At 37.9% G+C, this 138,363-nt stretch overlaps 4 protein-coding genes across 8 annotated transcripts; 2 read left to right on the top strand and 2 right to left on the bottom strand.

Annotated features, from left to right (window-relative positions):
- The first annotated feature begins 8,956 nt into the window (after positions 1–8,956).
- On the top strand, positions 8,957–18,552 carry LOC121388799. 2 transcript variants are annotated; one of them, XM_041520302.1, is made up of 6 exons: positions 8,957–9,056; positions 10,621–10,801; positions 13,080–13,227; positions 13,966–14,094; positions 16,245–16,391; positions 17,137–18,552. In XM_041520302.1, the coding sequence occupies exons 2-6, from the start codon at positions 10,679–10,681 to the stop codon at positions 17,331–17,333; spliced, it is 744 nt and encodes a 247-aa protein (XP_041376236.1). In that variant the 5' UTR covers positions 8,957–9,056; positions 10,621–10,678; the 3' UTR covers positions 17,334–18,552. The 2 variants fall into 2 exon arrangements, with proteins under 2 accessions (XP_041376236.1, XP_041376237.1); XM_041520303.1 differs by lacking the exon at positions 8,957–9,056 and adding an exon at positions 9,734–9,859.
- Positions 18,553–31,292: 12,740 nt separating this feature from the next.
- Positions 31,293–32,840, bottom strand: LOC121389440. The gene is made up of 2 exons (XM_041521068.1): positions 32,501–32,840; positions 31,293–32,111 (listed from the first exon to the last, which is right to left on the bottom strand). The coding sequence occupies exons 1-2, from the start codon at positions 32,690–32,692 to the stop codon at positions 31,968–31,970; spliced, it is 336 nt and encodes a 111-aa protein (XP_041377002.1). The 5' UTR covers positions 32,693–32,840; the 3' UTR covers positions 31,293–31,967.
- A 4,575-nt stretch (positions 32,841–37,415) lies between these two features.
- LOC121388889 (location of vulva defective 1-like) lies at positions 37,416–52,418 on the top strand. 4 transcript variants are annotated; one of them, XM_041520423.1, is made up of 6 exons: positions 37,416–37,535; positions 42,899–43,080; positions 46,167–46,308; positions 46,558–46,827; positions 49,393–49,551; positions 50,953–52,418. In XM_041520423.1, exons 2-6 carry the CDS (start codon positions 42,916–42,918, stop codon positions 51,126–51,128), a joined length of 912 nt encoding a protein of 303 aa, XP_041376357.1. In that variant the 5' UTR covers positions 37,416–37,535; positions 42,899–42,915; the 3' UTR covers positions 51,129–52,418. The 4 variants fall into 4 exon arrangements, with proteins under 4 accessions (XP_041376357.1, XP_041376356.1, XP_041376359.1 ...); XM_041520422.1 differs by lacking the exon at positions 37,416–37,535 and adding an exon at positions 39,342–39,470; XM_041520424.1 differs by lacking the exon at positions 37,416–37,535 and adding an exon at positions 41,369–41,412.
- Positions 52,419–65,912: 13,494 nt separating this feature from the next.
- LOC121388234 (GPI ethanolamine phosphate transferase 1-like) lies at positions 65,913–127,957 on the bottom strand. Its single transcript, XM_041519501.1, has 31 exons — positions 127,835–127,957; positions 125,408–125,494; positions 117,479–117,716; positions 115,527–115,648; positions 114,747–114,845; positions 111,877–111,983; positions 110,520–110,644; positions 109,714–109,844; positions 106,830–106,949; positions 104,677–104,717; positions 104,288–104,347; positions 101,532–101,624; positions 100,288–100,343; positions 97,482–97,503; positions 96,728–96,784; positions 95,512–95,591; positions 93,651–93,817; positions 86,750–86,822; positions 86,102–86,204; positions 80,832–80,924; positions 79,583–79,674; positions 78,865–78,915; positions 78,352–78,406; positions 77,040–77,148; positions 74,393–74,495; positions 73,420–73,510; positions 72,765–72,884; positions 72,311–72,366; positions 71,619–71,694; positions 70,754–70,870; positions 65,913–66,862 (listed from the first exon to the last, which is right to left on the bottom strand). The coding sequence occupies exons 2-31, from the start codon at positions 125,439–125,441 to the stop codon at positions 66,689–66,691; spliced, it is 2,865 nt and encodes a 954-aa protein (XP_041375435.1). The 5' UTR covers positions 125,442–125,494; positions 127,835–127,957; the 3' UTR covers positions 65,913–66,688.
- Positions 127,958–138,363: the final 10,406 nt, after the last annotated feature.

Genomic DNA, 138,363 nt, shown 5'->3' with positions numbered 1-138,363 from the left:
CTGCCTCCTCTTGGGTATATCGGGCTATACTGGTGACATCTCTTGGCTGTTTGCACAGGACATTTTGAAGATGTGTGCCAGGGCTAGAGCTGGGTGTGCAGGACGTTGCACCAAATTATGTATAAAACTTCAAACATAGTAGAAACTGAGATATTTTCAAAAATAATATCAATTATTACATAAGAATAATTTCGCCATATTAAAATAAAATTAGCCATGTGTCCAAATGACCTGACACTCTGTTTCCAACAGAACTGATTTCTTGGTAAGGTAGAAAAACAGTTCAGTCTTAGTAATCCATGCCAATTTCCAGGAATTTTACTCAATGACTCCATGTGCCTTTTCCTCTCATGTTTCAAGTGCTTAAATTCAGACTAGTTAGGTTGTAAACATCCCAGATGACATCATTCCTTATAGCCTATTGTAATTGTGATACCAGATATGTGAGGAAGATCTGACTTGCATATTCATGGAAATTCCTGGTTTCAACATGTTATTTTCAGCTTCACCATCAAGGATGCCTACCCCAACAGGAGGCCTGTTAATATTGCAATCTGATGTAATAAGCTCCTCTTGGCAGTACACAAGGTCAGACTCAGTTTCCCCATATGTGGCAGTGATGATGGCCAGGCTTGATTCTCATGCTAAAACAACTCATCCAAGTTGCCAACCGTTACCTGATAAGCAACGTCAAGTCTGGGAAACTGAGCAGACATTTGCTGTTGTACTTTGGATTTATTTTGAACTGAAGGATGTTTGAAGAGCGGCACAAATTCTCGATTGGTTCTTGAATGGACTTTGTCTCTAAAACATACTGTTCTTTCACAAATATTCCATACTGATCCTGTCCTAACGTCTCAAATCTGCGCATGGTATAAACAATAGTATGGTCTGCAATGTATCGGCCATCTAGTTTCTGTAGATTATCACTACTTTCACAAAATGGATCCCTTCTATGGTATTTGTCAGTGACTTGACATTTCAAAGAAATGATTTCTGTGTTTGTTTTTTCTGTTCATGATGTACCGAATTTGCTGCCTTCTTCTGACTCATCTCCATGGATGACTCAAACTATTAGTCGAGTTATCTCTCGTCCACATGCTATCCAGCACCTAAGAGCTGTCGGATTCTCTGTCAGGCTTATAACTCCACCATCACCTTTCACAGCAGCGTTATGTTGGGTCTAATCAATGGTAATAGCAGGGAACAGTCTTCTTGACCATCAACCTGCCTTCTAAAATTCGGAATATAAAAGAAGATGACATCTTTAAGTGCTACCAAATCTCTCAAATGGACTGGAATCCATCTGACATAATTTGTGTGATGTAAGGCAAAGAAGAATGGGACAATGTTGGTCAATGTATCAATGTACAAAAGAAACTTTGTCATCTGGATTGCTCGAACAAAGATCAAGACTTTCACTTCCAGCTGAAGAACCATGAACCAAAACTAAAACTGGGGACTTGCTTTAGCTCTGATACCACTCTGATTGACATCAGATGTTTGTCTTCTACAAGTCTGCGGCTGCACCATGTATATGCCTTTTGTAGGAGTATGTGCAGGCTACAAGCTGTGACTTGATGAGCTTTATGATTGTGTGTTACATTTGTAGTGTTTAAGAAAGAATCTGCTATAACTGCAGAGGCAACTCCAGCCTGTACAAGGGCATCTGTCCAACCACTGCCATCAAATAGATCCCTTACCACCGTAAGGGCTGTCGTATCAATATGAAGAGCACCAAAGAACACAATAAAATTGTCTTCATCGTGACTTGCTGGCCGGGACCACGAATTCGTTTATCAGTGGCATACAAAGGTTGATCCAGGGTACTTATTGCCACCTAATCAGGATTTAAGATGTATGCATGGAACAATTGTAAGAAAAGTTAGGTTTTTTGTTTAACGACACCACTAGAGGGCATTGATAGGCTGTTGGATGTAGAACATTTGGTAATTCTGTTAAATAGTCATTGAGAGGACACCTGTTACCTTTTCAATTAATAGCAAATGATATTTTTAATATACAAGTCGTGGCGCACTGGCTGGAACGAGAAATAGACCAATGGACTCACCGACAGGTATTCATTCGGAAATATTGTAAGAAGGTGCAAAATTACGACACAGTCATGGCTCTTTTTTTATTAGTACTGTACGTCCTGTACTACTTATAAAACAACAAATCATATATATTGTGAATGAAAGCAATTATAAAATAATAATTTGTTCTCTATTTGAGTTCGGTGATACTATAAATTCATAATTAAAATTCAGAAATGATTAATTAAGGAACAAATAATATAGTAAATGGGGAGAAACGCTATCCTTTCCCATAGACAATTCTCTCATTCAGGATATGCTCTGAGATGTTTAACAAACTACACCTCTATATGTGGAATGGACATACCTATAAATCAGTTTAATATGAACCTTGTAAATACTTGCACTATAATTATATAAGCTATTTATTGGCAAAGAACATATAGAACATATAGACACCATAGTTTCTTAATTATTATAATTCCGTTTGGCTCATACTCTAGATTTGTCCTTGGAATCAGCACCCCTACATGATGTGAAAAGGCATATCTATAAATCAACGTAATTAATTGTGTAAAGAACAAAAAGTAAGCTAAATTCAAACCCCTGCATCAAGTTGTGTTGTGACCATGGCGGCCATTTTGAAAAACGGCCGCCATGGCAACAACAGGAAAAATCTGCAATGTCCCTATATCTAGAAATAACTATTTTGGTATGTTCTTACTTCATGCCAAGTTTCATGCTTCTATCATCAAAGGCACAATTCGTCTATAATGTTCACCAATCTCTCTCTCTCTCTCTCTCTCTCTCTCTCTCTCTCTCTCTCTCTCTCTCTCTCTCTCTCTCTCTCTCTCTCTCTCTCTCTCTCTCTCTTTAGAACTAAAGAACTAATCACAGGAGGAGTGCGTATTATTATTTTAGATTTTGCGCGTCTGTCTCATTTTTACCGTATGAAAACCTGGTTTAAATAAAATGTTAGTGCGGTGTATACGTGATGATATTGCTATACATCACTGCAGTTTCATAATACACATAAAAGGGTTTTTTCTTCTTGTAATATACCCTGCTCCATCTTCCTGGTTTTAAATTTCATGGCGCGTTGTGGGATATGCATAATCTTGTTTCATAATCACAGAGAAAAGGCATACGGGACACAACACAATTTTCACGGTGAGTACAGACATGATAGATTTTATTTTGTACAACATTTTCTCTGTCTCAATTCTCTCTCAAATCTCTGTCTGTATCTGTCTGTCGGTCTGTCTGTCTCTCTCTCTCTCTTTCTCTCTCTCTCTCTCTCTCTCTCTCTCTCTCTCTCTCTCTCTCTCTCTCTCTCTCTCTCTCTCTCTCTCTGTGTGAGTGTCTTTCTCTATAACTTAATTTTGTCTGTATCAATTTTCTCTCTCACTCTCTTCTGTCTGTCTGTCTCTCTGTCTCTGTCTCTCTGTCTCTGTCTCTCTGTCTCTCTGTGTCTTTCTCTATAACTTAATTTTCTCTGTCTCAATTGTCTCTCTCACTCACTTTAAAAAAAAAAATTGTTATTGTCCCCAGGTCATTTTGACGATGCCAGGGTTGGGGTGCCCTGATTTATCGCCTCACAGAATATGAATTAGATTATACACGCTAAATACTGGAAGTACATACACTTTGTGGTAGTATGCTGATTATAGTAATAGTAATACTTATACAAATAATGTACATGGTGATATATTTAATATTAATGCATATGTACATGTAGATAGTAGTATTATAAATGACTAGTTAATAGAAATATATTTAAATAGGCTAGTTGATGTAATGGGGACATAAAATAAATATTTAAGTTTAGAAAGAAAGAATGTTAAAAAGAGAAGTTATAGTAGGTAATTATAGTGATAAGTAATAATGTCAAAATTCACGTCAAGCGCTCGCTTGATAATTGTTTCTATTATCTTCCATCAAATTACTTTCTTGACGGAAGAGTCGTTTCCATGGTGCCCAGATTGTATTATACTCTTCATATTTACAGTTTTTAAAAAGAATATATTTTTCTATTTCGTATTTATTTTGTAAAAAGTTTTGAGCAGCTATTATATTTATTTCATTTTTTTCCATTTTTGTCTTCTATATATAATATTTAATGTTTATTAACAGCCAGTTTATAAATATGTCTTTTATATCGCCTATTTGTCCAAATAAAATAATTGTTTTATTTAATTTTATTCGAATTCCTTTTTTGTTTAAAATCCAATTTACAACAGCATGCCACAGATCAGTCACTTTATTACAATAGTAAAATAAATGTGTTAATGTTTCTGGTGAACTGCCATAGAATGTACATTCATTAGTTGTATCTTTGAGACTTATAAAAGGCACTCTATAATAGTTTCCCTATTCTTTTGAGTCAAAAGCAAAACCTTGGTTTCTACATCTTATTTGTGATGTTGGTGTAATAATTTCGTGATTTAATAGTTTATACATGTCTTTAATACCTGTTTGACTTTTAAGAATAATATTAAATTTTACCGGAAATACAGGATTAGTTAGCAATGTAAAGTGGCCATTTCTAACGTTGTCTGCTTTATTTATAAATGCCTTAATGCTGTTTATAAGCGATGAATATTCTAAAAAGTGTGAATTTATGTTATATATTTTTTTTAATTTCTCAAATGTAAAGAAATTTCCATCTTCATCAAGTAGATGGTTTATAAATATTATTCCCTTTTCTAAATATTTTTTATAACAGAATGGTTTTGTATTTATTGTTATATTGCTGTTGTACCAAATATTTGAGCTTAAAATGTCTGTATAAGACATCTTTCCAAAACATGTTTTTTAATTTCTTTCTTTTTATATTCAAATAATAATCTCCATTTATTACAAGGTCTCTATTGGATAAGTTAGTAGTAGATTCAAACAGTTACCTAAAAATAGTCTCCTGAGCCATGAATCTTTTAAAGCCATCATGAAATTATATATATTTAACATTTGTAATCCACCATCTTTGAATTCTTGAGCTAATAAGACTCGTTTTATTTTATCGGGTTTATTTTGCCAAATGAATTTATGAAATAATCTATTCAAATTGTCAACTTCTTTTTTGGATGGGTTTGGTAGTGAAATTAGTAAATATGTAATTTTAGGTATTATTAGTGTTTTTAATACAGTTATTCTTCCTAAGACAGTTAACTTCCTTATTGACCATAGTTTTATCAATAGTTTAATTTCATTAATTTTTGTGGGGTAATTCGCTTTAACAATTAATTGTAAATTTACTGTAAACGTTATTCCGAGCATCTTAAATTCTGTTGTATTCCATTCCAATTTCCATCTTGAATGGTGATAAACATCTTTTGAGGGTTTTTTTACTGTCTATCCAAATAGCTTTTGATTTTGTATAATTTATTTTTAATCCAGATACTGTGGCATAATATTCTAATATTGTTAAAGTATTAAACAGAGATCCAGGAGTTCCATCCAATATAAAAGTTGTATCGTCTGCGTATTGGGATATTAGATATTGTTCACCATCGATTGTTATTCCATTTATGTTTTCGTTATTTCAGCGCAAATAATAAAAATTTAAGGAGAAAGTGGATCACCTTGTCTACATCCTCTTTCTAATTTAAATGTCTCTGACAGAAAGCCATTTTGAATCACCCTCGACATTGAATTATTATACAGAGTTTTAATCCAGTTTTTAATTGAGGCTTTGAAATTAAAAATGTCTAATGATTTTTCAATAAATGCCCATGATATAGAGTCGAAAGCTTTTTAAAAATCTTAATTTGGGGTGTCTCAATTTTCTCTGTCACTCTCTTGTTTCTCTCTCTGTCTCTGTCTCCGTCTGTGTCTATCGTTCTAACTTAATTTTCTCTGTCTCAGTTCTCTCTCTCTCTCTCTCTCTCTCTCTCTCTCTCTCTCTCTCTCTCTCTCTCTCTCTCTCTCTCTCTCTCTCTCTCTCTCTCTCTCTCTCTCTCTCTCTCTGTCTCTCTCTCTCTGTCTCTGTCTCCGTCTCCGTTTCTGTTGTGTGTTTTGCCCATTTTTCTTTCCTCAAACACTCAGTAGCTGTTAATTAAATTGGGTGCAGGTTGTGAAGGAACTTTGAATACGATATCGGCCTTAAAGCTGATAGGTACTGGGTTCGCATACCAGTACCGGATCCCATATAAAGTGGGTTTTAAGAAATACCTTTGAGACAGGAGAAGTACTAACTTAGCGAAAATTAAGTTATAGCCAATTTTGGCTATAAAAATTGTGTATTATTATTATTATTATTAGTAGTAGTAGTAGTAGTAGTAGTAGTAGTAGTAGTCGTAGTAGTAGTAGTAGTAGTAGTATATTTGTATTACTGGTATTATTGTACTTGACAGTATCGGGGTTGAGTAGCCCCAAGTTCACTGTCTGACAATTATGTACTTAAATATATAAATACATATGAAATACATTATCAGAATACTTAAATAAAATAACATATACATCAATACTTAAATATTTTACATACATATATCATTTCTTATGTGCACGAACGTGTACAAATAAACAGCCACGCGAGCACGCACAAACATATATGTATTTGGATATATGTTCAAAATATTGATCATGAATACTGTTGGCGATTTTTATGGGGCAAAAAACTGGAAGAAAATAGTAAAGAAGTTCATCTTTCATCTGCATGTTTAACGACAACCCAGCACAAAAAAAAAACATAGGCTATTGGGTATCATACGAAGGTAAATGCAAAAATGAAGTGAATAGTAAAGAAGTTAATAAAAGACAGTAAAGCAAAGCAAAAAGGAGAGAAAAAGAATGACTAGTAAATAACAAAATACAATAGGAGAAATGTGATGTAAAACTTAAAGTCTGTTTCTAAGTTAGTGTACCAAAAAGCTGAACATAGTATACATGTAAATAAAAGTAGAGTTGTTATTGAAATCAATCATACCATTTTATCTAATATTTTGTAAAACATTCATATTCACAATTTTTAAGAAGAATACGTATTTTAATTTTTAATTTGTTTTCAATTGTTCTTTGTAATGATTTTAAGTTTAGTTTTTGTTTTTGTATAATATATCGGGTGTCCCCCCCCCCCCCCCCACCTCAAAAATAAAATATAATAAAATAATAATAATAATAAATAAATAAATAAATAAATAAAAATAAATAAAATTGCACACACAAATCAAAAGTGTATAACCTACCGTACTCGCTAAATCCAGATTGAAGAACTTGCATCATTATTAACAAAATAAATCTTCAAACAACAACCACTTTAAAAATTTCCACGTCATTTTAAATTTAGCCCTGCACGTTAAGAAAAGTATTGCCCCCATACACTAATTGAAAACGTACTTTTTAATACAATTTTTTTTATTCAGTAGGGTTATCGCTTATTCCGGGCCAACCGATATATATATTATTTTATATTAATAATCAACCAGTTTACCTTATTGGTATTTGTTTCATTATACAAACCCGAAATAATTGTATATTTATTGAAAATAATTTGTTTACCAGGTGGCTACATTTTTCTATAGCTTCTTAACATATACGCAATCATAAAATAGTATGTGTTCCAATGTTATTGGTAAGAGTATTTATCAATTAAAACATTTTATTACAAAGTATGGGAAAAAACACACCATTTATTGGACACTATATAACGGATTTTATTTGTTGCAAGTATTCGATGCAATATTATGTACTGTAACCATCGTACACTTGTGTCTCTTACATATTTAAACATTTCCTATAATCTATTTTTTTATTCTCTTGGTGAATATTTAGAATTTGTGTTTCATATTTTTAATTGGGATTTTGGAATTATGGACGTATAACAATATTTTATACTGTTTGTCTTTTAAAAAAATTTCTTAACCTTTTAAGAAAGATTTGTGGAAGATTAGGAGTAAACTTTTGAGTCTGAAATTTAGCTTTCCATACTTTGTAATAAAATGTTTTATTATAGCATTAATTACAGATTCATACTCTAGAAAGTTTGTCAATTTTTATTTTTTATTTTACTATAAATTCGCCTATTGTTAAAAAGCGACCTTAAGTTAATTAAGTCACTTAAAAAGATTCCTTTTTTTAACTATTTTGTTCAAAATTGGTTATCTGTCTTTTAATATTTTAGTATTTTACTGTTGTATCAAATATTGTTACGCCTTTGATGGTTGTCTCTCTCTCTCTCTCTCTCTCTCTCTCTCTCTCTCTCTCTCTCTCTCTCTCTCTCTCTCTCTCTCTCTCTCTCTCTTGAATCTAAACAACAAACCGTTATCAGCGATCAAAACCGTATCTCAGCACAATACAGTCGAATGGGTATTTGGCAAAACATTTACTCCAAAGGATTGTTTGTATTTCTATTTGTAATGGTTATAAAAAGATCGCCATATATAATTAAATCACTTACGGATAACTGTGTGATAAAAGAGAAAAGATGTATCTATATTTATTTATTTATTTATTTGTAAATAGCCAAGTTGATTTTAATGTAGTTATATAGGTTGAAAATTTAATAATTCTTACTAAAACATTCATTCTTTTGATAGTTCTGAATTATAGTTTCTTGTTTATGTTTTCTGGTTTATATTCCCATATAATGCTGTCAAATCGTTTAAATTAAACTTTTATATTAATTGTTCGGAGTTGGTAGTGAGCTTTGCAGATTTGTTTTATTTAGGGTATTATTACGTTTTAAACAGTCTCTCTAATAGGGTTAATTCGGCGCACTCCATATTTTCAATGTATTTTTATTTCATAATCATATTTAATCGTGTCTTCTAAATTTATCGAAAGGTTAATGTACAATAAAGTCAGTTTAGTTTATCCCCATTCTAATTTCCATTTCGTATGATGAACATATTTTAGATGGTTTTGCTCAGGGAGCCCTGAATGAATATAATTATACAGGGATCCCAAACCTCTTCTTTCAGTTAGCTGAAAGCTGTCGATGCGTGGATCATCTTTAAAGCATGCTGTACAATTCAAATAAAGTGTTATTGGTTAAAAAAGAAGAAACAAAAAAAGGAAGGATGTGTATGTGTGTTGTTCCTTCCTGTTTTTACGGTCTAGTACATTCAACACCAACTTTTACCAGAAAGGAGTATATAATAATTCAGTTCATTATTTCCATTAGCCAATATGCAGATCAAAGTGCGACATTCTACATTACAGTGATTATCAAGTCGTTTACTCGAGGTCACCGAATGACATTATAGCCCTGACATTTAACGTCCAAGTGTATACCGCGGAGAGAGCTCGGCTGATGCTTGACCTCCTGACATTTAACGTCCAAGTGTATACCGCGGAGAGAGCTCGGTTGGTGCTTGACCTCCTGACATTTAACGTCCAAGTGTATACCGCTGGTGCTTGACCTCCTGACATTTAACGTCCAAGTGTATACCGCTGAGAGAGCTTGGCTGGTGCTTGACCTCCTGACATTTAACGTCCAACTGTATACCGCGGAGAGAGCTTGGCTGGTGCTTGACCTCCTGACATTTAACGTCCAAGTGTATACCGCGGAGAGAGCTCGGCTGATGCTTGACCTCCTGACATTTAACGTCCAAGTGTATACCGCGGAGAGAGCTCGGCTGGTGCTTGACCTCCTGACATTTAACGTCCAAGTGTATACCGCGGAGAGAGCTTGGCTGGTGCTTGACCTCCTGACAAATAACGTCCACGTGTATACCGCGGAGAGAGCTCGGCTGATGCTTGACCTCCTGACATTTAACGTCCAAGTGTATACCGCGGAGAGAGCTTGGCTGGTGCTTGACCTGTCGGGATCTTTTCCCTGAGACCTTTCTCTCAGACAGACAACGTATCACCGTAAATTTAAGCCTGTATGTAGATTGTATGAAAACAGAACCTTTTTACTTAGGTAATTTAACTAGAATTTGCAATAGAATACAGCAATAAAAAGACATTTAGCAAAAAAAAAAGAAGAAGAAGAAAGAAAAAAGATAAAGAAGTAGGAAATGTCGGATTTTCTTTCTTTTAAAGTTTTATTCAATTTGTATCTATTATTATTATTATTATTATTATTATTACTATTATTATTATTATTATTATTATTATTATTCTAGTACATTCACCCCTAATTGTCCAGATAAAATGTTATGTGTTTACCTTTTCTATATATTCTATCTACATATTAATATCGTATATATATATATATATATATATATATATATATATATATGTTCATATCTGTTTTCCTTTTCGTTTTGCAAGTTACTTTTTACTTTACTTTATTTTAATTTAATTTTACTTCACCTTTTATTTTTATTTTATTCTATATTTATTTTATTTCATTTACTCCATCCATCGACCGATCTGTAGATCTATTTTACTATACAATGTATTTTATTTCGTACTGACTATATATGTATATGTATGTATGTATATGTGTATATGTATGTATCTCTGTACGCGCGCACACACACACACACACACACACATGCACACACGCACGCACACACACACACACACACACACACACACACACACATATATATATACGTGTATATATATATATATATATATATATATATATATATATATATATATATATATATATATATATATGTATATAATTTTTCAGATACGTCTACTTCGCAGTGTGTGAAAATAAAGACCCGTTTACACTAGACGACAATCAAATGGCGTCGCCAGATGGAGACCACGAAGACGATTATTCCACAATTATCGACTCGAGTATTAAGCTAAATACAAGCATAGGAAAAGAGCCAACTTACGCAAGATATACTATTACAATGACTAGCGTATGTATAAGCCAAATAGCAACACAATACCAGTGCTGTTCCTCATCGTGGTTCAGGAGTGGTAACATTCTCCTGGTTTTCCTTGAGCGTTGCGAATACAGCACCTTCTCCTGTATCGGCTTCTGTGATAATGGGGGTTTTTATTTGTTAATAGATCGCTGCAAATAGAAAATAATACATGAGCGGCTGTTAGATACCATTTATCTCACAACAAGTTGTTTTAAAATGTATCTAACGAGCGAAAGCGAGTTTGATACGTTTTTAAACAACGAGTTGTGAGATAAATGGTATCTAACGGACACGAATGTATTATTCTATTTCTTACGTATCCTAAAACAAAAACAGGTGTTAAACAAATTTTAACATCGTTTTCGACTAAAAGTTATGTACAGCTGTTGCACTTGTAGCGAACTTACGTGTCACAGACACCTGATTGTCAGGTTAACTATACGTTACAGTGTAATCGATTTCCACCGCTTTGGTTTTCTTTGGCTGCATGGCACTGATGACCTTGTCATCACATAGAAGCAGCGAGTTGTATATCTTGAAATTGTTAAGACACATACGTGTGTTAACAACCCATGTGTTATCAAAAATAATGCATGTTCTCACCAAAGGGTGTGTAAGAATATTGGTTTATGTTTACCACAGTTTCATACATTGTATCCATGGTCTGAACAGAACAGAACAGAACAGAACTTTATTTACTCTCAGGCCGTAAACCACGGCATATGAGGTACATAATACAATTATACATATATTTTGACAAGATGGCAAACGTATAAGTATTTCACATAAATAAATAAATAAACAAATACATATATTTATATATATACATACATACATACAACATACATAAAATACATATCCATATAGGTATTTTAGCCGGGGGACTTAAAGGTATTCATAATAAATTTACAGAAAATTGACAATTTACGAAGGACACCGGTTTTCTTGCTGTTGAAGACCACGACGATTGTGGGGTTTTTTAAATATATGTTTTGAAGATTTTCTAATGTGACTCTTTCATAGCTGCTTTCATCGTGTTTTATTGACATTTTAAAAACATTTTATATTGATGTTGATCGACAAATTTACCTGTGTTCTATTGTTTCTTTTTCGTCTCCTTCGTCTATCTTTTTTCACTTTTTGTTTTCTTCTTCTACATTTATCTGTTTTTGTCGTCATATCAGCGATGATGTTTGCCGTCTTCTAATTGGGGGACATGAATATCATCCGTCCGGACTTTCTGTCGAATGTCTTTTGGGTGCTGGGAGAATTTGAAGAAAGTCGTTTGGTGTTCATTCTTTAGCACCACGTTCACACTGGGCCGTCTCTGGGTTGTATCCTTTTTAGGTGCTTATTTAGACCACGATGTCAAGTGCGAAGACATGCAGTGTGTTCCTTTCTGTCTAGTTGGATAATGTTGTCACGGTCAGGGCTGTATCCGCCATTCCTTCTCTCTCAAACACATTTGAACGTGCGTTTCAATATATTCTATTGGTTCACGTATTCATCAAAATACCAGTCATATCTTTGCTGTCAAAGAATTATTATATTAGGGGTGGGGGTGGGAGGTGGGGGGGGGGGACCGTGTGATAACTGTGATATTAAGCGTTTAACCTGCTGGTCACCTTCTATAGATTTTCTCTTTTTTTTCTACTAGTAAATAAAATTATTTGGTTGTAAAACGTTTTATAGGCATGTAGTTCAAGGTGTAATGCATGGAAAGTAGAAAATATATATTTGGTAGAAGAAATACGATGGAATAATTTCAATTCCTCCTGAAGGTTTGTTGAAATTGCTTCGTGAAACTGAATTTTATTCTAAATTTTAATTTTACCTATCTGTTTGATATATATATATATATATATGCATGCATGTGTGTGTATGTGTATGTATGTATATATGTATGTATGTGTATATATGTATATATAATATATATGTATATGTACAATGCATATGTATATATTATATATATATATGTGTGTGTGTGTGTGTGTGTGTGTGCGTGTATGTGTGTGTGTATGTGTGTATGTGTGTGTGTGTATTTTTTATATTGATCTTGATTATGAATTCATTTACACATTTACCTTAGCCAATGTATCGTTCGTGCTGGGGTGTCGTTAAACATTCATTCATTCATTCATTCATTCAATGTATAATGCTTGTTCGACTAAACACAGCTAATTAATTTTTTTAAATTGTATTGAGGCGAAAGAAGTGTTGTCAAAGAAGAGTGTTGTTCAGATTTTATCACAGTTGTTTTGTTTTACAGAATTCGATAGCGGACAAGAAGACAGACGCTGGTTACTGGTCATGGAAGCGGTGTCTTGTGCTGTTGGTTGCTGTGCTTGTCGTGGTTTCTCTGGTGTCTGCCTCTGTAGTTGTTACAATATATGTAGTTAGAGCAGACGTATCTAAATGTAAGCAAAACAACGATAATTATTGATATATCAGTGCATGGGCGTATGGGGACTCTTTCATTTAGGGGGGCTGGAGGGGTTGATATGCCCGAAATTTTACCCAGATAAAAACTGCCCGAATTTCCCCCACTGTTTTCCCACTGTTTTGCCCGAATTTGGGGTCGTACGCCCATGTATCAGTGTCATCTTTATTACATCTCTTGTAAATACTCAATATGAATGTTGATATTGGGTAATCAAAAAGCACACAGTAATTTTAAGTTGAATAACGCAAAAGGTATGCAATAAAGAACATTAAAATTGTGCACAAATTATTACGGTGTGTATTGATAAATAAAAATGCATTGTCATATATGGCTTAGTTTTAAATTACCTGGTTTTAGATTTTTTGTTTTTTGAAAAGAGAAGTGGTTCGCATGACATATACTGTGTATTGTTTTTTTAAATTGATTGTTGTTTGTTTGTGTGGTTTTTTGTAGGTTATTTTTGTGAGTTCCCCCCCCCCCTTTTGGGGCGGAGGGGAGTGATGGTATGCGCGCGCGCGCGCGTGTGTGTTGTGTTGTGTTGTGTTGTGTTGTGTTTGTTGCTGTTTTGTTTTGTAACAGTGCCAAATTTGAAAAGAAACCAAGCAGAGTTCATGTTGCCAAACACCCTTATGTTATAACAATTTTATTGAGTGACTTGTGATTTTAAACATAGTTATGCAGCTTTCAATTTAAATTAGTTTGTGATTTTTAGTGACCGAATCGCCCACGCTGTTCACTACTCCAAAAGAGTCAACAGTAAAATGGACATCCTTGACATCAACAACATCAACAACAATATCAACAACAGCAATATCTACATCCTTGACAAAGACGATGCCAGGTTTTTATACATTTCTGTTATACATGTTCATGACCTGAGTTAAACTTCACTTTAAAACATGCGAAACATGTTCAAACATGCTCTAAGCGTATGGGACAGGGGATGGGGGGTCAACTGCCCCCCCCCCCCCCCCCCAAGTGCTGGACCAAAACCTCAAATTCGGGCAAAAATGATGCAGATATTTGGGCAAAATGTGTTAATATGATACCTTTTCACCATGTATTTCTATCATTCTAACCTCAAAATTAGTTGTAATCCATGTAAAAATATGTAGTGATTCGTTTGCAACCCTATATATTATAGCTGTTTGGTAGTAATTTTAATATGAAAAAATGGGGTGTTTGTTTTATCCCGATTCGGGAATTTTCTGTTAATTCGGGCAAAAGCCCCCTGCCCTCTGCCCCCCTCCCCCTCCCCCTCCCCTATATACCCCCCCCCCCCCCCCCCCCGCAAAAATGGGAGTCCGTACGCCTATGACCATGTTTGCACTTCAACTTTGACATTGTCGCTACACACACGGCGAGTAAACTGGATAAATTCTGACACTCAAGATGACAGGAAAACATTTGTAATTAATTTTTAATGTTAAATGATTTATAACACGTTTTTAACATGTGTCTGAAAATCAGAAGTTCCTGTTGTGGTTCAGTATATATGTGGATAATAAGTGTATTTTTGTGTGTGTGTGTGTGTGTGTGTGTGTGTGTGTGTGTGTGTGTGTGTGTGTGTGTGTGTGTGTGTGTGTGTGTGTGTGTTTATAAACTGGCCCAGTGTTAATGTTGACCCGTAGCACTTCATCTACTCTACCCCCAGTTTCATGTGGTATTTATAACCGAACTAATCTTGTCTTATCACAACTCGTTACACTCTTCCCCTGAGTGTGTTGTTCCTCATCGTGGTGCAGGGGTGGCAGCATTACCCTGACTTTCCTTGGACGTGGCGGGTACAGCATTCAGGATATCTCTTGGATATATTTTTTAACGAGTTTTATAAGCATCTGTGATAAGGTTTTTCAAGGGGTTTTTTCTTGATAATTCTGTGTAATATTGGTTTGTTTACCAAACAGGCACGGCGAGCCCCCCCCCCCCCCCCCCCCCCCCCCCCCCCCCCCCCAATAATTCTTAATCAAAAATATTATTGGTAGTAAATATTATAAGACAGATGAAATTTACTTTACAGGCAATTGCATTTCAGGACATCTTGTTTTCAAAATTTTAAGGGGGAGCATACCCCTGAACCCCCTAGAAAAACTTTGCTTTGCGCCTTTGATCTCAGTCACACACACACACACACACACACACATACACACACACACACATACACCACCCCCTCTACTTGCTTCCGCCATGTCTGCTAAATCGCCATACATTGTTTTTCATAGCGTTTATTTTTTTATTTTTGAAATCAATGTGCTCTAGTGGTGTCGTTAAACAAAAACAAACAAACAAACAAGCATTTGTCTTTTTAAATATTTTATTTATTTATTTATTGTATTTAATATTAATATGCTTCATTGTGTCTTCATAAATGCGAGGGGCGGGACGTAGCCCAGTGGTAAAGCGTTCGATTGATGCGCGGTCGTTCTGGTATCGATCCCCGTCGGTGGGCCCATTGGGCTATCTCTCGTTCCAGCCAGTGCACCACAACTGGCATATTAAAGGCCGTGGTATGTGCTATCCTGTCTATGAGATAGAGCATATAAAAGATCCCTTGCTACTAATTAAAAAATGTAGCGGGTTTTCTCTCTAAGAATACATGTCTGAATTACCAAATGTTTGACATCCAATAGCCGATGATTAATAAATCATTGTGCTCTAGTGGTGTCGTTAAACAAAACAAACTTCATAAATGCGACTCTTTCATAGCTCTCTACATTATTTTTGTTAACACTTTTAGAATTTTAAATTAATTTTCATCATCATATTCCTTTGTTCAACAGACGCCCAATGGCCGATGTGTTTTTATGCTCGGGTGTCGTTAAACATTCATCCATTCATTCGCTACACTCTAGTGTGTCTCTCGTCGTCTCAGTGTCTCTCTCTCTCTCTCTCTCTCTCTCTCTCTCTCTCTCTCTCTCTCTCTCTCTCTCTCTCTCTCTCTCTCTCTCTCTCGTGGTTATCATTAACTATGTTCAAACCTCTTGTCTTCAGGCAACTGTTCCAAATCTAAACTGTGCCATGTCTGTTCAAGTCATGACACCCGCGGACGATGCCAGGCAAATGGAACGGTGCAATATAGCAGTACTAAAACATGCTCCATGGCTTGTTTTGCCCAAGTCAGGGCAGACGATTACAATTGTAAGAACTTTTGTACATTTTAGTTATTTATGAAAATGCTTATTCACAACCTTAGCAGGCGTGCAGAGTGGAAGTTGTACCCCAACATTTATTTAATTTTATTTATTTATTTATTTATTTATTATTAGTTCTTTTTTTTAAGTGGATTCTTTGTCCACTTGGAGATGACCTTCTGTTGGTCTGTTCTGATTATTTTTGTACTGACATTAAACGAAACGGATACACACGGACTTTGGTGGAGGAAGAGAGCAATATTCTATATTGTATTTTTCTTTTAAAATATTTTTAGTTGTTTTCTTGTGGGGTTTAGGGCGATTTTTTATTATTAATACCATAAAATGCATAATTTTGTCCTAGTTTTAAAACCGCACGTATAGCTGTGAGACGTCACGGTATTGTAACTGTATCCATTTCCCCGTTTGAACGCCAAACACTCTTGGTTCACTCTATTGTAACTGTATCCATTTCCCCGTTTGAACGCCAAACACTCTTGGTTCACTCTATTGTATCTGTATCCATTTCCCCGTTTGAACGCCAAACACTCTTGGTTCACTCTGTTGTAACTGTATCCAAATGTGTTATGTGTAAAGGTTTGTAGATTAGCCAAACTTAGTGTTCATGTTTACGTATTGAAACTAGGATTTGCGACTGACTTTATGATACCAAATAGCAAATAGCTGTGGCTCACAATAAATATGTCCAGAGGTCGTTTGACAAATATTTTGTTTCTTGTCCTGTTTATCAGATGTCTTCCGTGGGTGTCTCTCCGATCAGTTGGAAGCGGTGATAAAAGCAGCACAGACTGCAGTTGGGTGTTTCGAAGTAGAAAACTTCATAGGCGCTGGCCTCAGTACATACTGCCTCTGTTGTGACGAACTCTGCAATACACAAGATATGACTATATATGGCGGAAAGGACTGTTTAACATCATCATTGTGTTAAATTCTGATTGAATGTTCTGTTTGTAAGAAACAAAAACAAAAAATTAAAACAATAAAACAACAGTAAGCAACAACAAAAAAAACCTTTAAAAAAAACAAAACAACAACAAAAACACAAACCAACAAAAACCCAAAGAAACAAAACCCCAACCCGTAATGTTTATTAATGTGTTATGGTTCGTTAGGGATTGATCAACGGGTAGTACTTATATAAGATCTCTTACTTCATTTTACAACTGAGATTTGTACATAAACATGACAGACAGAACAATAACAATAAGTGAATAATAAACAGACGGATATAGGCTGACATATTGATAGACAGATAGATAGACAGACAGACGGACAGACAGAGAGAGAGAGACTGAATTATTAGAACTTGAAGCTATAATCGAATGTATCATATCAACATATCAACTTTAGCTAACTGTTATTATTTGATACAGTACCGAAAATAATGTTCTTGGGGAAGTTGTATTTCCTAAATGAAATGTATCATATCAACATATCAACTTCAGCTAACAGTTATTATTTGATACAGTACCGAAAATAATGTTCTTGGGGAAGTTGCATTTCCTAAATGAAATGTATCATATCAACATATCAACTTCAGCTAACTGTTATTATTTGATACAGTACCGAAAATAATGTTCTTGGGGAAGTTGTATTTCCTAAATGAAATGTATCATATCAACATATTAACTTCAGCTAACTGAAAATAATGTTCTTGGGGAAGTTGTATTTCCTAAATGAAATGTATCAGATCAACATATCAACTTCAGCTAACTGAAAATAATGTTCTTGGGGAAGTTGTATTTCCTAAATGAAATGAATCATATCAACATATCAACTTTAGGTAACTGTTATTATTTGATACAGTACCGAAAATAATGTTCTTGGGGAAGTTGTATTTCCTAAATGAAAAATGTGATTGGTGTATATATCTTGAACTGTAATAATTGTATATTTGTAAAAAGTATAACAGTTTTATTGTGAGACAAGGGGAGTTATTTGCCTATGACAGGTACAAATATAATATGAAACCTCTCTGCTGATGGTATGCGAGTGTGTGAGTGTCCCCAAAACGAAAACTGTACAGTAGTTTTGTCATGCTACAATTTCGTGCAATCTGACTGAAATTAGCTCGCATGATTTAACCAGATTGTAATTTCTTGTTTCTTGTAACGCAATATAAGAAATAAAATGTTAACACATTCAAAGTGGATTTTGAGTTTTAAAATAGCTGTGCCATGTTATACGTTTTGGCATACAATGACTTACTAACTAAATAGGTTACGTCACGAAAAAAATAACTATGTTTCACAAAATTACAACCAAATTAGACAGTCTGTAAAATATCGATACCAAATTTAATTTTTAAAATGTTTTACTTGATTGACGCATTTTTCTGGACCTATGAGTTTAGAAACACAATTATTATTGTCTTTTTTTCTCTAACTCTGAACGACAAAACCATAATACATGGTCAGGGCCGTATATCAGTGGGTATTTGACAAAATAGTGGCTGATTACATGAATTTCTATCTAGTGCCTCGTCTGTAGGAAGACGGCCACTTCCCAGGAGATCCTTCACTGGAGAGTTTACTAAATTAAATCTAGTACCGGACAGAATAAGTATAGTACATAAGTATATGCACTCATTACTCACTGTCATGCCCCCCCCCCCCCCCCCCCCGCCTCTCTCTGTCCCTATCTCAGTGGGTAGAGCACTCGCCTGAGGTGTTTCCATTGTAGGATCGAACCATCTCGGTGGACCCATTCGCTGATTGTTTTTTTCCCTGTCACAACCAACACAGCACGACAGGTATAGTAAAGGCTGCTGTATGTGCTATTTTCTCAGTTTGTGGAAAAACAATGTAAAATATCTTTTGTTGTTTATGAGAAAATGTAGCAGGTTTCCTCTAAGACTGTATGCCAGAAATGCCAAGTGTTTGACATCCAATAATCGATAATTAATTACTAAGAGCGCTTTAATTAAACAAAACAGTCGGTTGAGCGCTCGCACGATGTGCTTACGGTGGATCCATTCAACTGATTTGGTTTTTTCTCGTTCCAACCAATGCACCACAACTGGTCAAAGGTCGTGGTATGTGATTTCCTGTCTGTGGGAAAATGCATATAAAAGATCCCTTGCTACTAATGGAAAAATGTAGTGCGTTTCTTGTGATGACTACCTGTCAGAATTACCAAATGTTTGACATCCAATATGAGATAATTAATTAATCAATGTGCGTTAGTGGTGTCGTTAAACAAAACACACTTTAAACTTTGAAACAAAACAAACTTCAATATTTAGTTCTCTTTTCCACAAACCGAACGCTATTGCCGTCGGGGGGGGGGGGGGGATATTATTATCTAATAGTCCGTGTCCACTGTACGAACACAACGTAATCACAAGTGAGTAACAATAGCGAACAAGAAATGAATAAATGAATATTTAACGATACCCCATGGCAAAAAAATACACTGGCTATACGGTTATATGGCGTCGGACATATGTGTTTAAGGACCAAAAACAAATGAAAGATGAAGAAGAAGAAGAAGAAGAAGAAGCAGTAGAAGAGAAAAATATTTTATTATAGTGTCACATGTTGTACATAAATCACGTAATATGAATACATGTATACAGAGGTTAAAAAATACAGCATCCGGCCAAACGGCCTACGAGACACTCCAAACATTTTAAAAAATTAAATATTTAAAAGCACATTGTGCTGACTTCTAAGTAAAACAATTTAATGTGTTTATTATAAAATATAATAGTAATGCTAAATTTGAATTGGGTTATTCAATAAAAGCAATAATAAAATTATTAAACATTAAGTTTTTTTCCCTCTTAAGCATGGTTAAAAGAGTACCGGTTTAACCAAGTTGGCAGAACACAGAAGTGATTTAAACTGGTCCAGAGGTAACAATTCAAGAACGTTAGGGCTTATTATAAAGGCTGCATCCCATAACTTCCCATAAATTACACGTTATCAAAAAAATAAAAATAATAAATTAAATTCATCTTCTGTAGTCTGTCTGGGATCGATCCCCTTCGGTGGGCCCTTGGGCTATTTTTCGCTCCAGCCAGTGCACCACGACTGGTACATCAAAGGCCGTGGTATGTGCTATCCTGTCTATGGGATGGTGCATATAAAAGATCCCTTGCTGCTGATCGAAAAGAGTAGCCCATGAAGTGGCGACAGCGGGTTTCCTCTCTCAATATCTGTGTGGTCCTTAACCATATGTCTGATGCCATATAGCCGTAAATAAAATGTGTTGAGTGCGTCCTTAAATAAAACATTTCCTTCCTTCATATTCTGTAATATTTTGGTTACAACATTTACAAATACGATTATTTAACGGGGTTATCGTCCTTGTAAATCTTCCGATTTCAACCCCTGCCACCACGCGAAGGAATGCCCTTTCTGATTAATAGCCCGAAATTCGAATCTTTTATATGCACCATTCAATAGACAGGATAGTACATACCACGACCTGCATTACACCAGTTGTGGTTGTCGGCGACAAAAATAAATATATAAATGAATTAATGATCAACATCAATATAAAACTTCAAAGGTTAAATTAAAACAAAGTGTAGAGAGCTGTGCAAAAATAAAATACCGCGGGTAAGTATATTAAAATTTCGAATACGATTCAACTTCTCGTAAAAATTGTAAAAGAGGTTCAGGGTGGAAACGATTCCAATACATTTCGTCTACCAAATAATATCAGGGTGAATACTACCAAATCAAATCCCATAGACGACAATAGTAACATGTGTGGCTAAAACTCCTACCTGCAGCGTATCAATCGACATAAATACTACGGATATAATTACTACCACCCTTAAAGTGAATCAGAAGAAAATTGGGGGTCAAGCTACTCATTCCAGAGATAATGGGTAACGTCTATGACTACCCTAGTTCGGAACAAAATTTTAGTAGCCTACTTTTTTTTACAGGTATCCCATACTTGTTTCAAGCACAAGGCTACTTGAAACGATGGTACTAGATGAAATAAAATTGCATACAGTTTTTGCCCAGATGAAACTCTTCTCTTTTTTATAACCAACACACTCACATTTATCACCAATCACAGAACTTGTGGTGTTAACTTCTCTATCAAAAGTTAAGTGCACCTCGAACTTTTACCCAGCCGGAAGTTATTTGGTTTATTACTACCATCATTCTGCGTTGGTCCAAGAAGATTAGACTCCGCCAAAATGTGGTGAATCGTCCGAGTACACAGACAGTGGAGGATCCTTCTTTAGGATATATAGGGCCTACAGTGGACAAAAAGGCACGCTATTGTATCACCATCACTACTGAAGGATGTTCCAGCTTTATATGTGTAAAACTTGGAGACATGAAAGCAAGTCGTTAAAAATAATATATGACGCCATAGAATCCTTAAATTCTTATAGGGAATTTCTCAATCGTTTAGTCCTGTTTTGCGATTATTTTCTATATCTACATAGCAAAATACAAAACTGTATATATACTCTTCAAAAAAAGAAACGCAAAAGGGTACAAATGGGTTATAACTCCGATTTTATGTTTCCTACCGGTTCATGCTTTGTGAATATAAGGTCATTGCATGTCCCAAACACATTCCCACGGTTACATTCGATAAAACGCAGCTACTGTACAATAAAGTTCCAAAATGTGAATATTCGCAAAAACGCAGCCACGTGCAAACCATGTCACCACTGCACGTGCGTTGTCTGCACGTGCAACATGAACACCGACAGTATAAAAGTGCAGGGTGTTCGCTTGCCTGGCCTCTGTATCTGGCCGACATTTGACAATCCAGGACATGCCACGTCTCAGTGAACCGCAGAGAAACAATGCCATCGGCCGACTAGACGCAGGCGAATCCAGAACGGCCGTTGCCAGGGCATTCCATGTGTCCCCAAGCACCATCTCCAGACTGTGGGACCGTTACCAGCAACATGGATCAACACGTGACCTCCCTAGATCCGGTCGACCACGGGTCACTACCCCCGGGCAGGACCGCTACATCAGGGTACGCCACCTTCGGGAATGATTGACTACTGCCACCTCCACAGCCGCAGCAATACCAGGTTTGCGCAGGATATCCGACCAGACCGTACGGAACCGCCTACGTGAGGTAGGAATTCGTGCCAGACGTCCAGTTCGAGGTGTCATCTTAACACCACAACACCGTCGACTCCGACTGCAGTGGTGCCAGATTCATCGACAATGGCCTCAACTGCGATGGAGACAGGTGTGGTTCAGTGACGAGTCCCGATTTCTGCTCCGACGTCATGATGGAAGATGTCGCGTGTATAGGCGTCGTGGTGAACGTTATGCGGCAAACTGCGTGCAGGAAGTGGACAGATTCGGCGGGGTTAGTGTCATGGTGTGGGCAGCCATCTCACACACTGGCAGAACTGACCTGGTCCACGTGCAGGGCAACCTGAATGCACAGGGCTACATTGACTAGATCCTCCGGCCACACATCGTTCCAGTTATGGCCAACGCCAACGCAGTGTTCCAACATGACAACGCCAGGCCTCACACAGCACGTCTCACAACGGCTTTCCTACAGAACAACAACATTAATGTCCTTCCTTGGCCATTGATATCACCGGATTTGATCCCAATTGAGCATCTATGGGACGAGTTGGACCGACGCCTCCGACAGCGACAACCACAGCCCCAGACCCTGCCCGAGCTGGCAGCAGCCTTGCAGGCCGAGTGGGCCACCATCCCCCGGGACGTCATCCGTACTCTGGTTGCTTCAATGGGCAGGCGGTGCCAGGCAGTTGTCAACACACGCGGAGGCCACACCCGGTATTGACTCCAGATGACCTTGACCTTGGTGGTGTGTCCTATCACTTATTCACAATGGACTAGAGTGAATTGTGAACAATCCTGCAACATTTGGTAATTATCGGACTCACCATTCAATAATTAAATCAATTCTCCAAATGTTACGACAATGTGGTTTTGCGTTTCTTCTTTTGAAGAGTATATATATATATATATATATATATATATATATATATATATATATATGGGTCATTCTTATGAGGACAGAAATAGAAATATAATAATGCCAAATAAATAACATTTCTAAACTTCACCATGCATTCACGAAAAAATAGGTGTCTTTTTATTCCAGTGTACACTGATAGGCAGTGTGTGTGTGTGTGTGTGTGTGTGTGTGTGTCTGTGTCTGTGTGTGTGTGTGTGTGTGTCTGTGTCTGTGTGTGTGGTGTGTGTGTGTGTGTGTGTGTGTGTGTGTGTGTCTGTGTGTGTGTCTGTGTGTGTGGTGTGTGTGTGTGTGTGTCTGTGTGTGTGTGTGGATTTCATTCATTTATTTATTTTATATTTTATGTTTTGGGATGGGGGATTACCCTTTTTTAAAGAAAATAAAACTACCAGAAAGTTAGTCGTCTCTGCCACTTTCTCGTACAATACATTTTCTGACGCAAAGGACTATTCTGTTGGTGATACCTTCTACCCGAACATTGCTCCATGACTGGTATATCAAAGACTTTGGTATATGCTGTCCTATCACTTGGTAGGTGCATATAAAAGATCCTTTGCTAGCAAAAGCACAATGTAGTGGGTTCATCCTATGACTACGTGTCAGAACAATCGAATTCAATAATATTTGCTTAATTAATGAATGTGCTCTGTTGGTCTAGTTAAACAAAACAAAAATAATAACTATGTCTCTCTACCCATTTCTTTCTGTTTGTGCGTCTCTGTCTGTCTGTCTGTGTGTCTGTCTGTCCTCGTCTGTCCAGTGGTAAATGAATCTGAGGGCGGGACGTAGACCGGTGGTAAATGAATCTGAGGTTGGGACGTAGTCCAGTGGTAAATGAATCTGAGGTTGGGACGTAGTCAAGTGGTAAATGAATCTGAGGGCGGGACGTAGCCCAGTGGTAAATGAATCTGAGGTTGGGACGTAGTCCAGTGGTAAATGAATCTGAGGTAGGGACGTAGCCCAGTGGTAAATGAATCTCAGGGCGGGACGTAGTCCAGTGGTAAATGAATCTGAGGGCGGGACGTAGTCCAGTGGTAAATGAATCTGAGGTAGGGACGTAGGCAAGTGGTAAATGAATCTGAGGTAGGGACGTAGCCCAGTGGTAAATGAATCTCAGGGCGGGACGTAGCCCAGTGGTAAATGAATCTCAGGGCGAGACGTAGGCCAGTGGTAAATGAATCTCAGGGCGGGACGTAGCCCAGTGGTAAATGAATCTGAGGTAGGGACGAAGCCCAGTGGTAACTTAATCTCAGGGCGGGACGTAGTCCAGTGGTAAATGAATCTGAGGTAGGGATGTAGCCCAGTGGTAAATGAATCTGAGGGCGGGACGTAGCCCAGTGGTAAATGAATCTGAGGTTGGGACGTAGGCCAGTGGTAAATGAATCTGAGGTAGGGACGTAGCCCAGTGGTAAATGAATCTCAGGGCGGGACGTAGTCCAGTGGTAAATGAATCTGAGGGCGGGACCTAGTAGTGGTAAATGAATCTGAGGGCGGGACGTAGCCCAGTGGTAAATGAATCTCAGGGCGGGACGTAGGCCAGTGGTAAATGAATCTCAGGGCGGGACCTAGTACAGTGGTAAATGAATCTGAGGTAGGGACGTAGCCCAGTGGTAAATTAATCTCAGGGCGGGACGTAGTCCAGTGGTAAATGAATCTGAGGGCGGGACGTAGCCCAGTGGTAAATGAATCTGAGGTTGGGACGTAGTCCAGTGGTAAATGAATCTGAGGTTGGGACGTAGCCCAGTGGTAAATGAATCTGAGGGCGGGACGTAGTCCAGTGGTAAATGAATCTGAGGGCGGGACGTAGTCCAGTGGTAAATGAATCTGAGGTAGGGACGTAGGCAAGTGGTAAATGAATCTGAGGTAGGGACGTAGCCCAGTGATAAATGAATCTGAGGTTGGGACGTAGTCCAGTGGTAAATGAATCTGAGGGCGGGACGTAGTCCAGTGATAAATGAATCTCAGGGCGGGACGTAGGCCACTGGTAAATGAATCTCAGGGCGGGACGTAGCCTAGTGGTAAATGAATCTGAGGGCGGGACGTAGCCCAGTGGTAAATGAATCTGAGGGCGGGACGTAGTACAGTGGTAAATGAATCTGAGGTTGGGACGTAGTACAGTGATAAATGAATCTGAGGTTGGGACGTAGCCCAGTGGTAAATGAATCTGAGGGCGGGACGTAGCCCAGTGGTAAATGAATCTGAAGGCGGGACGTAGTCCAGTGGTAAATGAATCTGAGGTTGGGACGTAGTCCAGTGGTAAATGAATCTGAGGGCGGGACGTAGTCCAGTGGTAAGTGAATCTGAGGTTGGGACGTAGTACAGTGATAAATGAATCTGAGGGCGGGACGTAGTACAGTGGTAAATGAATCTGAGGGCGGGACGTAGTATAGTGGTAAGTGAATCTGAGGTTAAGACGTAGTCCAGTGGTAAATGAATCTGAGGGCGGGACGTAGTACAGTGGTAAATGAATCTGAGGGCGGGACGTAGTACAGTGGTAAATGAATCTGAGGGCGGGACGTAGTCCAGTGGTAAATGAATCTGAGGTTGGGACGTAGTACAGTGGTAAATGAATCTGAGGGCGGGACGTAGTCCAGTGGTAAATGAATCTGAGGTTAAGACGTAGTACAGTGATAAATGAATCTGAGGGCGGGACGTAGTCCAGTGGTAAATGAATCTGAGGTTAAGACGTAGTCCAGTGGTAAATGAATCTGAGGGCGGGACGTAGTACAGTGGTAAATGAATCTGATGTTGGGACGTAGTCCAGTGGTAAATGAATCTGAGGGCGGGACGTAGTACAGTGGTAAATGAATCTGAAGGCGGGACGTAGTACAGTGGTAAATGAATCTGAGGGCGGGACGTAGTCCAGTGGTAAATGAATCTGAGTGCGGGACGTAGTACAGTGGTAAATGAATCTGAGGTTGGGACGTAGCCCAGTGATAAATGAATCTGAGGTAGGGACGTAGCCCAGTGGTAAATGAATCTGAGGGCGGGACGTAGCCCAGTGGTAAATGAATCTGATGTTGGGACGTAGCCCAGTGATAAATAAGAAGAAATAAAACAATCCTTAAACACATTGCAGGAAAAAAGCGATCCGATGGTAAACAACTACAACATGTACATGTAATCTCGACTGTGGTATATAAGAGAAGCATGATTTAGATGGTGGAAGGAACAACTGTAACTATAACTGTAAACGTAAATGTAACTGCAAACTTTAACTATAACTTCATCTGCAACTGAAACTACAACTGCAACTTTAACTAACTGTACCTACCATTGTATCTGTAGCTATAGGATGGACTGCGTGTATGCCTTGTCATCTAACGGCGTGGATTTAAACGGATTTAAGATCTTTGATTTTGTCTTTACTTAACTGTGGAATCGGTTTTAAGACAGACGGGGGTAGGGAGTTGGAACTTAGTGTTTTGTTTTTTTTGTTTTTGTCGAAGATTACCTTCTACTTCCTCACCTGAAAATGATAATTTGAAATGTGCTGCTTTGGATTTCTGAGATGAAATACTGATCATTTTCAATTCTGTGAAGGGTATATCATGAAACTTTAGGCATTTTGATATAGACTGATAATCTACGAACATGTTGGCTTTCATTTTAATGGTGTTTCAATAAACGAATAAAATTCAATGGGCTATAGTGTTCTTTGACATTTAAAAAAAGTAAAGTTTACTCTTTTACGACAGGCAGCAAGGGATCTTTTATTTGCGCTTCCCACAGACAGGATAGCACAAACCGTGGCCTTTGTTAAACCAGTTACTGGTCGGTGCAAGTGGTTTACACCTACCTACTGAGCCTTGCGGAGCACTCACTCAGGGTTTGGAGTCGGTATCTGGATTAAAAATTCCATGCCTCGACTGGGATCCGAACCCAGTACCTACCAGCCTGTATACCGATGGCCTAACCACGACGCCACCAAGGCCGGTATTTTGACATTTAAGGTATTTTCAATTTTGCTGGTGAGGTCATCTACTTCCTGAATTGAAGAATGCCCTGGTTCACACATTTTTGCTGAATAATTTCGACTCTAGATCTGGCGATAAATTCTTTCTATGCTCTGAGAATGATAGAGTTTCTGTTTTGCATGAATGGGACAACAAAATAATGCTTTTTATCTCGGGGAAATCTGTTACAAAACTATCTAGGATTGCATTCAGTGCACTTGCCTACAACAACAATAATCTCTTCATGACTCAACGGATCCAAGGGGTGCGGATGGCAATTTTTATTCTGAATACATTGTAATGAAACGTTGCATGTGTTTACTTTGACATTCCATTTTGGTTACAAACACAATAAACTTGTTCTTGGAGATATATTTGTACCTGATTTCAATAGATTAAAATGACCGGTTCTTAACTTACCATCATCAAAGGATTTTGGTGTCATATGTTATGTTTGATAACATATGATTGATCAGTTAAGATAGAACAGTTTAACATTAGGATCGAGTGATTATTTGGAGATAGAACAAAATAATTCCGTTAATATCTTTATTACAAGTAACAGTTTGCAACTGAAACTGGTTTCATCTTCGAGATTATAATGTCAGCTTTCCAATGATACCCATAACTCCATTTGACCCAATTTCGTCGACAGAACAGTATAATTCTCAAGCAGTGATATAACCGCGTCGAGAAACGTCATTAAGTAAAACATTAATTCCTTTATTCATTCACTGGATCTGTTGCAATTGTTTTTTAATTTCACCACACAAGAAGAGAAAGCATACGGGGTACTATACAAATTACATATTGAGTGTTGATATGCTAGTCTACTTTAATAATGTGTGGTATGTGCTATCTTGTCTGTGGGATGGTACATAAAAAAGATCCCTAGCTACTAATGGAAAAATGTAGCAGTTTTCCTTTCTAAGACTATATGTCAAAATTACCAAATGTTTGACACCTCTCTCTCTCTCTCTCTCTCTCTCTCTCTCTCTCTCTCTCTCTCTCTCTCTCTCTCTCTCTCTGTCTGTCTGTCTCTGTCTCTCTCTCTGTCTCTCTCTCTGTCTCTCTCTCTGTCTGTCTGTCTGTCTGTCTCTCTCTCTCTCTCTCTCTCTCTCTCTCTCTCTCTCTCTGTCTGTCTTTCTCTCTGTCTGTCTTTCTCTCTCTCTCTCTGTCTCTCTCTCTCTCTCTCTCTCTCTCTCTCTCTCTCTCTCTCTCTCTCTCTCTCTCTCTCTCTCTCTCTCTCTCTCTCTGTCTGTCTGTCTGTCTTTCTCTCTCTCTCTCTCTCTCTGTCTGTCTTTCTCTCTGTCTGTCTTTCTCTCTCTCTCTCATAGAGAGACACAGAGAGAGTTAAAGTTTTTGTTTAACGACACCACTAGAGCACATTGATGAATTAATCATCAGCTATTGGATGTCAGACATTTGGTAATTCTGACTCTAGTCATCAGAGGGAACCCGCTACATTTTTGCATTAGCAGCAAGGGATCTTTTATATGCACTTTCCCACAGACAGGAAAGAACTGAGTACTCTGACTGTAAGAGAAAGAAAGAAGTGTTTTATTTAACGACGCACTCAACACATTTTATTTACGGTTATATGGCGTCAGACATATGGTTAAGGACCACACAGATTTTGAGAGGAAACCCGCTGTCGCCACTACATGGGCTACTCTTCCGATTGGCAGCAAGGGATCTTTTATTTGCGCTTCCCACAGGCAGGATAGCACAAACCATGGCCTTTGTTGAACCAGTTATGGATCACTGGTCGGTGCAAGTGGTTTACACCTACCCATTGAGCCTTGCGGAGCACTCACTCAGGGTTTGGAGTCGGTATCTGGATTAAAAATCCCATGCCTCGACTGGGATCCGAACCCAGTACCTACCAGCCTGTAGACCGATGACCTGCCACGACGCCACCGAGGCCGGTGACTGTAAGAGAGCTAGATGGACATTTGGACATAAACACGCTCTTACATGACCAACAATTGTTTGTATATATATATATATATATATATATATATATATATATATATATATAATTGATTAATTGTGTACAATTAAATTACAGGGGCTTGGATTTTAGAGACGATTATAGAAAAGTGAGTGTTCTTCAGAGCATCTTTGAATGTCCAGCGTTGATTTTAACAGCTACTGCAACATCAGACATAAAGGCTGACATTGACACTGTCTTGGGATTGACTGATGCTAACGTGATTTGCTCTTTACCAGACAGGTAGGTTTATGTTATCCATACTAGACAATTATTGTTGCGCCACTGCATTCATTCTAATGTAAATAGTTAAATGTTATTTTGACACCTGTCAACATGGTATATATTTTGTTTATGCTTTGTTTGAAACTTAATGGAAAACAACAAACAGTGAATTGCTTTTTTGAATATATATATATATATATATATATATATATATATATATATATATAACATTCAGATTCTAATATGCTTTTCACAGTCTGTTAAATTTCTAAGAATTTGTAATATGGACTGTTGCACATAATGTCTTTTCTGCTGCATGCATATGTGTTATTATAAATGAAACTATCATAGTCAGTATGAATCAAAACACATAAAAATAATACCAAAAACATCTTCTAACTTTACCATTACAGGCCTAACATCATGATTTCTACACTAAAATCTACTGAGAAATATGAAGAGGAACTCAAGTGGATAAAAGATGGCATTTTACAACATGGTGTACACATGAAAAACGTTCTTGTATATGTCAATTCAATAAATATGTGTCACAGATTATACATATGGCTACAATCAACACTGAATGAAAATGCATACACAGGCGATGTACACGTTGAAAATAGACTTGTTGAAATGTATCATGCACATACAAACACCTGCTCCAAAGAGCGTATTATGGAAAAGTTCATCACGCCTGGTGGATTTATAAGAGTTCTGATAGCCACTGTTGCTGTGGGTATGGGCATTGACATCCAGACATATCGATAGTTGTGATATGGGGTCTACCACCTACTTTATTGCAACTTTGGCAACAAGCAGGTAGGTGTGGAAGAGATGAAAGAAAGTCTTTAATGACATGTTATGGGTATCCAAGAAGCACCATACAACCATGTCAAACATGTAAAACAAAGTAGCACAAGAACATGCACCTGTCCTACTAAAGTGTACTTGCGAGACCTTGTATCCACACCAACTTGGCAACGAGTTTATTGTCTGAAGTACTTTGCTTTATCTCCGGATAATGAAACGGAAATTAAATGTCTAGGAAACAAGTCTGCTTGTGACAACATGTGTGCTCAAAGCTGTCAATGTTTAGGTTGTTTGTGCTGTTACGTCTGTTGCTTGAAATGCACATGTCCTAGCAAAAACAGTACACTACTAGCCATCATAGAATTTTACTTGAAACAAGCACAGTAATGATTCCATGGCAGTTAACTGGATTAATGCTTGATATGTCACATGTTTGTACAGAACTGATTACAGATCATTACAATGTTTCAATAGTTCAATGTTTCATTTCAATATTTCACTGTTTCATTTCAATATTGATTTTTTATGTTGCTTATCATCAGTTTGTAACAAAAAACTAATTATCTATTTTCATCTCTCTTGTTTTAGCCAACTTTTCCATGTGTTTGTTCATTCTTTGCCTGAATTGCTTTGGGTTTTTTATGCCCCCTTCTATGTAGAAATTTTCAAATCCCTTGAAAAATCTCCCAGTCTTTACTTGGAAAAGTTCCATATGGTGTAGCATTTCCAACCATCCTTAAAACATCTGGTGTCCTGTCAACCTTTCCATGTTTTCTCATGGGAGTTGGTCTGCTGACAACCTTCTCATCAAATACGATCTCTCCACTGTTTTACTTTGCTGTCAAAATCCTGTCTAATGTCGTCAAATCGCCTCCGTGTTGTTTGGATGGTTTGACATAATCCAAGTCGATTTAGGCTTCCAAATACCTATATACAAGTAGAGCAATATGTAATAGCAAACAGTAATTTTTAAAACCTGTAAACTGCACACCCATGGGACCAAGTAAATAGTGAGGTTTTAAATGGTACTTGGTTTACAGAGTTTAAATTTATTGGGGGTGAGTAACGATGAAACTAGAGCGCTTTGAATGATCGTCGGCTTTTGGGTGTCAAATATTTGACCATTCCGAGCCGTAGTCTTAGAGGAAGGCCGTTATATCTTTACATCAGCAGGGGTACCTTGTTGTGTACTCGTCCCCAACAATTCTCCTGGATCCGTGTGTGTGTGTGTGTGTATGTGTGTGTGTGTGTGTGTGTGTGTGTGTGTGTGTGTGTGTCTTTCACAATTTTAAACATTATAAACATCAAAAAGCTTTTTTTACATTACCTTTGTTTTGCATCCTCCTAGCCAAAGCAATAATGACACCATCCGTTGAAGTATATTGCACTGGTAGCTTCGAACAAAACCAACAATGCACAGAAGTGACCCAACAAGAGGTTTAGCAGAAATTACTGTTTTACCCCTTCTTCTCGTTATTGTTTTCCAGTTTTCTTTCTTCGTCAATGCAGCTATTATGATGTTAATCAAAGGGGGGACAAATGCCATGCATCTTTTAAAACAATTTCCCAACTGAAGTTGGTGATGTCCTCAATCCCACTATTGTTTTTGTTTCCGAATGTTTTAGCAAAACTGATCACTCTGAAAGGCGGCCTTTTTTGCAGCCTTGCTGCTGTTGAACAGGCGACGGAATCCAGTGTGGTACTTGGACTTGCTGATGTTGATGAGTGCCTGTCGCAGTTGACTGCTCTTCACAGATGTAGACACCTATAAACAGAATTAAAGAATTAATAAAAACAGATTTGTTTGAACATTCAAACAAATTGCTTGTCTGTGTACTACGCGTGTCTCATATTAATACTGTACATAAAGCATGTAAATATGTTTTTAAATAATATACATTTGCACCCGTAAACAGAATGTCATTGAATAAATCATGTTTTGATAGAAAATAAATGGGTTCATCGAATTTTTGGAATTTAAAAGATAACCTGGCGACTTTTTATGCTCAATAGCAACATCTGCATGTCTGTTTTGAAGTTACACTAATCTAAAACTCGTAAACGTAACACACACACACACACACACACACACACACACACACACACACACACACACACACACACACACACACACAGAAACAATATTATATTCACCTTTTCTCCAGGTGAAAAAGTCTTTGATCTACGACTGGTATGCCTGCTTGGCGTGTGTATCACTCTCTGTCGCTTTGGTGTTTGTCGGGCACTTGGGGTGGCTGGCAGTTTTGTGGCTATGTATGAGCCTGGTTTTTTAACTTTTCTAAATTTTATCTCCACAGTTGACAATTGTTGTTTTTTTGTGTCCATGGAACGAATCGTCAAACTACATTGGACACAGACGAATAATTCGTTTTCGGGAGTGACAGTTACATCAAAAACATCACTTAATGTCTGTGCAGCACTGGGCCCACCTTTAAATTGTGCACAAATTCCTGTTCTACGCAACCGTCCACTTTTATCCTCGAAACGTTCTTTACAGCATGCACATTCCATCGCAGAAACATAAAACGAAACTAATCCATGTTTTAACTTCGCTTGGTATGAGACGGTCCCTGTAACTGCTGCACAAGGCGGAATCGCCCAGTGCGCGATCACGTGGTCTACGTCTCGAAATAGATCGCCGAGCTTTGTAATTGTTGCGACGGAGTGTTACGAAGCGTAGCTGAATGTGGGTGCTGTCGGGTTTCTTTCTGTAGTATGTGTATTAGTGATTAATATGTGGATTTTTTTGGTATCACTTAACTCGAAAATGATCGATGTAAAGGTATTTGACGTCAAACATAGGATTGTTGTGGTATTAGAGCGGGAATCGTTGCCTACCGTTTGGTAGTCAGGAATTGCCAAAAAAAGACATAGGTTGGTCTCTGACTGTAATGAGAGCGTGTTTATGTCCAAATGTCCATCTAGTTCTCTTACAGTCAGAGTACTCGGGCTAGGAAAGAACATACCACAGCATTTGACCAGTTGTTGTGCACTGGTTAGAACGAGAAAAAATCCAATCATTTGAATGGATCCATTGAGGTTGATCGATCCTGCGACGCAAACATCAAAGGTCATGGTATGTGTTGTCTGTGTGATGGTACATATAAAAGATCCCTTGCTGCTAATTGAAGGGTAACATATGGGCTTCCTATCATAACCTGTACGGTTCTTAACCGTTATGTGATGCAATATATCTATAAACAAAAATGTTTTTATATATACTCTTTAAAAATGGTAGGGGAACCTGAAATATTAATATTAATATCAACTATTAGACCAAAGATACGTTTTGACCACAGACATCCCAGTAAAGAACGTTCAGGTCTGTTTATCAACACACCGAAACACATTCCATAGTATGCACGTGCATCACGCAGTTGCCCCGTACACGTGCGTGGGGTGTCATTATCGATTTTGACAATCTCCAGGAAGGTCAATTAATCACTGTGGAACATTATTTCTGTCAATCGTTTTCATTCTGTTGATAATACAATTGTTATTGTTTTGTTTTTAGTCATTTTTAATGTTTGAATTTGCGATTTACTGATAAAAAAACGTCAACTTTCAAATTTTACTTCTGACCCCAATCGTCCTTCAAGATCTTTGGTGGTCATAAAACCAATCTAATTAAAATTAGCGCCACTATTACAAGTGGATCTAAAGACAGCCAGTTGGAGCTCATGTCCACCAATCAAAACCTTACTTGCAGAATCTTGCCAGTGATTTAAAACTAACGACACTGCGTAGTCCCCAATATCCAGGTAACATTTCGTCTGTAAATAATAATTTAAATATTGACCAATCACACTTCGCCTTTTATAACGTTATTTGGGAGCATACAAATTCTAAAAATATCGGGCGAGTCTATTTTAGTGGCCGCAGTACAGCGAACCAATACGTACGGGATGGGTTATCAGTCTTCAATTTTACATTACAAATTATTTATTTATTTATAAAATTTAAAAAAACTAAATCAGTCTTCAGTTTTACATTACAAATTATTTATTTTATAAAATAAAACATGTTTTAAGGCATTCGTAATTCACACGAAACATGTCGTATACCCTCGGGATAATTCGGAATGTTTTCAAATTATTTTTAAATCACTGGCTGGATTCTGCAAGTAAGGTTTTGATTGGTGGACATGAGCTCCAACTGGCTGTCTTTAGATCCACATGTAATAGTGGAGCTAATTTTAATTAGATTGTCATAAAACCTATTGTAATACTGAACTACCGGTTGTAATGTTTGCCCAGTTAATTCACTATTATCATATAACCATTCCCCACAGCTAATATACCTTACAATTTTGGCAATTGTAAATTCTTATTTGAGTCCCCCTATTTCTTTCAACTGGGGACATGCATAATCTTCAAAATTGGGAGACAAGGCCCTTTACCTCACTCCCCATACTCTCAATGCCAAAGGCTATGTAAAGAAATATTTTAAACTACAGCTATTTGGTCTGGTTATTTGGACACTTAGTCGTGAGACGGGGGTGGGGTGGGAGCAGAACCCGCTATTGCTACACACATTACTCCTTACAAAAAGGGGGCGGGACGTAGCCCATTGGTAAAGCGTCCGTTTGATGCGCGTTCGGTCTGGGATCGATCCCCGTCGGTGGACCCATTGGGCTATTTCTCGTTCCAGCCAGTGCACCACGACTGGTATATCAAAGGCCGTGGTATGTGCTGTCCTGTCTGTGGGATGGTGCATATAAAAGATCCCTTGCTGCTAATCGAAAAGAGTAGCCCATGAAGTGGCAGTAGCGGGTTTCCTCTCTCAATATCTGTGTGGTCCTTAACCATATGCCCGACGCCATATAACCGTAAATAAAATGTGTTGAGTGCGTCGTTAAATAAAACATTTCCTTCTTCTTCCTTACAAAAAGTAGCAAGGAATATTTTACAGTGCAACCATCTATTTCATTTGAATTGCCATCTATTATTCCAAGAAGATCTTTTAATATACACAATGCATTTTAACACTTTCTGACAGTATTTCCTCTTTGGTCTGCACTGCCGACAACCTTATTTACACTTACCCGATGCTGCACTTCGCAAGAATTACTTACAAAGATGAATTCCATAAATACAACCTCAATGGACGCCGTCATATTTGTTACTTAACATATAAGTGGCTATATACACGGCCGCGGTGTATATAGCCTTGGCAATTTAATGAGGGTTGACTATTTACACGGCAGTAGTATTTTGAGGCATCACCACACCTCATTTAAAGTTTCTTGTGTATACAGTGATTAATGGTTTATATAGGGTTGCATGAATTACAACTAATCTTGAGGGTAGAATGATGAAAATACATGGTAAAAAGGTTTCAGGTTAGCACATTTTCTCGAATTTGAGGTATTGTTCCAGAACTTGGGAGCGATTGCCCCCCCCCCCCCCCCCCCCCACACCCACACACACACACCCACCCCCGCCCGCCCCCTTTTTCGTACGCCAATAAACTAAAACAGAGTATATGTCAAGATTCCAAGGAAAGAAAACACTGATTACAGAATGCATCCTACCTGGGAAGTCCCCGCTCCTTCCCACATAGGGAAAGAAAGAAATAATAGTTTACAAACACGTCAGCACATTTAACACCATGGCTGTTTGGTGTCTAACAAGATTATGACGACACGTGGTCTGCTAGATACTGGCTGTGAGAAAGCAAACCCATTTCTGCTGAATGAATACACATTAGTTGTACTGCATTAGTCAATAATACACTGCACCATTGAGACCACGTGATTGATTCAGGAACAGCCCTTAGTGTAATACCAGTAATAAAGTGTGTTTTGTTTAACGACACCACTAGAACACATTGATTAATTAATGATCGGTGTCAAACATTTGGTAATTCTGACACGTAGTCATCAGAGGAAACCCGCTACATTTTTCCTAATGCAGCAAGGGATCTTTTATTAGCATTTTCCCCACAGACAGAAAAGCACATACCACGGCCTTTGACCAGTTGTGGTCCACTAGTTGGAATGAGTTAAAACCGAGTCAGTTGAATGGATCCACCGACGTGGTTCGATCATGCGACTCAAGCACCTCAAGCGAGCTACCGGCCTCGGTGGCGTCGTGATTAGGCCATCGGTCTACAGGCCGATAGGTACTCGGTTCGGATCTCAGTCGAGGCATGGGATTTTTAATCCAGATACCGACTCCAAACCCTGAGTGAGTGCTCCGCAAGGCTCAATGGGTAGGTGTAAACCACTTGCACCGACCAGTGATCCATAACTGGTTCAACAAAGGCCATGGTTTGTGCTATCCTGCCTGTGGGAAGCGCAAATAAAAGATCCCTTGCTGCCTGTCGTAAAAGAGTAGTCTATGTGGCGACAGCGGGTTTCCTCTAAAAAAAAACTGTCAGAATGACCATATGTTTGACGTCCAATAGCTGATGATAAGATAAAAAATCAATGTGCTCTAGTGGCGTCGTTAAATAAAACAAACTTTACTTTTTCACTCAAGCGAGCACTGAGCTAAATATGGCTCCCGTACTAGTAATAGTACTGTAACATAATATTAGAAAAACAACAACAAAAACCACAAATCAACAAACCAACACCAACATGTCTGCAATATGTAGGCTACGTGATCGATCACTGCCGGTGGCCCATTGGGCTATTTCTCATTCCAGCCAGTTCACCACAACTTGTATATCAAAGGCCATGGTATGTGCTATCCTGTCTGTGGGATTGTAATTATACCCATCATCACTGTACGCGAAAAAAAACCTAACTAAAACACACGAGCCTACAGGAAGGAAATGGTTTATTTAACGACGCACTCAACACATTTTATTTATGGTAATATAGCGTCGGACATATGGCTAAGGATCACACATATATTGAGGGAGGAAACCCGCTGTCGCCATTTCATGGGCTACATTTTTCGATTAGCAGCAAGGATCTGTAATATGATCATATAGGCTACTGTAGAAAAGGGCACCACGTAAATCTAATAATAGATAATAGAGTGCATACATGATGTCATTGATATACTTCACTGGTTTTAAATTGCATTGAATGTCACTCAGTCTATTACGGTATATGTTGAAGGAGATTTTAGAAACAAAACCGTGTTCATGTTTCATGTTTTATTTTACCACACGTAGAGAAAACAGCATAAGGGAATCATACTATATAAATTGCATGGTGGGTGTTGTTATACTAGTCTACTTTAATTGTAAGTTTTGTGATATTGTCTGTCTGTCTGTATCTCTCTCTCTCTCTCTCTCTCTCTCTCTCTCTCTCTCTCTCTCTCTCTCTCTCTCTCTCTCTCTCTCTCTCTCTCTCTCTCTCTCTCTCTCTCTCTCTCTCTCTCTCTCTCTCTCTCTCTCTCTCTCTCTCTCTCTCTCTCTCTTTCTATATACATACATACATACATATACATATGTGTATATATATATATATATTTATATATATGTGTGTGTGTGTGTGTATGCATGTATGTATATGTCATGCTAGAGTACTTTAAGTGTGTGTTTTGTGATACTGTTTGTTTGTGTTTGTCTATCTGTCTCGCTCTCATAACCTTCATCATTGTAGGCAAAAAACAACAACTAAAACACCCAAAAGAGGAGCAAAATTGGCTATGTATTATTTGAGAACGATTATTAAAATAGTGACAATATTTAGGAATGACAGTGTCATTATATGCCAAATGTCCTTTAAGTAATTTCAACGAATTACTCACTTTTATACCTGGTTCTATATTGTTTCACATTTTAACAGCTGATGGCAAAATATTTTCGTATGGAACTGAGTTCTACGCTGAAATCTACAACTATTTATTTCATTCCGTACGTTATACGTAGTTCCACTGAAGCAGTATAGGGAATCAGTGATGAAAGATAATGCGACCTCGGTGGTGTCGTGGTTAAGCCATCACACATATGGCTGGTGTGGTATAGGGTTCGCAGCCCGGTACCGGCTCCCACCCAGAGCAAGTTTTAACGACTCAATGGTCAGGTGTAAGACCACTACACCCTCTTCTCTCTCACTAACAACTAACCAACAACTAACCCACTGTTCTGGACAGACAGCCCAGATAGCTGCTATGTGTGTCCAGGACAGCGTGCTTGAACCTTAATTGGATATAAACAAGAAAATAAGTAAAAGAAAGAAAGAATGCGGTGTGTTAAACCCTTAAATGACGTGTGGTGGTGTTACACTGGGCTTTTCCCCTCAAAATACTACTGCCGTGTAAATAGCCAACGCTCATTTGCCGATGCTATATACACGGCCGCCGTGTATATAGCCAAGTCTATGTTAAGTGACAAATATGGCGGCGTCCCTTGAGGTTGTATTTATGGAATTCATCTTTGTAAGTAATTCTTGCGATTTGCATCGGGTAAGTGTAAATAAGGTTGTCGGCAATGCAGACCAAAGAGGAAACACTCAGAAACAGTTAAAAATGCATTGTGTATGTTAAAAGATCTTCTTGGAATAATAGATGGCAATTCAAATGAAATAGATGGTTGCACTGTCAATTGTTAGCCAAATGTGCTATTTTTCACACCACAATGTATATGTTCAGGGTCTCTAGGGCTGGGGTTTCTAAAAATAAAATTATAATGTGTTAGAGTTGTAGGGATCCTATGTCCGCCTTTCTTATCTACATGATACTTGCCAGTTTCGAAGAAGAAAGCTACCGTTAGTCCCGATTTGGTTAAGAACACGTTAATGAAACTACGTTTTTAATATTAAATATATTTTTGAAGTGTATAAAATATTTTAAAATTATAGTAACATTTAACCATGAAACCTAAGAATAACTTCTTTTCACATAGTGCATAATAGAAAATAATATTAACTGTAAAATGATCATGTAGGCTATATAGCAAAAAAAACCACCCAAAAACCCCATCAAAACCCAACAATAGATTGTTTAGTGTATACGTGATGTCGTTGACACACGTCATTGCATCTTCATAATACACACGAAATTTATGATGGTTCTTTCATTTTAACTCACCCTTCTCGAACTTCCTGGTTTTAAATTGCATGAAACGTCACTGATTACTAGTATATTCTGTTGAATGTTGTCGTTTTTTATTTCACCACACGGGATATTATATAAATTGCATGGTGAGTGTTGACATGCTATTTTACTTTAATAGTTGTGGGGTTTTTATTTATTTTATTTCTTGTTGTGTTTTTGTTGTTGTTTTATTTCTATATGTTCAGTGTGTCTAATGTTAATATTACACAACTAACAAGTGTCTGTCAAATAAGACATTTAAAATGTATTATTATTAGTAGTATTTTTTAAACTTTCTAGTTTAGGATTGTTTTATGTGTATCTCTAGTCAATTCATTTGCATGCATTTAGTGCAGTAGTATTGCTCGAAGTATATATGGTGTGGGTTTTTTTGTTTTGTTTTTTGTTTTGGGTTTTTTAACAAATTTTCAATGTGTTGCTGAGGGCCCGATGAAAGATTAGCGTGTGCTAAACCTGTCACCCTCATTAAATAAAGTTATTATTATTATTATTATTATTATTATTATTATTATTATTTAATAATGTATGTCTGTCTATTTGTCTGTCTGTTTGTGTGTGTGTCTCTCTCTTTCTCTCCCTGTTTCTCCTCTCTCTCTCTCTCTCTCTCTCTCTCTCTCTCTCTCTCTCTCTCTCTCTCTCTCTCTCTCTCTCTCTCTCTCTCTCTCTCTCTTTCTTAGTGGAATTATGACTAGATAAGAATGTTCTGATTTTTATACCATCCAATATGGATTACTAATAATCCTTTTTTTCAAGCAAACATATTATAATGACTTTCCATGGTTTGCAACCATTGTAAAATATTTCCGACTTACTAGTCACATATCCACCGGGCCCCGTACGAATTTTTCTACCTACGGTGGATGTCTGTGATTTCGAGAAATCGGGGGTATCGCAGGGGTCTGCGGCATCCGTGTGTTGCAGTCACATATTCGGCGGGGCCTGCGCGGTGCCCTTTAAGTTTTCTAGATTCCAATCGCGAGGCGCCCGTTTGTAAACTGCAAGGGTACCGGTATCGCAGAATAATCCTACGGACGCCGCACGGCAGTCGGACGAGAGCCGTGAAATACCCGTACGATGTTTACCACATCGTACAGGGCTCGTAAGGGACTCGCACGGACATCGTAAAATACTCGTACGATCATTGTAAAATACTCGTACGATGATCTTGGAAATCGTACGGGTGCCGTACGATATGAGGGACCCGAAATTTCGTCCCAAAATCGTACGGCATCCGTACGAATGTTGCGGGGGTATTACGGCCAGTAAAAATCGCTACGGCATGCAACCCGTCCGAATTACACACGACACCCCTACAACGTGTGCGAATCACCAACATACTGCCGTGCGACTCCCGTACGCCCTGTACGATTTGGTAATCGCACGGAATTCGCGTAGAAAATCGTTCAAATGAGAACGGGGTATTACGGCCAGTAAAAATGTCTACGACACAGATGCCATGTCTGGTGTATTTTAACGTCTGGGTCTGTAACTGTAACGTGTTATCAATATATATTAATACGTTCATATCTTTAGATGAATTTACTTCTATAAACATCAACAGTAAGTATAAGAAATCCACATTGATTAATATATACCTTTCCTATTGGTTGTTAAGAAAAATGAATGAGTAAGGTTCGAACATTGTGCAGCTGCCAGTCTGGCAGTGTGAAAATATAGCGCATGTTCTATAACGCCTGTTGCCAGATCTGTAGTTGATGTCAGCACATACGCGCTGTGTTTTGTCACATTCGATTCAATGCGTTTCATTTTGAACTGGCATCAGATCCAGACCCAGACCCGGTGTGTTTTGGGCCTAACAGAATCGTTTAGGCAATTAAAATTGCGTATTAAATACATTTTCATGTTTAGAATACCAGTGTCTGTGTATCCTATGTACATTTGTGGTCGTGTACTGTCGTATATAGCAGTTATTTTTTATTCATTTATTTCCTTTATAATTAAGGTTCAATCACGCTGTACTGGGCACACACACTATCAGCTATATGGACTGTCTGTCCAGGACAGTAGGTTAGTGGTATGTTGTTAGTTGTTAGTAAGAGACAAGTCGGTATAGTGGCCATACACCTACTCATTGAATTGTTAAACTTGCTCCGAGTGGTAGCCGGTAAGGCGACGTGAACCCAGTACCTAACAGTCGTATGTCTGGTTATTACAAAAATAGAAAACAAATATAGACAGGCACGGCGGAGTAGGAGGAGGCCTGGCGGGGACTCTACCCCTTCCCCCAATAATTCTGAATCAAAAATATTATCTTAAGGCATAGATGAATTTTATTTCTAGAATGCAGGAAACTGCATTTCAGGACGCCTAGTTTTCAAAGTTTTACAGAGGAGAATACCTAGAAACTTTGCTTTGCGCCCTCATCTCAGTTACCCCCTACCCCAAATGTCTACTTGATTCCGCCGTGCCTGAGAGACCCTAGACACTTTGCTTTGCGCCCTCATCTCAGTTACCCCCTACTCCAAATGTCTACTTGATTTCGCCGTGCCTGAGAGACCCTAGACACTTTGCTTTGCGCCCTCATCTCAGTTACCCCCTACTCCAAATGTCTACTTGATTTCGCCGTGCCTGAGAGACCCTAGAAACTTTGCTTTGCGCCCTCATCTCAGTTACCCCCTACTCCAAATGTCTACTTGATTTCGCCGTGCCTGAGAGACCCTAGACACTTTGCTTTGCGCCCTCATCTCAGTTACCCCCTACTCCAAATGTCTACTTGATTTCGCCGTGCCTGAGAGACCCTAGAAACTTTGCTTTGCGCCCTCATCTCAGTTACCCCCTACTCCAAATGTCTACTTGATTTCGCCGTGCCTGAGAGACCCTAGAAACTTTGCTTTGCGCCCTCATCTCAGTTACCCCCTACTCCAAATGTCTACTTGATTTCGCCGTGCCTGAGAGACCCTAGAAACTTTGCTTTGCGCCCTCATCTCAGTTACCCCCTACTCCAAATGTCTACTTGATTTCGCCGTGCCTGAGAGACCCTAGAAACTTTGCTTTGCGCCCTCATCTCAGTTACCCCCTACTCCAAATGTCTACTTGATTTCGCCGTGCCTGAGAGACCCTAGACACTTTGCTTTGCGCCCTCATCTCAGTTACCCCCTACTCCAAATGTCTACTTGATTTCGCCGTGCCTGAGAGACCTTAGAAACCCTCATTTTTTACTGTTATAACTGACCATTTACTTCTGACAAAAGTTTGTATCTTGCATAAATTTTTAGTTGCTACATTGTAATTACATAAAGGTTTGTAGAAACTATTCTGTATTTAAAATAGTATCAATTATACTCAGTCACGTGAGCATAAAGCAAATGTAAATGAGGCAATTATTTGTTTATGGAATAAACTTTACTACAACTACCAGCACCACCACCACGACTACGACTACTACCACTACTATGACGACTACTACGATTACTACGACTACGATTACTACTACTACTACTACTACTACTACCACCACTACTACTACTATTATTATTATGTTATATTTTTTCAGATACCTCTACCTGAAAAATGTGTGAAACTAAAGACCCGTTTACACTAGACAACAAACAAATGGCGTCGTCAGGTGGAGACCGTGAAGGGGTTTATTCCATAATTGTCGACACCAGTATTAAGCTGAGAACAAGCATGGAAGAAGAGCCACCTTACGCAAAATACAACTTTATAATGACTAGCGTACGTACAGGGCACATAGCAACATAACTTTATAATGACTAGCGTACGCACAGGGCACATAGCAACATAACTTTATAATGACTAGCGTACGTACAGGGCAGATAGCAACATAACTTTATAATACCTAATATAAGTGTAGAAGCCCAAAATGTTCCATCTGCCCAAGATGTCCCAATGCTAAAAATTATGTACTAAGGCGAATCAAAATGCCCCAACTGCAAAATAGTGTGTTGTAACAGAAATATACGAATAACAGCACGTTTTATATAGTGGTTTCGTTAAACAAAACTAACTTTAACCATTCATCGATCCATCTGTACGTACCTAACTTAATATCTATCCACCTACCTATATACATGTACATGCATCCATCCATACATACATACACCCATCCATACATACATACAATGTCATGGTCCTATGTATATGGTTGTGTTAAAGAACATCCTTTTTATGGATGCTTCAATCGCTCAGAATTTATCGTGTCAAGTATGCAAGTTGCGGGCGATTCGGTGCCACAGGTTCGAGTCCGAGCAACGGCATGAGACAGTTTGTGAGGCCAGAAAGGATTTAATTATCCCCTGCGCCAGTGCGTTAATATCTATGTATTTAATAGTCAAATAAGAAATACATACAATATATAGATATTCATACATCAATACATCAATACATACGTATACATAAATACATACATACATACATACGTGTCAGTGTACAATTGCGGGCGATTCGGTGCCACAGGTTCGAATCCCAGCAACAGCATAGGACAATTTGTGAGGCCAGAAAGGGTTTAGGTATCCCCTGCGCCAGTGCGTTAATATCTATGTAACAGTCAACCTCGACATACATGCAATATATTCATACACACACACACACACACACACACACACATATAAATCATACTCGTTTGTGCACGCATGTACAGTTTCAAAATTGCCACGTCTTTAAATGGTTTAACCAGAGCCCCACGACTGGTGTATCAAAAGCCGTTGTATGTGCCGTCCTGTCTGTGGGAAAGTGCATATGAAAGATTGATGCTAATGGTGTCAGAATTACCAAATGTTTGACATCCAATAGCTGATGATTAATTAATTCGTGTACTCTAGAGGTATCGTTAAACAAAACAAACTTTGAATGGTGTAAGCAAATACAACAAAGTAGCGTTTAACATATTTATTTTTTATGGCATGTCTTGGCCTAAGATGTCCTAAGGACATTTTGGGCCAAGCACTGCCCAAGATGTCCCAACTGGGCTGCTACAAGTCCTGTTCCTCATAAACGGTTCAGAGTTGTTGCCATTCCTTGTCTCCTAAACACAGTTAAATGTCTGTTTTAGAAGTGTCTTGGCTTCACTATATGAGTCCTTTGTTAAAATAACAAAAACAGAAGAAATTTCTTTGCCATCAAATAGTTTTATTTAAGCACAAAAAAAAAAAAATCCCAAACAAACAACAAACACTCCAAACAAAACAAACAAACTAACAAACACAAAAAAAGTTAGATAACTGTTACGTTAAACTTTGAACCATCTATAGATTTTCCTCCTTTTTTTTTTTTTAACCATAATTAATTAAATAAAATTATATGGTTGTAATGTTGTATGGGCATGTATAGTTTAAGGTATAATGCTTGCCCGCCTGAAAACAGCTAATAAACAATGTCCTGGGTGACTGTTGTTTTGTTTAACAGAATTCAACAGCGGACAAGACAAACGGTGGTTACTGGTCACGGAAGCAATATTTTGTCTTTCAGACTTATCACAGTTCTTCTGTTTTACAGAATTCAAAAACTGACAAGAAGACAGACGTTGGTTACTGGTCACGGAAGCGGTGTTTTGTCTTTCAGATTTATCACAGTTCTTCTGTTTTACAGAATTCAATAGCGGACAAGAAGACAGACGTTGATTACTGGTCACGGAAGCGGTGTTTTGTCTTTCATATTTATCACAGTTCTTCTGTTTTACAGAATTCAACAACTGACAAGAAGACAGACGTTGGTTACTGGTCACGGAAGCGGTGTTTTGTCTTTCAGATTTATCACAGTTCTTCTGTTTTACAGACTTCAAAAACTGACAAGAAGACAGACGTTGGTTACTGGTCACGGAAGCGGTGTTTTGTCTTTCAGATTTATCACAGTTCTTCTGTTTTACAGAATTCAATAGCGGACAAGAAGACAGACGTTGATTACTGGTCACGGAAGCGGTGTTTTGTCTTTCATATTTATCACAGTTCTTCTGTTTTACAGAATTCAACAGCGGACAAGAAGACAGACGTTGGTTACTGGTCACGGAAGCGGTGTTTTGTCTTTCATATTTATCACAGTTCTTCTGTTTTACAGAATTCAACAGCGGACAAGAAGACAGACGTTGGTTACTGGTCACGGAAGTGGTGTTTTGTCTTTCAGATTTATCACAGTTCTTCTGTTTTACAGAATTCAACAGCGGACAAGAAGACAGACGTTGGTTACTGGTCACGGAAGCGGTGTTTTGTCTTTCATATTTATCACAGTTCTTCTGTTTTACAGAATTCAACAACTGACAAGAAGACAGACGTTGGTTACTGGTCACGGAAGCGGTGTTTTCTCTTTCATATTTATCACAGTTCTTCTGTTTTACAGAATTCAACAACTGACAAGAAGACAGACGTTGGTCACTGGTCACGGAAGCGGTGTTTTGTCTTTCATATTTATCACAGTTGTTCTGTTTTAGAGAATTCAACAACTGACAAGAAGACAGACGTTGGTTACTGGTCACGGAAGCGGTGTTTTGTCTTTCATATTTATCACAGTTCTTCTGTTTTAGAGAATTCAACAACTGACAAGAAGACAGACGTTGGTTACTGGTCACGGAAGCGGTGTTTTGTCTTTCATATTTATCACAGTTGTTCTGTTTTACAGAATTCAACAACTGACAAGAAGACAGACGTTGGTTACTGGTCACGGAAGCGGTGTTTTGTCTTTCATATTTATCACAGTTCTTCTGTTTTATAGAATTCAACAACTGACAAGAAGACAGACGTTGGTTACTGGTGACGGAAGCGGTGTTTTGTCTTTCATATTTATCACAGTTAACTTGTTCTGTTTTACAGAATTCAACAGCGGACAAGAAGACAAGCGCTGGTTACTGGTCACAGAAGCGGTGTTTTGTGTTGCTGATTGCTGTTCTTCTTGTCGTTATCCTGGTGTCTGCCTCTGTAGGCGTTACAATATTTGTAGTTCAAAAACTTAAATGTAAGCAAAACTACAACATATCATTAACATGTTTATTAAACCTCGCTGTATAAGAAACATTAAAAGTTTGACTTTTTTTAATCACCCATAGTCTTTTTTTTTAGTGAGGAAATTTAATGCATCTCTTTATGTTATACATTTTTGGAAAAAAGCTAAAAAGAATCTTATTTTATTTCCTTTCTTTTAGCAATAAAATATCATTTTAAATACAGTTAGTTATGCAGCTTTCGGTTTTGTTTATGATTTTAGCGACAGGTCAGTCAACACCCCCGCCATCCACCACTCCAAAGGCGTTAACAACAAGAACAACAGCTGTGTCAACAACATTGGAAACAACTGTGTCAACTCTACCAAATGTGTCACCACCAACAACTGTATCAACAACACTACCAACAACTGTATCAACAACACCACCAACAACTGTATCAACAACAACACCACTAACAACTGTATCAACAACACCATCAACAACTACACCAACAACACCACCAACAACTGTATCAACACCACCACCAACAGGTCAGGTCAGGTCATAGGGTTTTATGTGCACATTCAGAACAAGCTGTTGTAGCGCACGCCTGTCATGAGCACGAGCCGGCCTTGGCCGGCTCCTCCGTCCATGACAGGAAAGGTGGGGGGGGGGGGGAGGAGGGACCGCCTGCACTGGCAGGTGCAAGGGAGCACCAGCAGCCCGACCAAGTCGGTAGTAGCAGGCGGTGTGTGTGTGTGGGGGGGGGGGGGGGTGCTATGGAATTTTGAATGGAGCAATTATATGCTAAAGAGAAAAGGTGCGCAATTTTGATTGAGGAAATTTGGCGCAATTTTGAACGGTCGGTCAAAAAGTAATTGGCAGAGCTAGTATAGGTTTTGACATTAGTGAATCGAGAGTAGCTCGTTAATTAGACCTCTAAGATGCCGTGGTATCTCCCTAGGTTGCCCATAGGGCCTGACCTCTTCTGGTCGTGGCATGACAACCCAGGGGAGACTCGTGCAATTGTGTTGACACCGGTAGGCAAGGCTTGTTGTTCCGGGGGATTTTGTCCAGGTGTTACACCACCAACAACTATATCAACGACCAAACTAACAGGTTTTCGCATTTCTCTTATACATATACATCTGTGGTGGTACCTGTAATGTATTTATTTATTTGTTTGTGTGTTTGTTTATTTTTAATAAACTAAACGTGATCGTGTTTAACGTTCATGGACGTATGAACCCATGGGCGGATCCAAGGGGGGGGGGGGGGGACCAGGGGGACGCGTCCCCCAAAAAAATTGTTCAAGTGCCCTCAAAATGTCCAAGTGCCCTTTTTGTTTGTAGAATTTTTTTTTTTTTAAGTAAACAATAATTATATTGTAGATAAATGAAATCAAGATTTTCGTGTACATGCGCAAGCTTGCAGATATGTGTCTGTGTTATTAAGTCTCAATGGGGCCCCATTGAGGTTCTAACGCGAGTGACGCCAATTTACTTCATTATTGCTAGTATATTATGACGTAGAACTGTAGGAATTCATATTAATTGTAAATATCAAAACTTGTAGTAAGGTGCCCTTTTGACGAGTCAATGTGCCCTTCTTTTTTGGTCCCCCCCCCTAAAAATATTTCCTGGATCCGCCCATGGAACCACATAACCGCTTTACACACTGTATAACCGTGTGCTTATTTGTGTACGTGTACGTTTACGCACGTGTGCGTGTCGGTACGTGGGTGTAGCTTGAACTGCTCCAAAAGAGGATTAAAATGGATGTCAGGCCAGTACATGCAATACAGAGAATATAATACGTTGTTGTTGGATGCCATTTATCTTACGATTGGTTAAAAAAAAAAAAAAAACACGTATCTAACGAGCGAAAACGAGTAACAGGTTTTTATTCTTAAACAACGAGTTGTAAGATAAATAGTATTTAACAAACATGAATGTAGTATTCTATTCCTTACACAGCCTGAAAAGAACCTACTTAAAAAATAAATTTAAACGTCGTTTCCAACTAAAATGTATTTACGACACTCAGGCTCAATGAACCGTTTTAGGTTAACTTGCAGTTCACTGAACAATCAATTTGGGTCGTCATTATTTCATTGGATGGTATGGCTGTGATGATCGGGTAATCGCCGTGGACCAATCAGTCACACGTCTCAAAAGTCATCTTCAACATACGTTCGAGATAATATTGATCTACAACGAGTCATCTGTTATTATACGGGTGTTTCAGAATGTTTTGACCCCCTTTACCAAATCTTGAATCCATCCCTAAATAAATGTTGTCCAACAAACATATGTATACAGTGCAACACTAATGTTTAAATATTACATAGCCAAATATCATCAACAACATAATTACAGGAAAAATACATTGTTTTCAACATTGGATGTTTCTCACTTTCATTACCGTGTATAATTAAGGTCTGGAAATGGTTTCATGGATGTTATGTTTTGTACATGCCCATCTCAAACTCTTTATGTAGCAAACATATAACGTATTTATTATTATACGATAAGCTATATTTATATTCTATTGATAAAACATCGTATTATATAACATTTAGTGAAATATTTTAAAATATCAGTGAAATAAAAGTGTTATCAGTCACTCAGTGATAACACATTTTAGAGTGAAATGCTCACTATTTCACTCTAAAATGTGTTATCGTCACTGTAGAAAGTGTTATCTTCACTGTAAGAAAGCCGGAACTATTTTGCTGCTGGCATTTTAAAAATAAAAGTAAATTGCCAAAAGTTATATAATAAATAAAAATTTCATGTTTTTTTGTCAAATATGATTTATATCTCGAGTAAAATTTGCAATCATATCACACTCGTCGCGCTTGTGAAATATCCTCTATATATTTACTCATTTTCGCAATTGTACTACTACGAATATTATAATTATTGTTTTTTGCTCCTGTAAATCATGTTTTACCATTGATCACGTGTCCTCATATGCCGTAAAATACGGCCTGAGCGTAGTAAATTCTTGTCTTGTCTTGATGTAGTATTCTCTATGTCTTAGTGATTGTCATTAATCAGATTTTATTATAATATGTTATTATATAATCAAACATCTTCTTTGTTTTTTTTCAGGCAACTGTTCCACCTCTAAAGTATGCCACGCCTGCACAAGCCGTGAAGTCAATGGAAGATGCCGGGCAAATGGAGCATTGGTAGACACAGTCGAGTTTGGCATGACAATACGATGCACCATGGCTTGTTTCGCTGAAGTCAGAGGACCAGATAGCAATTGTAATTTTTAATGAACATTTTAATAAATTTTAGACATTTTTTTAAAGAATAGGCTTGCCTATTCAAATACTGTTAGAACTGTCGTGAACAATTCAAATACATTTTTCAAAGCAGTATCACAGTCTTGTTGATTCCTGCCTATGATTCCAGGCCTGGTGCTGATAAAACTTTTAGAGTCTAGACAAGAGACTCTAATAGAAAGAAAGAAAGAAATGTTTTATTTAACGAAGCACTCAACACATTTTATTTACGGTTATATGGCATCAGACATATGGTTAAGGACCACACAGATTTTAAGAGGAAACCCGCTGTCGCCACTACATGGGCTACTCTTTCCGATTAGCAGCAAGGGATCTTTTATTTGCGCTTCCCACAGGCAGGATAGCACAAACCATGGCCTTTGTTGAACCAGTTATGGATCACTGGTCGGTGCAGGTGGTTTACACCTACCCACTGAGCCTTGCGGAGCACTCACTCAGGGTTTGGAGTCGGTATCTGAACCCAGTACCTACCAGCCTGTAGACCGATGGCCTAACCACTACGCCACCGAAGCCAGTGAGACTCTAATAGAGTCTGAGACACTAATGTCATGAGAATGCCATACAAATTGTATGCATGTGACGTCATTAGAGATTGAGTCTGGACTCTTAATAAAGGTTTTATAAGCACATGCCCAGGTGTCGACAAGTTAATAAATTACAATGTATATAAATGCTGCTATTAAAGCTCAAACCTATGTTATCAGTCACAGAAAGATTCCTTTTTGACCCCCCATCTAAAAATACTATCGGAGTAACATATTTTAAATATAAAGCATTATACGGATAAATACATTTAGAATGACCTTTGGCTGAATTATTTTAAATTTCGTTTGGCTGTTGGAGAATATGTTTATTAAACTATAAAACCAATAATTACAGTCACTTAATAAGTACTATTTGCAATTTATAGATACGGTATTCAACAATAATAATTTTAATAATTACATATCACTATTGATTTTTAGCAACTAAAAGTACATATTAAAAACATTCTTGTTTTAAATATTAGTGTCTGTATGGTGTGCAATGTATTTCTTGTTATCCTAATGTTTGTAGTAGCCCAAACTTATTTTACTTCCAAATAATTTCATACATACTTTAACATTTGTGTTAGGAAGTAATATGAAATCTGAGTTACTACAAACATTAGGATGACCAGAAACACATTCGGTATACAGAAACTGATATTCTAAACAATAAACTGTATTCAAGATGTAACTTTAGTTGTTAAAAAGGATTTGTTAAATGAAATATGTTACAATGATTGCAAAGTCAGAATAATCCCTTCAACATTTTTGTTTAAAAATATATCTAAACTGTTTGGGGTTTTTTTTCTCATGACTGGTGTTATTTTGTTTAGATGTGTACCGTGGCTGTGTCTCCTCTGAAGGTGACAGGGTGATGAAGGCATCCCAGGGCACAGAACTGTGTTTTCAGATGGAAAAATGGCCTGGTGCAGGTCTGAGTACATACTGCTTCTGTTGTGGCGAACTGTGCAATGTGCAAGACATGACCACGCATGGTGGAAGGGATTAGATGTTGACCTAACATGGTGGAAGGGATTAAATGTTGACCTAACATGGAGGAAGGGATTAAATGGTGACCTAACACGGTGGAAGGGATTAGATGTTGACAGAACAGAACTTTATTACACTCAGGGCTATCGTTCGATGGCATTTGAGGAATACAAATTTACATATTGAGATATGTTTCAAACATTAAGTTCTCTTTAAATAGTCTGTAAGTTAAACCTTTATTGGATTTTGAAATGTCTCTTTGCCAGCTCTGTAAAAACTGGTCCGAGAGTCTTTGTTTGACTAATGTCTTTAACCATGCTACTGAACTAAACATTTGCTTGTCCCAGATATTATTTAGGCCAAGCTTACAAAATATATTTCTAACACTGATAATCCATTTATGGTTTGTTCCACATTGTATATAGTCATGAAATAATAATTTGTAGATCTGAACTAATAGTTTGGAATATTTATCTGTCAGAAGACGAGCCCAAAAACACAAAATAAGCATAGATATTATAAGCAGTAGTGGTTTTCTTCCACTCTCTCCATAAAGCATATATACAGGTGTGTTTTCTTCCACTCTCTCCATATAGCATATATACAGGTGTGTGTTTTCTTGCATTTGCTATATATCATAAAAACTGGACATGTACACTTTCTAATATAGATATTTTCAAGTCCCCAGATTTCACAACCATAGAATAATATAGGAACAACTGCATCAAAAAATAATTTTAAATGATATTCAATTGACAAACAATATTCATTTGATTTCTTTAAGATATAAACATGACTTTGCGAGCCTGTTGTGCTAGGTGTTTTTTGCATAAATTGAATTTATTGGGGGTTTTCGAACCATATTCCCAAATATTTGTATTCATTTACATTCTCAATCTCGATGGAAGGGATTAGATGTTGACTACACATGGTGGAAGGGATCAGATGTTGACTACACATGGTGGAAGGGATCAGATGTTGACTACACATGGTGGAAGGGATCAGATGTTGACTACACATGGTGGAAGGGATTAGATGTTGACTACACTACAAGAGAGAGGGAGGGGGGAATTAAGCAGAATGAAAGTAAACAAAATAAAATATTTACATCTATTAGTTGGTCATATATTTCTTGGCTACAAGGGTATATCACGGTTTTGTATATGTGAAAAAAGTTTAATCAAATAACATTAAAAAAGAAAAGAAATTCATATTGATGAATTTAAAACAAATTCCTAACTTTGCTGTGGTTGCAAGATGTTTTTTACCAACAGTCTTATTTTATCAATAAAATTATTTATTAAATACATTTTCTTGTTTAAAATATCAGTGTCGTGATCAAGAAAGAAAGAAATGTTTTATTTAACGATGCACTCAACACATTTTATTTACGGTTATATGGCGTCAGACATATGGTTAAGGACCACACAGATTTTGAGAGGAAACCCGCTGTCGCCACTACATGGGCTACTCTTTCCGATTAGCAGCAAGGGATCTTTTATTTGTGCTTCCCACAAGCAGGATAGCACAAACCATGGCCTTTGTTGAACCAGTTATGGATCACTGGCCGGTGCAAGTGGTTTACACCTACCCATTGAGCCTTGCGGAGCACTCACTCAGGGTTTGGAGTCGGTATCTGGATTAAAAATCCCATGCCTCGACTGGGATCCGAACCCAGTACCTACCAGCCTGAGGACCGATGGCCTAACCACGACACCACCGAGGCCGGTACATGTGTCGTGATCAAGACCATATCTCTGTACAATACAGAGATGAACAGGCATTTGGCAAAATAGTGGTTGATTCCATGGGACAGCCACTCCCGAGAGCCTTTACTGGATAGTACATCCAGGCTGTCCAGAACACCCTTATGAAACATTAGGGCAAAAGTAGGAATGAAAATATAGAAAAAGTAGGAAAAAAGTAGGAAAACAGAAGGAAAAAGTAGGACAAAAGTAGGACTGAAACAGTACGTAGCAACATTAATCATACTCATACTGGGAAAATGAATGTGTTAAATCCAAAAAGTGATATTACTGAGAAAACACTTTTAAAAGGGTTTGTGGTGCACACACTGCTCAGTTTGTGCCTATATGTTCTGTTCTATCCACAATGACGTGAATCTTAAGTAATGGTCATGATATATAATAATTTGAAATATTTCAAGGTATTGAGAAAAAAAAACCCACAGAATGTGGGACAGATGGATAAACAGACAGAAAGAAGGATGGAGAGAAACAGAAATAAAATCTCATCTTACATTGACATTTTGGGTGTAAATTTAATATGTTGAGATTATATGGTGCCACAAATTGTGAGATATTATCTTGCTGCAAAAAACCCCAAACAACAAAAATTCCCATAACTGTTGACTTTTATAACAAGAATTATGTACACTTTAACAGCAATTCGCGACATTTTGAAACAAAAAGTAGGAAAAACTAGGTTATTTTGAAGAAGTAGGAAAAATAGAACAAAGACCAAAACGTAGGAAAAAGAGAGGACTGCCAGTCTTAAACAAGTTTATTAAATCAAAACTAGCTCATTGAAATAAATATAGCTGTGATAATATTAATAATATTATCATAATATGCACTATGAAATACTGTCAAAATAGTAATGATATTAGCTTAGAGGGAAGAAAAATCCAATTCAGCTTATTACAAGCATTAGGACAACAAGAAACAGACACCGATATTCTAAACAAGAAAATGCATTTAATCAATAGCATAGCCAGCATGAGGCAGACGAGGCGCTTGCCTCATCTGGAATTTCCCCGGATTTATTTTATTTTTCCCATGACACGGATATTTATTTTACAGGTCTGGGTTTGCCTCAGTGTTTTTTTCCTCTCTGGCTACGCCCCAGATTTAATACTAGTAAGTAATTTAACACTAAGTTTAGTTAATCTACAAACTGTAACACATTTGGATAAAGTTACAATTGAGTGAAACACGAGTCTGTGACTTTGAAATGGTGAAATACTCTCTAAAAATAGACTAAAATTCAACTCCATAACTGTTACTTCTCAAACACACGTGCCTTTTAAAAAATATGAGAAATACATTTTGTGATATTAAAAACACAAAGATGACCAAAAACACATCGAATGTACAGAAATGGATAATCTAAACGATAAGATCGAAGTAAAATATGATTTCAGTTTTCAAAAACGGCTCTAATAGTAAAAAATATGCCTTAGTGTTTAAAAACTAGGATATGTCTCTTTAAAATGTCTCCATTAGTAGAAAAGACCTTACAACGGTAGTAAACTGAGGATAATCACTTCATTAAGAGCCACAAACATAACATAATTTAATTCTACTATCCCCACCCATACAATAACATTCTCCCAACCCCACAATTATTGTGAATATATTAAACAAAACACTATAATTTGCAGTCAATGTCAGATATGGACATACACTTTTATTACAATTCATAAATCGTAACAACCATATTATAAAGACTGCAAATATAATATATTGTTCGTCATTCTGTATCCCGACCACTGGACTGAGAGAACTAACCACTTACTTACTTATTTGTAAGTATTTGACGTGCCTATATCCAATTAAGGTTCAAGCACATTGTCCTGGGGCCTGCCTCTCCAGAGCAGAAAGAGGGATGGACAAAAGGTGTTATGACTTTATTAGTGATCTGAGGCGAGACGTAGCCCAGTCGTAAAGCGTTCGCTTGACGTGCCTATATCCAATTAAGGTTCAAGCACATTGTCCTTGGGCCTGCCTCTCCAGAGCAGAAAGAGGGTTGGACAAAAGGTGTTATGACTTTATTAGTGATCTGAGGCGAGACGTAGCCCAGTCGTAAAGCGTTCGCTTGACGTGCGTATATCCAATTAAGGTTCAAGCACATTGTCCTGGGGCCTGCCTCTCCAGAGCAGAAAGCGGGATGGACAAAAGGTGTTATGACTTTATTAGTGATCTGAGGCGAGACGTAGCCCAGTCGTAAAGCGTTCGCTTGACGTGCCTATATCCAATTAAGGTTCAAGCACATTGTCCTGGGGCCTGCCTCTCCAGAGCAGAAAGAGGGATGGACAAAAGGTGTTATGACTTTATTAGTGATCTGAGGCGAGACGTAGCCCAGTCGTAAAGCGTTCGCTTGACGTGCCTATATCCAATTAAGGTTCAAGCACATTGTCCTGGGGCCTGCCTCTCCAGAGCAGAAAGAGGGATGGACAAAAGGTGTTATGACTTTATTAGTGATCTGAGGCGAGACGTAGCCCAGTCGTAAAGCGTTCGCTTGACGTGCGTATATCCAATTAAGGTTCAAGCACATTGTCCTGGGGCCTGCCTCTCCAGAGCAGAAAGAGGGTTGGACAAAAGGTGTTATGACTTTATTAGTGATCTGAGGCAAGACGTAGCCCAGTCGTAAAGCGTTCGCTTGACGTGCGTATATCCAATTAAGGTTCAAGCACATTGTCCTGGGGCCTGCCTCTCCAGAGCAGAAAGAGGGATGGACAAAAGGTGTTATGACTTTATTAGTGATCTGAGGCGAGACGTAGCCCAGTCGTAAAGCGTTCGCTTGACGTGCGTATATCCAATTAAGGTTCAAGCACATTGTCCTGGGGCCTGCCTCTCCAGAGCAGAAAGAGGGTTGGACAAAAGGTGTTATGACTTTATTAGTGATCTGAGGCGAGACGTAGCCCAGTCGTAAAGCGTTCGCTTGACGTGCCTATATCCAATTAAGGTTCAAGCACATTGTCCTGGGGCCTGCCTCTCCAGAGCAGAAAGAGGGATGGACAAAAGGTGTTATGACTTTATTAGTGATCTGAGGCGAGACGTAGCCCAGTCGTAAAGCGTTCGCTTGACGTGCGTATATCCAATTAAGGTTCAAGCACATTGTCCTGGGGCCTGCCTCTCCAGAGCAGAAAGAGGGTTGGACAAAAGGTGTTATGACTTTATTAGTGATCTGAGGCGAGACGTAGCCCAGTCGTAAAGCGTTCGCTTGACGTGCGTATATCCAATTAAGGTTCAAGCACATTGTCCTGGGGCCTGCCTCTCCAGAGCAGAAAGAGGGATGGACAAAAGGTGTTATGACTTTATTAGTGATCTGAGGCGAGACGTAGCCCAGTCGTAAAGCGTTCGCTTGACGTGCGTATATCCAATTAAGGTTCAAGCACATTGTCCTGGGGCCTGCCTCTCCAGAGCAGAAAGAGGGATGGACAAAAGGTGTTATGACTTTATTAGTGATCTGAGGCGAGACGTAGCCCAGTCGTAAAGCGTTCGCTTGACGTGCCTATATCCAATTAAGGTTCAAGCACATTGTCCTGGGGCCTGCCTCTCCAGAGCAGAAAGAGGGATGGACAAAAGGTGTTATGACTTTATTAGTGATCTGAGGCGAGACGTAGCCCAGTCGTAAAGCGTTCGCTTGACGTGCGTATATCCAATTAAGGTTCAAGCACATTGTCCTGGGGCCTGCCTCTCCAGAGCAGAAAGAGGGTTGGACAAAAGGTGTTATGACTTTATTAGTGATCTGAAGACGTAGCCCAGTCGTAAATGCTATATATAAGGTTCAAGCACATTGTCCTGGGGCCTGCCTCTCCAGAGCAGAAAGAGGGATGGACGTGACTTTATTAGTGATCTGAGGCGAGACGTATCCAGGTTTCAAGCACATTGTCCTGGGGCCTGCCTCTCCAGAGCAGAAAGAGGGTTGGACAAAAGGTGTTATGACTTTATTAGTGATCTGAGGCAAGCGTTCGACGTTCGCTTGACGTGCGTATATCCAATTAAGGTCAAGCACATTGTCCTGGGGCCTGCCTCTCCAGAGCAGAAAGAGGGATGGACAAAAGGTGTTATGACTTTATTAGTGATCTGAGGCGAGACGTAGCCCAGTCGTAAAGCGTTCGCTTGACGTGCGTATATCCAATTAAGGTTCAAGCACATTGTCCTGGGGCCTGCCTCTCCAGAGCAGAAAGAGGGTTGGACAAAAGGTGTTATGACTTTATTAGTGATCTGAGGCGAGACGTAGCCCAGTCGTAAAGCGTTCGCTTGACGTGCCTATATCCAATTAAGGTTCAAGCACATTGTCCTGGGGCCTGCCTCTCCAGAGCAGAAAGAGGGATGGACAAAAGGTGTTATGACTTTATTAGTGATCTGAGGCGAGACGTAGCCCAGTCGTAAAGCGTTCGCTTGACGTGCGTATATCCAATTAAGGTTCAAGCACATTGTCCTGGGGCCTGCCTCTCCAGAGCAGAAAGAGGGTTGGACAAAAGGTGTTATGACTTTATTAGTGATCTGAGGCGAGACGTAGCCCAGTCGTAAAGCGTTCGCTTGACGTGCGTATATCCAATTAAGGTTCAAGCACATTGTCCTGGGGCCTGCCTCTCCAGAGCAGAAAGAGGGATGGACAAAGGTGTTATGACTTTATTAGTGATCTGAGGCGAGACGTAGCCCAGTCGTAAAGCGTTCGCTTGACGTGCGTATATCCAATTAAGGTTCAAGCACATTGTCCTGGGGCCTGCCTCTCCAGAGCAGAAAGAGGGATGGACAAAAGGTGTTATGACTTTATTAGTGATCTGAGGCGAGACGTAGCCCAGTCGTAAAGCGTTCGCTTGACGTGCGTATATCCAATTAAGGTTCAAGCACATTGTCCTGGGGCCTGCCTCTCCAGAGCAGAAAGAGGGATGGACAAAAGGTGTTATGACTTTATTAGTGATCTGAGGCGAGACGTAGCCCAGTCGTAAAGTATTCGCTTGATGCGTGGTCGGTTTGGGATCTATCCCCATTGGTGGGCCCATTGGGCTATTTCTCGCTCCAGCCAGTGTACAATGACTGGTATATCAAAGGCTGTGGTATGTGCTATCCTGTCTATGGGATGGTGCATATAAAAGATCCCTTGCTGCCAATCTAAAAGAGTTGCTCATGAAGTGGCGACAGCAGGTTTCCTTTCTCAATATCTGTGTGGTCCTTAACCATATGGCGGACGCCATATAACCGTAAATAAAAGGTGTTTAGTGCGTCTTTAAATAAACCATTTTCATGTCCTTTATTAGTGATCTACCTGTATTATCAATAAAATTAGTGGGTGTACTATCTAATGAAAATAAGTTTATTGGCGTCGTTCTAAAGTTTTAAATAATTTGGACGACAATTTTGAAGGTCCCCTAAAATAAATGTGGAAGCAGACCTGTAGACCAATTTTGATGCCACGACTTGAAGAGAAATAATGACATACTCACCCATGGACCTATGGGTTGTGGTTTTGTATGGTGTGGTGGCATGGCGTGCTTGTTTTAAATGAATAAATGAATTTGTGCATGAAGAAAAATGAAAAAAAAAGTAAATATATTTTAAAACTTTGTTTAAAAATCAAAATGTTTTTTTTAAAAACCTTTAAAATGAATTCTGGATGGAATTTAAAAGATTCTCTCTTCAGCTTTAGATGATTACACTCCAGCAAAATGTGGTGCACTGTCAGAGTAAACTGGCAATGTTCACATTGAAATAAATGAATGTGTTAAATATGTATGGCCGATATAAGCAGGACACAAGACCACTTCATCCTTCCTGCACCGTCTGTAGGATGACTGCCACTTTCCAAGGACTGGCTCGACATAATATTTAAAATCACTGTTGGGAACACCACCACTGGCATGGGGAAAATACAAAGCAGAATCTTCCTTTTAATTACCCTTAATGCCAACATAACTGGGTACCCAACAACATACAACTGGTAATTGCTAAAATGACACAATTTCGTATCACAGTCCCAATCAAGGGATGCTCCTGCTTCATGTACTGTAAAGCTTGGAGACATGAAAATGAGTATAAAAATTATATTTTTGGATGCACATGAATTCTTAATTTCTTCCAAGTCTCTAAAAGGACATTCCTGAGTTTGCTGCATTGTCAAATGTTTCTGACTAATAATAAAATATTTCTACGATTAAACTTACATATTAAATATATTTTCTTGTTTAGAATATCAGTGTCTGTATATTCAATGTGTTTCTTAATATTTGTAAGAAGCCTAAACTGGATTTTGTCCTTAAATAATTTCGTACATGCGGGAAAAAATATTTTAGGAAATAAAATAAAATTTAACTTATTACAAATATTTGAAACAAGTTTAATATACAGCCATTCATATTTTATCCAGAAAAAATATATTTGATATGTAATTGCAATCGTTAAAAAGTCTCCGTTAGTCAATAACATCTTTAAAATTGCGGCAAACTCAGGAATGTCCCTTTAACGATTGCCCAAATTTCTGCAGTAAATATATGGATGCCGAATTGGGTAATCTCATGGATTTCCATGAAATGTTGTTTATCAATAACTGCATCTCAGGGAACATTTTGTTTTCAAACTTTTGATTAGTGACAGTCGCTAATCAATATAAAAATTTATTAACGATTACTAATTTTGAATAGCAATTTTTTAAAATGTATATAGTATGATAAATTAAATATGATTTTTAAATAACTTTTATATCATTTATTTATTTGCGATTGTATTTAGTAGCCACAAAGAACGAATAAATTCAGGTAAAGTCATATTTGATGTACATAATGTGGAAGTCATAATCGGTATTCTCTTGTTTGTCGCAATTTTAAAAAATAAATTTTCTTGGAACTTCGCTTGTGATGTGACATCAATGTTCAACAAATAAATCAACTAGAGTATAAAATGTATTTATTTATTTATCGAATTCCAATAAATATTATAAAATAGCTGACCAGATTAAAAACAATTGGCCTAGAGAGCTCCGCTATTTCATTTTTAATTTTGTTACCATAGTAAATGATAATCCATTAATTTGTAAAGACCACCTTAGAATATCCCTGTAGGAAGTTTAAGTTTATCGAAGTAAAAATCTATGATACATATTTTGAGATTTGTAAAAAAAAAAAAAAAAAAAAAAAAAAAAAAAGAATCATGTCCACTGTAGAGGAATTTTATTTGGCAGCTGTTCAGCGTTTACATACTGATTTCTATTATTTGGGAATAGGGTTGTCTGAATGTCTTTGTACATTTGATTCGATCCAGCTTGAAGACAAGTAATATAAAATCTTAATTGCTCGGTGAACAATGAACAATGTGGGTTCCAAAGCCAACATTTTTACAAAGTAAAGAACTATTTATATGTTATCTCATAGTACCAAGTTTCAGAACTATCCGATAAAAACTTGACAAGAAGATAGACTTTCACATTTTGAATGTTAAATTTTTATTTATCTTTTAAATTTAAAAATTTAGGAGATGATAGACTTGAAAAAGTTTAAATATTACATTTTTATTTAACTGTTTTAAAGTTAATAAAAAAATTTTTTTTTATTAAAATCACAATTTCTAAAATATCTCTCTATTAGTTTGTGAAGACTGCCCCTAAGAGTCATTATACTTAATTTCAGAACTATCCAATCAAATTTTTAGAAGAAGATAGACTTTAACATGTTCAATGTTAAATTTCGATTTAAAATTTAATACAAAATCAAAATTAAAAATTTTCAAAAAATATTTTTATTACTTTGTGAAGTCTGCCCTAGAGAATCATAGTACCACGTTTCAGAATTATCCAATCAACGTTGAGTAGCGAATATCTAATTTAGGCCTATTATATTTAATTAATATGTTGAGGTTTTGGGACGAGATTGTTATTATATTTATTTATTATTATTATTAAAAATTTGGTTTCTGTACTGTATTGACGCATGACGATCGCTACCCCCCATCCACCCCCACCCCACATTTGGAGATGATTATCAACTCTTTAAGGGGTCATTTCAAACTTTCAAACATCGGGATCTGATGTGGGACATAATATCAGTACCGTTTGGTTCTTGACAATAATTTGTTAATTCCTTTCATTTAAACTTATTTTTGTTCTTATATCCACTTAAGGTTCAAACACGCTGTCCTGGGCACACACTTCAGCTATCTGTCTGTCCAGGATAGTGGGTTAGTTGTTAGTTGGTTATTGGTTAGTGAGAGAGAAGAGGGTGTAGAGGTCTTACACCTACCCATTGAGCCCTTAAGAACTCGCTCTGGGTTGCAGCCGGTACCAGGCTGCGAGCCCTGTACCTACCAGCATGTAGTCCAATAGCTCAACCACTGCCCCACTGAGGCCGGTATTTGTTAATTAAAAAAAAATTAAGTTTTGAACACTTATCATCAACTCACCTGCTTAGCGCAGTTGGATAACAATTCCACGAATTCTCGCTACCGATAGCCGCCGAGGGCCTCCAGTTCAAGACTTGCTGATTCAAGTTTAAGGTAAGTGATTACTTTCTATATGTTGTATGATAAATTATAATGAAATGATTATATGTATGATCAATATGTGGATGTGTGGAAGAAAAGACAAGGGGGTTAGCGGGGGCAGAGAAGACAAAAAACGCAGATTTTTTTATTTTTTTTTTATTTATTTTTTTTTTTTTTTAAATATTTTTTTTTTTTTAATTTCTTTATATTGCCCCCAAAAAAACCCATGCCCCATTTTTTTTTATAAACTCCCCATCAAAAAAATCCCTCTTTAGATTGACAGATAGAGGGGGGTAACGGGAGGAAACCTTTCCGAATATTTGTCATTGTAACTGGCTGACAATAAGGACAATCGTAAGCTACTATGCCGTAGAATCGCTGAGGTTATTTTAATCATGGGAATCCGTCAACCGAATTAGATTACAAAACTTATTTCTATTTCAGAGTATATTATAAAATATAAGCAGTTTGAAACTTTAATTTATAAGAACGACTGATAAAATTTTAATAAAATATCCCAGTAGACAGAATGAATGGCCTCTAAAAATCCCATAGCCAGTTGCAAACAGCCGTTACGTCATTACGTCTAATTAAACTGAAGTCGCAATTAGGTTCAGAAACAACATTACAGGTACATTACCCTCAAATATAGGGGTAAAACAATGTGATACACTCAGCCCTACCATGTTTAACATTTTCATAGATGACCTAAATTTTCAATCAACTGTATGTGCACTTGTTACACTACAAAAAGAAAACCTATCCCATTTGTTATGGGCAGATGACCTCCTCCTCCTATCTGAAACCCCACAAGGCCTACAGGAATGTCTTAATAGTCTTGATGACTTCTGTAAGTTATGGCACCTAAATATAAACCATTCAAAATCTAATTTTATGATCATACAAAAAGAGAAAAGCCCCACAACTAATAATATTCTACCTAGATAACAATTAAATTTTTCAAACAAATGGATACACTTATCTGGGATGCACTAGAAACTCAACTGGAAACTTTACTGAAACTAAAACTGCACTTAGTAATAAGGGATCAAAAGCACTCTTCAGATTACACCAAGCTTTCTCGGGTGTCAATCCACCCCCACATATATATAATCAACTGTTTAATACACTAATTAAACCTATTCTACTTTATAACTCAGAAGTATGGGGTACAGAACTGCATGGCAAATTAAAGAAACACAACCAATACAAATTCTTTGACATATTAGTCTGAACCATTTGAAAAATTATATATAAAATTCTGTAAAATGAATCTTCAAGTCCCTGCAGAAGTGAACTGGGGTGCTACCCACTTATAAATAACATACATACAAATATTTGTAAATATTTTATGTACCTAGAAAATGTAGAAGAATCAAGATCTACATTGTATGATGCAGTATTCTGTAGCAAAGAATTACAAACACAACACAAAATAGTTTGGCATGCTTATTTACAACATGAATGAATGAATGAATGAATGAATGAATGTTTAACAACACCCCAGTACAAAAATACACATCAGCTATTGGGTGTCACAGCTGGTAAGTATATGAAAATAAGATATGCTTGATGGTAAAAACATTGACCAGTTTATTAACTAACGCTAAAATTCATTCAAAATCAAACTCTAAGCAAAATTCTTGATGACAGATATTACGAACATTTTAAAATTAAGCTGCAGAACTCTAAAAAGCTGCAAATATTTAAACATATTAAAAACAAATATGAAATGGCAAATTACTTGAAATATATTTTAAATTACCAATTTTAGACAAGCTCTCACTAAACTATGTCTGTGTGCTCATAGATTGTAAATAGAAAGAAAGAAAGAAGTGTTTTATTTAACGACGCATGCACTCAACACATTTTATTTATGGTTATATGGTGTCAGACATATGGTTAAGGACAGCACAGATTTTTTAGAGGAAACCCGCTGTCACCACATAGGCTACTCTTTTATGACAGGCAGCAAGGGATCTTTTATTTGCACTTCCCACAGGCAGGATAGCACAAACCATGGCCTTTGTTGAACCAGTTATGGATCACTGGTCGGTGCAAGTGGTTTACACCTACCCATTGAGCCTTGCGGAGCACTCACTCAGGGTCTGGAGTCGGTATCTGGATTAAAAATTCCATGCCTCGACTGGTATCTGAACCCAGTACCTACCAGCCTGTAGACCAATGGCCTGCCACGACGCCACCGAGGCCGGTAGATTGTAAATAGAGACTGGACATTATAGAAATATCCACAGAAATGAGCAGATCTGCCGACTGTGCCACAAAGAACCAGAAGATGAGATTTATTTTTTAACTCAATGTCCAATAAATATACATTTAAGAAAAATACTACATTATAAAGTCGGTCAAATATGTTCCGAGTTCACATTTCTGTCTGAACTGGAAAAATGTGTTTTCCTTCTTGACGGCCCAGAACAGGTAACTCCAACTGTTGGACAATTCTGTTATGAAATGTTCAACCATAGGCAAAATGAACTTACCAGACCCTCTACTACAACACCAACTTGAATTAACACATATACACACTACATACATACGTATACATATTACATGTATATAAACATTGCCATCAATACTATTACTATATATCCAATTTAACCATTTTATGTTATTATAATGTTGTCCAATATATGCCATGCCATTTTATATGATCCATATATAAAAATAAATTATTTTGAACTTTTGAACAAACGGTCGGCGGTTACCTGAACAGCTGTATTACAACTGTAAGTGCTGGTCTTAATCACAGGAGGAACTTAGCAAGAAAGAAAAGATGCTGGGCAAAACGTAGAAAATGGGACTTCAGCAGTATATTCCAATATATATTTAAAGCGGCATTATCCGGAATATTTCTATTATTTAAGCATATAGAACAGAAAATCCAATTACGTTTGGTGCATATATGACACCGCACTCCGCATTGGTTTCACTACGCTGGCTTATCCAGGTCAAAAACAAAGCCAGTATTCTCAAAGTGGGACACTTTTGACGGGCTCGTACCGATCTCAGTTTTCATTGGCTTATCACAAGTATAGAATTCCCCAACAAGAGATCACTCGAGATTTCGCAATTTTTTAACAAATTTAACTGTCTTGATTGAGGGGTCGTCTCATATCTCCAAAACATATTTATATCCATAGAGGTATGGTACAACGCCTTTCCACGGGTCGGTGGGTGGGGGATTTGCCTTGAAATTTTGACAGTGGCCAGCTGTTGGCATATGCGTTACATGTAAGGGGGTGTTACTAATTACGTAACGCTCTAGGGGTAGAGGAAGAGGGTACTGTGTTCGATTTACGTAACATTTTTCAAGACTGTATGTTATTTTTATTCATTACTTGGACCTAAAAAGGTGTATATAAAACACCAGGGATTTCAGCAGGGTTGGGGTTATAGACTGTGTTGAGCGAAGTTTATATGGGGCCATGCTCCCCCATAAAATACATTTAAAAAAAAATTAAGCTTGGGCAGGTAAGGGTTTCGACCTCCAATACCCTCACCCTGCACATGCACCCGATTCCTCTCTAAGATTTTATGTCAAAATTACCAAATGTTAGACATCCAACAGCAGATGGAAGGAAGGATAGGATATGTTTTATTTAACGACGCACTCAACACATTTTATTTACGGTTGTATGGGGTCGGATGATTATTAAATCAATAAGCTTTATCTTTGATGTCATTAACCCCCCCCCTCCCACACTAACTTTACCTTTTCCAAACGAAATAATATTTATCTGAATTTGTCGATTTTAACACATAAAACTACTAAGTGAAAATGTTCATTGTCTACTTTAGTATATTTTATTTTAAAAATATATACATGATTAATGTGTTACTGTATACAAACTTTGAAAGTTCTACTAACACTTTATAAAATATTAATTCTGAGATAGGAAGGTACGACTGTCGATAATACGTTGTCAAGATCAAACCGGTTTTAACTACAGTGCAAGATTTCTCTTTTAATTTTTTGAGATAAACCCTACAATTTGAAATCGGCAAACGCATGTGTTAACTGAAACTGACAACAGGCTGTCATTTGTGCTTTGCCGAGCTATGGCGGCACAGGCGACGAATCAAGCGTATATGTTTGCCAATATCCGTTCATAGCGAACACACACAACTTTTTTAAAAGTGCATTTGAGCTTGTATTTCACATTTGTACATGATGTTATAATATGGTAACCAGATAATGTAACTTTAACATGTTCATGGTTGTTAACGATGACCTTCACAATTTAATAATGTCAAAAAGATGGATCGCAAAATTACACAAAACGTTTTAGAATTGTGTCACAATCTCTGAATCTTGCATAGCGATTTGCAACGCGATATTGAACAAAATGTTCCCTGCATCTGTTCGATCTTTATTCAAATGCACAAGATCAAATGGATGTAGTCTAGTGGTAAAATACTCGCTTGTCGGTCTAGGATTGAGTCCATTGGGTTATTTCTTGTCCCAGCCAGTGCACAATAACTGGTATATCAAAGGCATTGGTATGTGCTATCCTGTCCTTGGAATCGTGCATATAAAAGATCTCTTGCTACTAATGAAAAAATGTAGCAGATTTACTAAGACTAGGTTAGAATGACCAAATGTTTGACATCCAATAGCCGATGATTAATAAATAAATGTGCTCTAGTGGTGTTGTTAAACAAAACAAACTTTTAACTTTGATTGTATCACATTTACCTTGTTTTCTCCATTAACAAAAGTGTGCAATAACTCTGTATAACTGCACACTTTGTAACCCCCACCTTTCACTGAGCCAGACACCTTAATACATCATGCAACTTTACATTGGGGCAGAGTATACGTCAGTTACCACATATATTTACTCATGATTCGCGTGGTTATTAAAAAATGTCTCTGTTTTGATTAACACCAGATAGATCCTTGAGCTTTTGCACTCAGGACAACCAACTGTCAATAAAAACATTGTAAGTGTACAATAACCATGTATAATCACTCGTAAATTTATGCGGTAACTTTAACAAACAAAAACTTACTGCTATGACATAGGCAGAAACTGACTATGGCCATCGTAAGTTGGCTTGTATTTCATGAAAATGACAACAAAAATCATTTTTATTTTCTCTTGTTCATATGGAACATTTTGTTCAGTATCGTATCACAATTTGCTACGCAAGTTTCAGAGATTGGTACGCAATTTTAAAACATTAAACAGCAGTTGCTAATATAAGTTTTATTGACTTGAAATATTGCTAATGAAGATTTTGAAAACAAAATGTTCCCTGGTTCAACACATTTCACTGGACACAAGATGTTAGGATCATGCACAGGCAAAGATAAATAAAAACATAACAATGATTATCCTTGTTGATCTTTGTTCCAACTCAGTGTCAGTCTACTGCAGGTAAGAACGTGTGACAACCCCATGATCAGCATCAAGGTGATGTTCATTACCATGGCGATCACATAGTGACTGATGCTGGTACCAATGTCCAACCAACTACCATAATCTTTGACAAGGAAAAAAAAATGCTGGAAAACAAAGATTACAACTATTAGTAACAATGATGTTATATGTTCTGTTATAATATATAATATAAAAATATACTAATAATACTAACAATTTACAATTGCTTTTAAAATACTTATATTTTTTTGTGGTGGTATTGTCAGTTGGCTACTTTTCTTTTTTAAAATGGATACTAATAATTTCAAATGAATTTTAATTGTGTCAGTACAAAAATATATCTTAATATTTGTTTACACAATTTCTTCAATAGCTTCTTAATTTTCAGATTGTTTCTAAATTTTATAAAGTATATTTTTCCATTCTAATTTAATTTAATTTAAATCTTTCAGGATTTTGGGTTTTATTTACATTCATGAAAGAAATGCAAGAGGTATAATATAAAAGTATACTAATAATTACTAACAGTTTACAGCTGGTTTTAAAATACTTTGAATTTTATGTGGTGGTTTTGACAAATGGCTACTCTTTTAATAACAAGTTCTAATTATATTAAAATTAATTTTAATCATATCAATTTAAATATCTTTTAATATCTGTATAAACTATTTTTTCAGTAACTTCTTAATTTTGATATAGTTTGTAAATTTGTTCACGTATATTTTTCCATTCCTAGACCTCTGAAACATGCAAGTCTTATTTGGTGTCACCCATATCTATCTCATTAGCTCATTAAAAGTTACGACATCATTTGGATGGAAGGAAGGAAATGTTTTATTTAATGACGCACTAAACACATTTTATTTACGGTTATAAGGCATCAGACATATGGTTAAGGACCACACAGATATTGAGAGAGGAAACCTGCTGTCGCCACTTCATGGACTACTCTTTTCGAGTAGCAGCAAGGGATCTTTTATATGCACCATCTCACAGACAGGATAGTACATACCACGGCCTTTGTTACACCAGTTGTGGAGCAATGGCTGGAATGAGAAATAACCCAATGGGGCCACTGACGAGGATCGATCCTAAACCCACCGCGCATCAAGCGAACGCTTTACCACTGGGCTAGGTCCCGCCCCTCATTTGGATTGTCACGATGGGTCTGTCATTCTTTATTTTTGGTTATAAATTTCTCTTTAAAATCTTCACAAAATAATACAATTTATTTAATTTTATTACTAGAATGAAATGCAAGAAGACAATTTTCAGAACGTTGATATATATTTAGCACCAATGTGATATTTCCTGTCCAGTTAGGATTAAAACGACTCAAGTTTAATTGCTTAAATTTCTAAATAGTTATTATGGGCTGTTTACATTCAGTTATCAACATGTTTAGAAACCTACAAACCATATGATAGATACATGGCTGTTAACAAAAGTAAAATGTTGTGACTGAAATTTCAAGGTACAGGGCATTCAAAATGGTAATGTTTTATATGACAATTGTAGTCCACTTTAAACATGTATTTCTCCCATCCCACACCCTGTTATTTATATTATTGGACAAAAACATTAATTTGATGGGTCCTGCAGTGAACCTATATTAATGGAAATAGCAGTGGTGTAGGCAGGATTTTGTATTGGGGGGGGGGGGGGGGGGGGGGGGGGGGGGGGGGGGGGGGGGGTAGGGGGCACTTGTGTTGTGGGATATGACACAGGAACCTTTTTAAAGTTATTAATAAATGAAAAGGTAAACATTTCCCGGGATTGGGGGAGGCATGTCCCCCCTCCCCCCCCCCCCGGGGATACGCCACTGGGAAATAGTCCTATTAGGCTGACATTTGCTGGGGTGTTCTTTCATAAGCTACGGCCCTAGTACGGGCATTTTTTAAAAGTTTGCATTATTACCTAATATTATTTATTTAGGCTTAACCGCTAGCTGATGGATGGCAAATCAAATATTCAAATACATTTACATCGGGTGGCCCTTGTGTTATTGCAAATTCATTATGGGAGGGGGAGGGGGTCGTTAAAAATTGAGGTAAAAGACAATGTCTGATACTGCATTACGCTAATGTTGAATAGTCCTTTGTTGATCTTTGGGTCATTTAATAATACGTAATGCAAAATCTTGCAGTTGCAATACCCCTCTCTCCGTGTAACGTTTTGTGACTGTGTCATATTTTACTATGGGGTCTTTAGTAATACATATATGTTAAAATAAAATGGCAATGACTGGTTGCATTTTACTTTATGAATTAACATTACGTTGCACAATAACCACCACCACAACCCCCCCCCCCCCCCAATTACGTTTTGTCACATCCCATAATTCCCACTCTCCTTAGTGCACGTTGCGTAGTTCTCGAATGACCCCATTATTCAATCGTAAATAATAAAGAAGTAACATACCGCTGGTCGGTAAATGTTATATTTGACCGGATCAACTTTATTAAGTTTCATTATCTATAATACGCAATCTAATAATCTCCCAGCAGAACTATTACATTGTAACAATGTTCAAACTCGCACGTGCTGTTCACCATTACTTCAAAGGGAGTGAGTAGCACATTTAAATTAAAGGTAGGTTTTTTTCACTTAATTTACAACTACTGTAGTAACGTTTTTTGTAGTTTTTTTAATTACTAAAACCATACCAAAAATGATTTTAAAAAAAATAAAATAAAAGTACGAAACATATGTACACACCTTTTTATAAAATAAGATCGTCTGCTTAAAATAGCACAGCAAATGATAGTGCAGGGTGCACATTAAGTCAATACTTTACTTTCTACGTTCGTTCGGACTATGTAAATAGCGGATTGGACGTGTTGCGATAGATCCTAAATATGTGCAAACGGATGAATTAAAACAAAAAGTTGTATTCTTCTACCAAAACTGTATTATATCAGACAATGTAGGCATTATTACTAAAAACTACGACACAACAGACTGTATCAAAACTAATTTGCATATCCAGGTCAGACTTGTTCGTCACGTGTTCGTAATCGATCGGAAAACCAAAACGAAACTTGTTCGATGTCAGTTTTTTTTTTTTTTAAATATACAATTAGCTAAATTTTAAAACATTTTTATGAGTTCAAGTATCTGCGATAAGAGCAACTTTGGGAATCTTTATTGGGAAACTGTTGGGTCGTAATTGGGAACAGGTTTGATATTGGATTTGGAATTTACGTATGGGGAATGGGGCCGTTCATCGGTCCCAAAATGTATGGTAGATTATACCCATCCGATAGGTACCTAAAGTGGGGTCAGTGGGGCAAAGAAAACGGCCGAAGTGTTCGGGTTGACATTACGGAAACCGAAAACGGCCGAAGTGATTCTCATTTAAAAAAAAAAAAAAAAAAAAAAAGACTGAAAAAATAATTTCCACAATTTCTCTGACGACGGAAATCCGTCTCACGACGGACAGTTAACAGCCATGTAGATAGGGGCAAGGGTTAATGCCATTGTACATTTTTTAAATTGAAAAAAAAAATGCAGATAAAATTATTCCTAACAAAATCAATATTTTTTTAATGTACAGTACATTTTTTTTAGGGGGTATCTGGATAATAACCAAAAACGAATATAGTTTGATATAATGTCAGTGTCCTGTAACTGAAATACCTTCTTTTTAAAAAAATATCACTGTAAAGAAAAGTTCAGTAATCTAAATGAGCCACCGACACTGTAAATAGGTGGAACAGGTTAAGCAGGGGCAGATCAAGGATTGTATAAAGAGGGGGTCATAAAATTAAAAAAGACTAAGTTTCAGTTTCCCAAAGCCGAGCTCCCAGAGTGATTGAGATGTGTAAGGGGGTTCGGGGACATACGTCCCAAAACATTCTTATAAATACAGATTCTCAGAGATGCATTTTCATGGCAGTTTAGTGGATGATAAAAAATAAAATAAAAATTATTAAAAAAGGGCATTTTAAACGGGTGGGGAGGGGGTCACAGGACCCTTCTGACACCCCTCTGGATCCGCCAATGTTAAGACTCACCAATCCCATAAAGTCGGTCATCACCATGACCAAGAGGAAGAGAGCTCGGATTGGAATGTCGGTCACAACATGGATGGCTCGCAATGCACACGTCACCAGTAGAAATGGGATCAGATTCTGTGAAATCAAAAACAAACGCTGTAACCAAAGTCTCCAAGGCAAAATTATCAAGGCCATACGTAACCAAAAATAAGTAGGGTGTGGGGAGTGGAAAGTAAAAAAAGAAAAAGAGAAAAAAAAAGAATTAAGACACAGTACTGTAGCTTCTTTTACAGCTAGACAGAAGACCAAATAAATGTTTAAAATGTGTGGTAGGAATTGTATACAACGAGAACAGAGTTGTAAGAGAGCTCATACTAGCATATAGACAGTCATAGAAGTCATGAGATTGGCGAGTAGGTCAAATTCATCGTGACAGTTGGTAGTCGAAGCCTAGCATTAATGATTTAGAGTTAGAGAATACTCAACAAGCTACGAGGCAATACCGTTTATCTTGCTCAAGTAAACTGATGTTGTTCTTACCGAGTCTTTGGCAAGTTGGGTATTCTATTTATTATCCATTTTCAATATTTATAATTTTATGGAAGATTTTCGAATAAAACTGTAGTTGAAAATAAGTTTGCAAGTTGAGAACAAGAGGAAGTATTGCATCATAGCTTTGACATACGTATCGCTGATGACATAAGTTACTTGTTGACATGACTTCTACCATGGAAACTATTCTTACACACCTATAGTCAAGCACTGTTTATGATGTCAAATCATATCTAGGGAAAGAAATGGGGTGTTTTCTTTCCCTAGGGAAAGATCACTTTTCCTTCCCCACGTGTCTCTGCCCATACAAGTAATAATATAAAACTCTTACCCTAAGAATCATCAGCGTTCCCATCATGAAAGGGCTGAACACTGTGACGAAACAGTACACGGAGGCTGGATCAAAACTGAAAACAAACAGTTTACATACTGTTAGAAAAAAACTTTAAAAGTTTGTTTTGTTTAATGAAACCATTAGAGCGCAATGATTTATTAATCAATGGCTGTTTGGTGTCAAACATTTGGTAATTCTGACATCTCAGTGAGAAAACTTGCTACATTTTTCCATTAGTAGCAAGGGATCTTTCATATGCACCATCCCACAGACAGGGTAGCACATACCACGGCCTTTGCTATACTAGTCATGGTGCATTGGCTAGAGCGAGGAATAGTCCAATGGAACCACTGACGGCGATCAATCCCAAAGCGACCACGCATCAAGTGAGCGCTTTACCACTAGGCTACATCCCGAACTGTATTAAACAGCAATTTGTCATAATATTGCCTGTAACAGGCAGACATATTGACAGTACTTTTGTTCAGAGCAAAATAAAGGAAAAAGACAAAAAGCATACATGATGTCATCATTACAGGTCATAGTACTCTTAATTCTATGTTTGTATTTAATTAAAAGAACTGTGTAAAATTCGTATCTGTCTAAGTTATGTTTTTATAAAGAATGTTTCTATCTCAAAAAATAAAAAAATGTGCTTAATAAAATCACAATTATTTATACAAACTCACCTGTTTATACTAGCGATGTTACCCATTCCAAAGAATGCAGTCAGTATTAGAAAGACCTGATTCAGTTAAGAACATGTTGAGCATAATATAATATGCACACAGTAAATATTTACACGAATTTCAATACCAAATACATGCGACATCCAAGCACTGGTTTGGTATATAAAATATGCACACACAATTTCTTTTCTTAAATTTTGTTCTATACCTAATTTTCAAATTACAGTAAAAAGATTAGTTCTGTCTCACTCACTCAAACTCCCTCTTTGTCTCTCTCTGTCCATGCCTCCCTCCGTCCTCCCTCCCCCCACTCTCTCGCTCTCTCTCTCTCTCTGTATGATGCAATATTAATCCAGTTTTTTAAAGTATGTGTAATCCCACCTCACAAAACGCTATCAAGGAAAGATAATATCTCCACATACAACAAATACTAAACATTTTACTCAAAGGATACATAAAAGAATGCTCTCCTTAAATCGTCAAGCTCCAACCATCTCATCGGAGTTGCATCCCCTAAAATTTTCTTGCCAGAAAGGTGCGGGCCACTTGGAACAAAATTTATGTTGACAAGTTCCTGCAATAGAAAAATACCACAAATGACACATGGTTTAAGCAAGACAGAAGCTAGGTTCAAATCACAAAATCACTCATTAACTATTAATCAAACTTAACCATATTTCAATAATTCTTGGGGTTTTTTTTTTGTTGTTGTTGGCTTGGGGGTTTTTTTTCAAATTAATATTGTACAAAATATTTAAGAAATGAAAATCAATATGAATAGCTTGTAGTTAAAAGTGTGTTTTGTCTAGAGCACATTGATTTATTAATCATCTGATATTGGATGTCAAATATTTGGTAATCCTAATTTAAATAGTCTTCACAGGAAACCCGCTATATTTTTCCATTAGTAGCAAGGGGAAATGTTTGAACTAAAAATCAGAGCCCATTTGTATTTACTCTTAACAGTATAACAATGCCAATGAAAAATGAAAATAAGCCGTTGGTAGTGACAGAAATCTGGCAGATAAACTAAAAACTTTACCGACTGGCAGTAATAGTTGCACCATGACTATATTCACTCTGACACAAATACAAACATGAACACAAACCTTTTTAGAGAAAGTACTTGACATCATCTCTTCCATCCTGATCCAAAAAAACAACAGCGTCAGCAATGACAGGACAAACAGACCTTCATATCTAGAGAGCTGTTAAGTGGAATCTACTTAAAATCAGTCCTTCTTTCTTTTCACAATGATGAAAATCCTGAATAAATTTACATGACATTTTCTGTTTGCAATTTTAGAGATGATATGTAGCAAAAAGTAGGGCACTTTTTTAAAAAGATATTTGCTAAAACTTTATTGAGTAAAATGCTGAAAACAACAACAAATTGATTTCAAGAGGCTGTCCTGTGTGTGCTGCTATTGCAACTTGATTCTGACTAAATAAAATCTCTTAATGACAAAAATTTATAAACTATGGTTCGTCCCATCCTTTTATAAAAATATTTTTTTGTAAATAATTTCAGTTTGGTTTGATGTAAGAAGAAAAGTAAAAGTGTTTTGGAAATAATAAAAAACTAAAAACAATTTAGTGCAATTAAAAAAAATATTTGATTTAGAAATGAATAAAAAATGTAATATATAGTATAGTAAGAAAACGATGCTTGCAGCATTATGGCCGCCACTTTGGTTTTATAGACTGATGTAGTCTTGATACAAGATAACTATTTAATTAATTTCACTACAAGAAAATAATCAGAGTTATCTCATTAAAGTAAGATACAACATAACACAAAATGGCGCCCATAACACTGCAAGCATTGCTTTCTTACTATGGTATGTATTACAGTTTTATTTATCTCTGAACCAAATTTTTGTGTTAACTGAACACAAAAATTTTAATTTTTTGTCCTTTCCAAAACACTTTTACTGTTATTCTTACATCAACCCAAACTAAAATTATTTACAAAAAACATCTTTATAGGAGGATGAGACGGACTATAAAATATTGTTTGTCAGCATCCCCTTAAAACATCCTGTCTAGATTCTAGGTCACATTTCTATAGTGGTAGGATACGTTATACTCATCAGTAGAAATGGAGACATGAAGGCCAAGGCTAAACTAAACAGCCGTTCTTTCACACTCGTCTTCATCAGCAGTGGTAAAACAGGACTCACAACTGAAATTCAAAACAAATCATCCATAAAGATGTCCCCTACCAGGCCCTACAAATGTTCCAATCTTCTATCTTCAAGGGCCATAACTCTGTCAAACATGGATAAATTGAATATTTCATTTCATTTCAATTTATTTTCATGTTTATATCCAATTAAGGTTCAAACACACTGCCATGGGCACACACCTAAGCTATCTGTCCAGGACAGTGGGTTAGTTGTTAGTGGCTAGTGAGAGAGAAGAGGGTGTAGTGGCCTTACGCCTACACATCGAGTCATTAAAACTCATTCTGGGTGGGAGCTGGTACCGGGTTATGAACACTGTACCTACCAGCCTTATGTTCGATGGCTTAACCATGATGCCACCGAGGCCGGTAAATTGAATAACTTCCCATGAAAGTAAAATTTCTGTCAAAAACAGGTCAATTCCTATGAAAGTCAAACTTGATCTGGCTATAACTGTCAAAAATAGGTGCATCCCTATGAAAATCACACTTGATCTGGCTATAACGCTGTCAAAAATAGGTGCATCCCTATGAAAGTCAAACCTGATTTGACTATAACTCTGTCAAAAATAGTTGCATCCCTGTGAAAGTCAAACTATCTGTACCTGCTCATGATAAAGCTATATAAAATATTTCAGCTCAATATTATGAAGCATTGCAAAAACAAAGTCCGGAAAACTATATGTGGGACAGACGAACAGACAGACAGATGAACAGACAGACAGATGGACAGAAGGATCGAGTCGAAAAGTATAATCCTCTCCAGATAGACCAGCAGGGGACTAAACAAAAATTACCGAGTGCTTTACCAACAAGCTACATTCTGCCCCATATAACTGGGTAAATAAAATTAAGCATAAAAATAAATTAAACTGAATGAAAGTAATCCTACATAATATAATCCAGCTGAGAGTGTGACGGACGGCTGGGACAGGCCGATGGTGCTGAATTAAAGTAAACCTACCTAATATAATCCAGCTGAGAGTGTGACGGACGGCTGGGACAGGCCGATGGTGCTGAATGAAAGTAAACCTACCTAATATAATCCAGCTGAGAGTGTGACGGACGGCTGGGACAGGCCGATGGTGCTGAATGAAAGTAAACCTACCTAATATAATCCAGCTGAGAGTGTGACGGACGGCTGGGACAGGCCGATGGTGCTGAATGAAAGTAAACCTACCTAATATAATCCAGCTGAGAGTGTGACGGACGGCTGGGACAGGCCGATGGTGCTGAATGAAAGTAAACCTACCTAATATAATCCAGCTGAGAGTGTGACGGACGGATGGGACAGGCCGATGGTGCTGAATGAAAGTAAACCTACCTAATATAATCCAGCTGAGAGTGTGACGGACGGCTGGGACAGGCCGATGGTGCTGAATGAAAGTAAACCTACCTAATATAATCCAGCTGAGAGTGTGACGGTCGGCTGGGACAGGCCGATGGTGCTGAATGAAAGTAAACCTACCTAATATAATCCAGCTGAGAGTGTGACGGACGGCTGGGACAGGCCGATGGTGCTGAATGAAAGTAAACCTACCTAATATAATCCAGCTGAGTGTGTGACGGACGGCTGGGACAGGCCGATGGTGCTGAATGAAAGTAAACCTACCTAATATAATCCAGCTGAGAGTGACGGACAGCTGGGACAGGCCGATGGTGCTGAATGAAAGTAAACCTACCTAATATAATCTAGCCGAGTGTGTGATTGACAGCTGGAACAGGCCTATGATTCTGAATGAAAGTAAACCTACCTAATATAATCCAGCTGAGAGTGTGACGGACGGCTGGGACAGGCCGATGGTGCTGAATGAAAGTAAACCTACCTAATATAATCCAGCTGAGTGTGTGATTGACAGCTGGGACAGGTCGATGGTGCTGAATGAAAGTAAACCTACCTAATATAATCCAGCTGAGTGTGTGATTGACAGCTGGAACAGGCCGATAGTGCTGAATGAAAGTAAACCTACCTAATATAATCCAGCTGAGTGTGTGATTGACAGCTGGGACAGGTCGATGGTGCTGAATGAAAGTAAACCTACCTAATATAATCCAGCTGAGTGTGTGACGGACGGCTGGGACAGGCCGATGGTGCTGAATGAAAGTAAACCTACCTAATATAATCCAGCTGAGTGTGTGATTGACAGCTGGAACAGGCCGATAGTGCTGAATGAAAGTAAACCTACCTAATATAATCCAGCTGAGTGTGTGATTGACAGCTGGAACAGGCCGATAGTGCTGAATGAAAGTAAACCTACCTAATATAATCCAGCTGAGTGTGTGACGGACGGCTGGGACAGGCCGATGGTGCTGAATGAAAGTAAACCTACCTAATATAATCCAGCTGAGTGTGATTGACAGCTGGAACAGGCCGATAGTGCTGAATGAAAGTAAACCTACCTAATATAATCCAGCTGAGTGTGTGACTGACAGCTGGAACAGGCCGATAGTGCTGAATGAAAGTAAACCTACCTAATATAATCCAGTTGAGTGTGTGATTGACAGCTGGAACAGGCCGATAGTGCTGAATGAAAGTAAACCTACCTAATATAATCCAGCTGAGTGTGTGATTGACAGCTGGAACAGGCCGATAGTGCTGAACGGCATGGGACGTGCTCCACACTATGTATGTTGCCAACAATATGGATACAAGCTGAAAATAAACAAGGAAATGAATATTTGTTTAACAACACCTCAGCACATTTTAATCTATGGTTATTTGGTGTTTAACCTATGGTTATTTGGTGTTTAACCTATGGTTATGTGGTGTTTAACCTATTGTTATTTCGTGTGTAACCTATGGTTATTTGGTGTTTAAACTATGGTTATTTGGTGTTGAACCTATGGTTATTTGGTGTTGAACCTATGGTTATTTGGTGTGTAACCTATGGTTATTTGGTGTTGAACCTATGGTTATTTCAACCTCTGATCGATAAAGAAAAAGAGGAATCCCACTTATCACACTATATAGACTAATCCCAATGAAAAAAGTTAAAGTTTGTTGTATTTAGCAACACCACTAGAGCACATCCATTTAAAAATCAGATATTTAATAATTTTGACATATAGTTTTAGAGAGAAAACCTGCTACATTTTTCCATTAGTAGCAAGTGATCTTTTATATGCACCATCCCACAGACCGGGTAGCACATACCAAGACCTTTGATATACCAAAAGTGGTGCAATGGCTGGAACTAGAGCTACTCCCAATGTATAAGCAGCAAGGCTTTTTTTATAAGCACTTTCCCATACACAGGACGGTACTTACCACAGCCTTCGACATACTAGTCATAGAACAATGGTTGGGATGGGAAGTACCACAGAGTCCACTGCGGGTGATTGACCCTGTGACCCATTGAACCTCAGGCAAGCTATATACAACAGAGGTTCATTCCACCCCAAAAATAAATACAATGTCATCAATTAGTCTTTATAATATTCAAGATCGATTCTTGTCAGTGGTCCCATTGTGTTATTTCTCGTTCCAGCCAGTGCACCACAACTGGTAATATAGGCCGTGGTATTTGCTATCCTGTCTGTGGGATGGTGCATATAAAAGATCCCTTGCTTCTAATGGAAAAATGTAGCGGGTTTCCTCTCTAAGACTATATGTCTAGGCTGATGATTAATAAATCAATGTGCTCTAGTGGTGTTGTTAAACAAGCAAACTTTTTTTAATTTATTTTTTACAATATTCACATGCCACACATGGTAATATAATTTTGTGACGTTACTCAGTTTATTTTTACCGGAATGAAAAATATGGAACACAAACCACAGATTAAATCAAACAGTAAAGAAATGTTTGAAACAAACATCAACAATTCTGGAAAGAAAGAAAAAACATGGAACCAACCTGCAGACATATAACTAGCTGACTTACTCCAGGCTTTGCTTGCAACAAGCCAAACCTGAAATAGAATTGATTAACAATATCCATGAAATACAACTTATTCATATTGCTACACTTAAATGTAACATTAATTTTCTTGCATTTTAAATAAATTACTAAATTTCAAAGCTCACTTAAAAAAGATTAAAAAAAAAATAATAAAAAAAAAATAAAAAAAAGACTCAGAAAATAGCAATATGCAACAGATAGGTCTAATTTGTTGGTTTTTGGTTTGTTTTTTGTTTTTTGGGGTTTTTTTATTTATTGGCTCAGAAACCTTAATAATGTCAAGGATGGGGCCCCGAGTCATTATCTTACAAATGACGTTGAACATACGTTGTATTATATATACATACTAAAACAAAGAATATTGACAGCAACAGATAGGTTTTAGAGAAAGCTTCTTTTTTTAAAAAGTTGAATCAAATGACATTTAACAGTAAAAAAGTATCATTTTGGTCTGCCAGCTTTACTCACCATATTGCTACAGCACACCCAAAGAAGACTGCTGCAATTCCCGAAACCAGTCTGAAAATAAAAGAACACCAGTCAATAAAAATGTCAGCCCATTTACTGTGATAGAAATAATCATTTTAATAGTACCCAACCCTATTAGTCAGATCTGGGTACAGTAAATATTGTGGGAAAAGATTTAATGGTTCCTGATGCCATTTTGTTAAAAGTTAAAAGTTCATGTTTGCTCAACACTAGAGCACATTGATTTATTAATCAATCATCAGCTAGTGGATGTCAAACATTTGGTAATTTTGACGAACAGTCTTAGAGAAGAAACCCACTACATTTTCCCATTAGTAGCAACGGATCTTTTATATGCACAATCCCACAGACAGGGTAGCACATACCAGTCGTGTTGGCTGGAAGGAGAAATACCCCAAAGGGCCCACCGATGAGGATCGATCCTAGACCGACTGCGCATCATGCGAGAGCTTTACCAGTGGGCTACGTCCCGCCCTGGTGTCATTTTGTATTCAAATTTATTGAATCAACAGCAGAGCTCTGTCTTAGTAAATTATAGAGGTTTTTCAAAAAGTGAACTCCAAAAACATGAAGAAAAAAAAAGAAAAAGAAAATTACATTCCATAAAAATGGCATTGCTGCATGCACATTTAAGTCAAAAAGACATGCAGAGTACCTCGTATCCTTTGTTCGTTTGCTAGACTGTGAACAGACTTACACAAGATTGTAGTTAGCATTCCGACCCACAACAGGAAGCAGAGGGAAAACAGCCAGCAGCAGACAGCTAAACAACCAGCCAAACGAGATAAACTGAAACACAAAAACTCAAGTTTGATAAATATAAATCACAGTGAACAAACAATGTTTAGATGTTTTTAATGAATAAAAAGTAAAACATATTCTAACATATTTTATACCCATTCACTCCACTTACTACACAACAATAACTCACATGGACGCTACCATACACTTTTTACTCGCACACACTGTATCACTGTGCATACACCATTACCTACCACTTACATTAGTTTCAAATTGTTGTCCTTAAACCTATTGCACATGAGAGCTATGAACTAAGCAAAACCTTACTTAAGACTTTTTACTCAGAAACACATGTAGTTCTTGTGTGCAGGCAATTTTGTCAAGATTTTGGTCATAGGAGAAAAATCTGTTGTGTTTGATCATTTTGACAACACATGGCAAAAATCTTACAATGTGCAAGCTATGTGAGCTATAAGTGGAGTTGAATTCACCAAATGACCTATGGAAACATGAACATTGTGTTAAGAGTGATGTCATCGTGACAGTCATAAGTAAATTACAGACTACAGGCTGGTAGGTACATGGTTCACAGCCCAGTACTGGCTCCAACCCAGAGCAAGTTCTTAAGGGCTCAATTGGTAGGTGTAAGACCACTACGCCCTCTTCTCGCTCACTAACCACCAACCAACAACCCACTGTCCTGGACAGACAGCCCAGATAGCTGAAGTGTGTGCCCAGGACAGCGTGATTGAACCTTAATTGGATATAAGCACGAACATAAGTTGAAATGAAAGCTCATCACTTAGCTCCTTGTGTGCGGTGAAATTGATATGAGTTGACAGCTGAGTAAAATGTCTCAAGTAACTTTTTACTCAGCTGATGGCTTTCGTGTGCAGTAAGCTTTAGAAAAATAAGAAGATTATTAGTTAAAAACAGCTGATTTAGAAAACTGTTTTCCAATTTTCTGACCGACAAACATGGTTTTACTGTAGTAAACATCCCATGTGCCTGGCTCTGCTAATACAAAACCAATAAAACTAAATTTGCAATAGTAAAACCATCACTATAGTCTTCATCAGCAAACTGAAAAATATGATAGGGTTATTCCCACTTTAAAACATGGGCAGTCATTAAAACAAAATGCCTTCATTTTTTTTTTTACTTTGTAAAATTAATTTAACAATAATACTCGCATGACAACAAACCTTTGATTTTTGTGAATCTTTGGAGACAAAGGACCAGAAAGCCACACATATCAGCCCAACCGACAAAATCTGTCGGTAAAAAAAACTAAGAACCTACAAACAAAAAAAGAGATTAAAAATAAATTGCAACAAACACTGAATTTTAATCACTATTAATGGAATGATGTTAAAAACATCAGAACCGGGGTATGTACTTTTCACATATTTCATATTCTCCAGATTCATGGGGACTGTCAAACAATTATTTGATATGGGGAGAACCGTTTTAACCACCATCCATATTGTACGGTTTGTATTAACTCTTTCCCACAAATCTACGACCCATGAAATAACAAATCAACCTTTGCCGTCGATGTAATAATTTAAAGTTGTAAGCATTCTGAATGTACTGCCAAAGCTATACATATCCCCTATCAGATTCAACAAATTGGAGAAAACTTGAGGTGTTTTCTCTTTTATGAATACTTCGCCTGTCTTCAAGAAATGCATATTCCCATAAAGATAGTAGTCTGGTTCAAACATCCCAACAGCCAATGGGATGGCCTCAAATTCTTCTATTGCACACCCCTTCCTGTTCCAGTGACGTGACTGTAACTTCCTTCTTTTCCCCCGAGCGAATCGCACTGAGAACTGGAAGCTGGGAGAGTATAAACCCTTGAGAACAGCTGAAGTATCTATAAAAGAGAAAACACCTCGTTTTCTCCATTTCTTTTAAACTTCACCTGTCCTCAACAAATGCAGCAATCAACAGAAGGCGGTGGGTTCCATACTCTGTATATTTTGTTTGCATTCGTCTTCTTCCCATGAACCAGTAGGAATCCGATACAGTGGAAGAATAGGCCACCCGGAACTGACCATAACAGTGATGTTAGTAGTGACAGCAGTGATGGCGGCATCCGTCAGTGGAATGGAGGACAAAGACCTCGGTTGAATCTAAACCCGTGAACCAGTCATCCATTAGTAATAGGGTTCTGACAGGGTGGAATGCAGGTGTTAGGTAACCTCCCAATCAATTCTTGTGTTAGTAAAAACATCAACAACCTTATGGGTACATCCATCAGAACATTGAACTAAAACAGCCCCCTGTGTTTTTCTTTCTAGTAAACAGTGATCTGCTAGTTCAATTAGGAGGAAACATGTTGCCAGTGTGCAGTGCACAATGACTAATGTTCGGTGGCTGAATCACGGACAGTAGCGATGATCAAGATGTAGCCGGCCATGGTAGAACCCTTGAGTTTCAAAGTGGACCGGAGATACAGCAAAAACTCTGCTAACTTCTCCACAGGAATGGTCTGAGGTTTCAGCTTATGACGTATGTACCATCAGTGAAAGCAAAGCTAACGGACATTATATGCAGCAGCAGTGGATGCCCGATGCGCCTTCAGTATAGCCTCCATGGTCTTGGACGAGAAACCTTTTTTCTTCATAAGGTCCAAGCTTGTTCCAGCTACATGTGTGGACCTTATGAAGAAAAAAAGTGGGGATGGTGCAGTCTCGACGCAGGATGAAGCGGGAGGCGATCCCAATCTGGGAGTGGTAGAGGGTCTGGATCTGTGAGATGTAAGAGGTCGGGACACCAGACTGCCTGGCCACATCGGAGTGATGAGGAGTAGTCAACAGCAAAATTCTTGAAACCGTTGGAGTACTCTGGGAAGCTGTACTGGTGGAGTGAATGCATAAGTGTCCAGACTGTCCCAACTGATGCATCGAGATTGGGAGCTTCCGGATCCAGAACCGGTGAAACATACACCTGAAGCTGGCAATTGAAGCGTGTCATGAACAGGTTGACTTTTGGTATCCAAAGCCTTTGGCACACCCACCGAAGGTTTCTGGACTGAGCATCCACTCTGTGGCTTGCGGAGCAGACTGTTGGGACAACATATCTGCCAGGTCATTCAAAACCCCTGGAATGGAGCCGGAGAATGCTGCTGGAATGTGTTCCACCCTGCCGATTGATTTAAGATGTGGTTGTCACATTGTCTGTGGTTACCATATTGTGTTGAAAACTGTTAAAAACTGCCAGAAGTTCTAACACGTTGATGTGGAGACCTGCCTTGTCTGAGGACCACAGCCCGAAGTTGTCCGATTGTTGAGATGAGCTCCCCAAACTTCCAGAGATGCATCGATGAACAGATGGTCAGTCACTTGAAACAGCTGCAAAGAGACTCCGACTAAGATGTTCGACGTAATTTGCCACCGCTGGAGACTGGACTGGAAGTCAGTGGGAAGACTGATCATCAATCTGGGGTTGTTCAACGTGATAAATGGATTCATGAAGACTTGGAGGCGACATAATTGTAGACAGTCTCTGAGTGTCATATCTTGCACTGACATAAAGAGACTCAACAGACTTTCCCAAAAGTGGATTGTCATAGGTTCTGCCAGGACTGTGGTAACCACAGACTGAATCTTGTCCCATCTGTACTGTCCTCAGCCCCAACTTCAAACCAATGACAGCAAGCGAAAACCCCATGATGAATTCCCACAACCAGCTGCAAATTGAAGATTGTGTAGCGAGGTCTACGTGTTGAGTTGTTCTTTTATGGTAACTGAGACGAAAACTGTAACTAGAAATGTAGCTGGAGTAGCAACCAGAACCGAAGGTGTGAAGTAAAGGTATCTTCCTTCAACCTCAACAGTGACAATGGCGAACTGACGATCAGCTGTTGATCTGGGAAAACTGGCTGTGTTCCGACGATTTCAAGAATTATCGGCGCTGCACAGAAAATTAGCTGTCAGGCAAAGTGTCCGTGGCGATCATAGACACTGGGCCCTTCCAAGATGTCGCCGATGGCTTAGCAATCTAGTGACATGTAGATCCCATGTAGAACTGGGTCGAGATGATGTGGACTGGGGTGATCCGAGTGGAACATGTCAAACCACGTGAAGGCTGAATTTTCAAGCTTGAAGATCTGTGCCATCATGAAAGATTGACCCGCAGAAGACCTTGGAGAGTGACTACCCACGGCAAACCGGACCGTTAATGGTCCTGTCAGAATGGCCCATTGATAAGCAAGAGGACCGGCTGCGTTCTCGGCTATGATGAGTTCTTGTTGACTTCTATCTTGAGACAAGTGACTTGATTGCCAAGTGGAAGTCGCCGTTAGTCCGTTACCCAGGTCTACAATCGGTGCCGTTCATTGGATTTACAGAAGGCTACAGAGTAGGGTCACCTGAAGTGACCATAGCCTAAGGTCCAGGAACCGTGGCAGCATTTATATTTATAACATTTATAAATGTTCTCAATGACCGTTGGTTGTGAAATGTCATAAGGAAAAACTCTCTACTCGAATGACTCATGGAAAGCCGTGCAGACTGCTGCAGTCAAGGTTCCGATGAGTAGTGGACGGTCAGCTTCTTTCGAGATGAGTGGGTGATGATCACCGGGTCTAAGTCACCGTAGGCTCGTAAACTACAGGAAACCACAGGAGCCGTCACACAGTTTAAGCCATTGAAGACAAGCTAGCAAGCGCTGTGACGGAAGTCACTGGAGGCTGCTGATCAGTAACTGTTACCGCTGGGCCGGCGTGGTAGCATTCATCACTGGAAGATCTCCTGCAGCATGGCTGGTAGGACATCGACGGCTGGATGACAGGAATTGGAACCGCCAAGGACTCAGTCTTCTTAGCCGTATTGGCAAAGACAGGGCTTCTAGATTATGGTAGCCCCACTCCCATGGCTAGTGATATTCAATGTTGGGCTAGTAAATAACTACTTTAGCCATGCCTGATGGCTAGTGAAAAACAAAAAGTCAAATGCTGCATTTAAGTCTATTTTGTAAATATGAATATCCTGGCTCCTCACCTCCCAAATATATGGGTTTTTAAGCTCTATCTCCTTCTTTAGGTGACATATACAATTATTACTATTAGTAAAATTGTATTTACTTAAAGTAAGGCCAGTGAATTTTCAATCATGGCTAGTAATTTTTTTTAATTACTGATCCCATGGCTAGTGTATTTTTAGAAACATTCTATGAGCCCTAGCTAAGACCCGGAGAAAAGTGTTGAACTATGCAGCTCCAAGAGGCATGCAGTGGATACATCGTACATCAATGTTACAAGGAAATCGACAGTCCGGACAAAGTTCATGGGCATACACCCGCCATAACTTCTTGCATCTTAAACAAATCTGATCACTAGTAGAACTGACATCCAGCATTGTTGTCTATATCTGTAATGATTAACAACAACATGGGTCTGTACAATTCCAGTAAACAAAGAGCCACCATTTTAAAAATTGCGACCGATGACTGTTGACTGGCATAAGTGACAATACATAATTTTGGAAACAACACTTTATAAAAAGTGAATTACGCCCAAATAATGTACAATAATATTGTAGCAATGTGTAGAAAGGTATTCCACATAATAAACTCTCAATTAAGTCAAGAGAAATGGACAGATTGCTCAGATCAAGACCGAGCAAAAAGGAAAGACGTCCAAACCACAAAAGTGAAGGAAAAAGAAGGAAGTTAAAGTCACATGACCGGAACAGGAAGTGGTGTGCAGTAAACAAATTTTAAATCATCCCATTGGCTCTTGGGATGTTTGAACCAGACTACTATCCTTAGAGGAATATGCATTTGTTGAGGACAGGTGAAGTTGAAAAGAAATGTCTAAAACGCTCAAGTTCAAGGGTCATAACTCTGTGAAAAATGGGTTAACTCGCCATGAAAGTGAAACTTGATCTGTAACAGTACATGATAAACCTATATACAATATTTTATCACAGTATTTTCAGCCATTGCAAAAACAAATTCTAGAAAACAAATTTTTATATTTACCCAGTTCAAGGGCTATAACTCTGTGAAAAATGGGTAAATCGCCATGAAAGTTAAACTTGATCTGTAACAGTACACGATAAAAATAGATACAAACTTTCATCTCAATATCTGCAGGCATTGTAAAAAAAAAAGAGAATGTTCGGAAAACTATATGTGGGACAGATGGACAGACAGATGGATGGACAGACAGATAAACAGAGTGGCAGACAGACAAAAGGACACTGACAAAACCTATTGTCGTCTCCGGTTGGACTGGTAGGAGACTAAAAATAGGTCACAGATAGAAGTTTTAGTATTGTTACAGTACTAACTATAATTAGTAAGAGAATGGCTGTAGGAGAGCAAATTTAGTTGCTTGCATGTTGAAACACAATGTATTGAAAAATTATTTAAAACAATGACAGTCTAAAATACATAAACAAATTATTCTTGTTATAACCAGTTTCATGCATATTTCTTAAAAATGCTATTTTTGAAAACTTACAGCGAGTTCAAGACCTAAAAAACAAAGAACGAGGTATCCTGTGATTTGGAAAATCATCCGTTTCTCTGAGGCAGCCTTCAGGCAGATGATGTATATATGAAGACTAAAACAAAATGCAATGTTAACGTCTTTAAGTGATGGCAATTACTGATTATTTTCATAACAATTTGTACTGAATTGTTCACTGTATAAACATGGTTACAAAACGTATTACAGCAAAACACTAGAGCCAGCCAATACAAGAATTCTGTGTAATTACAAGTCTCTATGCACCGTGTAACTATGAATGAAATTTCACTGACCTAGAACTATTGCATGTAGTTTGTGAGAAACTCATCTGAACACGAAACCGTAACATTATACTTTAACGCAAAAGTTGATGAGACAAAAAGATCTGATCTAAAACGGTTCTTGCAACAGCAGAAATATTTTGGACAGTGAATGGATAGTATTACATGAGTGCTGAATAATAATTATGCAATGAGTTCCCAAATTGTGATAACATCAAAATCATTGGTTAATAAGTGCTACATTGTCCAATCACACGACATGTTACACCAGTGAGTGATTTTCTCTCAGTGAGATTAATATGACAAGTCTTTTTTATGGGTATTAGTGACTGCTGGGTTGTTAAATGCTGTTACATACCAGTTATAGACAGCTGTTACCATGAAGACCGACATCAGAGAGTAGACGTAATACGTTAGTGGTGAAGACTGGACTGTTGTAAAAACAATATATATATATATTTGTTCAATGTTAACATATCCACCGTTTCCAATAAACACTGGTCCTGACAAGTAAAAATCCACTCAGACAAAATATACCTCAATGGTTATCCAGTAGCAGGGCTATCTTTAGCACTCCACAATTGTGAATTAAAACATAATACATAATACGCCCATCAGGAGTTTGACAGAAAACCATATCTATATTAATGAATATGTTACGGGTATGATTCAATTCTAATTATGTGAAATTTTTGCAATGGGATGAGATTTGATGGTCCTGTATGCATCGGTATGCAAGATATGATCGTGACAAGGATTTACTGTTATATGCAGTAGACCGTGAAAAGTAGGTCACAGTGACCTAGTAATAGTATGCGACATACCGCCATGCCAAGTTGTTCCTACATGTGAGGTTTGATGGTCCTGTATGCATCTGTATGCATCTGTATGCAAGATATGGTCCGGACAAGGATTTACTGTTATGTGCAGTAGACAGTGAAAAGTAGGTCACAGTGACCTAGTAATAGTATGCAACACACCACCATCCCAAGTTGTTCCTACATGTGAGGTTTGATGGTCCTATATGCATTTGTATGCAAGATATGGTCCGGACAACAATTTACTGTTATGTGCAGTAGACCGTGAAAAGTAGGTCACAGTGACCTAGTAATAGTATGCGACATACCGCCATGCCAAGTTGTTCCTACATGTGAGGTTGGAGAAAACTTGAGTGTTTTCTCTTTTATAGATACATTACCTGTCCTCAAACAAGTGCACCTCCCCCCCACGCAAGTGGTCTGGTCCGAACATCCCAACAGCCAATGGGATGGCCTAAATTCTTCTACTGTATACTGCTCTCTAGTTCCGGTCACATGACTGTAACTTCCTTCTTTTTCTCTTCGCGAAAGGGTCTGGACGTCTTTTGTTTGGCTCTGTTTTGGAGTCAACTTTTTTTATAAGACCTTTGGCGACTGATGTCCCTCCGGAAGATGTGGTGATCCGTTCCTTGGCTGCCGGTACACTCGTATCCGAGGTGGCGACGGATTTAGACCGCACTTTTAAAGACACAGCGTCTTTCGTCGCCTTCCCGACTTGGGGTCACCGTATGTATCCGGTATTTGACATGACCTTTACAGATGTAGCTCCGTCCTTGGATGAAGACGTTCACCGTCTTGGGAAGTCGTCAACCGTGGATTTGACAGACAAACAAGTACAAGCCATGGATACTGCCCAGAGACGTTGCTTGTTTGTATTATCTTACTTGGACGTTTTCCTTGCGGCGATGGCCACCCAGGCAAAAGATGCACGGTGCTACGCGCTATTTCAGCAATCAGCGCAGATGCTAGCTTTCCTGACGTCTTCGGTGACTTCGATGTCCTCGATGTTAATGCAATATCGTCGCCAGGGCTTATTTAAAGAAATCCACTTTGGATTTTCAGCATAAGAAGGAGCTGTTAGCTCAACCGTGGTCAGCAACTAAGCTTTTTGCAGGCAAAATTTCTGAGGTGGTGAAGGCCAATGATAAGGACCAACAGTCGACAGCAACTGTCAAAGCGTTGCAACTTATTTCAACATTGGAATCTACAAAGCGGAAGTCTACATTCACACCACAACCACCATCTAAACGCTGGAGAGGTTCCTTTCGAGGTCAACCTTCTCGAAGGTTTCCGGTCAGACGACCATCCGGTCCGCCAGCTCGGACCCAGGGGAAGCCTGGTCGACGTTGACGCCAGCCAACAGATCGTGGACTGCTCAGATTGCTTCAACCTACGCCTGCCCCTGATTTTGAACCAGAACAACGATTCGGTTTTGACGCTTCCGGTGTGTACCACACCGGTCGAAAGATCCATGGTCGGAAGTCGACTTCGCCGTTATTGGCGAAACTGGCAGACACTTTGCCAAGATCCGTTTGTCACGTCGATCTTGAAGACAGGGTATCGTCTGCAATTGTCTGCCATCCCTCCATTGACCACTTCACCTCGAGAACCGCGGCATTCCGTTGCGCAAATCAAGGTTCTACAGGAGTCCGTCAACAAGCTGGTGGAGAAGGGAGCCGTTCGCAGCATTTCGGAAGTACAATTAACACCCGGATTTTACTCGGACATCTTTCTCGTACCAAAGAAAGATTCTCCAGAGCTGCGAATGATTCACAACTTGGCGGTCTTCAACGACCGCTATCTGTCTCCTCCTCCGACCTTCAAGATGTTAACGTTGCGAGATATCATAGCCGTGATCAGACCGGGGGATTGGCTTGCCTCGCTAGATCTCAAGGACGCCTACCTGCACGTTCCGATGCATGCCGATTTCCATCACTACCTACGGTTTGTGCTACAGGGTCGGCATTACGAATGGAAAGTCCTGCCCTTTGGGATATCCATAGCGCCATGGCTGTTCACCAGAATCACGACTCCGATGTCACGCTTCCTGCATCGCAGAGGTATATCCTTTTACCCATACCTCGACGATTGCCTGATGAGGTGTCACAGCAAGACAGGGCTGACTGCACATGTTGCCTTCATCATGGACTTTCTCAAGCAGCTGGGTTGGATTATCAACATCGAGAAATCTCGACTGGCTCCCACACAGTCTCTACAGTTCATAGGCGCTTGGCTTCGACCCGACCTGGGCCTCGTTCAAGTTCCCTTAGACCGTTGGGAGAAGATCCAGACCATGATTGTCATAGCCCTCACCGCTCCAATGACCTTCCGCGGTTGGCAGAGTCTCCTGGGTCTCCTCACTTCTGCCCAGGATTTGACACTCAGAGGTCGTCTCCAGTTGCGGCGCTTGCAGATGTTTTCTCAACCCGTTTGTTCGTTTCAACAATCCGGACTTGATCATCTCACTTCCAGACGATCTACGCTCCAGCCTGCAGTGGTGGCAGCTCCGATCGAACGTCTTAGAAGGTGTCTCTATGCGGGCCTTCATAGCCACTCATCACCTATTCGTCGACGCGTCACTGGAAGGTTGGGGAGCCCATCTAAGCAACCAGACTACTTCAGGGCTGTGGTCTCCCGTCGAACTCGGACTCCACATCAACCTGTTAGAGTTGTTGGCAGTCTACTACGCTATCCTTCATTGGCGACAGATGTTGACGGAAGCCTCTCTCATGGTGGCCACAGACAGTACGACCGCGGCGGCTTACATCAATCGTCAGGGCGGAACTCACTCCAGCAGTCTGCTGCAGTTGACTTATCGTCTCTACAAGCTGGTCGACGAAATTCCGTTGCAACTTCGGGCTCGTCATATTCCAGGGGTTTGCAATGTACTAGCCGACACTTTGTCCCGGCCGTCGTCTCCACAGCCGACGGAGTGGATGCTCCATCCGGAAGCGTTTCGATGGGTGTGCGACAGACTTTGGACACCAAACATCGATCTTTTCGCCACACGATTCAACCATCAGCTGAGGGTTTACGTGTCTCCGGTGCCGGATCCCGAAGCTCTGGATCTCGACGCATTGGCCATCAGCTGGGAACAGATGGACGCGTACGCTTTTCCTCCACCAATCCTCCTTCCAAGGGTGCTTCAGAGGTTTCAGCTGTACCATTGTCGCCTGTTGCTCATTGCTCCGATGTGGCCATCCAGGATGTGGTATCCAGATCTAATACGTCTTGCCGATCCACATCCTTTACCGCTGCCAGACTGGGATCATCTGTTGCTGCATCCCACGTCAAGACTGTACCATCCACGTCCGCAGTTGTTCCAACTGCACGCGTGGACTTTATCTCCAAGAGTTTGAGGAAGAAAGGTTTTTCTTCACAGTCTACGGCGGCCATTTTGAAAGCGCACAGATCATCTACTACTGCGGCTTACAACGTCAGATGGCTTTGCTTTCACCGATGGTGTGTTAGAAAAAAGATCAAACCTCAGACGATACAGATACCTCGTCTTGCTGATTTTTTGCTATATCTGCGGACCACTTTACGATTGAAGGGGTCTACCATCGCTGGGTACGTTTCGGTCATCGCTACTGTTCGTGATGTAACTACTGGAACGAAGTTATCGGGTATTCCTGAGATCCATAAAATGATCAAAGGTTTTCGCCTTGAAGATCAAGTACACCGGTTTCGGCCACCAAGATGGGACCTGAATTTGGTGTTACGAGCGTTATCGACTGCACCTTATGAGCCGATCGAGTCCTCTTCCCTGCAAGATTTGACACGGAAGACGGTGTTTTTACTCGGTTTCGCCACAGCTGCTCGTGTCTCAGAACTTCATGCTCTTGATGTCGATTTGGTACGTTTTCACCGAGATCGGCGTGCAGTCAACTTGGGGTTACTCATGAACTTTATTGCAAAGAATCAGTTACCAGACCAAGCGCCTCGCTCGTATGTTGTGCAGGCCCTCTCCTCTATCGTTGGTCCGGCGGACGTTGAGGACTTGGCGTTGTGCCCTGTTAGAGCCTTGCACCAGTACATCGAGAGGACCAGATCTTTTCGACAACATCGTAAAAGACTTTTCCTTTCCTGTAACCAGAGTCGGTTGAGGGATATTACCAAGAACACGGTGGCCACCTGGATCCGGTCTTCTATCCTGACCGCTTATCAGAAGGAGGGTTTACCTGCTCCGTCTGCTTCCAATCCGCATGAACTTCGTGCCTTGGCTGCCACGATGTCCCTGCATTGCAACACATCCATTCAGCACATCATCACTGGCTGTTTCTGGGCGACGGACTCCATCTTCGCCAACTATTATCTGAGGGATGTCTCCACAGAAGACGTTGAGGGGTTCCATCATCTGGGTCCGGTTGTTGCTGCACAGACTCTGTTGAATACAAGCCATCCTCGTCGCCGTTGATGTCTGTCTGATTCTGGGCTGCATACCGAGATGTCCACCGAATCGACAGGTGAGGATTGCTTAGACTTTTGTTCTTTTGCACAGTTCACGCACTGGTGCTGGAACTTTTGTCTCGATAACCTTAACTCTTCACTGCATGTGGTTATTGGTTGTCGTTATTGAACTAACAGATCTTTGGTGTACTAGACAGAAAACATTCGGGGGTCTTGTTTTGTTCAATGTTCTGACGGATGCACCTCATTAGGTTGTCGCTTGTTATTGAAAAACTATAACACTTCAATACGTGAGGGTTACCTAACACCTGCATCCCTGGTGGCTACGTCTTCCCACCCTGTCAGAACCAGCATGAGATGTGGCTTCCGCCTCCTGGTTCATGTGTTCTAGGAGCCGTACCTGCCACTGCTGACGGATGCCACCATTCTGGTTGTTGTTACTAACATCACCTGCATTGGTCTGTGACGGGCATCCCTAGGAGGAGGGTTTACCAAGGTTGGCCTTATTCTTCCACTAGTCAGCCTCTTTCCGGTTGGGGAGTTATCACAAGCATCTACGGATCTCGGCACCCACCACCATCTGTTGAATGCTGCACTTGTTTGAGGACAGGTAATGTCTATAGAAATGGAGAAAACTTGAGTGTTTTCTCTTTTATAGATACATTACCTGTCCTCAAGATTCATCCCGCCCGGGCCTCCCCGCTTCCTGTTCTCCGTGCGATGCGCTCATGGAAAAAGAAGGAAGTTACAGTCATGTGACCGGAACTAGAGAGCAGTATACAGTAGAAGAATTTAGGCCATCCCATTGGCTGTTGGGATGTTCGGACCAGACCACTTGCGTGGGGGGGAGGTGCACTTGTTTGAGGACAGGTAATGTCTATAGAAATTGATGGTCCTGTATGCATCTGTATGCAAGATATGGTCCGGACAAGGATTTACTGTTATGTGCAGTAGACAGTGAAAAGTAGGTCACAGTGACCTAGTAATAGTATGCAACACACCACCATCCCAAGTTGTTCCTACATGTGAGGTTTGATGGTCCTATATGCATCTGTATGCAAGATATGGTCCGGACAACAATTTACTGTTATGTGCAGTAGACCGTGAAAAGTAAGTCACAGTGACACAACATACCGGCATCACAAATTGTTCCTACATGTGAGGTTTGATGGTTTTGTATGCATCTGTATGCAAGAAATAAACCGCTTATTTGGACAAAGAAATATATTTGATGGACAGGTACATGTATGTTTCTAGATGTATTTGTCCAGTGGACTAACAAAATGTTTGCTTAATTCTATCACTGATATCCATATCTAATTCTCAGAACAGACATACACTTTACAGACATGTGGTTAAAACCATTAATAATACAGTGAAACTTGTCTAAACTGGACACTGAACAAACCGGAATACTGTCAAAACCAGCCAGGTTTCATGGTCCCAAGTTTTTGAAATTTCAATACACTACCCTCTAAACACCGGCTCCTGTGTAAATGAGATAAATATTAGGTCCCTGGTGTGATCCAGTTTACACTGGTTTCACTGTATGCTATATTTAATTAATTAATCATGGGATTTACTTTAAGTGCAAATAAAATCTAGATGGCTAATATGCAGGAATCACTTTATGATTCCTGTTTCAAACAAAACTTTTTTTCAGTAGACATCCTCTACCCAAACTATTTTCATAATTGATCACAATTATTTTCTTTTGGCTGAATTAAAAGAATCTGACAATGTTATCTAAAAAATGTTTTAACCAACTACGTATTTATAGTCCGTCCCATCATTCTATTAAAATATTTTTTTGCAAATAATTTCAGTTTGGTTTGACATAAGAAGAAAAGTAAAAGTGTTTTGTCAATAACAAATAAATACTATTTGTGTGTTGAATGTACAAATCAATCGGCTCAGAAGTAAATAATTTGTAGTAAATTCCATAGTATGAAAAAAGGCGTTTCCTGTGGGACGGACTATAGTATATTTAAAATAAATTAATACTGCAAAAGCATGAAATATCATAATTACCCAGCAGCATGAGACAGACTATTACACCTGCCACACCATTAACCTGCAGGTGTTGTTGTAAAGAGCTGCTGTACTTCTGTGATTTCAACACGAGGCCCGAATGTTCTCTCAAAACCAGATGTACGACATAGCACATCCAGCAGAGGAAACCGCACACAATACTCAACCTGTATAAAAGTGAAAGGGACAGTCCTGAGGTTACAACCATTGTAAAATAGCACATACCATGGCCTTTGATATACCAGTCATGGTGCACTGGCTGGAACAAGAAACAGCCCAATGTGCCTACCAATGAGGAATTCATCCTAGACCAGCTGCACATCATGCGAGTGTTTTATCACCGGGCTACGTACAAGCAGGTAGTGTCATTAGCATATTCAATACCGTATGTCCCGCACCTAAACCTGTATAGACGACTCGGGGTTCTAGAGACCACATCTGCCATATTCAATACCGTATGTCCCGCACCTAAACCTGTATAGACCTCGGGGTTCTAGAACCTATGTCCCGCACCTAAACCTGTATAGACGACTCGGGGGTTCTAGAGACCACATCTGCCATATTCAATACCGTATGTCCCGCACCTAAACCTGTATAGACGACTCGGGGTTCTAGAGACCACATCTGCCATATTCAATACCGTATGTCCCGCACCTAAACCTGTATAGACGACTCTAGAGGGGTTCTAGAGACCACATCTGCCATATTCAATACCGTATGTCCCGCACCTAAACCTGTATAGACGACTCGGGGGTTCTAGAGACCACATCTGCCATATTCAATACCGTATGTCCCGCACCTAAACCTGTATAGACGACTCGGGGTTCTAGAGACCACATCTGCCATATTCAATACCGTATGTCCCGCACCTAAACCTGTATAGACGACTCGGGGTTCTAGAGACCACATCTGCCATATTCAATACCGTATGTCCCGCACCTAAACCTGTATAGACGACTCGGGGTTCTAGAGACCACATCTGCCATATTCAATACGTATGTCCCGTGTAAGACCTCTCAAGACCGTGACCCTCATAGACCGACTCGGTGAAACCTCTCAAGACCGGACCCTCTGTAAACCAGAATTCCCTCAAAACCGGACATTTTACAGTCCTTTTTTAAATAACAGTACAGAACTTAACCTCTCTAAACCGGGTCCCTCTTAATACCAGACATCTTTATTGGTCCCAAGGGTGTCCGGTTTAGAGGGGTTTCACTGTATTTAATTTTATATAATTGAAGAAAACTTGGACTCTTTTTCTCTTTTCATGAATATTTAACCCAACTCTCATTTCCCCTGTTTTACATCGACTAGTCTGAACATCCCAACAGCCAATCAAGTCGCTATAATGCCATAGGTCACAGGTTAGGTATGATAAGAAAATATATTTATTCCTGCAATCACTTGGCAGGAAACATCGGACTAGATATTGATACATTTGTATGTTTTCAGTCAGTGACTAACAAATTTTTTTAACATCAGCAGTTTTAATGCAGTGTATTGATAAATATATTTTTGTGACACGGCAAGTGTCACAAAACATACCCATATACTTATGAATTAAGTGTTTAAAAAATGTTTATTGCAGCATTTCACAATGATGAGGCATCATGTTGTCCTGTACGATGTCATGTTGCAAAAAGAAATGATTGTTAGGTTTTATCATAAACAATTTGCATAGCAAAACGGGAATCAAAATCATTTCTCAATTCATTTTGTGGGATTGAAGGAAAAATAAAATAACTGCTTTCTGCGTTAAAATAGTATCATGTTCAGGTTGAATGCAATAACCAGATATTGTCAATATATTAATCCAATACGATTCATATACCATCCTTAACAGTGCAGTGGTTATACACACCCTAAAAAGAGTCTGTCATATGTCTGGTAGTAATTCAATCCTCTCAAAGACTTTTCAATGAAATTCTGGCTTTCTGTTATCTGAAGAAAAGAAAAAGAATAAGATTATGTAATAGTATATCAGGTAATTTGTGTGAATAGTAAGGTAGTCTCTTAAGTCAGGTGTCTGCTTAATACAGGTGGCCACTTGGACAGATCTGGCTGTAACACAGGGCTTGAAATAGGAAGTAAAATATGGACTGCTGATATATATTTTTTTAAAATAGCAGACCAAAAGAAATATGACCTGCTAAGAAAACATATGGCCTTCTGGAAATAAGACAGAACAAGGTGAGTGGAGGGCTTGAGACAGTGTGTGGAAAATTAAGACTCTGAGATATATTTCAGAGCATTATAAAATTAAAATATAACAGAATCAGCCTCAGCTAAATAGAAGATGAGATGATTGTACATACATCTGTCTCATAAAAAAAATAGGACCGCTTTTTGCATACTGCTATTTCGAGACCTGCTTGTAATAACAAACCTGGCTCCATGCTTATAAAACTTTAATAACATTTTGAGACTTTAGCATCATGCATTTCCAGTCCTGGACAGAGGAGCCGGCATAATTAGACGCCTGTGACAATGACAGGCGTGAGCTACAACAGCTTGCTCTGAATGTGCACGTGAAGTCCATTGACCTGATCTGACCTGACCTGACCTGACCTGCATCATGCATATGACAACTCTGAAGATCAGTCTCATTGCTGTTTACTTTACATTTTGCACATAAACGTAAATCTATGACTAAACCACAATTCTTATTGCTATTATAGTTCAACAAATATAGTTAGAAGAAAACATATTTCATTTTCTTTTGTCTTTAAAATACTCCAGCTTCTGTAATGATGTAATTTTCTTTGTGAAATAGATGCCAAACATGTGCAAATGCACGACTGGTATAAATGCTAGTAGCAGATGTAAACTTACGATGTTTAGTGAAATGGGTCCTAACAGTCAGTTTTAGATACAATAATTAATTTGATTACTGGACTCTTGTTCAACACACCCTCACCTAAACAGACTCAGTGTGCACTTTAACAAGATTTTAAAAAGATGGACATACATTTCTAATGAAACTGAATTTGTCACCTACACTCCACAAATCAGTGTAAAACGTTTTAAGTCATTACAGCCATAAAAGTGATTTTCAACAAATGCCACAGTAAACTCACAGCCTGCTTGTAATTCCCAGTCTGAATGAGTTTCCTTATATGACGAACAAAGCCCACCTAAAAAAATCAATACATTTCAACACATTAAAGCTTATGAATTAACGCTTATGAATTAACGCTTATGAATTAATGCTTATTAATTAAAGCTTATTAATTAAAGCTTATTAATTAAAGCCTATGAATTAATGCTTATGAATTAACGCTTATGAATTAAAGCTTATGAATTAACGCTTATGAATTAAAGCTTATGAATTAAAGCTTGTAAAGTTTATTACCTACAGATTGTTATCTACTGACAAGCTTTAAATATCAACTACAAAACTGTCTTCTTTTTAAATACCACAAACTGGTCATACAGTTAATATAAATTTAGTACAAATTATTTATATTACCAATATCATGCAAATACAAAACAGAACAATACCAGAATAATTAAAACTGATGACAGCGAGCTAAAGGAACATTTGCATCAGAGATAAAATTATGTTTGCATGTGTAATTTGACAAAGTGAATATAATGTATGAAGAAATGTTCTATGAAATGCAGTAAATCATGTTTTTTAAAAGAGACCGACATCAGGTAATGTTTAATAATTTTACATATGAATTATATTTATTACATATATGTGGTACAGTCCTACCAATGTACCATTTACAGAAATGTTTTTTAAAAAAATGAGACAAATGTGAAAATTAGCACTAATCTAACTTTTCAAAGAAACCACTCATATTGTTTGCTGACACATATACAAACCTCATCAGAAGGTGACAAATCTCTGAAAAAATAAAGAATATATAAATAAATGTTAAAAAGAATTCTGTGGAATAATAGAATCTATCACCATTATGAGGTATAGATAAGGCAATTCCAACCCTCGGGTTGGAATTGCCTTATTTATACCTCACAATGGTGATTGATTCTTTTTCTCGCTCATTTAATTACAGTAACAAAACATTAATTTTGTAAGCGACGGTTTGTTTGTTGTAGAACAATTCATAAACATTTCACCTACAAACTCATTTATTCATACATGTAAAAATATCAATTTGTTTAAATATTTTTAAAACCATGATACAATGTGAAACGGCAAACAGAATTCTGAAAAAAATAAGTAATGGCGTCGATCATCATAAAACACGAGTTATGACGTGACGCGTATGTAGAAATCGTCCAGCACTGGGGTGCTAGACATATTTATCTAACACCATGCAAAAGCTGACTAATTCAGTCCAGTGGGCAAGAATTAAATGTCTTGCCTACCATAAATGTTTTGGTGCATTCTGATAAACATCCATAGGTGTAACTACAAACCAAATTTCATTGATCTAGGACTTATAGTTTGTAAGAAACTGATCTAAATGTGAAAACATTTAATGTAAAACTTTAAAGCAATCGTTGACACCATCGCTTATGTCGCTATCAGAAATGTACTACCTATATCTCTCCTTTTTACTTTGTTAAGGCAAGACAAAAACTACTACCATATTTTTCAGCACATAAGCCACTACTTTTTTACTGTGAATTACAAGGTGCGGTTTATAAAACAATGCGGTTTACTTATGAATTTTACGGTAACTGCCATGCGTATAAACCACACCTTTTTTTTCATTCTCATAATAATAATATAGCATTCCAAATGACTAGGACTGTAGTATTATGATGGAATAGCTTTTTATTAATAGTCTAGTCAGGCTAGAAACAATACAACACTTGTGTTTTGTTATACTTACAGTGTCAAAAACAGACTCGACCTAGTCCGAAGGGACGTAGAAAGTGTGGTTCATTCTACGTCCGAATATTGTTACATATTGTCTATATAGTTGGTATTCAAAACTTGTGGCACCATGTTTCAACAAACTGACACACAAACCAAAAATGTATAATCTACCTTATTCACTAAATCCCGATTGAAGTACTTGCATCATTATTAACCAAATAAATCTTCCAACGACAACATAAAACATTCCCCCGCCATTTTAAATTTGATAAATAGAAGGAAGCAACTCGTCCTGCACATTAACAAAAGAGCTGACTTAATGTGCACCCTGCACTAGACTCGACTGCACATTAACAAAAGAGCTGACTTAATGTGCACCCTGCACTAGACTCGACTGCACATTAACAAAAGAGCTGACTTAATGTGCACCCTGCACTAGACTCGACTGCAAAGTTTCTTAGTTTGATTTCTGTAACATTTATTGTTAGTAGTGCATCAGATGTGTTTGTCTGTTTTAAAATGAAGTAACTTGCCTCATATTATACAAAGTAATGTTGTTATAGTTTGTTTGCATGTTTGGTACTGCACATAAAAAGCCAGTGGCAGACTAAACAACGTCACGTGACACAATTACAATGTCATGGCCATTTATGACCAATTTCAAAAGCCGGACCTTAACAAAGACATCAAAACAGTTTCTTGATCTCTTTAATGCCTCTGTTTGTTACCTGTTTGTACTGTTTTTAATTAATATGTCAGAATTTAAGTTCAGTACAAAGCTTGCGAATTAAAATCACATAATCGGAGTACCTGTAATGTTTTTATTTCAAGCCAACATTCCCAATCTAATTAGCCTGCTAATTTATACAGAGTATAACGTCGTGCACAAACATTTGAGTAGAAACTTATTTTATTTTTTCATCAGTTATGGGAGGTCCCCATGTGAATATTTAATTTTTTGGGAAGTCTAGGTGTATTGCCAATTTAGACTGGGAAAATAATATACTGAATGACTGAACTGCGGTATACACCTGACAAGTGACCTGTGTTCAACTGTATAACTTTAAACTGCGTTTATGTTTTGTGCATGTCTTTTGTTGTATTTTGTTATATTACATGTAGTTATATATATTATAAATAAATATTTTTTGGAAAAATATCTTTTTTAAAAGGCCACTGTTTAAAACAATGTCGAAACTTGTTTTGGCTTCGTACACAGTGACAATAGATATAACATATGCAACAGTAAATTTTTGATATGATGTTTGACAAAAGGCACTTTTTATTTTTTTCATCTTTTAGAATTTACACTTTACATTTTGTCCAAAATTATGAAAAATAAAAATATACTTAGGAGATAACCATATCAAGTTTTTTAATTTACGAATATTATTGTCTATTTGATACCGCAAATGTCATTTTTGACCTTAGGTGTTAGCATTGTAATAATATAGCTAATTTCGAATTTCGATCATGTCAGTATTTCAATGATGTCACTTTGCATCTCCTTTTAAACTGGATACATGACGTTTCCGTTTTAAGAACGCTGGGAAAATTCCAATGCAAGATTGATATTGAAAATGTTTTGTTTGAACATTACTACACTAATGCACCTGAATGTGTTTGAAGAAAATCTTGTAATTAAAAACTTTTACTACCAAAATATGGATTTCAAGTGAAATTATGGTGAGATATGCTATATTAATTGTGTATGAAGCTAAAACAAGGGTGCCAAAAGTGACGTCGAAACATTAATAACAATAAACTGGACACTATTCTGTCATCAGTTTGGATAAAGTTCCGTACCATCAACACAATTATATTATTTAAAGGCCTACTTACTTGAAAGGTCGAAATGTTAGAGAGAATGTTGTATCTTTAATCTGTGTCATTTTCACCTGAAATTCACAACACATTCAATCTGGTAAGTGTGAATCACATTAATTTATTGATGTTTCTTCTTAATAAGCAATATTTGTTATCGATTTTATTAAAACTGAAAGGATTTATAAATAAATATAAGCATGCATAGAACTTCATATACAATAATTATGTAATGTGCAATTTTTATTAATGTCTTAAAAGATTTTCATCTCAATTAAAAATAAACTAACTTTTATTCTAAATGTCCTTTTTATACCCATCTCTATATGACTGATTCTTCATATATTTGTGGCACAATTACACACAAGACCTTGGGCAGCTCTTCATTCTATCACAGGAACATTTTAATCATGCACCAAAAAATATGCTCAGGGTTTTATTTCTCAAATTTGTCTGGACTTTGGGAATTTTCATTTCAAAAACATCTCATTAAGCTAACTTAAAATGTCGAAGAGAAATACTATACATGTACTTGTCTTTATTCAAAGTAATATATCTATTTTGAATTATGTATCATTATAATAGGGTAGGGAAAGGGGTGTCTGTCAAGTATTAAGTATCGTTTTCAAAAACATCTCATTAAGCTAACTTAAAATGTCGAAGAGAAATACTATACATGTACTTGTCTTTATTCAAAGTAATATATCTATTTTGAATTATGTATCATTATAATAGGGTAGGGAAAGGGGTGTCTGTCAAGTATTAAGTATCGTTTTCAAAATACATCTCATTAAGCTAACTTAAAATGTTGAAGAGTGTACTGTCAAGTAATATATCTATTTTGAATTATGTATCATTATAATAGGGTAGGGAAAGGGGTGTCTGTCAAGTATTAAGTATCGTTTTCAAAATATATCTTTATATAATAAAAAAAGGGGGAATTATTTATCCTCAGATTGGGAAATTTTTACTCTAAAATTGGGAATAAAAAACTACATGGCCTTTGGGGAATGGTGGTGAACAGTGCTGATTGTCGGAATCTAAAACATAGCTGATAAAACCCTGATGCTAGTAGTGTACGTTCTGCTAGTAGTTTCAAACAGGTTAAGGAGAGTGCTAACCACTTGCCTAACATTTTCAAAATTGTGAAAGTTTAAACACTGCAACATAATAGTTATAAGAGATGGCAAAACTATAAATTCTGGTAACGGTTTTCAGCGTAAAATCTCCGTAGTCTAATTCAGAACTTTCTACAGACTGACCTGGTACTGGGCAGCTATTTGCTGGGCATTAGCAAACAGTCCTTCTGCTTTATGCCAGTCAGAGACACCCAGATAGGACAGCGGAAGAACACCCTGCGGAACAAACAAGATAACTCAACAATTTAGGCACTAAAGCTGGATATGGGTCCCGTTTTACGAAGCGATCTTAGTAATGAACTTAAGGTGATCTTAGCGCTAAGATTCCTTCGCAGATCGGGGCCTTGGTGAGTATGGTACCAGTCGAAAAAGAAATGCGCCGAATTGAAATGTTACAAACTGCACTGCGTCTGTCCTGGTGCAAAGGACACATCTGGCAGCAGATGACATAGAACAGATCACATATTATGACATCACCAGACTCACAGGGACCCGGACCCAGACCAAGCTTTGGTGTGTTATGGGCCTTACTAGTTGCTACATTTATTATATAACAACTGTTTGATGCATAGCAGTCATAAATGTATACTAGATTTTTGACTGTTATACATTGATGAAGTCAAAACAAAATAAAAAGCAATTCTTATAATTACAAACACAACTCATTTAGTTACAAATATACCTAGATCTAATTTGTAAACCAGTTTCTAACATTCTTCCCATGATCTGATTTACATGATGACGTCTCATTTGACATAAACCAGTTTCTAACATTCTTCCCATGATCTGATTTACATGGTGACGTCTCACTTGACATAAACCAGTTTCTAACATTCTTCCCATGATCTGATTTACATGGTGACGTCTCACTTGACATAAACCAGTTTCTAACATTCTTCCCATGATCTGATTTACATGGTGACGTCTCACTTGACATAAACCAGTTTCTAACATTCTTCCCATGATCTGATTTACATGATGACGTCTCATTTGACATAAACCAGTTTCTAACATTCTTCCCATGATCTGATTTACATGATGACGTCTCATTTGACATAAACCAGTTTCTAACATTCTTCCCATGATCTGATTTACATGGTGACGTCTCACTTGACATAAACCAGTTTCTAACATTCTTCCCATGATCTGATTTACATGGTGACGTCTCACTTGACATAAACCAGTTTCTAACATTCTTCCCATGATCTGATTTACATGGTGACGTCTCATTTGACATAAACCAGTTTCTAACATTCTTCCCATGATCTGATTTACATGATGACGTCTCATTTGATATAATGTTGACACTTTTCTGAGGTTTTTAGTATAAAATCGCTTCGCTGTGCTACGAACTGTTATACAATATGTGACAATAATATATCAATAAATTCATACAAACAATGACAAACAGGTCTTATATAATTACAAATACAGGAGCATGTGCTGAGGCTGGGTTTCAGGGGTCAACCTAACCCCCTCCTCCCTCCCTCAAGCACATTTTCTTTTTTCAAACATCTGATAATTCTGACACGGTCTAAAAGGAAATCCGATACAAATTTCCATTTTATATATACTTTTCCAGACAGCACAGCACAGCACATACCATGGCCTTTGATATACCAGTCCTGTGGCATTGGCTGAGACAGACAAAAGTCCCAAAGACCCAAGCACCTTAGGCAAGCATTCTATCAACAGAGCTAGAGTCCCACCCCCAAATTACTGATGAATGTTTTAAACTAGTTTGTTTTGTTTAACGATACCACTAGAGCACATTGATTGGCTATTGGATGTCAAGCATATCAGTGTTCTCACTGCCCCACTATTGCATTTTCCCACCCTCCTTTCATGTTCTGCCGCACTCCTTTATTTTTCTGTGCCCCGCTTTATTTTCCTGCACCCTACTATATTTTATATTTTAGAGCACCTATCTCCACTATTTCCAAATGCACACTTTTTTCCACACCAAAATAATCATCATTCTGCACACTGGACATCAAAGGAAACAAGCCGCATTGTGGGTACGAAAAAGCAACGGACGAAAAACTTCAGTAGCTTATGACAGTTACCGTAACGTAATTTAACAGTATTTTTAACAGCCTCTATTTTGTACCATACCTGTATCCAATTGTATGTTTGATACACACAATAAATATATACACCATCTTTCCAAAAATGAAACAACTTTTTATCAGTTGGCGATATGAAAGCGATTGATTCATTCAATGAAGAGGGAAATAAAATGAACATAATTTTTTAAAATTAAAATAATATTAAATTTTATCAGTTCAGCAAAACCGGAATTGGCCGTGAATGTCACAACGACGACATGAGTCAGCTTGCATTTCGTATAAACTTTTTGTACCAAATAATGAGAGGCAAAATAAGGAGTATATCTTTCCAAAGTCGACCAATCAACACATGATATATGGTAACCAAGCTTTCCCTATTTTTTCTTCTTTTTTTTTGAAGGGTGTGGCGCCACGCTTCTTTAATTTTCACCCAGGGAGAACACTGCATATGGTCATTTTGACAGTCATAGAGATGAAACCCGCTACATTTTTCCATTAGTAGCAAGGGATCTTTTATATGCACCATCCCATAGAAATGATAGCACATACCACAGCCTTTGGTATATCAGTCGTGGTGCACTGGCTAGAGCGAAAAATAGCCCAATAGGCCCACTGATGGGGATCGACCCTAGACCCTAAACCGACCATGCATCAAGCGAGCGTTTTACCATTGAGCTACGTCCCGCCTTGTTTTAAAATAACGAGTCATTATAGATTAATTAGAACATTTTGAATAAGCAGACTCTTACTTTGATACGCTCTGGAAAGCAAACAGTTATTGAAGATCTAAAATATTAGTTGTAAACTTACAAGAGAATTTTTTGGGAATGCAGTACCTATCAGATAAGACATGAGTGGTGCAACGTCCGCCTATGAAAGAAAAACCCATATATATCATTAAAAACATAATACATTTGTCACTGGCAAGGGTTTTTTTACCACAGAAAAATAAAATGAAATAACAACAAAATCAAAATATTATGAAATTGTACTGTTACAAATTTGTACTTTATCTGAAAAAGTGCGTCTCGGATGGTAAAATAATGTATCTCAAAACTGTTGAAAATCATTAATGTCTCAATTTTTTTTTGGTCTGACTACATCATCTAGTATTTAAACTGATTATATATAAAAGATTTTTAGTGTCTCAAAAATGATCATTAATAAAATATGAAAGCAAACTGTATTAAAAACATTACCTGCGACACATCATTTCTTTTAACATGTGACAACTGCCATTCTGAAATGACAACAAAATAAAATCCACATTATATTCAGACACACCAGTGATAATTAAAATCCTCATTTAACGCTTTAAAAGAAAACAGTAAAATTATATATGTCCCAAGTGAAATGTTCAAATGTCACAAGCTTTAACAAGTAAAAATTAAAACTATTTCATGATGGACATAAACATGATACGAAATGGTCGCGAGTTTGATATCCTATTTATTACCCATTAATCAATTTCAATTCATATCACTAAACTCGTTTGATCAACATTCCAGTCAGCTCATAGTGAGCCAGTCATATGACGTCGATGTTCTAGTTGGACGTAACACATAATGTGTGTGTATATATATATATATTTTTTTTTTTTTTTTTTTTTTTTTTTTTTTTTTTTTTTTTTTTTGCTAATTGCCACATTTACCAAGATATTTTTATCCATATGGGTAATAAATAGAGGATTCGTTATGAGTATTTTTTAATATGGAAAATATCAACCGAGTCGATGTTAATCGGTATTTGTCAAGGCTCTGCTGAAACAAATACCCATTAACTAGACGAGGTTTATTATTTACATATTAAAAAACATGTGTAGCGAATTCTATTTATTCTATAACACTTCTAAAATAAACATTTTAATTACTTTTTTAGTAAATTACAGTACTAAAGTCACCGCCATCGATAATATGACGTCATCACAATTAGCACAGATTAGTTTGACGTCACGCATTTTAAACAAATTTTGGAAAACGTTACGCTTAGGTACACGGGTCTTGTTGGCTTGTAAGCAAATGACCCATCCACAGCAACAAATTACCTAGAGACCTTGCAGATTTGCATACCATTATTAACCAGGTTAATAAAGTAAATTATCATATGGGTTTATGACATGGATATCATGGGTAAGTTATAGGATAAAAGGTTTTTAGACATTATTATTATTATTATTAAAGTGACTTTCATCCTTTTATCCAATACAGGTTTCAGCTTTCTATCCTGGGCACCCACCTCACCTATTTGGACTGTCTGTCCAGGAATATGGATTAATCATAACTTTATAGTGTTAGTGAGTCAGAAGTCAATGTAGTTGCCTTACATCTCGCCATTTAGCTGTTGCACCTCACTCTGGGTTGGAGCCAGAGCTGAAGCTGAACCCAGTAGGCTACTTAAAAAGCCTTAACGTTGATGCAGGTCTGTGAAAATAGCAAGAACGATCGTTCCGTTTGCGCTTCGTTCATGCAAATCTAATTTAGCGTAACCTATTTTAGATTCACGCATTAAATTTAGGACATTATTTACATGGACATAACGGGTTACACAAAAAGAAAATGGGTTACCTGAATTTATTTCTGCGTAACCGATAAATGGTTTACGCAGATATTCAATTATCAGAGGCCTGCAATGACTTAACCACTACATAGAGTTCAAGTTTGTTTTGTTTAACAATACCACTAGAGCACATTGATATATTAATCATCGGCTAATGGATGTCACACATTTGGTAATTTTATAAATATAGTCTTAGAGGAAACCCAATATATTTTTCCACTAGTAGCAAGGGATCCTTTACAGGCACCATCACACAGACAGGATAGCACATATCACAGCCTTTGATATACCAGTTGCGGTGCACTGGATGGAATGAGAAATAGCCCAATGGGCCCACCGACGGGGTTCGATCCTAGACTGACCGCACATCCTGGGAGCTCTTACTCACTGGGCTTCATCCCATCCCTTTAACCACTACACCACCATGTCACTAGATAAACTGTAATGGAATGTGTGATAGTAGCCTTAGAGCTAGCTCAAGGATTCACTAAATTTGAGGTTAATTTTTAAAATAATTGGCAAATTTTAAGTTTGCAAAAACATTTCAGTTGATATTTTGTTACAAAATAACAGTTTCTGCAATTTTAATTTTGCAAAATAATTTCATGTAATAGTTGATATTTTGTTAGAAAATAACAGTTATTGCAATTTTTAAAGTTTAATTTTACAAAATAATTTCATGTAATAGTTGATATTTTGTTAGAAAAAGCTTCGGGCAATTTTTAAAGTTTAATTAAAAAATCTGGTAAGCATTTAGTTTTTTGCCCACCGAGAGTTAGCCCTAAGTTTTAACTACCTGAACAAAAGTTGTCTGCATGATCACCACAACTGTCGTGAGGAGCTGCTTTTCGTATTCCTGCACCCCAGGCCACCAGGGGAGTCAGTGTCTCTTGTGGATCACCAGAGCCGTGTGAACCTGAACAGACAGGATGAAGAAAATCACAAATACATAACCTGACCTCTCACCAATGAATGGATGAAGAAAATCACAAATACATAACCTGACCTCTCACCAATGAATGGATGAAGAAAATCACAAATACATAACCTGACCTCTCACCAATGAATGGATGAAGAAAATCACAAATACATAACCTGACCTCTCACAATGAATGGATGAAGAAAATCACAAATACATAACCTGACCTCTCACCAATGAATGGATGAAGAAAATCACAAATACATAACCTGACCTCTCACCAATGAATGGATGAAGAAAATCACAAATACATAACCTGACCTCTCACCAATGAATGGATGAAGAAAATCACAAATACATAACCTGACCTCTCACCAATGAATGGATGAAGAAAATCACAAATACATAACCTGACCTCTCACCAATGAATGGATGAAGAAAATCACAAATACATAACCAGACCTCTCACCAATGAATGGATGAAGAAAATCACAAATACATAACCTGACCTCTCACCAATGAATGGATGAAGAAAATCACAAATACATAACCTGACCTCTCACCAATGAATGGATGAAGAAAATCACAAATACATAACCTGACCTCTCACCAATGAATGGATGAAGAAAATCACAAATACGTAAACTAGGAGTACTATTACTATTAGTAGCAAAGGATCTTTAATATGCACCATCCCACAGACAGGATAGTACATACCATGGCCTTTGATATACCAGTCATGGTGCCCAGCAGAAAAATACATATCAGGTATTAGGTGGCAAACAAAGGTATGCAACCCCTTCAATTAAAACAATGTCTACAGCAAAAAAAAACCTGTGCCACTGAAAAAAACTTGAATGTAGTTGAGGAGAATTAAAAACTGCATGACATTGCCAATTGCCGTGGACAATTGCAGGAGTTGGATATGATTACAAATATTCCCTTATAAAATAGAATATATGCCCACAACTAATCCAAACAAATCACATTAAAAACTGCATGACATTGCCAATTGCCGTGGACAATTGCAGGAGTTGGATATGATTACGAATGTCTTCCCTAATAAAATAGAATATATGCCCACAACTAATCCAAAACAAATCACATTAAAAACTGCATGACATTGCCAATTGCCGTGGACAATTGCAGGAGTTGGATATGATTACAAATATTCCCTTATAAAACAGAATATATGCCCACAACTAATCCAAACAAATCACATTAAAAACTGCATGACATTGCCAATTGCCGTGGACAATTGCAGGAGTTGGATATGATTACGAATGTCTTCCCTAATAAAATAGAATATATGCCCACAACTAATCCAAACAAATCACATTAAAAACTGCATGACATTGCCAATTGCCGTGGACAATTGCAGGAGTTGGATATGATTACAAATATTCCCTTATAAAACAGAATATATGCCCACAACTAATCCAAACAAATCACATTAAAAACTGCATGACATTGCCAATTGCCGTGGACAATTGCAGGAGTTGGATATGATTACGAATGTCTTCCCTAATAAAATAGAATATATGCCCACAACTAATCCAAACAAATCACATTAAAAACTGCACAGCATTGCCTATTGCTGTGGACAATTGCAGGGGTTGGATATGATTACGAATACCCCTTATAAAATAGAATCTATGCCCACAACTAATCCAAACAAATCACAATAAACAGTTTAGTTTAGAGTATGGCTGCTTTAGTTTTTCGTTTTTCAATGGAAAATACCTGGGAATTTTGAGTTGAAAAGGTGGTTTCTGGCAAATATTTTCGCTAGACAACAATGGTGGAACGTCACAGTTATTTTGAGGAATCAATAGCTGATTGTGACAGATAATTTGACAATAAATTTATCATTTTACCAACAACGAAAATCACCAAATATTGGAACATGAATCGTAGGTTTTTAAATTCTGGTCAGAAAACCACAGTTATTGGGAATAATGGACAAATGCTTCTAAGTAAACGTGACTTTTTCAATTTCTTGACTAATTTTAATCAACATTAACTGATATAAAATATCATAAAAATTAGAAAAACTCACAAAAATAATACTTACCGATTCACATATGAACTTTATTTTACGTATTTACAAAACATTAAAGTGCATATATGTGAGTAAAATTATAAACTTGTACCCACTCAATGTGGTTTTTGTCAAAAATTAATCCAGTAGTCTAAAGGTAAAATTAATTTATTACAAAAGACATAATGAAATATATATATCAGGGCTTCTAGCATTTTCATAAAATCCACTAGACATGGGATCAGTGATTTTAGAAAAACGACTAGCCACGATCACTAGCCATACTTGACTTTAAGTTAATACAATTTTACTAATTAATATTAATAATAAGATATGTCACCTAAAGAGGGAGATAGAGCTTAAAAACACTAACATTGGGGGGGGTGGGGTGGGGGAGTGGGTGGAGTGCGGGCACGATATTCATATTTACGTTTGACAAAAAAAATTCACTAGCATGGCAATAGCAGTTATTTACTAGCTCAACACTGAATATCACTAGCCATGAGAGTGGGCTACCATAATCTAAAAGCCCTGATATATTGAGAATTTTCAGTAGCCTACACAAATTGGGAATTTTCAATGTCAGTTTCTTTTGGGAAGGGGGCCTATGTTCAGACCCACAGAATTCCTGGATGAATCCATGTATCCATACAAATTATACAGCAAAATGTCAGAGTCAGCTTGGTAAAACTGAGTCACTGTGACAAGAAGACACCTTACCCCAGTCTGTCATCCCATGGTCAGCCGACATGACATACGCCGTCTTCTCGTCATGCTGGTAGAACTCTTCAAACAAAGAGACCATATTCTTTATACCCTCGTCTACAATTTCTATACTTCTCATGTAAATGCTGAAAAATAAACAGTGAAAATATTAAATTTACAAATACGAAAAGCTCTTATTAAAACCTTAAAAAATTAAGATGTCAAAGTTAATATCAGTACAGTGGTAGAGACACAACTATACATGTTAGATATTACATTAAATTTATAATAAGAGAACCTAACAACCATTTTGGGTTGAATTTGTACACTTAATAAGTCTCTAGATTGGATTCCATAGACTGGTGGTCATCTTTGATTTCACAATGGAGGCTAAATTATTTGTTTTGGAATGTTAACATCAAAATATGGTAAAATGCATAATTGTAACTAGTATCTCCACACAATGCAGTGTCGAATGGGCATTTGGTAAAATAGTGGATGATTCCATCAATTTCTAACCACTGCCTCATCTATAGGACAGCCATTTCCAAAGAGATTCTTTACTGGAAATTTCATCTACACTGTGGTTTTACATAAATATATATAAATAATATTTACATATACTTACCATTTGTGACACACAATAGCCAATGTGTATTTTTGTGCTGGGGTGTCGTTAAACATTCATTCATGCATTCATGCATTCCCTTTTGCATTGCCACAAAGAGGACTGCCACAATCATAAATGCTAAATACTGGAAATTCCCATACACTGTAATTTTAGTTTTCTACATTAAGAAGAACAGAAGGTCATATCTTACCTCGAGTAAGGTTTGTGTGAATGACCATTTGTGTCCAGTCCAAGCAGGTGAAGAAAAAATACAATTTTATCTTGATGCAGCTTCTCATACAAAGTAGCATTTCCTCTAGCTGCAGCTAAAAATTCCTAAAGTAAAACAAAGTTCATTAAACTAAACAGATATAGTTATAACAAGATTCTGATAGGTACCACTACAGATAAACATTCACTATAACAGTAACAAACAATTCTTAAAGGGAGAGTAAACTCAAACATGAACCGTATGTGTTGGAAAGGTGCATACCTGGACCACCAACACATACTGACACTTTAAGAAATGAAAAACACATGATTTTAAGAGTTAATAAAAAAACATGAATATTCCTGCTAACTGGGGGCAGCCATTTTGTTTAGTTTTAGTGGCGTCCGTACTACAGCTTGGGGCAAAGTGACGGCAGCTTCTACCAACTTCTGTATGCACAGTGTAAACAAACGCAGTCATTTACAACAAGACACTTTGCTTTTATCAACCTGATTTGTAAAACAACATAAATGACTTGATAGTATAATAAACTATTTAACTAAATATATTTCACTTTGCGTTAATAGAACGAAATGGAGTTATGGTATTTTTCTCTCTTAAAAAATCCAAAGAAAAAACTGCATATTATTAGGTCTATTGGTCGGGTATGTTGGAGCAAAAATGACCACTCGTGATACTAAAGTGATAATTTTCTTTTTTTTGGGACTATGTAATTGGTCAGTTTTATGATATTAGATGGGAAAGTCTACTTAATCAAGGGTTTTACAGAATGATTTATAGTAATAAAGCAGATTTCACATAATAATTTATATTTTGTTTGAAATTAACTGGGTTTCAGCAAATCTTTTATTTTAATGGATAATTTTCTGCTCACCCAAAGCAGGCCCTGTTTACATGTGCATAACCTAATCAATTATCTCAAATATTGCATTGAAATTAGTTTTATCTTCTGAAGTTTCATCTCTTAATTTCTGAACATCAATGATTCACCATGTAACTAACTAACAGTTCACATGAATATAAAGTTGTGTAACCAACACGCAAACCTAACAACAGTTAACTTGAATTATTGAGCTCTGATATAACATCCAGCCAGTGCACCATGACTAGTATATCAAAGGCTGTGGTATGTGCTATCCTGTCTGTGGGATGGTGCATATAAAAGATCTCTTGCTACTAATGAAAAAATTTAGCAGGTTTCCTCTTTAAGACTATATGTCGAAATAATCAAATGTTTGGCATCCAATAGCCGATGATTACTAAATTAATGGCCATCACTTCTTAGTCATTTTTGCTTATATTATTTTTACCTTGACCTTCCCCAAAACCAGCTTACCGTGACCTTGTCAAAAACCCAAATATCAAGACGGGCGGCATTTGCTGAAGCAAAATCTTCCTCAGCAGACGTGTAGCTGTCCGTAAACACATGGTCACCACTTGCTCCTATAAATATATATATATAAATTTGTTTTATATAAATTGTACCATACTAAAACTGTAATAAAAAAAATAAAAAAAACATCAAAATCAGCAATGTTCAAATTGGGAAATATTCCACTCATTTTAAATTGAGTCATCTTAACATATTTGCAGGATAAACAGACTAGAGTAGAGTATGAACTAAACAAGCATTCTGAGTGTAGTGCTATAGTAATACAAGTCCCCTACTGTGCCCACCAATTTTCATATCTCCTAAATTCAAGGGTCATAACTCTGTAAAATTTTTGACTAAATTTGCCATTAAAGTCAAATTTAATTATATCTGTAACAATACATGATAACGCTATACACAAAATTTCAGCTCATTATTTCTAAGCTTTGTGAACAAAAACATCTGCAGGGAACAATTTTTTTAAATCTGAGGTAACCGGAAGTCGGTTCAAGTGTTTTTTACCTAGGTAACCAATTGTTCTGTTGTGTGAATTATATTTGCGTAACCCGTCGGTTACCTGATTGGTTACCTCAAAGTTATGTTGAAATTATATTTTAAATACATAGTTTTTAGCTCAAACATAAAGTTAAAACAAAATACAAAAGAAAATATTTTACAAAAACAGTTTCTTTAATGCTTGCTAAAGTTAACAATATTGTAAAAGGACTGAATATCAGCCCCAGTACTGAAACAAAATAGATACATAATCATTTGCGGGGATTCCTTTTTTTCATATTACAGTGGCTGTGCTACTTTCACTTTATTGATGGTACCTTTTTTACTACAGTGATGTTCCAAATGTTTGTTTTTTAAAGCTCATTATGCAATGTTAGTATTTTTCAATTTTTGTGACACTTTTGGATTCCTGTTTACGTTAAAACTGTTTCCAACATATGTAAAATTATAGGCAATCCAATATTATGTCTACATATATTCCTTTAGAAATAAAATAGCAGTGCTCAGATAATTTAGCCGTCCCCTGCAGTCTGTGCACATTTCTTTAAAACTTTTTGCTTGACTCTATACTGAGGATTTAGTTTAGACTGGTCACAAGTTACAACTGTTGCAACATAACGTTGTCTAAGTGGTTTGCTGCACATCATCAAGTATCTAAAAATCAGTCTAAAGCATTTGTCAGAACAAACTTCCTGTAATCGTGAAGTTTGCAAGTTTTAATTTCTGAACATTTACAGGTCATGACATAACCTGAAAAAGACAGATGAACAGACAGACAGACTGATGAAACCTATAGTCCCCTCCGTTGGACTAGTAGGAGACTAATAAGTCCTACTACAGCACTAACCACAGACAATTTTTTTTTTTTAAACATTTAAAAATTGACTGCAATAAAAAAAAAATGCGTAGTGGGTCATACAAAAGTGTGCACATTGTTTTTTTGTTTCATACTTGCATGAACCAAAAAATAATTGCAGTCAAATCTTCTAATTAAATTTATATGCATACTTTAACAATACGTAACTGAATTTATTTTGTTTAACTGTAGAACAACGCTCACAAGTAAGTTTCAAGCGTGAACATTCCTACATTTCAATACATTAGCGCTGAATTTTTTCATCAATGCATATGTCTACTCTGCTATAGCATTTTCCATTAATTTATCAGATAATAAATTGCACTATTACGTGGTATTCAGGTCCTAATCTAGGGTTGAAAAAGTAGAAGTGACTTCTCACTTCCCAGAAGAAAGGGGCGAAGTTTAATAAAAATAGGCGAAGTGAACATTTATCGGTACATTTTGTAATGTTTCGCCAGTTTCCGCGTTCAGTCAGAAAAATTCCGAATTTTACACTCAGTTCTAATTGTAATATTTCGATATAAAATACTAACACCGGTAATAAAGTTTAAACAAAACAGTTTCATTAAAAATGTGATATTATTAAATAGTTGATAACGTGCTGTTATGCTAAAAATAAGTATTAATTAGTATTTTCTGGCATTACTGAAAGGAACGTGGAACGTGATTAACAATGCTTGACTGGTCACAGCACACTGCGCGACATGCGTCATTTTGAGAAACAACAGCCCGGTTACAGGTGTATCTGAAGAATGCCAACATTACACGACAACATGTTTTTAATCTCTTCTCAGCAGAAACTGGCATGAATATTAATATTTGTTGGTTGATTTTGATAATAAATTGAACAAGATAAAACGTTATTTCATTAAATTAATCAGTCATTACAATGCGCGTGCGCAGAAACCATTTCCCGTTAATAGGCAGGTTCACGATTACTCAAGGATACAGTCTGATGCCAAATAAAAAACACTGTCTGACATACGTCGACAAGGTACCAAGTGAGCTATGACAATAAACAAGTCGGAATCTTGATGTCTGTTTTATGATTTCGTTTTTGAAATCGGATTAGGTCCAAAATCTTACGGTGACTTCTCACTACTGCTAATAACTTGGCGACTTGAGTCGACTTTCGGTGAAGAAAACGCTCATTTTGTTGGCAAGATTAGGGCCAGGGTATCTGTGTCACACAACTGCATTGCTTTTTGTCTGTTTCATGTGTATTTCTTCAAAATATTTAAATATGGTTGCTTGAATAATTCAGCTAATTACAGAAAGGTAGTGCAAGTCGGGGGGGGGGGGGGGGGGTAGGCTTGGCTAAAACAAAATCTGGTTCATCGAGATATCAATGAAAAAAAGTAAGCACCTCTTGACCAATCAGATTGCCATAAAGTGTATAGACGCAATGAAAATTTAATTATAATATTATGCATCCAAAATTTATAAGACAACAACAAACCTTTGGCAAACATTGGCAGAATATCTGGACTCCCCCAAGACCAGGTGGCACGACTTTCATTAAACACAGAATCAAACTCTACAGGATTTTCCTTCCAGCCTGCAAATATTGAACAATAATTAGAATTACATTTAAATAATAATGTAATATAGTATAGAGTAGAAAAATGGGTCACTGGAGAGGACCAATCCTACAATTTACCATATGAAAAGAAAGGAAAGGAATATTTGTTTTTAAATCTGGCTAACTTGCTGTCAAACATTTGGTAATTTTGACATGTAGTTTTAGCTCTTTGATAGACCAATTGTGCACTGGTTGGAACGAGACATAGCCCAATAGACCAATAGTCAGGGATCAATCCATGACCAGCTGTGCATCAAGCAAGTGCCATATCACTGGCTGCGTCCCGTCCCCAGTGGGTCTACTGAGTGCACTTTAAACAAAATGATCTACCACTTAAAGACAAATATTTTCCACTCTCCAAAATTGATGCAGTACTTTTGATTTTTCTTTTACTCTTAACTGTCATGACTTGAGTTTCTTATTTCTGATTAATAAAAAGACTTAAATGCAACAACACAACAGAGATTAAAGAACTGCCTGAATGAGAAAATAAACTGTAGTACAACATATCAGGGGCCTAAGTCACTAAACTCTCGCAACTTTGCGATATCGCAGTGCAATGCTACAAGACTTGCAAAGAGGACGCTTTGTTGTCTAACAGAGCCAAAGAGACCTTTGTGAATTAGGCCCCAGATATAATTGTATTAAAATGTCTACCTTTGGCAACAGCGCTGACATCCTCGTAAAAGCCTGCGATCATGGCAACGTGACCTGGTCTTGACTCTGTGGGTACACGAGTATGGGAAACACCCCAGGATCCATTTGTTGTGAGAATATTCCTGTAGATATAGTATCTGACTGTTAAACATGTGAAAAACTTTAACACAAATTTAATTTGTAAAAATGAAAAAAAGGAAAGAATGGTTCTTCTTTGGGTATAATGTTGATTAGTGACAGTTGCTAATCAACTGAATATTTTAGAATTGTGTAGCAATCTCTGAAACTTACATAGAGAATCGCAATGTAATACTAACAGTCTTACAGGGAACATTTTGTTTTCAAAATCTTTATTAGAGATATTTCTAGTCAAATAAAAGTTGATTCGCAATTACTGTTTAATGTTTTAAAATTGTGTAGCAATCGCTGAAACATGCGTACCGAATCCAGGGATCAACCTTAGCAGTAGCCCGTTTTGTTTTGGCTACCAGACTTCCATAGTCGATATTCCAGTGGACTACCAGGGTTGGGTTTTTTCAGCTTCGTTTTGTTCCGCAATGGATGGCGGATATGATATGTATCGGTATCTGAATCCACACACTTCAATGTGTGCTGCTATGCAAACACCTTATTACACACTGTCGTTTAAATGTGGTTTTTTGTTTGCTTTTGTCACTGGAATTTTCGAGCTAGTTTTTACTGAGGGATACCAGATTTTATATACTGGTAGCCCTGTGAGCTACCAATTAACAATGTTACGGTCAAGGCCTGGAACCCCGATGTGATTTCATACAGAACAAAATGTTCCCCGACCAAACAAAATATTGTGTGAGGTCAAAGGCATAACTGACATGACGACAGTACAAAATCCCTGGCTCCTTTCAATGGTCAAAAGCTACAAGTTGGGTCCCCCTGTCCACTACCAAAGAGAAAAGAATCAAATATTTAGACAAACCTGACTGCCACACCCAAATAGCTGACAAAATATGATTTGCCACTGTTATAAGCCTGGGCTTTTAGATTATGGTAGCCTCACTCCCATGGCTAGTGATATTCATTATTGGGCTAGTAAATAATTATTATTGCAATGCCCGATGGCTAGTGAAAAAAAAGGTCAAATGTTGCAGTTAAGTCTATTTTGTAAATATGAATATCCTAACCCTACCCCAACCCCCAATGTTAGTGATTTTAAGCTCTATATCCCTCTTCAGGTGACATATCTGTTTATTAAGTACTATTATTTAGTAAAATTGTATTAACTTAAAGCAAGGTTCATATACCTTGAAAACAAAAAAAATTCCAGACTTTTTCCAAGACAAAAAAAGTATTTTTCAAGATTCATGTTACTCAATAATCAGTATATAAAATTACTTGAAATTGTCATATGCATTGTGCAAGTGCATACTTCAAATCTTTGGTAAATGTCGGCAATTGTTAGTCTCGATTTCCCAAATGTATGTTAGTGCTGAGATCAGAAAACGTCGTCAGATTCCGCTGGCTTCACACAACCAAAATTTTCAACATGAGTCCTAAAGATCAATTTCCATACTTTTTCCAAACCAACTCGCAAAAAAGTATTTTCCCATACTTTGTCCAGGTCTGGAAAATGGATTTTCAAAATTCCATACTTATCAAGGTTTTCCACTCCGTACGAACCCTGTTAAAGTAACATAGGGCTAGTGAAAGTTTAATCATGGCTAGTAAATTTCTTAAATCATTGATCAATTGGCTAGAGGATTAAAAAAAAATTTCTAGAAGCCCTGTAAGCCCTCTTTTTAAACAGTTTAGACACAGACTCCTATAAATATGTTCCTAAGAGTATGAATACAATATTTCAGTTCTGCCACATGCATGGTGGATACAATGTTAGTTCTGTCATACACATAATTAATGTAGTTTTAACTGAATTTAAATAAATAATTATTTTCCACGACTTTATTTTTCTAACAAACCTCAAGTATGGAGCGTGTGTTTTTCCACCGGTGCCAAGTCCAAACAGTTTGTCAGCACGAAGACCATCAGCTGAGAACAGCACCAGTCTCTTGGCAGGAGGAGGCGACTCTGGTGCAAATCGTTCCATTCCGTGAACCAAAGGAGATGTGAAGTAGATATCAAAAATTGAATAGAACAGGATGAGATGCACCATAACACCAATGGTGATCAGCTGCCACACCTGCATGTCTCTGGTATCTAACGGGGAAAAAAAAAAGTATCATCAAGGATCTTTAATTGGCTAAAGGAAATGTTTTATTTAACGACGCTGTTGCCACTTCATGGGCTACTCTTTTCGATTAGCAGAAAGGGATCTTTTATATGCACCATCCCACAGACAGGATAACACATACCACAGCCTTTGATATACCAGTCGTGGTGCACTGGCTGGAACGAGAAATAGCCCAGCGGGCCCACCAACAGGGATCAATCCCAGTTAATTGGCTAAATTGCTGCTTGCAAATATAACCAGATCTTACGTTTTAAAAATAAAATGTTCACATTTTTTCATAATTTTGTTTCTTCAATTATTTTAATAATGTTATAGTTTTTTTAGTAGGCGATTTTTAATTGTAAATAAGTATTTAATGTACTATAAAGATTGTTTTACAGTCTTGATATCACAAGTCGATCGCATACGCTAAAGTTAGTTGTGGTATCGTCTCGGTATATATATATTATGGTGCCATATGTATCTTTAAATAGCAACGGTATATATTCCCCCCGGTCAGTTCCCCCCTGGTACTTATCCCCCTGGTACATATCCCCCCTGGTAAATTCTCCCCTTCAATACTTAAATTGACAGTTTTAACAGACACTAAAATAGTTCCCCTCCACCCCTTCAATACTTAAATTGACTGTTTTAACAGACACTAAAATAGTTCCCCTCCACCCCTTCAATACTTAAATTCTCAGTTTTAACAGACACTAAAATGGTTCCCCTCCACCCCTTCAATACTTAAATTGACTGTTTTAACAGACACTAAAATGGTTCCCCTCCACCCCTTGCAGTAGTAGATGGTTGGTTGGTTGTAATTTTTTACATGCTTATATGCCACTAGAGCTTCAAGCATGTCTGCCCCAGGGCCGAGTCCTGGATAGCCAGGGGTCTGCTCCGGGCCAGTAGTAGAGTTACTTTCTAAACCTCTAATCCTTTCTAATCCTCTTGATTTAATTGCCAGTGAAGAAGCCCTCATAGCCACCTATTCCTTTTTTTCTTAGATCAACAGATTGTATTATCTACTAAAAGAACAATGTTTGAAGTAGTGATATGTTACTTGCTAATCCTCTTAATCCAATTAGCAAGTAAGGAACTACAGTAAAGAAACAATCAAGATGTTAGTTGTTAAATCAACCTAGGTAATTAGTGTGACTGTAGCTGTCCAGTACCCTGAATAACAAAGTACAAACATTAAAAATATCATTTACTGCAGACCATGGATAACTTGAAATCCACCAAGGGTAAAACTAAAATAGTCCATGAAGGATACATTTATGTAAAACAGAAGAATCTTGCAAATGGAGTCATTTCGTATGAATGCGAGTTACGCAAAAATGGAAAACACAACAGTGGGCAGTGCAAGGCGAAAATTAAAGTTTTATGTGGGGACATTGTTGGTTATGTTAACGAACATACACATGCTCCAGTGGTAGGCAGGCCTGAAGCATTGAAAGTCAGAGCTGACATGAAAGACAGGGCTGTCAACACATTGGAAACTCCTCAACAAGTGATCAGTCAACATATGACTACTGTTTCTGAAGGTAAATATATATACAATTTATATATATATATATCAGAATATTGTAGATAAATAATGTACTTATTATCGTTATGATTTAAGAACCCACTGTGACAACTATTTTGTGGAACATTATTATTATTATTATTTTTTTTTTTCTATTGCTGTTTTACTACCTTGCTGTTCCAACGAGACGTATATGCTACAAATCATATAGAGGAGGAGGAAATATATTATAATTAATGTAATTGCAGTTGCTGCCACTCAACTGCCGCCAGTCAGGACAATTCGAAGAGCCATCCGCAGAACTAAGCTACAAGCCAGTCATCCTATAGCAGTACCACAACATGTGAATGATCTTGTTATTCCGGAACGGTATCAGAAAACAAATGATGGAAATCAGTTTCTCCTACATGACAGTTGCCCAGGTGAAGAACCACGTATGCTAATATATGCCACTCAACGTAATTTACAAATCCTATCCACAGCCTGTCATTGGTTAATGGATGGAACTTTTAAAATCGTGCCAGAACTTTTCTTCCAGTTATATACCATCCATGCACTCTGTGGATCACAGTCTATTCCTTGTGTCTATGGACTTCTACCCAACAAAAGTCAAGTAACGTACATGTCATTTCTTCAGAAACTCAAAGAAGCAGATGCAACTCTTAATCCAGATACCGTAACAACAGATTATGAAGTGCAACAATCATGCGCTGCAAGAAGTTTTTCCCCGACAACCATGTACATGGCTGTTTGTATGTGCAGAGTTCAGGCAAATGGACTACAAAGAGTTACACAACTGATAATGAGCTGTCTTTACAGATTAGGATGATTCCTGCATTGGCATTTGTGCCAGGATGTACCTGCACATTTGAACTTATACAAGAAGATCTCCCAGAGGACTGCAGCCAATTCTTGATTACTTTGAAGATACATTTATGGTCGAGTAGACGCCGTGGTAGAGAGAACCAAGATTTCAACATTCATGTGGAACTGCCATGACAGAGTTGGAGATGATTGCAACGTACTGCGAGGGGTGGCACCGCAGGATGTCAGTAATTGTTTAAATCTGGGTGTTCCTTGAAGAAGGAGCAGTCCCAGACAGAAGTAGCCATGACACAGGCACTGGCCGGCGAAGATGGACCACCACAACGCCGCCAGTACAGGGATGTCACCAAACGACTAGAGAATCTCGTCAATGATTATGACAACAGACGTGTGTTGCTTTTCTTACGTGGAATTGCCCACAATCTGCAGATGTAATCCCACTGTTCAGTTAAATAAAATACAATTTTGATCACTAATAGTATTAGTAATTCTTTATAATAGGGGGGAAATGACTGGGGGGGAAATGACCTAGGGGGAAAATACCAGGGGGAGAAATGACCGGGGGGAATGTACCGGGGTTGAACTGACCAGGGGGGAAATGCCCTGGTATGATATTATGGCGCCATATGTATCTTTAAATAGCAATTTGTGTCATCAAAGAAAAGCTATGATGTAAAATGCAGAAGTTTTTGTTGACGGAAGTATTTTTTATTGATAAAAATAAAGCAATGTTTACAATTTGCCAGTTTGCGTTAAGTATAAACAATTAAAAATATCATGCAACAAAGTAGGCTACTATTTTCCGTAAGGCATTTTTTTTAAACCTGCTGCATAAAACATTGTCATCTGCTACTCCCAAACAAAAATGCATGCTTGCGGCTAGGTTGTTGCAAGGTAGTTACAAGGTTGTTACAAGGTAGTACAAGCAATGCAAGCTATTTGCAAGCTAACCATTTAGCTAGCGTAAGGTAGTCAGTATTTCTGCAAGCTTGCCGCATGCATGTTTTCATTTGTGAAAGCATGCGCAAGCTTGCTGCATGCATATCTTCAACTGTGCAAGCTTCCCGCAAGCATGTTTTCATTTTTGCTAGCTTGCTGCAAGCATATCTTCAACTGTGCAAGCTTCCTGCAAGCATGTTTTCATTTTGCAAGCTTGCTGCATGCATATCTTCAACTGTGCAAGCTTCCCGCTAGCATGTTTTCATTTTTGTAAGCTTGCTGCATGTATATCTTCAACTGTGAAAGCATGTCTACACTTGTGGAGAAAAAGCTAAGTCCAAATCATTTTCATGGTTAATTTTTTTTAATTCGTAACTTCTCATATGATTTATCAAATTCAGTGGGAACAGTGGCTAAACAACCAAACATACATGTTACAGATTTAGATAGTATTTACAATAATAATTAAAACAAAATTAATATTAATACATACGAATGATAATTAATACAATATGGTTAAAACAGAATCATCTTGTAATAATTGGATTTTCAATTGGCCCCAAAAATAATAACATATGCATGGCCATGAGAGGATGACATGGGCCATGTTTGGTTGAAATTAGCCTGGTGGAATTTGAGAAGATGTTGAAAATGTCTGAGCCAATCAGAGGCCAGGGTGGCCATCTTGGATTTTGAATCAGCCACAAAATAACAACATTTAGTAAGTCATGAGAGAATCATTTGGACTAAGTTTGATTGAAACCTGCCTGGTGGACCTTGAAAAGGAGCAAAAAAATGTCTCTGTCAATCAGAGGCCAGGGCAGCGATCTTGATTTTAAATCTGCCCGAAAAAATAACAACCTTGGTCAGGGCCATGAGAGGATCATTAGGAATACATATGGTTTAAATCTGCATGGTGGAACTTGAGTAAAAGTTAAAATTGTCTCAGTTATTCAGAGGCCAGGGTGGCCATCTTGGAATTTTTATTGGCCTGAAAAAGAACAACACTTGGTCAGGTCTATAAGAGGATCATTTGGACCATGTTTGGTTGAATCCTGCTTGGTGGAACAGGAGGAAAAAGAAAACAAGAAGAAACAAACAAATGACTTTACACCACAGTGTGGATCTCCAGATAGTGGAGGAATATAACCTAAAACAAGAAGAAGAAGAAGAATATAGGACCAGGAGCTTTTTAGCATATTAGTTTAGTCAAGACTATCCCACATAAATGGAACATGTCTATCAGACAGGTAAACTAATTTTGTAGCCTAAGTATCTGACAACATGTAGCACCTATTTTTTTGTTTTAACTGTTCATGTTTTTCACTTTAAAACCACTGTTGTTTTTTTAAAGAATTATACAAGATGCAAGATGGCTGCCACTGATGCAAGCTTGTAGGTAGATCGTCGCAAGCTTGCAGGAATCTCGTCGCAAGCTTGCAGGAATCTCGTCGCAAGCGTGCGGGTAGCTCGTCGCAAGCTTGCGGAAGCTCGTCGCAAGCATGCGGTAAAAAGGTTCCAAATACTAGCTTAAACTGAACAAGCTTGCGGGAAGCTCGTCGCAAGCTTGCGGCTAGGTTGCAACAAGCTTCCTGCAAGCTCGTCACAAGCTTGCAGCAAGGTTGTAAAAAGGTTCCAAATACTAGCTTAAACTGAATAAGCTTGCGGGAAGCTCGTCGCAAGCTTGCAACAAGCTTGTGGCGAGGTTGTAAAAAGGTTCCAAATACTAGCTTAAACTGAATAAGCTTGCAGGAAGCTCGTCGCAAGCATGCAAGAAGCTCGTCGCAAGCTTGCAAGAAGCTCGTCGCAAGCTTGCAAGAAGCTCGTCGCAAGCTTGCGGCAAGGTTGTAAAAAGGTTCCAAATACTAGCTCGAAACGCTGTATGTTTCAAATACAGGTTTGTTCTCCTATAAATAACTACGGCTATTTGCATAACAAAATCATCACTCTAGAGTGTTTCAAACTAATGTTCTTTTCCACATTCCTAGCGGAATATATTGTAGTATGACCTATATTTAAGAAACAATTTGGAAACACAAGTCAATAAACAGTTCAGGTGCGGATTCAGGGGGAGTCCAGGTGACACGCCCCTCTATTTTTATCAAACAATATATATTACAGAATACACAAAAAATTAAAACTTATCCCATCCACCTGTTCAAAAGCAACAACAGGTTTTGAGCCCCCTGCTATTAAAAACCTTCTGGATGCTATGTCATTAATGTAATGTACTGATACAAAAATAAATAGGTTTGGGTGCTACTGGGGATAAAACACTATAAAGTAACTAAAAGATAGGTTAATACATTATGCCTGTCAGGTGAATAATATATAATATTCATTATTTACTAATGCACGGGCAAGTTGTCAACTGAATGCCCCATTCCCTTTTAGTGAGGGAGGTTGGGGTGAGGTCTTAATCTCTTGAGGTTCATTGTGACATATTGCACACACACGTGGCCAGAATACTGTATACCTGCGATTGGTGGAAGTGTGGTGCTCTGCCCAACCCCACACCCACCTCTGGCTTCGTATGTAGGTGCATTTGATATGGTTTTACCGGTATATTGATTGGCCGTGTTTTGTAATACACATTAATATTTGTTCAATTGATAGGTTGTTTGATAGTGATTGATAATGAATGTCATGGGAATAAACTGTTTTAAGTGTTAAAAGAGTTAATAAATGCACTGAACGTTATATGCTTCATAGGTAGGGAGATGCAATTTTCGATTTACCCATATTTTACTCAAATAACAATAATGTATGGAATGTCCAGTAATACATTTTCTGTGAACTTATATACCCTTCTATACTTGACTTTCATGTGGTTTACACAATGCTACAACAACACATGCAGTCATAGATTATACTTCGAAAATAATATGTTATTGACCATCGACTTGATATGTACATGCAATGTTATCATATTTTGGACATTCAGGGCTGTGTCTAGGGTAAGTGGTGGAACCCCCGAAAAAGTCTGAACAATAGCTTTTTCGTTTACAAAATTGCTTTGCGCAAGTTCACACACCCCCCAAGCACCACCATAAATACTATGTAAATATAATTTATAAAATAAAATTCAAATAAATAATGTAGTGGCAAAACTGATTCAATACACTACATGTACATGGAATGCTTACATACATTTTTACATATATGTTGAAAGAAAAGGTTAGACATTTTACATTCCAAAACATGCATAACCTCAATTCAATGAAACAAGTTATAATGGCTTTAACGTAGCCTCGTATCCTAATCTTTTGTTATTCAAATAGCCTTAGTTATTTATAGGAGAATGAACCTATATTCAAAACAGAGAGATTTTTGTAAAATGGAAATAAGTCAATGTAATGCATTTTAGATGATGAATTGTATATAAAACATGTCGGGGTTTAGGTTTGTTTTCATGAAAATGTAAAGAAAACAAGGGTTGAATAGGAATTAAACGTAACATTTGCAAAAAACTTAGTCTAAACAATTTAACAAGACTATAGTGAATTTTACTTGCCTGCTGCATGAGACATTGTCGTCTGCTACTAGTGAAATAAACACAAGAAGACAATTTGACCACCCCTATGTCAATTTATCTCTATGGACATCCGAATGAGACACCTGTCCTTATTTTACGTGTACTGCATACGATTGTATTGAGTCAGAATTAAACAACATTCAAGTGTATATTACATCTTAAAATAATATCTATTCAACATGAAATGTGTTGTGGATATTGTTTTGAATAATAGTAATAATAATCAACAAACAAAAAACTCAAAGGGCTGTCAAATTTATCCCACTCCATCAATGTAGAAATAGTGACTATGTCTGCACTGGGCTATATTGGTTATTCAGAAGTTATCTGGATGTTCCGCTTCAAAATATATATCGCATTAAAAATGTTACAATATACAGTATATCCTGGAGCAATCAATTGTCGCGCACCTAAGAACCAGGGGCATAGCCAGAAATGTTTTAGCATTACGAGAGTGGGGATTCAGGGGGCCTCCACCCATTAAAAATTTGAAACTCAGATGCCTGTAGATGCATTCTGAGCCTTTTCTGAGGCACTTCTATCTTTTTTCGAGTCCATTAAGAGGATATTTTATAGAACAATTACAGACAGCCGCGACCTATTCCCGGATTGTTTTGCATTACCAGGCATGGATGCAGGATTTCTGAAAGGGGGTGTCTAAATGTGATGACTCATCTTTCCTTTTACACAGCGTACCTCTTACATCTGAACACATCATGCTCGAATTTACAAAATGGGGGTGTACTGATTACGCACATGCGTACTGTGAGTAATGGGTGCTATGCCTTTGGAAACAGTAATGTAAACATGTGTAACCGAAAAGAAATAACACAAATATTATTTACTTAAATAGTTGGTCCTTTTCCGTATATATGACATTATTAGTTATTAATATCTGCTGCTGCATTCATTTGCTGAAAACTGACTTTTCACTGATGAAAAAAAACAAACAAATGATGTATCCTCACGGTATGAGTTTTGGCGCGGATAAGCAACAATCTCACGTAGTATAGAAATAACGACGTTTTTCAGAGACATAACCTAATGTATATATATATAATATATATATACTGTCAAAAAAGAAACGCATAGGTGATAGGGAAAGAAGAAAAGTGTTTGATTTTACAAAATATAGTTTTTTTGTACAATGTTGCTGAATGACCATGTTTGTTAATGTTCCTGGAATGGGATAGCATTCCCAAATACACTCTAAAACAAATTTGTGCGACAACTGCAGGAAATCGGCGTGAAATGGTCAGATTTTGGCGAATGCACGTGAAACTCGGAGAAAAGATTGGGGTAGTGATGGGTATTTAAACCTGCAATGCTTGCAATGATGCCTCATTTCCATTTTGACGTAGACGAGTTACAAGATGCCAAGACTAAGCCTGCCGAATCGAAACAATGCAATAGGCCGCTTCCAGTTAGGTGAATCGCAGTCAGCAGTCACACGCCACATGAACGTCCATCACAGCACCATTTCATGTCTCTGGGACAGGTACCAGCAGTTTCAGTCAGCTGAAGACCGGCCCAGAAGTAACAACTGCAGCACAAGATCACTAGAGCCGGGTTCTGCACTTGCGTCACCGAACTGCCACAGCAACAAACACTGCTGGACGCATACCTGGTTTGAGAAGGGCGTCTGCACAAACCATTCGGAACCGACTTCGAGAAGCTGTCTATGGGTTAGGAGACCGTATGTTGGCCCCAACCTGCGACGTCAACATCGACATTTATGTGTTCGCTGGTGCACGAATGTACAGGGGTGGAACTTGGGAAACTGGTGGCGAGTCACATGCTTCCCATTTTGGATCGACAGAGAGAACTCTTTCAGCGGGACAATGCCAGGCGCACACGACACTTGTAACAATGGATTTTCTACAGAATGAGAACATTAATGTGCTGCCATGGTCATCAAGATCGCCAGATCTCAACCCCATTGAACATATATGGGACGAACTGGACAGACGTGTACACCAGCGTGACCCGGAACCTCAGACGCTTCCGCAGCCGTCACATGCACTGCAGGAAGAATGGGCTAGGATTCCACGTGCCCGGATTCAGAGACTCATTCAATGTATGCCAAAGAGATGTCGTTCAGTGATTTCTGCTGCTGGTGACCACACAAGGTACTGATTTCACGCCCTCATGCGATGCCGATTGGTGACAAAAACGCCTCCACTGCCGTCAGTCCATAGCAAGAATATTGTCACATACTCATGTCAAAGTTGACTGTGATACGATCATAAATAATGAAATTATGCCACTTTGTATTAAAGAGATAATTCCATAAATATTTTGCCTATGCGTTTCTTTTTTGACAGAGTATATATATATACATATATTTATTTATTTATTTATTTATTTATTACCCTAGCAGGCACTCATAACGGGGAAAATAAAAATCAGAAATTATCATGCATTGGTCTAATGAACAATACTATTGGATGATTTGACGCTTACAAACCAATGACCTTGTCGGTACTAAATATGATGTCATCACGACTTGGCAAATACACACAATGAGGTCATATAGTTTAAAGAATTTGTGTTTACGGCTGTCTGTTTTTAATGCAATTCATTATAGATTTTGTACCAGAATAAAGAGAACTTTTGTTTTTGAAAATTATCTATGAACGTGATTATTGAGGTTTCCTTTCACAGTTCTAGAACATTAATTTTCATTTTATAAACAAAAAGTTCAAACAAGTAAGTATCTAAATATAAAACTTCACAAACACCTAAATTCATTAATTTTACAGTTGTTTTTTGTTTATTCCTTAAAATTACCGATATCTTCTCCACATGACTCATAGAAATTGACCTAAAATGGAGGAAGATGAATGAATTATTCACACGTGCCAGATCAACAAGGCCTAATCATTTAATTTTTATGATTTTTAAAACCCCTGTTGACAGTGTTGTTAGAATTTGTTTTCAATTATTATTTTTAATCTTCAAAAGGTATGCTCTACTGTAGTGAATAGGCTAGTATTTATAATCCATTTAAAACAACTGTGTATAAATGAATCATTTTTTTTTTTTATTATATTTGACAAACTATTCACTTGTATGAACGTAATGCCTATCAGTATTCATGTATTGACATCAAGTGTCTAATATGGGTGTAGGTAAAACGCTTGACAAACTGATTTTTGAACGCAGAAGAAACATTGCACTCGGGTCTCTTCTGTTTACTAAATGGATTTTGTAAACAAAAACTAAAAATCTCACGATATGTATTGAATTTAATGTTTTAATGATATACCTACATCAGGTTATGTCTCTGTCAATAATAACAAGAAAAAAGTCATTATTTCTACACTACGCGAGATCGTTGCTTATTCGCGACAAAACCCATACAGCGAGGATATTTATAAATGAGTGAACACAAGTTTAACATGTATTTTTTATTTTTTAAATGTAACATAGAGTTATCTCCCATATATAAAATAGTAACATGTAATTTGATTGGATAATAAAGAAAATTTTACCGAATCATAGACATTTCGTACCATAGTCATTTCGAACCATTCATTTCGTACCGTGCTGCCTGGTCATTTCTAGTTCATCGAGATTAACCGCGAATGCATATGCTAGCATTTGTACATGCATTCGAGGTTAATCTTGATGAACTAGGTTATTTCGTACCATTGTAAAAAGTCATTTCGTACCAGTATATAGCAAACGAATCGACCATAATATCATAAAAGTATTTTAATTAAAACTACATTCCCTGGAATATTTTTATTATTTAAGCATATAGAACAGAAAATCCAATTACGTTTTGTGCATATATGATGCCGCACTCCGCATTGTTTTCACTACGCTGGATTATCCAAGTCAAAAACAAAGACAGTATTTTGAAAGTGGGACACTTTTGATGGGCTCGTACCGATCTCGGTTTTCATTGGCTTATCACAAGTATAGAATTCCCCAACAAGAGATCACGTGAGATTTCGCAATTTTTTAACATAATATTTAACTATCTTGATTGAGGGATCGTCTCATATCTCCAAAACATATTTATATCCATAGAGGTATGGTACAACGCCTTTCCAGGGGTCGGTGAGTGGGGGATTTGCCTTGAAATTTTGACAGTGGCCAGCTGTTGGCATACGCGTTACATGTAAGGGGGTGTTACTAATTACGTAACGCTCTAGGGGTAGAGGAAGAGGGTACTGTGTTCGATTTACGTAACATTTTTCAAGACTATATGTTATTTTTATTCATTACTTAGACCTAAAAAGGTGTTTTTTGGAAATGCGCGGTCAGTCTAGGATTGATCCCCATCGGCGGGTATACAAAAAGACCATGGTATGTGATATCCTCTCTGTGGGATGTTAAATATAAACGATCCCTTGCTAAAAAAAATGTAGCGGGGTACCAAGGCGCGTGTGCAGGGATTTCAGCGGGGTTAGGGTTATAGATTGTGTTAAGCAAAATTTATATGGGGGCATGCTCCCCCAAGAAATACATTTCAATTTTTTTTAAGCTTGGGCAACTAAGGGTTTCGACCTCCAATACCCTCCCCCTGCACATGCACCCGATTCCTCTCTTAGGTTATATTTAAAAGTTACCAAATGTTAGACATCCAACAGCAGATGGAAGGAAGGATAGGATATGTTTTATTTAACGACGCACTCAACACATTTTATTTACGGTTGTATGGGGTCGGATGATTATTGAATCAATATGCTTTATCTTTGATGTCGTTAAACACTCCCCAACTTTACCCTTTCCAAACGAAATAATATTTATTTGAATTTGTCGACTTTAACACGTAAAATTAAGAAGTGAAAACGTCCATTGTCTACTTTAGTATATTTTATTTTTAAAATATATATATGATTAATGTGATACTAGTATACAAACTAAACTTTTAAAGTTCTACTAACACTTTATAAAATATCAATTCTGAAATAGGAAGATATGCCTGTCGATAATACGTTGTCAATATCAAACCGGTTTTAACTAGACTCTAGTACCGTATCCTCAACCGAACGTTCTTCGTACAGCGCAATATTTCTCTTTTAATTTTTTGAGACGAACCTAATATTAATTTCATACTTATATATTATCAAAACCTAAGTTACAACACCAAAGCTGTCTTTCTCTTTTGACTAATACATAATTTATTATAGCTTTTAATGCAAAAAGTGGCCATTTTAGTCGGACATTTTGATTATTTGTTATCCTTTATACCTGATAATATCAAAACAAATATTGAGTAACTTGCTCACCTTCAAAACCAAAGATTTGACACTAAAATCCTCTTCCTAAAGGGTTATATTTAAGGATATATAAAATTCTAATAATATACTGGCTGCCATTTTTAAATGGCCGCCATCTTGTTCGCACAACTTTAGAAAATGTCAGCTTATATTTTCATGAACTGCACAACCCACAGATCATGTTTAGCCATAGTGACAAATGTTATCCTTCCAGATCCGGTTGCTAAAATAAATAAGGCTCTTTTTCAGCCTGTGCTGCAGGACCATGGGCGTACAACCCGGGGGGGGGGGGGGGGGGGGGGGATTCCCCCCCCCCCCAAATTCGGGCAAAACAGTGGGAAAACTTCGGGCAGTTTTTATCTGGGTAAAATTTCGGGCAAATCAACCCCTCCAGCCCCCCTAAATCAAAGAGTCCCCATACGCCCATGTGCAGGACTATGAGTGAAGTTCGTTTGGTTGTTGATTCAAAGTGGAAACAAATGATGTCAATAAAACGTTGGGGGGGGGGGGGGGGTGTGTCTGATAGATAAATTTGTAAATGGCTCAATTACTCTTTTATTATATATCTACCGCCAATAAATGGTATGTATGATATTTTGTAGTTATTGTATTATGACTATAAAATATTAGCATTTATGGACGTTATAGTTTTAAAAAAGAGAGCAAAATGAATAATTTATATTTAAAGAAATGGCAACGATATGTATAAATACTAATTAAATTGTTAAAGGACATGTAGACCTGTTATAAACATTGGTATGGGTATCTGCCATTCGCCGCTTTCATAGCTTAAAGGGATAGGTCCAAGTTCACAGCCAAATAATCACTGAAAGTTTACGTAGTAGTTACATGTACCTCATTCCTTATGAGCGATTATTTTAGTTAGACCACGGTTTTTGCAGCCTTTGGGTGGCGGTTGTAATGATCGAGGGCATTGACTCAAAGGTCGTGAAACACGTGGTCTAACGAAACAAGTTTTGAGTGACGGATGAGGTAGTTCTATTGTATCACCTCACGCCCTATTATCCTATAAAAAGATGAGACTGCACCTGTTTCAGGCGTAAGACAATAGGTACAACCTAAACACCAAACTAGGACTACACACAGACAGCATGCTCACCGCAAACAGCACACAGGATGCATTGACTAATGATAACAATGCATCCGCCCAACACTAAAATGGCCAGCACGTGCTCAAATAAGGAACCGGACAAAAGAAACCGGTTCCGAGTACACAATTGCAAACACCCGGGGTAGGCCGAACAAAAGAATACCGGCCGCCCCCACCCCAATAAACCAAAATACTCGCTGCTGGAATGTACTTGGTGTCACTGAGGAGCAAACTGAAGACCAAATCAACACCTGCGCTTCTACCACCCCGGAACAACTGCCTTGCCTACCAGTGTCTACACAATTGCACGAGTCTCCTCTGGGCTGTCATGCCACGACCTGAGTAGGTCAGGTCCTTCTAAGGACCCCATGGACAGCCTAGGGAGACAACCAGCATCATGAAGGTCTAGAAATAACGAGCTACTCTCGAACCACTAACGAGTTACACTCGAATTCCAAAATCTATACTAGCTCATTTTACCATTCGACCGACCGTTCAAAATTGCGCCTAATCACTCAACAAAACTGCGCACCTTTTCTCTTTTGATAAATCGCTCCACTCAAAATTCCATAGCACCCAAAACCCATCCGCCTGCTACCGATTCAATCGGACTGCTGGTGCTCCCTTGCACCTGCCAGTGCAGACGGTCCCTTCTCCTCCCCCCCCCCCCCCACCTTTCCTGTCTTGGACAGAGAGGCCGGCCAAGGCCGGCAACTGTGCCCACGACAGGCGTGCGCTACAACAGCTTGCTCTGAACGTGCACGTAAAACCCTTTGACCTTGACCTTGACCTGTTTCAGGCCAGTTACCGTCCTCCTGCCCCGGAATTGGTCACTGGCGAAGTCAGAGGCTAAATCCGAGGTGGGCGTGCCTGAACCACTGTGGATATGGGCACGTAAATAGAGTTCCCATCCCATCCCATCCCAGTTACCGTGGTCGTCCCTGCTTCACTTTTTCCCTCTCGTTATAACCGCCGTGGAATGGAACGACGTACTGCGGCTATTGTGTGTTTTGTGTATATACTGAGAGGCATAAATAACGCATTTACTAAGTACAGAATATATATGGTAATTTCAAATTTAGATGTTACATATTAACTCTCGCTATTGCAAGAAATCGTGTTCTTAGTCCAGTTATCATCGAATAATAGAATTTGAAATGGCGTGCAATGATCGCGTTAGTAAGTTCGGCGTTCATCATTTCATTAGCTTGATTCCTCTCAGTATTTTTTTTTCAAGGCATATTTTAAAATATACAGGAAAAAGAAAAGAACTGTTGCTTTTATTGCGAGACGAGTGTAGGCAACGCACGTGCAAAATGATTTCCATATGCAATGCTGCGTTACTGCAATATACCAGTAAACCATATTGTGTTTTTTGCCTCAAACACATTTTATTATTCGTTTATTCTCTTTGAGCAAATATCCTCTTTGAATTACAGTTGGGTGTTACGAATACATAATTTGCCATCATTTCTAAAATATATTACATAATATTTATGTAAAAAAATATTCAGCGAAATATCCATTACGTTATTTATGCCTCTCAGTTTATATAAGACTTGTATATACAACACAATACACAATAGCCGCCGTAAGTCGTCCATGGACTCGTTCCATTCCTTGGTGTTTACAAAAACCCCCACCTAACTAAAACCCACAAAACTCCAACCAGGACCCGAATGCCCGCGAACGACACTTGATTGTACTTCAATAATATCCACATTCAATTTTAATAGAAATTAATTAAAAATAACAATAACTTTTAACCTATTGGGGAATCAATCAACAATGTTTCAAACAGGTACGTTATGGTATAAGTGATTACATAATTGAATATGTATATACTTTCGCTAATTCCATATTTCCGCTTTACCAAAAGGAGGAAATTTGTTATTACTGAAAACTGGTAACTAAGAAAGAAATGTTTTATTTAACGACGCACTCAACACATTTTACTTACGGTTATATGGCGTCAGACATATGGTTAAGGACCACACAGATTTTGAGAGGAAACCCGCTGTCGTCACTACATGGGCTACTCTTTCCGATTAGCAGCAAGGGATCTTTTATTTGCGCTTCCCACAGGCAGGATAGCACAAACCATGGCCTTTTTTTAACCAGTTATAGATCAGTGGTCGGTGCAAGTGGTTTACACCTACCCATTGAGACTTGCGGAGCATTCACTCAGGATTTGGAGTCTGTATCTGGATTAAAAATCCCATGCCTCGACCTGGATCCGAACCCAGTACCTACCAGCCTGTAGACCGATGGCCTAACCACGACGCCGCCGAGGCCGGTGAAAACTGGTAACTAGTCAGTTATATATATCTATCATTACGTACCTATTCAAAAAGCATTGTTTATTTAAAAATTGGAAAATATCCTCCTGTTATTCTGTTCTGTTCTGATTCGGGATTTACCAACACCCTTTCAAAGTCCCTCCTGGCCCGGACTTTGTTACTGGCGAAAGTCGGAGATTAAGCCCGTGACAGGCGTGCGTGAAGCTTCAGTGGTATATACGCACGCAAAACATTTACCTGACCTGACCTTTCAAACTGTGGTATTGAATGCAAAGAATACGTTTTGTGTTTACATGCATGTCACCATTATTTGCAATATTTATTTTAATAACTTTGTGCAATTCTTTTTCATATTGACATCAATGCTATTATGCTGATGAATGACACTGAGTTGGAAGAGTACGTACCCGCATTTGGTGACCGAATTCATCTAAGAGAATTCTGCCAAACACAGTCACTATCAAAGAAAGATGTTTTGTTCGATCGTTTAAGGAAGGGAATGAACTTTGGTCATGGAGACAGTAGATCAATTGATTTTAATAATGGAAAACGAACAAAAAGTGAAAATTTAAGAGGAAATACAAATGCAAAGAAACTTACTTGGAAACTTGAATTAGGATGGATACATAATGGCAAGCAAGTTCGGAGCGTGAATGGAGGGAGTAGCCAAAAAGTGGAAATCTCAAGAATCGGAAAAAAGAAGATATTTTGGTCATGGCAAAAGATTTATTCTTCTCCCAAGGGAAATCAAAGAAAGGTCTACCAATTGCTTCATTGAATGTCGATTTACTTGACTGCGCAAACAGAATTTCCTGATGATGTTATTATTTCGACATTGTATGAGACTATCAAAATAGGTATTTTGAGATTCTACTCCAAAACATTCTTTTCAAGAAGGAACGAGTTCCAATGATGATCATTCCTCAATACTTAAAACGCCTGAAACAGAATCAGATTCAGGAATACAAGGGAGGTCTTTTGCAGATATGGACGTCGTAATAATCAGATTCAGGAATACAAGGGAGATCTTTTGCAGATATGGACGTCGTAACAAGTAATTTAGATGAGTCCTCATCTAAAAAGGTAGCATATGACCAAAATCCCACATTGTGGCAAATAGAATCAAGTAATGAATTGTCATTAGCAGTGCTAACACTGGAAAACGCAAACACCGCTGGCAGTTGTTACAGTATTTTAGACTTTGAACCTTCGCAAATAATTGTACTACCGGCAGAGCAAACTACCTCAAGCCCCCAAAACTTGATTGCTTCAGAGGATCCTACCTTGGTGGATGATGCTGAAATGTTTTCAGGCATTGGATCACCACAGACACCTTCACCAAGAGGACCAACCCCGCCTCCTGCTGATGTGGAATCACCAATATCTTTACGTGTACACAGTGTGAAAATCAAGGAGGATATCTTTTCTCATTTTAAAAACCCTGCCGTTATAGAGACACAAATACAATTTACGTTTGTGAACGAAGAAGATGCTGACCAATCAGGTGTTTCTAGAGATGCATATTCCTTTTTCTGGGTGGAATGTTTCTCACAAAGTGTCGAAGGAGATGATGCTAGAGTACCAGCATTAAATGCACACTGGCAGGTTGATGAATGGCGAGCAGTAGGAAGAATTCTACTCAAGGGGTTCTTCGATCATAATATTTTCCCGCTTCAACTAGCGCCATCATTTACAAATGCAGTTGTAATTGGCGAGCACACGATTTCACCAGGAACACTGATTGAATCATTTTTGCTATACCTTAACAAACCAGACCGAGATTTGGTCACATCAGCCATTGATGGGTCTCTTTCAAATGATGACACCGAGGAGCTAATTGGCGTATTGGATAGATTAGGATGTAAGCATGTCCCAAGTCAAAATATGATGCAAGGCACTTTCCTCCAGATCGTTCATAAAGAATTGATTCAAAAACCAAAATATGCCTTGGACAAAATAGCAGAAGTATCAAGAGTTAAGCTTGTGGAACAAATCCCAAATATGCGAGCCATGGAAACAATGTATGAACAAAAAACACCGACTGTTCCAAAAGTGTTGAAGGTGATTCGGGCAAACCCAGCAACACAAGCTGAAAATGAAAGCTTGAAGTTCTTTCAACAGTATATTAAGTCCCAACAAGAACTCACTGCTTTGCGAAAACGTCTGCGGTTTCTTACGGGAACAGATGTAATATGCATTGAAAAGATAGTTTCTCGACACTGGATGGTTTAGCAAAACGTCCTGTTACTAACACGTGTGGACCTTGTCTTGAACTGCCATCAACGTACCAATCATACCCTGAATTGAGATGCGAATTTAATAACATTTTGAATGTCCCATCTTGTATGTAAATGGATATAGCCTAAAATTTGACAGTTGCACGTTGGAACATGTTTCTTCATTTGAACTGATATTACGACTACAAAATGCCTTTGGTGACTTTAAAAGTAAAAATCAGTTATATGTTTTGTTGCAAGCTCGATGCAGGATACGCTTTTATTTAATTTAATTATTGCTATATCATTTAAAATACTTTTTCATGTACCAATATATTATTCACTTTTGTTTCTAAATTTTAAAAAATGTTGGATAGGTAGTATTGAACATTAGGGGCGGGACGTAGCTCAGCGGTACAGCTTTCGCTCGATGCGTGGTCGGTGTAGGATCGATCCCCGTCGGTGGGCCCATTGGGCTATTTCTCGCTCCAGCCAATGCACCAAAGAAATGTTTTATTTAACGACGCACTCCGGTTAAGAGCACACAGATTTTGAGAGGAAACCCACTGTCGCCACTACTTTCCAATTAGCAGCAAGGGATCTTTTATTTGTACTTCCCACAGGCAGGATAGCACAAACCATGGCCTTTGTTAAACCAGTTATGGATCACTGGTCGGTGCAACTGGTTTACACCTACCCATTGAGCCTTGCGGAGCACTCACTCAGGGTTTGGAGTCGGTATCTGGATTAAAAATCCCATGCCTCGACTGGGATCCGAACCCAGTACCTACCAGCCTGCAGACGGATGGCCTAACCACGACGCCACCGAGGCCGTTGCCAGTGCACCACAACTGGTATATCAAAGGCCGTGGTATGAACTACCCTGTCTGTGGGATGGCGCATATAAAAGATCCCTTGCTGCTAATCAGAAAGAGTAGCTCATGAAGTGACGACAGCGGGTTTCCTCTCAATATCTGTGTGGTCCTTAACCATATGTCTGACGCCACATAACCGTAAATAAAATGAGTTGAGTGCGTCGTTAAATAAAACACGATTGTTTCTGCTGCTTGGTCCTAACCCTGCACCTGAGATCCCCTGTGTCTTAACAGTAATCCCGTTAACAATAGTTCCACCTTTATTACCGCATCTTGCTGCAGCGATGCTTCTTCACTCAATAGAACTATATAACGGAGAACATAAACAAGTACTGGCATGAAATTTGGCTCGCCCGGTAACTACTCAGGCGGCCGTTTTTATGTTCACTGTCCTTTCTGACATACATATAATAACATAATGAAATTGATAGTATGTTAAATGTTCATGAAACAACATTGAGTGAAGGTGAGTGGCCTCAAAAGCGCCAAAATGACCCCACTGCATAGCTGTCTGCCATGAAATAATCACAGTCAAACAGCAGACTACTTGCGCGGTCAAATTTCCGGATTTTGGACAACCAAATGGGAAGATAACTGTAATCTGAGGCCAGCTGTGCCCAAGAACCAAGACATGACGCGAAGTCGGAAGTACCATTTCAAATTTTACAAGTGCAGAACTAACTAGTGCGCTCCCTAACACGATCTCAATAGATAAAATTGATCTATATCTTCTCAAAAGTACACGGTTCCTTTGTAATAAATAACACTTACTTGTTTAAACAAAGTCAACAGTTTTCTTGAAAAGGATACCCGTAATTTTCTCCAGCAGGGTTACGCGTCATACTAGATTACCCAAGTTCCATAGCGGTCGTCCATGTTGGAAGGCATCAACACCTCATAATAGCTAGGCCTATTTGTCGAACCTGTTTGTTAGTTTTCATTCGTCCTGAACCAACATTATGCCGACTACTTGTGACATTGTCAGTTGTAATGCCCGCTACGGGAGAGAAAATAAAGGATTTTTTTTTTAGGCTTCCTATTATAATCGCGCGTCAGGGTGAAGAAACTAAAGAAACAAGTGAAAGATGGAGGCTTTGGCTAGGTTACTTGGCTTTAAGCTATAAACCGATCGGACCTAGGACATGTCCTATTGATTATCTTATAACAAAAACTGACAGTTCAAACCCAGTTTTTAATAAAATTGTGTTACAAGTGTGTGCTGTGCCCTTACAAATATGTACCCATCAGTTCCATTTGACTGAAGAATGAAAATCCCATCACACACCTGTAAATGTTTTATTAGGACATTTATAATTGAAACATTGTGCTTAATTTATATGCACCATTCCAGAGACAGAATAGCACATACCACATCCTCTGATATACCAGTCGTGGTGCACTGGCTTGAACACGGAATAGCCCAATATGCCCACAGACAGGGATCGATCCCACACCAGACTATGCATCAGATAAGCACTTTACCACTGGACTACTTCCCAGACCATATGTAACAAAGTAATGACAGCTATATAGGTGCTGACAAAATAACTAATTACTAAATAAAAGTGTTGTTAAATTATAATCATCATAACTGAATTTAACTTGCAATATTCAGGCCTGTAAAAACATTTTCTCGCGTTTTGACTGTGTACACGTTTCGCCCTCCCAGGGCTCATCAGTGCAGCTTGGGTTTCATATCAATTAGTATTGATAAGAAAACTGCAGACGTGATTTTGGGCGAGTTCGTCATAATTTGTAATAAGTACACGTATAGTTCACATAGTTTTATAATTAAATTCAATGTTCATAAACCCATCACCAGTGATACTAAATGCCTGTACAGGTGTACAGTAGTTTGTATTTGAAAAGTTATTTTCTTTTAGTTTTATTAGCACATTTCACTTTCTTCACTGCCACTCCCTTCCTATAGTCAATACAATACCACTTTCCAGTGGGTGCATTCTTTAATTCCATACAAGAAAAATGAAACCATTCAAATGGCTTGTGGGGACAGTATGCTGAATCGCATGCGATCATTGGTGAATCATTAGCAGAATCATTGCAA

Source organism: Gigantopelta aegis, chromosome 14 (genome assembly GCF_016097555.1).
Source record: "Gigantopelta aegis isolate Gae_Host chromosome 14, Gae_host_genome, whole genome shotgun sequence".
Lineage (NCBI taxonomy): Eukaryota > Metazoa > Mollusca > Gastropoda > Neomphalida > Peltospiridae > Gigantopelta > Gigantopelta aegis.
The sequence above is the reverse complement of the archived record's forward strand: the minus strand, read 5'-3'. Positions and strand labels throughout refer to the sequence as shown.

Excerpts from the sequence above, each read along its gene's own strand:
- LOC121388799 (XM_041520302.1), top strand. The coding sequence starts at position 10,679 with ATGGCGTCGCCAGATGGAGACCACGAAGACGATTATTCCACAATTATC. Across the intron at positions 14,095-16,244 it reads CTTGACAAAGACGATGCCAG|GCAACTGTTCCAAATCTAAA; the intron begins GTTTTTATACAT and ends TCTTGTCTTCAG. Across the intron at positions 16,392-17,136 it reads CAGGGCAGACGATTACAATT|ATGTCTTCCGTGGGTGTCTC; the intron begins GTAAGAACTTTT and ends CCTGTTTATCAG.
- LOC121389440 (XM_041521068.1), bottom strand. The coding sequence starts at position 32,692 with ATGGACACAAAAAAACAACAATTGTCAACTGTGGAGATAAAATTTAGA. Across the intron at positions 32,112-32,500 it reads CTTTTTCACCTGGAGAAAAG|GTGTCTACATCTGTGAAGAG; the intron begins GTGAATATAATA and ends TTCTGTTTATAG.
- LOC121388889 (XM_041520423.1), top strand. The coding sequence starts at position 42,916 with ATGTGTGAAACTAAAGACCCGTTTACACTAGACAACAAACAAATGGCG. Across the intron at positions 43,081-46,166 it reads ACAACTTTATAATGACTAGC|AATTCAACAGCGGACAAGAA; the intron begins GTACGTACAGGG and ends TCTGTTTTACAG. Across the intron at positions 46,309-46,557 it reads TGTAGTTCAAAAACTTAAAT|CGACAGGTCAGTCAACACCC; the intron begins GTAAGCAAAACT and ends TTATGATTTTAG.
- LOC121388234 (XM_041519501.1), bottom strand. The coding sequence starts at position 125,441 with ATGTCATATATACGGAAAAGGACCAACTATTTAA. Across the intron at positions 97,504-100,287 it reads CTAACATTTCGACCTTTCAA|AGATTTGTCACCTTCTGATG; the intron begins GTAAGTAGGCCT and ends TTATTTTTTCAG. Across the intron at positions 77,149-78,351 it reads AGCTAGTTATATGTCTGCAG|CTTGTATCCATATTGTTGGC; the intron begins GTTGGTTCCATG and ends GTTTATTTTCAG.